This window comes from Mobula hypostoma, chromosome 31, assembly GCF_963921235.1.
Source record: "Mobula hypostoma chromosome 31, sMobHyp1.1, whole genome shotgun sequence".
In the NCBI taxonomy this organism is placed as follows: Eukaryota; Metazoa; Chordata; class Chondrichthyes; order Myliobatiformes; family Myliobatidae; genus Mobula; species Mobula hypostoma.
In genome coordinates this window covers 1,613,500-1,734,629 of record NC_086127.1, presented here as the reverse complement: position 1 = coordinate 1,734,629, position 121,130 = coordinate 1,613,500, and the positions used below count along the sequence as shown (strand labels likewise).

General features: G+C 44.3%; 1 protein-coding gene across 1 annotated transcript; it reads right to left on the bottom strand.

Annotated features, from left to right (window-relative positions):
* Positions 1–23,704: 23,704 nt before the first annotated feature.
* Positions 23,705–118,742, bottom strand: LOC134339978 (NACHT, LRR and PYD domains-containing protein 3-like). Its single transcript, XM_063036811.1, has 10 exons — positions 118,245–118,742; positions 117,311–117,604; positions 59,876–60,042; positions 48,325–48,496; positions 48,155–48,220; positions 38,988–40,722; positions 36,756–36,842; positions 31,396–31,566; positions 27,817–27,984; positions 23,705–25,338 (listed from the first exon to the last, which is right to left on the bottom strand). Exons 2-10 carry the CDS (start codon positions 117,585–117,587, stop codon positions 25,251–25,253), a joined length of 2,931 nt encoding a protein of 976 aa, XP_062892881.1. The 5' UTR covers positions 117,588–117,604; positions 118,245–118,742; the 3' UTR covers positions 23,705–25,250.
* Between the last annotated feature and the right edge of the window lie 2,388 nt (positions 118,743–121,130).

Here is a 121,130-nt window from a genome sequence, read left to right as displayed (position 1 = left end):
GAACCAAAAAATGCAACGGAGTCAAATACAAACCACATGCAAAAGAGGACAAACACTTCAGATACAATAACAAGAAAAATAAGACGTGAAATGACAAAATTTAGAAAACATGTATACTTGGAGCTCTCTTAGATTGGCACCAACGAAGACAGAAGGAGGAAGAGAAACGAAGGGCATAAAACACATACACAATAACAGTCAGGTGAAAGTTCTAAGGATATTTATTCATCAACGGAAACAGGATTGATCACCCCACGCGAGCATATTGATTTTGATAAAAACTGACACCACAGAACGAACAATCCAGGAAAATGAAGGAATTATCACATGGATGGAACGATTAACCAAATGGAAGAGCATGACGCTCCGTAGAAGACATGAGAGGAAGCCTGGTTCAGAGTACAGATCTCTTCCCAGAAACAGAAGAGTTCCTCGTGGCAAGGATGGACCGGTGGGTCACAAGAAAATTGTCAAAAATAGGGAATAAATCACCAACAGATCCAATACCAGAAAATGCTAAGGGAACCCAGAAATATTTGAACACAATAAAGGGTCCTGTAGCAGCTTAACCCCTATGATAACTTACACAGAGATTATCAAATTGCAAACATCCTTCTCCAAAATCGTTCTTTAAAATGCAAACGCATAAAAGATGCCAAACTTTGTGATAAACACGGTGCTAATCCGGTGTTACAATCAGAGTCGTATATATTTTATTATGAATTGAATTGACTTTATTTCTTACATCTTTCCTATGTACGAGGAGTAAAAATCTTCCGTCTCCTTTAAAATGTGCAAATGTGAAATTTATAGTAATTTATATAAAATAGTATGTACAACAGGACAGTCAATATTACATAGGAATACCGTTTTTGTCAGCATCAATGAAGCAGTCTGATGGGCTGCTAGAAGAAGCTGTCCTGGAGCCTGTTTGGTCCTGTCTTTTATGCTGCGATGCGATATCCAGGATGGTAACAGCTGGAACAGTTTGTGTTTGGGGTGATTCAGGTCCCCAATGATCCTTCGCCCTGTTTACAAACCTGTCTTTGTAAATGTCTTGAATAGTGAGTAGTTCACATCTGCAGATGCGTTGTGCTATCCGCATCACTCTCTGCAGAGTCCTGCGATTGAGGGAAGTACAGTTCCATCCCAGGCAGTGATGGGCCAGTCAGAATGCTCTCAATTGTGACCCTATAGAAAATTCTTTGGACATGGGACTCATACCAAACTACTCCAATGGTCTGAGGTGAAAGGCGCGCCATTATGCTTTACCCACCACAGAGCCTGTATGTGCAGAGCACGTGAGATCGTCACTGATGTTTATGCCGAGGAACATAAAGCTGTTCACCAACTCAACCCCAGATCCAGTGATGTCAATAGGGGCTAACCTGTCTCCATTCCTTTAGGTAACATTATCATAATATGTCGGGGAAGACACTGAAATATGTACACTTAGAGCAACAACAACAAGAATGAGGATGCAACCCCCCCCCCCCCACCGCCCCGAAACTCTGGAGAAAGTTGAAACACTTCAACCAGTGAACGCTAGTAGCGACGTGGCAGATGAAGAGCCTCCATAGAATGCTACATGACGAATCTGAGCTTTCGAATAAAATTATCCTCACTTTTAAAGAACATCATACCATACTGCGCAGCAATGACTGCAGTGCACTATTGTGTCTCAAAAATAGTAGCACCTATTAAGAGAAACACAAAACTGAGCAACGATATGAGAATACCGAAATGGCAGAGGAAATCGAGTTGCTTAGAAGGCAATGGGGCTTAACGGCGAAACCCTTGCTTGGACATTCGAAAACAGCTCTAGTTCCATCTTTAATATCTCTCTTTTCCCCTGTGAGGGGATGCAGGAGTGCCTCTATTAACTGTTTGAAGAGAGGCAGAGAGAGACATTCATTATTGATGGTTCGTTTGGAAAGGAGAGAGAGACGAAGATTAACGGTTGGACTGTCACTTTAAGGCATTGGAAGTCACTTCGGATTTCTAGAGAGAAAAACCGCGCCATTATTCTTTAACTTACTACCTTATATAACAAAAGAATTAAAGCTAACTATCTATTACTAAACACTCCAAAAAAATAAAAAAAGATCTATAGAAACTGCAAGCAACCTGTCACATAATAAAGAAAAAGAAAAATAGAAGCAGATAATCAAACCAGTTCACAATCCATCCGCTGTATTAATTCACTCCGTATACTAAACAGTCTTCAAAAAAAAAGTCATTCTTTAATCAAACCAAGAAAACCACCTCTTCTTTAAGTAATTCATCGATCAAAAGATATCTTCAGCATGCAGAGATCTTCAAAGACCTGTTTTTCTTTCGCAGAAGTATTCAGAGACGCTAATATCTTTCATACATCAGACGGTTCCACAATAGAATTGACAAAATCCAATGCCGCTTGGGGATCCAAGAAGACACGAGGAGTAAAGTCTTTAAGGAATAGCTTTAATTTCGCTGGGTATCTCAGGGATGGAAACAGAGCTTTGTCGTAAGCAATCTTCATGACCGGTTTGAATTTAATCCGTTGTTGCATAACTTCCTGAGGATAATCTTCATAAATACGGATCTGGGAACCGTTAAACTTAAAAACTTTCTGTTTTCTTGCACATTTTATAATTTGGTCTTTAACTTTAAAGCGAAGGAAGTTGACTAAAATTGGTCGAGCTTTACCTGACTCAGTGAAAATTCTGTGAGCTCTTTCAATATCGGGAGGCTGAGATAGAATATCCAGGATCAGAGATTGAAACATATTGGCAAAATTATCCAATAGATCTCCAGATTCTTCCGGAAGACCTACAGTACGAATGTTGTTTCTTCGAGACTCTGCCTCTAAATCGACAATTTTGCGTTTAGCCTGTTCCAGTCGGCTTGAAATATCCGTAATCTGACATTTCGATTCATTAAGCTCAGTATTCAAGGAAAAAATATTTTCCTCAATAGTCTGTAAAGTCTGTCCGAACGACTTCAACTCAGAAGTGTTATTATCCATTTTATTATCGAGATCCATCAACATACGTTCCAAACGCTCGGCCCAAGCAGGCATATCTTCTCATTGTTCTTTCGAAGTTTTTCCCTTTCCATTGCTGGGTTCAAAGGCTGCTTTCCACTTCTTAAAGGATACGACATAATGGCCACTATTTCCCTCCAAGATTCGACATTTCTTTCTCCCTGAGGAAAGGGAGTGTGAGGGGCTCCAGGAATACCCCTATTAACTGTTTGAAGAGAGACAGAGAGACACAGTCATCATGGATGGTTTGTTTGGAAAGGAGAGACAGACAGAGGTATTTACCACCAATATGTTGCTTTTGGAAAAGAGAGAGAGAGACGAAGATTAACAGTTGGACTGTCACTTTAAGGTATTGGAAGTAACTTTGGATTTTTACTGAGTTTGGAGTTGGAGACAGCACCGAGCAGCTCGAAGGTTACTATGGAGACCAAAGGCAGGGTTAATTGATGGACAATCGATGTTATGATTTTCAGCAGGTTGTTGATGTTACTTCCAAGGACTTGTTGCCTGCTTGCATTCCTTTGCAGACAAAGGAAGGAGGGACTCTTTGAATGACAGGTGATGCTCAGCCTGGTGAAATAAATAGGAGGTCAAGTGATACAGACCTCAGACACATGATCTGGACACTGAATGAGCATTGTTGTGCCCGCAGAGAAAGTGGGTTTTGGAGGATCGATCAGGCGGATCATTCCAAATTGCTATTCCAGTGAAGGAGAAGGGGTTGACTGGTGGGGGAGTTCTCCATGTGTCCACCCTTGCCGGGGTTTTAGCTCCACCACAGGAAAACCGGTCCCCCTGGTTAAAGTCACAGTCGGTGACTTGTAAAGGATTTCGGAGGACGACGAGAAGATCGACAGCAACAGCTCACCTGAAGACTCAACTCTCTCTCTCTCTCTCTCTCTCTCTCTCTCTCTCTCTCTCTCTCCACCGCTGTTCAACTGCATACCACGATCTAAACTGAACTGAACTTTACTCAACATCGTAAGACTGCATCTTTTTACCCCTAAACTTAAAGAAGCTTGGTTTTCATGCATATATTTCCATATATATATATATTCATTGCTAACCTGTGTGATTTATTTACATTGATATTACTGCATTGTGTAGTTACTAATAAATATTAGTAGTTTATAACAATACGAGACTCCAAAGTGGTTTCTATTTCTGCTGGTTTCTTTATCCCGGTCACGGGGTACGTGACATGAATTGGGATATGAACAAATTGGTCGGGAGGCTGGTTTGAATTGATTGGGGGGAAATCCGTTTTGATTTGTACTTTTGATTTGATTGTGTGGAAAAAACAGCAGAAATGGATGTTAGAGACTTTCTGAAATCACCAGACCTGGTGACTTTGAAGTTAGCTAGAAGTATGAGTTATGGGACATTGCTAAAGAATTGAAAATTGAGGTAAAAAGTGTGTGACTAAGGTAGACATTCAAAGAAAAATAGTTGATTATTATATAGATAAGGGAACGTTTGATGAGGAGGCGTTAGAGTTGTTCAGGGAAGGTGAACCTACTGAAGATGAGCTTCAGCTTCTGTTGGAAATATTAAAGAGGGAGCATGAATTGAAATGAAAACGGCTCGGGAGGGGGGCTAGTGAGGCAGCAAAACAGAGAGAAGCGGCAGAAAGAAAGAGACAGCTCCAGAGGGAGACATGGCAACGTGAAGATCACGTGGCAGAAAGTCAGAGACAGTTTGAAAGAGAGAGGTTGTAGCAAAGAGGTTTAGTGTCGGACCCTGATGATTTTTTACAGCTCGGAAGGGCTAGTTTTGTGTGATGAATTTAAAAGTTGTGTTCCTGATGAGATAAGAGCATACCCAGAGGCAAAGGATGCCCCTACCCTGAAGTGGTCTGTTAAGAAAGCAGGCGAAGTTTTAACCCACGAGGTTGAGTTAACTCCAGATGAGAGTTTGCCAGAGAGTTGCTGGGAGGATTAGGGTAAAATTAAATTTGAAATTGGGACAAGTGATGACAACCCAGAAGAGGCAGCTGTCCCGACTGCATGAGTTCAGGTTGTTGAAGTATCTGTGAGTTCACAGGATTCTGAACCTTATGTTGAGGCTCAGTTGAAGTCTGAGGTGCCTGACTTGGTTGGAAAGGAATGCGGTTTTTGTGTGTCAGATGATCTTGGTTCAGTGAATAAGGGGTTAACCTTGGCACCAGTGGATGGGAGGATTCTCAGTCATTTTTAGTAGACCGTATTTTAAAAGTTGGTGAGGTCAATGTTGCTGGAAGTAATGGGAAAAGTGCTGTTCCTGGACTTTTGGATAAAGTCATGGAAAAGGTTGGATTGGTTGCGCGACCTTTGACCCTGCTTGCAGGACAAAAGCCTGCTGTGGGAAGATGTATGGCTCTGTTGAATTCTGTTTGGAGATTTGAGCACCTGCGAGGTCATAACATTAGGCAGTATAACGTTATGGAGAAGCAAGAAATGTGTTATGGTTTGGAAGTGGAAGTTGCTATGTAAGCAAGGCATAGTGAAGATCGGAGAAAGTTGATAAAGAGATTGTTTAGCCTCTTTCATATTGTTTACGTAATTCGTATCAGCCTGATGTTGATGCAGAATTTGGTAAACAATGGAGAGATGTTGACAGCTCTCCAAGATAAGAGTTTTTCAGCAATGCAGCTGATGAGCAAAGCTGCCGTTAAGGCCTGCAATAGCAAGACCAGAGGTTTAAATTATTATGATGTGTCACAGACTTTTCTACCTTCCAGATTTCAGCGGGACTTAGAGGGTAGTACAGTTGATAGGAGTAAGGTGTATAATAAAGCTTTGTTTTTATTGAGGAAGGTATTTACAGAGGAACAGAAGCGAGATTCTGTAATAGTGACTTCAAGAGAGATAGCTGTAACCGGAGAGGAGGTTCAGAGAGAGTCAGTGGGATGTTACCTTAAAGATGGAGTGTTGATGAGGAGGTGGAGACCAGCCACAGTGCCTGCAAGTCACGTGGTGTTTCTGAAAGGTTACAGGGCTGAAATTTTAAACATGGCTTACAGTATGCCTTTAGCTGGACATCATGGAGTGAGAGAGGCAGTGAATAGAATTGTGAAGGAATTTTACTGGCCTAGTTTAAGGAATGATGTAGTGAATTGAGTGGGCCCATGGCAAAAGACTGCTGCTGGTTATCAATATGTGTTAACAATTGTTTGTGCTGTGTCTAGGTCCCATGAAGCAATGTTTTTTGAAAACATCGAGACCAAGACTGTGGTAACAGCATACAGTAAGTTTTACACACTGGTAGGTCTGCCCAAAGAAATTCAATTTGACCAGGGTAATAACTTTATTTCGAGAACATTCCAGGGGATAGCTGGAGAATTAGAAGCTAAACACATGGTGTCATTTACATATCACACAGACTCCAAGGGAGCCTTGGAACTGCTCAACTCAACTCTTATAACCATGATTAAAGCACATTGTGTGAGAAATGGGAAAAAATTGAACGAGGGGATTCCCCTCCTTTTATTTATTGTTGAAGATTCGATTCACAAGGCAGTGAAGGGTAATTTGTTGGAAACTGTGTTCAGTTACAGGCCAAAAGGACCTTTGACCCTACTCAGTGAACTCTGGAAGGGATTTAGTAGGCTTTGTGTCCTTGCTAAGGAAAGTTTACAAAATAGTGGAGTCAAAATAAGACACTGGTTTGTCAGAATTTCAGCTGGGAGAATTGTTATAGAACAAAATGGAGTCGTGAAATCTGATAATGGAATAGAAATACATGTTTACCCATTGAATCTAGACTCACCCAGATATCAGAATTCCATTGTTTTGGAAAATATTACAGATAAGGTCCATCAGTTGAACCTTAGACCGCAAAAACAAGTGAAAGGGCTAATTGGTGTTTAGCAATGGTGCACAGGTGCAGTGCATCACGTCATTATGAATTCAGCCCAGCCTATGAAACGGCACCTTCACAGAATGAACTTTGAGAAAAGTAAAATGATTGAAGAAGAAATTAGAAACAGGAAAGAACAAAGGAAGATAGTGCATCACTGTGTGGATAGAGTGGAGAAGGCTAAATGCCTTATTAAGGGTGACTTGTTAAAAGGATACCGGGGTATTCCTTTAACAGAGAGGGCTAAAGAGATATCAGCATTTGTGACACCGTCTAGGCTGTATGAATACAATGTTTTGCCCTTGGGGATGAAAAATGCACGAGGGACATTTCAAAGATTGATCAATTCGGTGATTAGAGGGTTAGAAATCACAGAGGCCTCTATTGATGACCTAGTGGTCTGGAGGGACACATGATCTGGACACTGAATGAGCATTGTTGTGTCCGCAGAGAAAGTGGCTTTTGGAGGATCGATCAGGCGGATCGATCCATATTGTTATTCCAGTGAAGGAGAAGGGGTTGACTGGTGAGGAGTTGTCTATGTGTCCGCCCTTGCCGGGGTGATAGCTCCACCACAAGAAAACCGGTCCCCCTGGTTAAAGTCACAGTCGGTTTCTTTTGAAGACCCTGATCTGGGATTACACGCTGACTTCGCTTCTCTGCGGGAATGGGACCCGCTCTCGGGGTCTCACGACTGGCCGTTATTCGATTACCAAGAACGCGGCCTAGAAGATTAGCTCGCCTTCGAAGTTTCGGGATTTCGTTGCTCTGGGGGCGGGCAAACTCGAGATTGCTGCTTCTGCAGGAAATTGGTGTGTCATGTGAGACGGAAAATCTCTGGCTCTGTGTCCAGAGACCCGAGTTCTTTGGGCACAAAACTCGGGAAAAAAATGACGCGACATACTTTTAACATCGTAAATCAGCGAGTTGTTTGGTATGTCTCCCCTCTAGCTGTGAAACGGAGACACCTCTTTTTTCCTTTATTAGTGAGAGACAGAGAGAGAGAGAGAGAGAGAGAGAGAGCCTCTGGTATGTTTAATTACCGGATGAACGAGTAGTCTTTGGGGTATTGCAAGTCTGTGCCTTTATTGATGCCTTGCTGCTAGCCGAATTTTTGCTCGTGGGGGAGGGGATTCGTTGCTTTGCTGCTGCTTACAAGTGGGGGGGTGTTAGGGGAAGGGATAAGTGTGTGGCTTTGGGGGGATGGCCTTGTGATTCTAACTTTTAACTGCCATTCATTTTTACACTCCTTTGTTTTCGGAGGCGGTCGTATCGAAAAATAATTTCAAGGTGCATATATTATACATTTCTTTGACATTAGATTTACCTTTGTGATTCATAAACAAAGTCAACCCTAATGAAATGAAATAGTCCCCCATATGGAGGATAAAATGGATAACCCGAGCAAGAAAGTCAAGATGTTTAAGGAGATAAAAGGCCCATAAGCTTGATCAAAGAAACGTAAGCTTTGCAGAATATAGAGACACAGTACAATAAAGGCTTTCTGCGTGCATATCTGTTAGAGACCTGAAATGGGCTAGACGAAGAAAATATAATTATCAGTTGAAATGCTATGAAGAAGGTTTATGGGGAGCATTTTATCTAAATTCGGGGTCGCAAAATGTCACCACCGTGAGCAGAAAATTACTAAGAACCACAGAGGTAATGAACTTTTGTCTAGTTTCTGATTAAACAGAGTGACGTACAATCACGTAGCAAACTGGAATAGGGACGGAAAGGAATGCACACGAACGCAAATGTAAAAGGCAAACACCTGAAGTTACAATGTATTGCCTAAAACACTTTTAAAACCTGCAAATGGAATAGGACCGGACGTGGAAATGGACGTCCCTCTATCCTGAGGCTGTGACCTCTTGTCCTAGATTCCCCCACTATGGGAAATATCCTTTCTGCATCACATCCTCTCTGACCAATCCTTTCAACATTCGAAAGGTTTTAATGAGACCTCCGTTGTCCTTCTAAATTACAGCGAGCACAGACCTGGAACTATCCAACATCAAGCGTATGATAACCACTTCATTCCCGGAATAATTCTTGAGAAACCTTTTCTGAACCCTCTCCAATGCTAGCTCATGCTTTCTTGGATCAGGAGCCCAGATCTCCTCACAATACACAAGGTGAGGCCCCACCAGTGTCTTAAATAGTCTCAGCATCACATCCCTGCTCTTGTATTCCGGACCTCTTAAATTAAATGCTATCATTGCCAGCCTGCCAGTTGGATATGGCCCATGCTTTCTCAAAAAAGGGAGAGAGCTACAAAACGGGGCTTCCTCCATCGTGTCGCAAGCTTCCATTCTGTGTTCACTACTGTCAATCATGCAAATCCCTGGTGAAGACTCAGGAGTGCCGATGCAGACAGATATACAAGAATTCTTCATGGCTGATTCGGTAACAATTCTTTCACGAGTCATGTTTGTTAGCCCTGAGCTGAAACGCCGAACCTGGTGGGCCGATGAATTATTCCCATTCTGGCCTCTACCGTTTGACCTGTTTGGCATGGGTGACCCTACCAAGAGTCAAAACACAAGGCCTTGAATCTGGCCGAAAAGTCTCCCCGGTCCCGGAGGCACATGAGCTCCCAAACGGACGACAAGGTTGTGATTCTCCTGGAGGTGCACAAACACAAGCACTTCACAAACTACTGAACAGAATCCATGGCGATCAATAAAAAGAATGCGTTTAAATGGTCCATACATATTCACTTTACACTCAGTAGCTACTTTATTAGGTACAGAGTTTAATGCATATATTAATTCAGTCAATCATGTGGCAGCAAACGAATGCACGAAAACTTGCAGGCATATTCAAGAGGATGCGTTTTCCTTCAGACATGAGAATGGGGAAGAAATGTCATCTGCATCAGTGAGTTTGAATGTGGAATGACCGTTGGTGCGAACCGGGGTTTGGGGAAACTCAGAAACTCATGATCTCCTGTGATGAACAAAAATAAAAATCCCTTGAGCGTCAGGTATGTGCGGGAAACAGCTTGTTAATGAAAGAGGTCAGTGGAAAATAGTTTCCATCGAACTTAATATAAACGTTTGCCGATGACACCAGAATTGTAGGCGGTTTCTCAGGTCATGATGAGTTTGAGCACCAAGAGGAGATTATGAACCTGGTGGCATGGTGCGAAGACGATAACCTATCCCTCAAAGTCAGCAAGACGAAGGAATTGGGTGTTGACTTCAGAAGGAGTATCGGACCACACGACCCCATTTACATCGGTGGTGCGCATGTGGAACAGGTGAAGAGCTTTAAGTTTCTCAGGGACAATATCACAAATGACCTGACTTGTTCCAACCAAGCAGAGTCCACTGCCAAGAAGGCCCACCAGTGTCTTTACTTCCTGTGAAAGCTGAGGAAAATTGGCTTGTCGCCAAAAACCCTCACTAGTTTTGATAGATGCACCGTAGAAAGCATTTTTTGAGTGTCCATCACAACCTGGTATGGAAGTTCTTCTGTCCATGACCGGAAGAAGCTGCAGAAGATCACAAACCACCCTTCCGTCCTTGGACACACTCTACACCGCCGCTGTCGGAGCAGTGCTGCCAGGATAATCAAGGACACGACCCGTTCAGCCAACACACTTTTCGTCCCTCTTCCCTCCGGGAGAAGGCTCAGGAGCTTGAAGACTCGTTCGGCCAGATTTGGGAACAGCTTCTTTCCAACTGTGATAAGACTGCTGAACGGATCCTGGCCCGGATCTGGGCCGTACCCTCCACATATCCGGACCTGCCTCTCAGCTTTTTGCACTACCTTACTTTCCCTTTTCTATTTTCAATTTATGATTTGTATTTTTTTTTTATCATCGATTTGTACGAGTAGTGCAGAATCAAATATCGCTGTAGTGATCGTGCGCTCCAGTATCAATTGTTTGGCGACAATAAAGTAATGAAATTGAACTTGAAAAAGAATAGCCAGACTGGTTCAGACTGACTGGAAGTGACAGAAACTCAAGTAACCACGCATTATAACAAGGGTCTGAACGCACAGCATGCCGAACTTTTATTTGCTCGTTATTTCAAATGTGCTGCTTCGACATTGGTGGGAAAGGGACGCTGTTTCCTTCGATTGCATTCATGTATGGTTCAAAGTTAATTATAGTAGACTTGATCTGATTTTGATTTTTGGATTTTAAATGGGTGGGCTACAGCAGCAGAAGACCACCGACATGCCCACAGTGGCCATTTCATCAGCTTACACGAGATGTCCATAATGTGACCACTCTGTATACATTGATGTTTTTAATAAAAATAAATATTCTTCTTTCCAAAGTGGAGATCAAAGACAAACAATTTTCAGTCAATTGAAAGAAAAACTTATTGTAGTTTTTGTTTCCTCCCTCCGCAATTGTGAAACCTTTCCCAAATTCCCGCCACAGTCCTTGGAAGAAGACTATCGACTACTAGTTAACAGTCCACTTGCTGCAGCACATTGAGCGAAGCACCATGAATAAACTGAGGACTATACCATTCCCTCTGGGCAGAAGGTCAAGAAAGAAAGTAAAATAAAAGGAAGAAGGAAAGAAAGACAGAGGCAGAGAAAGAAAGAAATGAATGTACACAGATATAAAAAGTGACATCTTCTTCAGGCAATTGCGCCGCGATCTCAGGATTGACAAGAAGTCCTGACAACACATCCTGCTTTTCTAATCTCGCAAAATCCGTCCCTGAATGAAATACCGAAGAGATAACCGAAGGTTTTCCAACCATGTTTTTTTTCCTGCCGATGACGCAGAGGCTCCGACATCTCTACTAACGTCCTTATATCTCGATAACTCCCGTCAGGAATCTCTGGCTCCATCAAGGTTTCCCGCTCGACCTGGTTATCTGCCGTTCTTCCGTTTTCCGTTGCGTTCTTATCTGCAAGAATGATTTTAAAACATGGCAAAGTGCAAAATAGGAGAATATGTGCGACAATTACTTGCTGTTTAGTTTCTTCGAATAGATGCAATAGCAGTAACATGGAGCTGGATTTCTCATCAGGAAATCTATTTCCACCTTTACTCGGCAATAGTTTGTTTATAGTCTGGACCCAGCCTTATCTCCACGAACGCCTCGGTTAATCGTAGGTGTCCGTGGTCTTTAAAAAACAACATTAGCAATCCGTGATCTGGAGGGACAATGTTGTGGGAAGACTTGAAAGAAATTTACAAAATGCTGAGGCTCAGAGAGTCGCCAAAGGGAGCGTTTATGTCCAAAGGTAGAAATGCTTCGTTTTTAAGCTGCGGGGTGATTTAAGGGAAAGACGTGTGTACTTGTTCTCTTTCACGCAGAATGTGACGGGAAGACATTGTGCAGTGTAGCCAGCAAGCACACACGATAGTCTCAGTCAATGTGAATAAAGGAAGACTCGTGAATATGGAGGGGATGGATGGAAGTGTCTCATGTGCAAGCACGTGGGATTAGTCGCAAAGAACAGGAATTCTGCAATGCTGGAAATTCAAGCAACACACATCAAAGTTGCTGGTGAACGCAGCAGGCCAGGCAGCATCTGTAGGAAGAGGTGCAGTCGACGTTTCAGGCCGAGACTCTTCGTCAGGACTAACTGAAGGAAGAGTGAGTAAGGGATTTGAAAGTTGGAGGGGGAGGGGGAGATCCAAAATGATAGGAGAAGACAGGAGGGGGAGGGATAGAGCCGAGAGCTGGACAGGTGATAGGCAAAAGGGGATACGAGAGGATCATGGGACAGGAGGTCTGGGAAGAAAGACAGGGGGGGGGGTGACCCAGAGGATGGGCAAGAGGTATATTCAGAGGGACAGAGGGAGAAAAAGGAGAGTGAGAGAAAGAATGTGTGTATAAAAATAAGTAACAGATGGGGTACGAGGGGGAGGTGGGGCCTTAGCGGAAGTTCGAGAAGTCGATGTTCATGCCATCAGGTTGGAGGCTACCCAGACGGAATATAAGGTGTTGTTCCTCCAACCTGAGTGTGGCTTCATCTTTACAGTAGAGGAGGCCGTGGATAGACATGTCAGAATGGGAATGGGATGTGGAATTAAAATGTGTGGCCACTGGGAGATCCTGCTTTCTCTGGCGGACAGCAAAGCGGTCTCCCAGTCTGCGTCGGGTCTCGCCAATATATAAAAGGCCACATCGGGAGCACTGGACGGAGTATATCACCCCAGTCAACTCACGGGTGAAGTGTTGCCTCACCTGGAAGGACTGTTTGGGGCCCTGAATGGTGGTAAGGGAGGAAGTGTAAGGGCATGTGTAGCACTCGTTCTGCTTACACGGATAAGTGCCAGGAGGGAGATCAGTGGGGAGGGATGGGGGGGACGAATGGACAAGGGAGTTGCGTAGGGAGCGATCCCTGTGGAATGCAGAGGGATGGGGGGGGAGGGAAAGATGTGCTTAGTGGTGGGATCCCGTTGGAGGTGGCGGAAGTTACGGAGAATAATATGTTGGACCCGGAGGCTGGTGGGGTGGTAGGTGAGGACCAGGGGAACCCTATTCCTAGTGGGGTGGCGGGAGGATGGAGTGAGAGCAGACGTACGTGAAATGGGGGAGATGCGTGTAAGAGCAGAGTTGATAGTGGAGGAAGGGAAGTCCCTTTCTTTAAAAAAGGAAGACATCTCCCTTGTCCTAGAATGAAAAGCCTCATCCTGAGAGCAGATGCGGCGGAGACGGAGGAATTGCGAGGAGCGGATGGCGTTTTTGCAAGAGACAGGGTGAGAAGAGGAATAGTCCAGATAGCTGTGAGAGTCAGTAGGCTTATAGTAGACATCAGTGGATAAGCTGTCTCCAGAGACAGAGACAGAAAGATCTAGAAAGGGAAGGGAGGTGTCGGAAATGGACCAGGTAAACTTGAGGGCAGGGTGAAAGTTGGAGGCAAAGTTAATGAAGTCAACGAGTTCTGCATGCGTGCAGGAAGCAGCGCCAATGCAGTCGTCGATGTAGCGAAGGAAAAGTGGGGGACAGATACCAGAATAGGCACGGAACATAGATTGTTCCACAAACCCAACAAAAAGGCAGGCATAGCTAGGACCCATACGGGTGCCCATATCTACACCTTTAGTTTGGAGGAAGTGGGAGGAGCCAAAGGAGAAACTATTAAGAGTAAGGACTAATTCCGCTAGGACCCAAACTAAAGGTGCTTCCTGCACGCATGCAGAACTCGTTGACTTTATTAACTTTGCCTCCAACTTTCACCCTGCCCTCGAGTTTACCTGGTCCATTTCCGACACCTCCCTCCCCTTTCTAGATCTTTCTGTCTCTGTCTCTGGAGACAGCTTATCCACTGATGTCTACTATAAGCCTACTGACTCTCACAGCTATCTGGACTATTCCTCTTCTCACCCTGTCTCTTGCAAAAACACCATCCCCTTCTCGCAATTCCTCCGTCTCCGCCGCATCTGCTCTCAGGATGAGGCTTTTCATTCTAGGACGAGGGAGATGTCTTCCTTTTTTAAAGAAAGGGGCTTCCCTTCCTCCACTATCAACTCTGGTCATAAACGCATCTCCCCCATTTCACGTACATCTGCTCTCACTCCATCCTCCCACCACCCCACTAGGAATAGGGTTCCCCTGGTCCTCACCTACCACCCCACCAGCCTCCGGGTCCAACATATTATTCTCCGTAACTTCCGCCACCTCCAACGGGATCCCACCACTAAGCACATCTTTCCCTCCCCCCACCCCCTGAATTCTGCAGGGATCGCTCCCTACGCAACTACCTTGTCCATTCGTTCCCCCCCCCCCCATCCCTCCCCACTGATCTCCCTCCTGGCACTTATCCATGTAAGCGGAACAAGTGCTAGACATGCCCTTACACTTCCTCCCTTACCACCATTCAGGGCCCTAAACAGTCCTTCCAGGTGAGGCAACACTTCCCCTGTGAGTCGACTGGGGTGATATACTGCGTCCAGTGCTCCCGATGTGGTCTTTTATATATTGGTGAAACCCGACGCAGACTGGGAGACCGCTTTGCTGTCCGCCAGAGAAAGCAGGATCTCCCAGTGGCCACACATTTTAATTCCACATCCCATTCCCATTCTGACATGTCTATCCACGGCCTCCTCTACTGTAAAGATGAAGCCACACTCAGGTTGGAGGAACAACACCTTATATTCCGTCTGGGTAGCCTCCAACCTGATGGCATGAACATCGACTTCTCTAACTTCCTCTAAGGCCCCACCTCCCCCTCGTACCCCATCTGTTACTTATTTTTATACACACATTCTTTCTCTCACTGTCCTTTTTCTCCCTCTGTCCCTCTGAATATACCTCTTGCCCATCCTCTGGGTCTACCCCACTGTCTTTCTTCCCAGACCTCCTGTCCCATGATCCTCTCGTATCCCCTTTTGCCTATCACCTGTCCAGCTCTTTGCTCTATTCCTCCCCCTCCTGTCTTCTCCTATCATTTTGGATCTCCCCCTCGCCCTCCAACTTTCAAATCCCTTACTCACTCTTCCTTCAGTTAGTCCTGCAGAAGGGTCTCGGCCTGAAACGTCGACTGCACCTCTTCCTACAGATACTGCCTGGCCTGCTGCGTTCACCAGCAACTTTGATGTGTGTCACGTGGGATTAGTGTCATTTTTCATCGTTCAGAACAGATAGTCTACGATGAATGCCCAGTCTCTGTACTAAACTACTTTAGGCCCAAGTGATTGAGCGACAGTCCAGCTTCATCTTTACGCAAATGTTCGAGACATGCATGAGAATTGAATTCAATGAATTTATGTGGTCTTCATGATGTATCACCAGTTCGTTAAATTAAGTAGTTTTCTCTTCATGAATTCCAAGCATGATTTCCCCAAGTAACACCGAGCGCACTGATATGTAAAAAAAAGTAGACTGTTATAATTGCCACCGATTTGTGTGTATCTCATTTTCCCTGGAGTAAACTGATGTCTCGATAAAAAGAGACAATTTACAAACACAGGTAAAGCTGGTGGAGGACGTGGCACACAGAGAATTCGTAGAATCTTCTCATGAAATGGGGCGGCCAGTGATTCTGCAAAAAAAGGACATTTACTACCCCGTCCTCGCAACTTTCTGCATTCCAGGTAGGCATTTTCCTCGGTTATAGGAACAACGCACAAACGATTAAGCGACAGCACTGCAAGTTAAGATGAAACCCGAGGCTCCTGACCCAGTGACGCAGCGGCGCCACTAACGAGACACACTGCATTCCGAACTGTTGAGAAATTTATTAATTTGATCTCTACTTTACAGTAGCTCCTTGTGTCAATGCTGTACTCTTGATGATTTCGAAAGGAAATGTACTTATGTGAGTGTACAGTCGCTTCTCTGAGTTTTAATCCTTATCTTTGTAATCCCTTGCCTATCTATTCTCTTCATTCCGACAGCTAACTTGTTGACAATCTTGATTCTCTCCAGGGAAGACTGCGGCTTTTCCAAATGTATAAATCTCTATATGGTAGCCATGGCAACAGGGGATCTCTTGGTGGTGATCGTCCACGTAATAGTGAATCACATCCTTAAGTACCATCTAGCGCATTCTTTCCTATCCTACACATTGGTTTACAAGCTCATTTTGTACCTCCAGGGAGCTGTGATTGATATATCAGTGTGGATCACTGTCTTATTCACACTGAACAGATGTATTGCCTTATGTTTTGACAAGATTAAGGAGAGGTACTGCACGGTGCGGTACGCGGCTGGAGTTATTACATTCGTTACTGCCATTTTATTCTTAGAGAACGCCCCCTTGTGGTTCGCCTATGAACCTGAATGGAAAACTAACAATATTCAGAGGGGTTGCAGACCCAACCTGGAATTCTACTCAACGACTGTAGGAGTCGCCTTCTCCATATCGGAGAGCATTTTGATCCCGTGGCTTCCGTTTCTTTTGATATTACTGTGCAATGGTCTGACTGTAAGACGCATTTACATAGCCAGTGGCGCCCGTCGGCGGCTGCGGAGTTGGGACAAACCGAATCAAAGGGATCCGGAGATAGCGAATCGAAGAAAATCCATCATTTTACTCTTTGCCATCTCGATCAGTTTTATCTGTCTGTGGTTCACAACGGCCGTGAACTTCTTTATTACGAGACTGAGAACAATAGCAGATTACGGGTATGATTATCGAGCACCTGGGTACATTGCGACCCAGACAGGTTACCTGATCATGTATCTAAGCTGCTGCACAAACACGTGCATTTACACCGCTGCCCAAACTAAATTCAGGAAAGAACTCATTAGGGGCTTGAAATCTCCTTGGAATTGTATGATTTCGTTCATTAAGAAAAGATTAGGGTTCATCGAATGTTCGTTCTTCTGTTGAAACTGGAAATGAGGGGCAGTGCGTATTAGTTGCTCGGAAGCTTCTACTCTTCGATTGTTACTCGAATATCCGCGTGAAAGCAACAATTAAAAGATTTAAAGAATAGACGTTCCAGTTGATACTTTAAATAAAATTGTACCGATTGTTGAGAGTGTTGCACTTGTTTTCTTTCGTTTTTTTCAGGAAATATCGTCATGATGGATGCGAGTAACCAGAGAATAACCAATCATTGAAATTGTCCAGCCCAGTGATAATTCATCCAAGTAAATCTATGCAAAAGTGAAAATATTGATGACAAATTTCAAAGTTGCCTTCTTCAAATCAGTGGTAGAGAGACATACACCTTCCTCCCATAGTCCTAACTCAGTACGGTTTCTGCATTACAGCCAGAGGCGGGAGGCGTCACCGTGATTCAAATCCAAGTTCACACATAATTGACATTCAAACCGATATGAATACCCCTGAATACAACCGAACGAAACAGAGTTACTTCAGGATCAAACAGCAAAGTCTGATAGAGTTCTTTGAGGAGGTGACCAGGCATATAGATGAGGGTAGTGCAGTGGATGTGATCTATATGGATTTTAGTAAAGCATTTGAAAAGGTTCCACACGGTAGGCTTATTCAGAAAGTCAGAAGGCATGGGATCCAGGGAAGTTTAGCCAGGTGGATTCAGAATTGGTTTGCCTGCAGAAAGCAAAGGGTCGTGGTGGAGGAAGTACATTCGGATAGGAGGATTGTGACGCTTGGACCACTTGTGCTGTCAGCTCATTCCACACTCTCATAACCCTCTGGGTGGAGAGGCTTACGCTCATGTACCCTTTCAACGCCTCACCTTTCAGCCTTAACCCAAAACCTCTCGTTGTAGTCCCACCCAAAATCAGTGGAAAAAAAAAATTGCCTTACCGCAACAAATCTTCTATGCCTCTGTCAAGTCTCCTCTCAAACTTCTCAGTTCAAAGGAATACAATCATAACCTGTTCAATCTTTCCTTCTAACTCAGGTCCTGCAGATCCGATTATATTGTTCTAAAATTTCTCTGCGCAATTCCAACCTTGTTTACAACTTTCCTTGAAGTTGGTGACCAAAACCGCACACACTACTCAGAATTAGTCCGACTTCAACAGGAATCGGCATGTTATGTTGAAATAACTGGCCAGTCCTAATTTGGAGATGTGCGTCCGGTTTTAGTCACCTAACCACGGGAAGGATATAAGGTTGAACATTTACAAGGATGTTTTCAGTTCTGAAGGCCCTGTTCTCTAAGAAAATATTACATAGGTTAGGAGTTTATTCCTTGGAACGTAGAAGATTGAGAGGAGATTTGAAAGAGTTAAGCATATTAATGAGGGTATAGACAGGATAAATACAAGCAGGCTTCTTCCACTGAGACCGGGCGGCACTCGAACCAGCGGTCATAGGTTAAGTGTGAAAGGTGAAGATTTTTAGAGAACATGAGAGGAAATGTGACATGAGAGTGTGGGCGAGCCGCCAGCACAAGCTCCATTTTGACGCTTAAGACAAGTTGGCAGGGACGGCTACGGTCCCGGTGCAGGTCGATTGGGGTAGGCAGATTAAATGATTCGGTACGCAATAGATGGGCGGAAGGGTATGTTTCTGTATTGTACTCTTATACAACGTTATTACTCCATGTGCTGACCACTGCGCTAGGATCCCGCAATGCTAGGTGTTTTGCATCCTCGCCCAGATTATTTATCCCATAGTCTCCTTCCATGGAAGTCCGGTTGACTATTGCATGCACGAGTTAAAATGGAAAGACACCCTGCTGAATTGTTGGTGATAAACAAATTATGTTCAATTTCAAATTCAAGGCGATTGCAGTGGACATACTGTATATACTGAATGCATAAGATGCTGGAGGAACTTGTCAGACCCGGCGTCTGTGGAAAAGATGACAGTTGACATTTCAGGCCTGTGAAGTGTCTCGGGCCGAAACTTTGACAGTATCCTTTTCCATAGATACTGCCACGGCTGCTGAGTTCCTCCAGCATTTTACGTGTATTGTTTGTATTTCCAGCATCTGCAGATGTTCTTATGTTGATATACTCAATGCAGAATTGTCATGAAAATGACCCTTTTCTGCAGTAACACGGCACATTACGAATACAGTACATGACAAACTTATATTTACTGAAATCACATGTTAGATCTAGGCAAATATGGACAGAGGTAAGTTCAAGGGTGTTCAGGTCGCTTCAAGAAACTGAAGGCTTTGGGGGCGAACCTGGTGTTGACTATTGAGCTGTGGGTGCTCAGATTCCTGTACATCGCGACTGCTGGCTGTAACAGGAAGAGTACATGGCCATCTTGCTGAGAAATAAACATGTTGGGAAATATTTATAAATGTTTCATGCTAATATCTACTAAAGACATAAATTAGGCTGTGGTGATTTCATCCACTGACGATAGGACATGGCATGAAAGGATAGGAACGGTGACGGTCCTTATTTCCTTTTCCATAAATAATGAATCGCCAACACCAGGCAACCCCACCCACCAGGTCCTGCTCTACTCTCACTGCTGCCATTAAGAAGATCCCCACCACCCAGGCTGTGCTCTCTGCTCACTGCTGCCATCTGGTGGAAGGTACAGGAGCCTCAGAACTCAACCATCAGGTTCAGGAATCAGTTATTACCCCTCATCCAAACGTGACGGAAGAGGATATCGTCATTCAACTTCACTTTGCCCCATCATTGGAATGTTCCCACAAGGTGTGGAGTCATTTTCAAGGACTCCTCATCTCATCTTTGCGACACTTATTGCCTCCATTTATTATTCTCCTTTTTTGTACTGTTTGTTTGTTATATCTTTGCACACCTGTTGGACGTCCAAGTTGGCGCTGTATTTCATCGATTTATTGAGAATATCAACAGGAAAATGATGATATGGTGAGTTATGCGTACTTCAATTATAAACTTGAACTTTGAAATTTTGGATTGTCTGTGTGATGAAAAGTGGAAGTTTCAGTTGCAACTGTAAAAAGGGCGCACGGTAGGTATCAGTAAACAGGAATATGAAGGTGCCTGATGTGAGGTAATCATTATGTGCAGTGTCAGAAGATGTCAACGATCATGGTCTTGCACCTGTCTTTAAACTGCTAAGTTCTAATAAGCTCTTTCAAACTTCCGTCTGCCCATCCCTCAGGTTTTAGATCTCTTATATTCTGTGTCCCCAGTACAGTTAATTTACCACGGTCCTCCAAACCTGAGAACTAGACCCACTCTATACAGAAACACAAAATGCCAAAGGAACACAGCAGGCCAAGCAGCAGCTATGGAAAAGAGCAAACAGTCGGCGTTTCAGGCCGAGACACTTCACCAGAGAGAGAAAAAAAATGAGTTAGATTAAGCGGACGTTGGGATGGAAGAGAGAAACACAAGGCGATACGTGAAACTGGGAGGGGAAGGGATAAAATAAAGAGCTGTAAGAGATGCAGGGCTGGAGAAGAGGAAATCTAATAGGATAGGATAGAAGACCATGATAGAAAGAAAAGGGTTTGGGGTATGACTGGAAGTTCGAGAAATCGATGTTCATGCCATCAGGTTGGAGGCTACCCAGACAGAATATAAGGTGCTGCTCCTCCAAACTGAGTGCGGCCTCATCGCGGCAGTACAGGAGGTCATGGATGGACATGTCAGAACGGGAAGTGGAATTAAAATGTGTGGCCATAGGGAGATTCTGCATTATCTAGCAGACGGAGCAAAGGTGCTTGGCAATACAGTCTCCCAATCTATGTTGAGTTGCACTGATATACAAGGGCCACACTGGGAGCATAGGATACAGTAGGTGACTGCAACAGGCTCCATAAAGAAGGCAATTATCAGCTTGCAGTCTGTGGTGCCTCACCCATAACTACTGTGTAATTTCTGAACAGTGACCAGCCGGGTTTCTTTTGTCTTTTCTGTTATCTGGCTCATTGTTGCTTGAGGTTATAAATGTAACCAGTCATATTTACTTACGGGGAATCGCATCTGCCCCTTGGCGTCTCTGGTTTCTTGGGGTTGGGGGTGTATTTCTCGTTCGGGTGGTTCCAAGTTATGGAAGAAATGAGAAGATATGGCAATGAAGACAGCAATACAACCTTGCAACAAAAATGCAACAAAATGCACAAAAAAAGTGTGCAGAATATTTTATTAAAAGTAAAGGTTGATCGTCAGTGAGGAGAATCCTGTTCTGCCCTCAACTGTGAAGAATTCTGTCTGCATTCAGACAACCTCCAATTATCTTAAAGACTTTTGTAACCCAGGTTCATTAAACCCAGCAATTAGAAGCTGAAGACATGAACTGTTAAAGGTGGAATTAGTAGTCAGTATTTTTACCCTACTAACTTGAAACCCTTGGGGTGAAATGCCTGAAGAAGAGACAGAAGCAATAAAAGATTTATTGAAGCTATAGCTATAACAAAACAATACTGGTGGAGACAAGTGTCCAAAATCCCTACCATATAGTTGGGAATTAGTTCTGTAAAATCATACCAAGGGATTTGGTCAAATTTTTGCACAAGTTTGCGAACCGACTTACTGTGGATGATAAAGTAATTAATTCCAATGAACCAAGAAACAAGATGGCGAGTCACCCAAGATGAAGAACCAGTGCAGGAACGAAATGTGCAATGACGCAGAGGATTTAATATGGTTGGATGCATAAGTTTATTTTCATTCGAAGAGACGGAATTTGATTTTCTGAGAGAACTAATTATTTCTGCAAAGACTTTGTTAAGTTGCTCAATGAGATTTAATTTGTTTAAAATTTGTGATGTTGGAGGATTGTCATTAAAGGTGTTAAACAGTGTATATATAATTCTGAATTTGAATTTAAACTTGTAGATATACTGACTGGAACTGGAACTGAAACTGAAGTTAACTGTAATACTTGCGAATAGGAACTATGTTTGGTTTGCTAACTAACTGGGGTAAGTAAAAAATGAAAGTTCAGTCTGTAAACTTTTAAATAAGGAATAACACCAGATCTAATTAGTTAGAGAAATTGGAGTAACAAATGTTATTCTAATGAATGTCACTGATTCTTACTAAACTGGAAATTGGCTGATATCTAAGATTTGGAACACAAACAGAATGTTGGAATTTTGAAATGTTCATGCTCATGTAAGTATTTATACATATTGTTCTTTTCTTATAAACAAAAACTTATTTCCAGAAGTGTGTGGTTTCTATTCACTGCCTCCTTCCAATACCTGGATTCTTCTAATGGCCTGTTAGCACCTAGTGTAATTTGATTTTCTCTAAAGAGTGCAACGGCTAGTCACAAACGACCCGTGCTACATATTCAAAGAAGAAATATCTAATACTCTGAAAACCTAACATAGTCCATATTAAGTTATTATTTCTGCAAGTCCAGGTTCTGAGGCAGACAATACATTTAATCCAATAGTGCTGTTGTGTCTCAGTTCTCTGCATGTGCCAAAACAAGTTCCTCATTGTATCGGAGATCATTCATATGAATAGGGCACTTCGATCCATCAACTCTCTACATGTTCACAGCAGAAAACCCATTTCCCACTAAAAAAATTCTCATGTTCCCTGAAAATTAATCTGGCCCATGGGCATTACATATGAGTGGGTTAATGCATATCCTGTTAGCAGATATGTATTTTTTTTTTCCGTATTGACAGTTTAAACTAATCTTGGCCTACTGCATTGCTCATGTCAGATTTGGGGAGCCAATGACTATGCACTGTGAAGATCATGCACTCCACTACCTACCATGTGTCATCTCTCCAACACAGCGGTGTCAAGAAAACAACCTCTCCCTCGATGTCACAAAAGCATAGGAACTGGTTGTGTATTACAGGAGAAATGGAGATGGGCTAACCCCTATTGACATTAATAGGTCTGGGGCTGAGAGGGTAAACAACTTCAAGTTCCTCGGCAACCACATCACCAAGGATCTCACGTGGTCTGCACGCACCAGCTGTGTGGTGAAGAAGGCACAACAGCGCCTCTTTCACCTCAGACAGTTGAGGAAGTATGGCATGGGCCCCCAAATCCCAAGAACTTTCTACAGGAGCACAATTAAGAGCATCCTGACTGGCTGAATCACTGCCTGGAATGGGAACTGTACTTCCCTCAATCGCAGGACTCTGCAGAGAGTGGTGCGGACAGCCCAGCACATCTGTAGCTGTGAACTTCCCATGATTCAGGACATTTACAAGGACAGGTGCATAAAAAGGGCCTGTAGGATCATTGGGGACCCAAGCTATCCCAATCACAATCTATTCCAGCTGCTACCATCGGGGAAGCTGTACCACAGTATAAAAGCCAGGACCAACAGTCTCTGGGACAGCTTCTTCCACCAGGCCATCACATTGATGAACTCATGCTGACTTGAGTGTACTCAATATTACATTGACTGTTCTATTTGTTATAATTTATTATAAATTACTATAATTGCACATTGCACATTTAGATGGAAACGTAACATAAAGATTTTTGCTCCTCATGTGTGTGAAGGATGTAAGAAATAAAGTCAATTCAATTCAATTCTGTGATTCAGCCAACAACTCACACAATCACACAGAGACATCCAAGTTCCCAGTCCTCCACCATAGGCACGAGTTTAATAGTGCAATTAAGTGATCAGAAATAAACATTAGAATACATTAATCTTGATTGCCTCATGAGGCAGATCAAACATTTTTATATAATGACTGTGTTACTTGCACAATAAAATGGAAGAATGATTGTAAGGTGATAGGCAACTCGTGCATGGCTTTTAACTGTTGGCAGTCTGGCTCCCAATGAGCTGCTCTGAAGATCTCAGCAGGCCAGGCAGCATCTATGGAAAAGAGTACAGTCGACGTTTCGGCAGGATTTCAGCCCGAAATATTGACTGCGTACTCTTTTCCGTCAATGCAGCCTGTATTTTGTGCATGTTGCTTTGGATTTCCAAACATCTGCAGATTTTCTCTTGTTGGAGCTTTTGGGAGGACCATTTACTCAGGGGTAGTGCAGAATAATAACCGATCACATTGCTTGCACTTAAGTGCAAACATCGATATTCAATTCTTCCATTGAGTATACAAGAAAATAAACAAATAGAGTCTATAAGGTGGAAGACAACTAGACAACTAGACAACTAGATTATGGGTTATTCAATAGGCCTTGACCACTGATGGGAATGTAGCTTTTGGGCTCCCAATTAACTCTTATGCCTCCACAACTTCTGGTATTGTGAGATATGTTGACAGTGCAAACACATGTAGTTATTTATTTATTTAGTTACAGCACAGAACAGGCCCGAAGGCCACACTGCCCAGCAACGTACCTGTTGGGACACTAGTCTGATCGAAGGACAACTTACAGCAACCAATTAACCTTCCACCCCGGGGCTTTCCAACGGGGCTCCCTGGACCCCGTGCTTATTGGTCCCTTGGCGGAAAAAAAAATTGGAAACCCCTGTTCTAACTGGCTTGTGATTGGATGGTGGGCAGGGTCCCATGAACTCGCATGAAGGGCATCCAAGTTTCTGACAAGCAGTGTCGATGGTGAGCTCCGACACCCCAAGCAATAATAGAGTCTCTCTAATCAGTAAGCTACCTTGATGCATAGCGTGTGACTATCTTCCTGCAAACACTCCCCTCTTTCTGAATGCTGCACACAAGCCCAGTGTGAAGCAGCTCCATTAAGTATTTTCTTTGGTCAAGGCAGTGGGAGGATTTGATGAATCCCTATATTCCATGGCTGAGAGCAAACACTGGGGTCCTTTCGCAAGAAGTGGTACATGCCAGCAAAATTAACTTGATTCCAGAACAGTACCTATGAGTTCACCGACAGAGGGCGCTCTCCCTCAGTTCCAGTTGGTAGCAGGAGGGTTCATCAGCAGAATGTACCGAGTCAGATGACAGAGGCGAACATGGTCCTTGGCCATGATTGTTCTTGGCAACTTTTTTCTAAATAGTGGTTTGCTATTGCCTTCTTCCGGGCAAGATCTTTATAAGCCACTATCAATGCTGTTCAGAGACTGCCTGGTGTCATTGGTTGCATAACCAGGAATGGCTAATCTGTCTCAAACTCTGGGGCGTCCTTTTAAAACAAATAAATACATTCATATCCATGGGGCATTGCTCTTCATAGTAAAGTGCTTATATTGTAATGATGAACTTGGGCACCAATTCCCGCAACGATATCAATTGATTCTCTCCATCCTTGCTGAACAGATTCCATTGCAGCCTGAAATCAAATAAGGAGGAAATAATAAGGCTGGATGAATGCTCCACTGTCTGATCGACTCATGGAGTAGACTTGATATCTGAACAACTACAGTCAGTGGCCAGGTTATTAGGAACATCTGTACACGTGCTTCTTAAAAGCAAATATCTATTTTTTGAATGACAGACACAAAATGCTGGAGGTCGCTTGAAAGGTCTCGGTCCAAAACATCGGATGCACTCATTTCCTGGCCTGCTGATATCCTCCAGCATTTTGTGTGTGTGGTGCTTGGATTTCCAGCATCGGCAGATTTTCTCTTGTTCGTGATCGGGTATCTATGTTTTGAGATACAGTGTAGAATAGACTCCACTTGCCCTTCGAGCTGCACTGCCCAGCCGAAACATGATTCCCAGCCTAATGGCGGGAGAATTTTCAAGGACAGATTAGCCGACCAGCCAGTATGTTTTGAACTGTGGGAGAAAACTAGTGTACCCAGAGGAAAAGTTTACAAAAGGAAACTAAGGAGGTCATTAAGAGAGAAAAGATTAACAATGAAAGGAAGCTAGCTAATAATATCAAAGAGGATACTAAAAGCTTTTTCAAGTATATAAAGAATAAAAGACAGGTGAGAGTAGATATAGGACCAATAGAAAATCATGCTGGAAAAAGTGTAATTGGAGATAAAGAGATGGCGGAGGAACTGAACAAGTATTTTGCATCAGTCTTCACTGAGGAAGACATCAGCAGTATACCGGACACTCAAGGGTGGCAGGGAAGAGAAGTTTGCGCAGTCACAATTACGACAGAGAAAGTACTCAGGAAGCTGAATAGGCTAAAGGTAGATAAATCTCCTGGACCAGATGGAATGCACCCTCGTGTTCTGAAGGAAGTAGCTGGGGAGATTGCGTAGGCATTAGCGATGATCTTTCAAAAGTCGATAGATTCTGGCATGATTCCGGAGGACTGGAAGATTGCAAATGTCACTCTGCTATTTAAGAAGGGGGCAAGGAAGCAAAAAGGAAATTATAGGCCTGTTAGCTTGACATCGGTGGTTGGGAAGTTGTTGGAGTCGATTGTCAAGGATAAGGTTACAGAGTACCTGGAGCCATATGACAAGATAGGCAGAACTTAGCATGGATTCCTTAAAGGAAAATCCTGCCTATTACAATTTTTTGAGGAAATTACAAGTAGGCCAGACAAGGGAGATGCAGTGGATGATGTATATTTGGATTTTCAAAGGCCTTTGACAAGGTGCCACACATGAGGCTACTTAACAAGATAAGAGCCCATGGAATTACAAGAAAGTTACATACATGGATAGAGCATTGGCTGATTGGGAGGAAACAGAGAGTAGGAATAAAGGGATCCTATTCTGTTTGGCTGCTGGTTACCAGTGGTGTTCCACAGGGGTCCGTGTTGGGGCCGCCTTTTTTTACATTGTACATCAACGATTTGGATTATGGAATAGATGGCTTTGTGGTTAAGTTTGCTGACAATACAAAGATAGGTGGAGGGGCCGGTAGTTCTGAGGAAACGGAGACTCTGCAGAGAGACTTGGATAGATTGGAAGAATGGGCAAAGAAGTGGCAAATGAAATACAATGTTGGAAAGTGTATGGTTATGCACTTTGGCAGAAGAAATAAACGGACAGACTATTATTTAAATGGGGAGTGAATTCAAAGTTCTGAGATGCAACGGGACTTGTGAGTCCTCGTACTGGATAACCTTAAGGTTAACCTCCAGGTTAAGTCAGTGGTGAAGAAGGCGAATGCAATGTTGGCATTCATTTCTAGAGAAATAGAGCATAGGAGCAGGGATGTGATGTTGAGGTTCAGTAAGGCGCTGGTGAGACCTCACTTGGAGTACTGTGGGCAGTTTTGGTCTCTCTATTTAAGAAAGGATGTGCTGACGTTGGAGAGGGTACAGAGAAGATTCACTAGAATGACTCCGGGAATGAGAGGGTTAAAATATGAGGAACGTTTGTCCGCTCTTGGACTGTATTCCTTGGAGTTTAGAAGAATGAGGGGAGACCTCATAGAAACATTTCGAATGTTGAAAGGCATGGAAAGAGTGGATGTGGCAAAATTGTCTCCCATGATGGGGGAGTCTAGTACGAGAGGGCATGACTTAAGGATTGAAGGGCACCCATTCAGAACAGAAATGCGAAGAAACTTTTTTAGACAGAGGGTGCTGAATCTATGGAATTTGTTGCCACGGGCAGCAGTGGAGGCCAAGTCATTGGGAGTACTTAAGGCAGAGACTGATAGATATCTGAGTAGCCAGGGCATCAAAGGTTATGGTGAGAAGGCGGGGGAGTGGGACTAAATGGGTGAATGGATCAGCTCATGATAAAATGGTGGAGCAGACTCGATGGGCCGAATGGCTGACTTCTGCTCCTTTGTCTTATGGTCTTATTAAGATCCACTTTATTGGATGTGCCCAGATATCACCAACAAGCTGAGTAACTATTGATGGATAGCATATTAAATATTCACTCACCCAAGACTTTTCAGATTCTGATGGTTCAGAATGAGGCGATGGAGAGCAGGGACTGACCGGTCCGTCAAGCAGTTCGAATTCAGTTTAAGCTCCCTCAATGTATAGTTTGCACTGAGAGCAGAGGTGAGATACTCTGTGCAAGAATCCGTGAGATTGACACCATCCAGGCTGTGAATGAGAGACCGCCATCAAAAGGGATGCAACTACTCAAACTGTTAGTAACACAACCAATGGGGCACACCTCCGTTGGATCCTGGATCGGCTAGATGGGCTCGCTAGGTGGAACCGTGCCACAGTTCAGGAACATCTTATTCCCCTCCAGCTTCAGATTTCTCAATGGACCGTGAACCCATAAAAACCAACTCGTTATTCAGAATGGTACATGACATGAAATTTGTTAACTAGGCAGCAGCTCACTGCAATACCTAATTCAGAAAATAAATAAATTTATAGATAGATCGATAGATAGATAAATAAATAGATAAATAGATGAATGAATGAATGAATAAATGAATAAATAAATGAATAAATGAATGAATGAATGAATGGATGGATGGATGGATGGATGGATGGATGGATGGATGGATGGATGGATGGTTGGATGGATGGATGGATGAATAACAGTAGACATATATTGAATAGTTTAAAAACCTTGCAAAAAAATATACATGTATATATATATTTCAGAGGGGAAGAAGCTGTTCCTGAAACTCTGAGTGTGTGCCATCAGGCTTCTGTACCTCCTTCCTGATGATAACAGAGAGAAAAGGGCATGCCCTGGCTGCTGGGATTCCTTAATAATGGACACTCCTTCCTGAGACACTCACCTGAAAGATATCCAGGGTGCTTTGTAGGCTAGTACCCAAGACGGAGCAGACTAAATTTACAACCCTCTGCAGCTTCTTTCAGTCCTGTGCAGTAGCCCCCGCACCCCCCATGCCAGACAGTGATGCAGCCTATCTGAATGCTCTCCACAGTAAATCTATAGACTTGAATGTATTTGTTGACATACCAAATCTCTTCAAACTCCTAATGAAGCACAGCCACTGATTCTTTTCTTACACTCATGTTCTGTCATTTCACTGCTACAAAATCACATGCGAGTCAGTGATAGGAAATCAATTGCGATTCTGTTCCTCCTAGTGTGGTCTTGGTTGTCTATTTTACAAAAGCAGCGAAAAACAATCTCCTAGAGGAAATACATATCAGATCCTCACTGCTGATAGAGGATCTTCCATCTGAGGGGGATCCTATCCAAGGTTCTCTGCTACCAAAGCTGTCACGGGCATTGGTCTTGAAATTTTGGCACATATATAAGAATCTGAATCAGCTTTGTTATTACCGGCATATGTAGTGAAATTCGTTAACTTAGCAGCAGCAGTTCAATGCAATATATAATATAGAAGAAGGAGGAAAAAAATAATAAAATAATAATAAAGAAATAAATCAATTTCAGTATATGTATATTGAATAAGTTAAAAATCATGCAAAAACATAAATAATATATATTAAAAAAGTGAGGTAGCGTCCAAGGGTTCAATGTCCATTTGCAACCGGATGGCAGAGGGGAAGAAGCTGTTCCTGAATTGCTGAGTGTGTGGCTTCAGGTTTCTGTCCCTCCTACCTGATGATAACAGTGAGAAAAGGGCATGCCCTGGGTGGTGGGCCGGGGGTGGGGGGGGCTGGTCCTTAGTGATGCGCATCACCTTTTTCAGGCACCGCTCCCTGAAGATGTTCTGGGTACTTTGTCAGCCAGTGGGTGCTGGAGGTCATTAACAATTGGCACTGCCTTTCTGAGACACCACTTCTTGAAGATGTCTGGCCATCTATCCATCTAACAATCTATCTATTTATCTAATTATCTATCCATCCATCTATCCAATTATCCGTCTATCCATCAGTCGAATCATTTATCTATCCATCTATTTAAATAATAATAATAATTTTTGATGTTATTCTCGACCCCGGGGCGCAGGTCAACTTGTTGTACAGTTCGCTTTACAACCGGTGTCTGAAGCATTTACCCTTGACAACCACAAGGGCACCGGAGGTGCGGGGCCCTGGACACAGGACAGGGGGCTCCAAGTTGTAGTGGTTGCCCTGCTTAAATCAGTAATGTGTGTCTCTGTGGGTTATATGCTGGTTATTGCTGCATGGTGGGTGAGGTCTTTGTTCGAGTTCAAGCTAGCATTAATGAGTTGGTGGTGGGACTCGGGGCTGTCCATGCGGTTGGTAGAGAGAGGAAAGAGTGGTCTGATTCGGAGGTTGTGTCTGCGAATAAGTGTTCTAGCTCTGGCAGGCTCCGCCTGGCATTTGGGATATTGTCCGTCCCAAGAGGAGCGGAGGCGTGCAAGATGTGGGCGGAGCAAATCTTTGAGTTGTTAGATGAGTGGCAGTGCTCAGATGAGGGAGCGTAATCTGTGTCTGCAGGACTGGTTAGCGAATTATTTCGAAGTCATGAGGACATGACTTTATTTGGTGGGAGGAGAGTGTAAGAGGTTTCTTCTTTTCTGTTACTGCGTAGGCTAACTAAAATGCATTCTTTGTTATGTTATAATTGAAATGGCTTCTATGTTATGTTAACTGCTGAGAAAGTCCTCCCGTGAGCAGTTAGTTTGGATTATGTTATTGATAAGAGGATGTTACGAACCAATTGGGATAGATGTTATTCTTTCTGTGTCTGTAAGTTATTGTGATGCGCGGGTTTTAGGGCAGAAGGCGGGAGAGAGAGACAGAGGATGGACAAGGTGCTGTGAGTCCGCTAACGGGGTTGGACCCCGATCAACAGTCTGAGGTCCAGGATGTTTGGTGAGGAGAGGAATCGAGTTAGACTCATGTGGAGTGTCTGGTCGACACCGTTGTTGGTCCCAGGCGGCAGGTCAAGGTGGTCCGAGGGGAGACACAGGGTGAAGAAGGAGGGTCCTGAGCTCCAGCTGTTTGTGCACAAAGAGTTTGAACTTTGATAAGTGTGGCGCCTTTTATTTTCCTTTTATATTTTATCTCTATTAATTATATAGTTCCAGTAATATCTATAAACTGTAATTCATTTAATAGTATCTGGTGTATTGTCTGTTGTTTGGGTGGGGTAGGGTACATCACACAGCATCCACACAAACTAATTACCCAGTCTGGCGGGGCTGAGGGCTGTTTCCCTAGATGGCAGCGAGCTGAGCGTCCCTGAGGCTTACCGGGGGACTACATTTGGTTCATTTACTATTTGCATACATTTTTTTTTGCACATTGGTTGTTCTATTTGTATGTAGTCTTTATTTTTGTGAAGTCTTCATTTGTGTGTAGCCTTTCACTGATTCTGAGAGAACCTTACAAGGTGATTGTCAAAGTGAAAACACTCTACCCTTATAAATGGTTATTGAACACATTTGAGTGGAATACTTCCAGCAGTCGCTGACTGGCATTTTCGCTGGACTTGTGCTGCCTTTAGCTTGCACAGTGCCCTAGAAAAACTGGGGCAATAAAAATGACTCATGGAATAGAACAGCTGGTGCCTCAAAGGCAGATCTGCACCTAATGCCTAAAGCCAGAAGCACAATAGCGACAAGCACAGTGGCTGGTGCTTACCGCAGTCTCTGTATTTTACAGTTCGGGTTCCTCAGGACCACGGACACCTGCTTCACCCCCGAATCTCCCAGGTTGTTGTATGCCAGATCCAGCTCTGTCAGGGAGCGGTTCGTACTGAGAGCACCAGCGAAATCGCTGGCGCAAAAAGGCTGCAGTCCGTTATTATAGAGCCTGGAGAAAGGTGGAAGGTAACTCGCATTTTAATAATAAAAGATAGGAAATATCATGAGTCTCCAGAGTCCCCTACATTAGGTGAGTTTAGTTTATTCACATACATAGCAGGGTATAATGAAACTTGGTGTTCACATTAATCTCACAGGGAGTTCTAATGAGAATATGCACAGTACTAATAAATGTACTAACCAAGGACAAAATAAAATATTCTGCAAAATTTTCCCTGTAATCTTTCAATGCAATGCAGTGTAAGGTAACATAATGAATAAACACATTTAATATAACTTATAATGAAAGATTGAATTACTGCAATGACATTTAACACATTTAATAGTCCAGATGAAGGGTTCTGTCCCGAAAAGTCGATTCATCGTTTCCACGGATGCTGCCCAACCTGCTGATTTCCTCCAGCATGTTGTAAGTGTTGCTTTGACCCCAGCATCTGCAGAGTATTTTCTGCTTGCATTTAATATAACAATTTATAAGGAAAGACTGAATAGTTTAGGACTTTATTGCTTGGGAAATAGAAGACTGAGGGGAGATTTGATAGAGATATATAAAATTATGAGGGGTACAGATAGGGTAAATGCAAGCAGGCTTTTTTCCACTCAGGTTTGGTGGGGCTACAGTTGGAGATCATGGGTTAAAGGTGAAAGGTGAACAGTTTAAGGGGAGAGTGAGGGGAAGCTTCTTCACTCAGGGGGTGGGGAGAGTAGAGAATGAGCTGCTTGCGTGAGCGGCACACGCGAGTCTCAATTTCAATGTTTGAGAGAAGTTCGGATAAGTCCATCGACGTAGGTGTATAGATGGCGGTGGTCCAACTGCAAATCGATGGCACTGGGCAGTTTAACTGGGTTGGCATGGACTAGAAGTGATGAAGGTCCTGTTTCCTCGCTGTACTTCTATATGACTCCAAATAACTAGGCGAGAATTAAATGAATAGTGCAGAAGGAAAGCTTAGAAGAGTCATTGCTTATGGGTTGGTTCGTTGTCCATTCAGAAACCCGATGGCGGACAGGGAGAAGCTGTTCCTAATACATTGAGCATCTGTCTTCAACCTCCTGTACCTCCTCTCTGATGGAACCAATGAGAAGACTCATCTTCTGCTATTCACACTAATGAAATGCTCATAAGAGGAAGGGATAACCATAGGCGCTGGATAATTAATAAAACACAAGTGTCTGCACTGAAAACTATTGGACATCGATGGGATAACCAGCCTCTCTCTGGGCACGGTCCGCATCTGCTGACAGGCAGTGAAGTTCAGCTGCCTCTCCCCATCGTGCCACTATTGTCCTGCTAGCCGGGGTTGCAGACAGCAGCGCTACATTCAGGTATCGGGCTTCCACAGTGCTCCTGTTCCCTGCCATCAAATACCGAAACTATCCCGTGTCCTTCACTTTCGCTGGTCACCCAATCGCGCCTTTGCAAAGTACATTGCGAGTTTGTCGAGTCATCCCCTCCCACTTGTCATGGCGCCCGGCAAACTCATTCCGCTTCCCAGCACACTTACCCCGCTGACGCAATGCGTCCTCGCTGAAGTGTCCGCGTTGACCATGGGTCTACCAAGTCAATCTGCGTTTTGCAACATGACATCAGATTAATCAATAACAAAAGGTTGGGCAAACGCATACTGGCAAGAAGCACTTGTGCAGTAACGATGACAATCTACCATCAGACGGAGCTTCACCAGAATCCCAACATTGGCCGCATGAACATCTTCCTACACCAGTTCTCAAGAAGTGAGTTCACTTTGGATCTTTACATCTTCTGCCACACCAACATCTTTCTACTCCAGTTCTCAAGAAACATAGAAATCTACAGCATATTCCAGACCCTTTGACCCACAATGTTGTGCTGACCATGTAACCTACTCTAGAAACTGCCTCAAAGTTCCCTGCTGCATAACTCTCCATTTTCCTAAGTTCCGTGTACCTATCTAAGAGTCTCTTAAAAGACCCTATTTTATCCACCTCCACGGCCGTCGCCAGCAGTGCATTCACACGCTCTACATGAAAAACTTACCCCTGACATCCTCTCGGTACTTACTTCCAAGCACCGTAAAACTATGCCCTCTCGAGCTAGTGACTCAGCCCTGGGAAAAAGCCTCTGGCTATCCACACGATCAATGCCCCTCATCACCTTGTACACCTCTATCAGGTCACCTCTCATCCTCCGTCGCTCCAAGGAGAAAAAGCCAAATTCACTCAACCTATTTTCATAAGACATGCTTTTCAATCCAAGCAACATCCTTGTAAATCTCCTCCGCACTTCCACTGCAGTATCGACATCCTTCCTGAGTGAGGTGACCAGAACTGAACACAGCACTCCAAGTGGGGTCTTATATAGCTGTAACATTACCTCATGGCTCTTAAACTCGACCCCACCATTGATGAAGGTCAAAACACCATACGTCTTCTTAACAACACTGTCAACCTGTGCAACAACTTTAAATGTCCTATGGACACGGACCCCAAGATCTCACTGATCCTCCAGTCTGCCAAGAGTCCAATGATCAATATTACATTCTGCAATCAAACTTGACCTACCAAAATGAACTATTTCACACTTATCTGTGTTTAACACCATCTGCCACTTCTCAGCCCGGTTCTGCATCATATCGATGTTGCACTGCAATGTCTGACAACACTTTAGACTATCCACAACAGTCCCGATTTTTGTTTCAGAAGCAAACTTATGGAACCACCCTTCTGCTTCCTCATCCAGGTCATTTATAAAAATCACACAGAGGAGGGGTTCCAAGAATGGATCCCTGTGGAACACCACTGGTCACCAACCTCTCATCCTCCGTCACTCCAAGGACAAAATGCCGAGTTCACTCAACCTATTCTCATAAGGCATGCTCCCCAATCCAGGCAACATCCTTGTAAATCTCCTCTGCACCCTTTCTATGGTTTCCACATCCTTCCTGTAGTGAGGCGACCAGAACAGAGCACAGTACTCCAAGTCGGTCTGACCAGGGTCCTATATAGCTGTCAACATTACCTCTCGGCACCTAAACTCAGTCCCACGATTGATGAAGGACAATACACCATATGCCTTCTTAACCACAGAGTCAACCTGTGCAGTTGCTTTGAGTGTCCTATGGACTCGGACCCCAAGATCCCTCTGATCCCCCACACTGCCAAGAGTCTTACCATTAAGACTATATTCTGCCATCGTATTTGACCTACCAAAATGAACCACTTCACACTTATCTGGGTTGAACTCCATCTGCCACTTCTCCGCCCAGTTTTGCATCGTATCAATGTCTAGCTGTAACCTCTGACAGCCCTCGACACTATCCACAACACCTCCAACATTTGTGTCATCAGCAGACTTACTAACCCAACCCTCCACTTCCTCATCCAGGTCATTTATAAAAATCACACAGAGGAGGGGTCCTAGAACGGATCCCTGCGGAACACCACTGGTAACCAACCTCCATGCAGAATTTGAACCATCTACAGCCATGCTTTGCCTTCTGTGGGCAAGCCAATTGCAGATCCACAAAGCAAGGTCTCATGAAGCACTTTCACTCTGAAATATTAAATGCTTCACTGTCCACAGATGTACTGAGACTTTGTTTTCCCCAAGATTTTGTGTGCTCCTTCAGTTGTGTTCGCTGTACTTTCATTCGAATGAGATCTCGCAGAAACGTCCCATAAACATTACATTCACCCGCGATCTGTGCCTCTCTCTGGGCGACCTCTGACAGGTGCTCAGCAGATTCTTTTTGTGGCCACTCTGGCAGCCTGGGATCGATATCGATCCAACCCCAATCTGCTTTCACACACCATCTGCACAATCACACACGGGGAGTTCCAACCCTGACCCCGACAAAAACAAATGGGAAATTAAGGAAGAACAAAATCTACAGATTTTTGGAACAACAGAGTCATGCAGTGGTTAAGGTAACACTGCTACAGAGCCAAAGGCCCAAAATCAATTCCACTGCTGTCTGTAGGGCGTGGTGACTACTTGTGTTTCCTCTGAATGCTCTGGTTTCCTCCTTCATACCGAAGACGTTCGCATTCTCTGGTTAATTGGTCATAGGTTAACTAGCTGGTTAAGAGGTTAATTAGGTTAAATGTGTGCAACTGTGTGGGGCAAGCTGCTGCATGTGGAAATACAGACAAACATGAGAAATTTTGCAGAAACTGGAAATCCAAGCAACGCGCACCAAATGCCGGAGGAACCCAGCAGGTCAGGCGGCGTCTATGCAAAACTGCAAACCGTCGACGTTCTGGGCTGAGCCTGGTAGAAAAAAAAGTTGAGGAGTCGGAGCACGATGGTAGGGGGGAGGGGAGGAGGAAGTACAGGGTGGTAGGTGAAAGGTGAAACCGGGATAGGGGGAGCGGTGAAGTAAAGAGCAGAGAATACGACTGGTGAAAGAGACAGAGGATTGCAGAAGGCAGAATCTGATAGGAGCGGTGGGGTGGGGTGATGTCGACTCGCACCATGAGAGGCCTGCATCGGGCATTTTCATGCCTTACAAGGCACAGAATGGAAGCCTGTGTGTGGGGTGCCACTCCTTGTACAGACACCAGAGAAATGTGTGGTTGAGTGCCTTGCTCAAGGACACAAACACGCTGAGGCTCGAACTAGCGACCTTCAGATCACTAGACAAACACCTTAACCACTTGGCCATGTGCCCCGATAGGAGAGGGTAGAAAATTACGGAAGAAAGGGAAGGGCGAGGAGCACCAGACAGAGGTGATGGGCCATGAGAGGTACATGAGAGCATGAGCTGCAGAGTTGTTGAACGTGAGTGTCGTCGTGCGTGAAGTTTTCAGACAGATAGATGCTCCCAAGGATACCATTTTACAAAACAGGAAGAAGTCCTCGGATGCTCTCCAGGCAGCGTCTGTGGGCAGAGGCACAAGCTATGGCTTCAGACGGAAAATGCCTCTGCAGACAAAGGGTCGGCAAACTGGAATGCACACATTTGTCACTCTCCTCTCCAACGTTGCCTGACCTTTTTTTGGAGGGGGCGGGATTTTGTATTTCAATCTGTGTGTTGTCTTTGTGAAACCGGCTGTGGTGAGCAGATTTTACCTTCTCTCAGGGGAGAACGTGGCAGAGTCCGATGCCAGTGACAGCAGTTCCGGCTCTACAGCGGCATGGCTGATCGGAGGCTGGAGCAGGACCGGGAGCATCCTGATCCCTCACCGTGTGACACTTACCGCAGTTTCTCTATTTTACAGTCCACGTTGCTCAGAGCTGCAGCCACAAGTTTCATTCCTGAGTCTCCCAGCTGATTGTTCCCAAGCCTAAATACAAACAGAGGAAGAATCCAATTCAACATTGGATGTGACAGAAATGTTCTCGCTTGAGTATTTAAGAAACACTGCAACCAATAAATAACCACATTTTCCTATCAGTGACAATGCCTTTACATGCTTGGCTCGTCAATTTAATCAAGTTTGCCTCTTAACTTCCACCCTGCCCGTAAAATTCACTTGGGCATCTCTGACACAACCCTCCCTTTTCTTGATATCTCTGTCTCTATTGCAGGACAGAAAATGTCCACTAACATCTTTTATAAAGCCCCTGATTTCCATAGTCACCTCAACTATAACTCTTCCCACCCCATCTCCTGTAAGAAGAACTGTGCTCGCTGCACTTTCATTCAAGTAAGATCTCGAAGAAATGTCCCACAAAACATTAGATTCACTCTTTACTGGTGGAATGCAGCAGGCCAGACGGCATCCACAGGAAGAAGCACAGTCAACATTTCGGGCCGAGATCCTTCATCAGGTCTCGGCCCGAAACATCGACTGTCCTGCTTCCTATGCATGCTGTCTGGCCTGAGGCGTTCCACGAGCATTTTGCATGTGTTGCTTGAATTTCCAGCATCTGCAGATTTCCTCATGCTTGAGATTCACTCTTTCCTCACTTCCTTTGCTTCCGTCGCAACCGTCCTTAGGGGGTGGCTATCCATTCCAGGACATCCGAGGTGCCTTCCTTCTTTAAAGAATGGGGTTTCCCTCCCTCTCCGATCGATGCTGCCCTCACTCGCATCTCCTCCATTTCCTGTACATCTGCATTCACCCTGTTTTCCCGCCAACGTAACAGGGATAGAGTCCATCTTGACCTTCCACCCCATCAGCATCCGCATCCAACACAGTACTCTCCGGAACTTCCACCAGCTCCAAAGGGATCCTCCCACTTCATCTCCCCACTCCAATGCGCTCCCTACACGTTTCCCTTGTCCGTGCATCCCTCCCAACTAACCTCCCTCACCTCCATTCCAGGGCCTCAGACCGTCCTTCCAGGTGAGGCACCCCTTCACCTGTGAACCTTCTGGGGTCGTCTATTGTAGGCCAGAGCTCCCGCTGCGGCCTCCTCTATGTTGGTGAGACCCGCCGTAAATTGGGGGGACCGCATCATCCCGCACCTCCGTCCCACCCTTCCAACATGTCAGTTCTTGTCCTCCTGTTGTGCCAAGATGAGGCCACCCTCAGGGTGGAGGAGCAATGCCTGATATTCTGTCTGGGTACCCTCCAACTTGATCGTGTACTGTAGATACCGATTTCTTCTTCCTGTAAACAAACTCCCCACCACCACACCCTTGATTCCCCACTTTGATCTTCTCACCCGTACTACTTCTCTAGGATTGCCTCCTCTTTCCCTGTCTCGTACTGTCCACTCTCTTTTCCTATCAGATTCTTTCTTCTGCTAATGACTTTCACTGCAACACACACACACAAAATGCTGGAGGAACTCAGCAGGCCAGGCAGCATCAATGGAGAAAAGGACAGTCGATGTTCCTGGGCAGAACCTGAAACTTTGACTGGAATTTCTTTTTTCCATAGATGCTGCCTGGCCTGCTGAGTTCCTCCAGCATTTTGTGTGTGCTGCTTGGATTTCCAGCATCTGCAGACCTTCTCTTGTGAATGACTTTCACTGGCAAGCTTGGATTGCTCAAGGAAAATCATCGATGATAGAATGGTGGAGGGGGGGTGAAAATGGCCTACTCTTGCTCCTATCTATTTCCCTTCTATTTCCCTTTTATGGTGTTATAAATGGACGTGCCCCTCTTTGCAAATGACATGTCTTGGAAGAAGATCGACAAAGTACTTTCATGCGGACAGTTACTGGCCAACCGCCTTATTATTTTTAGCCAACATTTTAAATCCGATTTTTGTTTTCATTTTGACTATCTTAACTGGGGTATTATTTTTCCTTTTTTTTTAAGAAAATTTGAAGCTAATGGGAAATTATAAACACAAGCAATTCCGCAGATGACGCAAACCCAGAGTAGCATGCACAGTATGCTGCAGAACTGTTAGAGGCTCTTGGCCCAAAGCACTGAATGCTTATTCCCCTCCATAGATACCAGCTGACCTGCCCAGTTCATACAGCATCTTGCGCGTGTTGCTGTGGAAACGCTGTAAGAGACGTAAAACAGTTACCCCAACTCCTGACATCTGTGCAGCCCGGGCGCCAGTAGCTTGAGTGTTTCACGCTGAATGCTGCAGCTCCGAAGATCGAGGTGCTTCACGGCATCACAGTGGCCGATGGCGTGAGATAGGACGGCGCAGTCGCTCCGAGTCAGCCGCAGTCTTCGAAGAGAGAGCGCCTCCGCGGATCCCAAGGTGCACTGAGCCAGCTGGCCGTCCTGAGACTCAAACAGGTAGTGCAATGCCTTCAGGAGGCCTCTCTTGCCGTCTTCACTCGCCGTGCTGGAAATCCGACGTGCCACCTCCTCCTTCACCCAGTCGGTCACCTGGGAGGTCGTCTGGTTGGGAAAGGCGCCCAGGAGCTCCTGCAGGGGCCCAGCTGACTCGGCGGAGGCAAGACCAGCCACAAATCGGAGAAACACTTCGTATCGCCCGTCTGCCGTGCGCCGGGCTTCGGCGAGGTGCTCCAGCAGGACGACAGGGTCTGAGGTCAGGAAGTGCGCGAGGGCTGCAACAAACTCCTGGATGGTCAGGTGGGGGAACATGTACATCACATTGCGGGTGCCCTCTCTCTCCAGCAGCTCCCTCAGGAAACCTGAGAGGAACTGGGAGAACTGCAGACTGTGCCTGAACAGATCTCCGTCTGTAAAAGCAAATTCCCTCTCGGCCAATCCTCTGAAGGCCATCTGTCCCACCCGCAGCAGCACATCACGGGGGCTCTCGATCTCACGGCCGTGCTTTTTCAGGATGTTGGAAATGTAGTGGGAATACAGTTGGGTGATGGTCTTGGGAGCCTGCTGCGGGTCCCTGTCTGGTTGTGCAAAGAAGGGGCCCAGTGCCAGAGCGAGGAACTTACAGTAGGAGGGGTTGTAGCTCATGGTGTACAGGATCTCATTCTCTTGCACGTGTTTGAAAACAGCTGCTGCCACAGCCTGATCTTCAAAATGCCTACTGAAATACTCCTTCCGCTCCTCACCAACAAATCCCAGGATTTCAGCCCGGACACTGATGCCCGCCTTTTCCAGTAAATGTAACTCAGTGGGGCGGGAGGTCACCAGCACTGAACACCCTGGGAGCAGCTTGTGCTGGATTAAACTGTACACAATGTCAGATACATTACACCGGAATTTAGGATCTGTGCACACGTGCTGAGGCTCTGCGTCTCCCTGTCTGTCGGCAAAATCGATTCTGTCCTTGAACTCATCAAAACCATCAAATATAAACAGCAATCTCGCAGCGTTCCTCCAGAGTTCCACAAGAACATTCCTCAAATACGGATAATGATCCAGAAGCAGTTCCCTCAGACATATGGCGCAGTTAATTGAATTTAAATCCCGGAATTTGAAACTGAAGATGAATTGGAAGTGTTGGCACATTCTCCCCGACGCCCAGTCCAAAACAAACTTCTGCACTACTGTAGTCTTCCCGATCCCGGAGGCTCCAGCCAACGCCGCTGACTTGCCGGACTGGGAATTGCCGAGAGGATCTCCACTCGTGAACAACTGGTCCACCCGTATCTTCAGCAGCTCGCCGGGGATCTGCCTGTCAGTGAGCTGCTCGAGCTCCTGGCCCCTTGCCAGCAGCTCGTGCTCTGCGAGCCTCCGGGGCCGAGGTGTAGAAATGACCGTGAACTCGGCGAATCGATCGGCCAGCTGGAAAACCTTCACGCCGCCATTCCTGAGGATTATGGTGGCGTTCACCTTTGCGTTCACAGTCCGGAGCGTTTCTTTGTGCCTCTGCTGTGCACCTGTATTTAGCAATGAAATAAATTGGTTAATGCCTCGTCGACAACGCCCCCCAGTTTCTGCAATTTTCAGTTTGCCCGCATTGAAAAATCATTTGTTCCTTTCACACCTGCAGTCCTGCACTCCCTTTTAAAGCGGGGCTTCCCAAATGCTGTCGGAGGGGCGATCACAATTGCTATGTCCACCATGGGCTCACTCGTGCGAGGTCACATAGGAAAGAGCAGCGTTTCCTGCGCAACACGCTAAGCTTTCTCAACGCCCTCACTGTGACCGCACACCAGCAGCCTTCACTGAACCTCTGCACTCCTCCATCACCGGCTCTGACAGCCCCGCTTCCATCATGTGCCAATGGTCACCATTGCTTTCACTTACCGTGGACAGAACACAAGATATCACTGGCAAACCCTGCCAATCTTAATCTTAAAAAATCCAGGATCATTGCGCTGGCAACCAGATATTTCATCCATGTAACGCCCTGGTAAAGGGTTCATTGCTTACCATAGACCATAAGACATAGGAGCAGAATTAGGCCATTTGGCCCATCAAGTCTGCTCCGCCATTCTATCATGGCTGATCATTTCTATTCTCTCCACCTTAACCCCAGTTTCTGGCCTTCTCCCCGTACCCTTTGATGTCACTTCTAATCAAGAACCTATCAGTCTCTGCCTTAATTACACTCAACGACCCGGCCTCCACAGCTGCACGTGGCAACAAATTCCACAAATTCACCGCCCTTTGGCGAAAGAAATTTCTCCGCATCTCTGTTTTGAAAGGGCGCTCCTCCATCCTGAGGCTGTGCCCTCTTGTCCTAGACTCTCCCACCATGGGAAACATCCTTTTCACATCTACTCTGTCGAGGCCTTTCAACATTCGAGAGGTTTCAAAGAGATTCCCCGCGCCCCCCCCCCCCGTCATCCTTCTTAATTCCAGTGAGTACAGACCCAGAGCCATCAAACGTTCCTCAAATGAATGGTTGGTCGGTACCATCTGAGGGGACTAATGCTCATAGTGATTTTTGGCAAGGTATACATCTCTACAGTTAGAAAATATGTTATAGCATTGCACCATTGGTAGCTTTATTACTTAAAATAGGTAATCACTTCCTGTATATATTCCATATTAACATCAGTACCGCAGAAAATGTTACCCCAACCACACCCCCCCCCCCAAAAAAAAGGTAAAAAACCTCATCTGGAGAGATTTATGGAGTTTTATGAATTCATGATATTTTCTATATTGTTGTACCAAATCAAAACAATCTTAAGCTTTTGTCATAGCATATAGAATTACAGTACAATAATTCAAATGTGGAGTTCCACAATGACCATAACCTGGGCCACATTGGTTGTAAAATGAATATAATCAAATACTGCTCTCCATACTTTCATAACCTATTAATAATCATAATCATTATCCAAGTTTTCCACATCTTCCACATCTTCATCTTAACTTTCCACACTCTCTGAGGTGGATGCCTGGTTCTCACAGTCTGCCAGTCTACACATGTCAGTACACCTGAGGCCATTTGCAACACACACACACCTTGGGAGTGAACATATTTTTGGACAGTTACAGGCCAGTAGATCCAGGATGACATCGGGTGCTGGCTGGCCTTCCATCCAGTGCACCACCAACTGTTCAGCTTCCTCTTCTCTCTCCATCTTCCATCCTCTGCCAACAGAGCTTGGCACTTGTGGGTCCTTCTCCAGACATCTTCTCCATATAGCAGCCTGGTAGTTGGCTCGCTGTGCAATTTTTGTTAAGCAGTTCTTGTATGGTGTGAGCTGATGACTTCAGATTTCACCTTTTTTGACACAGAAATAGTGATACCTGAGCTCATTGACCTTGGTGGTCGATGTTTTTGGGGCATACAGGGTACATGTTAAATGCCTCCAGTTTGTCCATCAGTTCTGGGGAGCGGACCCATTCCTGACCCAACTCTAAGAATGTGTCCTGAGTTTCCCTGTTGCTGGTCTGAAGTTTTAGGGCATTTGTTTTCCCTTTGCCTGCAAAAGCACTTACAGTGTCACATCCCGTATATGCGTGCAACCCGATGAGAGCCCGACAAACCTCTGTGCCAACAGTGGCAGCAACCTTCCTGATGTCTACAAGCCTTGTACGCGTTCAAGTGCCACACTTCTGGAACAATGGGGCCTCAATCTTGTCACAGAATGCTAAGGACATGATAAAGATATCGGTGTCTTCAGAGCAGATCACTACAGATTGCCCTACAGAGTAGATCACTACAGATTGCCCTACAGAGTAAAGCCCTAGCTCCCTTAATCTCTGATCATAATCCATACTCTCTAAACCAGGCAGCATCCTGGTAAATCTCCTCTGCACCCTTTCCAATGCTTCCACGTCCTTCCTGTAGTGAGGTGACCAGAACTGGACACAGTACTCCAAGTGTGGCTTAACCAGAGTTTTATAGAGCTGCATCATTACATCGTGACTCTTAAACTCTATCCCTCGACTTATGAAAGCTAACACCCCGTAAGCTTTCTTAACTACCCTATCCACCTGTGAGGCAACTTCCAGGGATCTGTGGACATGTACCCCGAGATCCCTCTGCTCCTCCACACTACCAAGTATCCTGCCATTTACGTTGTACTCTGCCTTGGAGTTTGTCCTTCCAAACTGTACCACCTCAGACTTCTCCGGGTTGAACTCCATCTGCCACTTCTCAGCCCACTTCTGCATCCTATCAATGTCTCTCTGCAATCTTCGACAATCCTCTACACTATCTACAACACCACCAACCTTTGTGTCGTCTGCAAACTTGCCAACCCACCCATCAACCCCTTATCCATGTCGTTAATAAAAAACACGAAAAGTAGAGGTCCCAGAACAGATCCTTGTCGGACACCACTAGTCACAATCCTCCAATCTGAATGTACCCCCTCCGCCACGACCCTCTGCCTTCTGCAGGCAAGCCAATTCTGAATCCATCTGGCCAAACTTCCCTGGATCCCATGCCTTCTAACTTTCTGAATAAGCCTACCTTGTCAAATGCCTTACTAAAATCCATATAGATCACATCCACTGCACTACCCTCATCTATATGCCTGGTCACCTCCTCAAAGAACTCTATCAGGCTTGTTAGACACGATCTGCCCTTCACAAAGCCATGCTGACTGTCCCTGATCAGAACATGATTCTCTAAATGCCCAGAGATCCTATCTCTAAGAATCTTTTCCAACAGCTTTCCCACCACAGACGTAAGGCCCACTGGTCTATAATTACCCGGACTATCCCTACTAAACAAGGGGACAACATTCCTGCTATATTTTTCTGCAAGGTTGAGGCTAAAGGAGCATTATTTGTCCTTCTGGTGTGGACAGGGCTCCAAGGGGATGAGAAAGGATATCCTCCATCACTATGATGCGTCCAAAGAAAGACCTGTCTGCTTTCAAGATGATCACCTTCCTGTTTGATTTCACTTCTCTCTTCCTACACATATCACTGAATGTTTTCAGCTTGTTCTTTTTCACTTCGTCATGCAATTTCTTTGCTGGTGGGTCTTCCTCTAGTCTCTCATCCTTGAAGGTTGCATAGCATTGCTCACCAATCTCATATGCCTTCATCAGGTCGGAGGCAATGTCGTTGGGGGCTGCCTTTGCAGTGGTTGATAGTATGAGGCTAACCACTGCTGAAACTGCTTCCTCATCTTTCTGGATCCTTGGCCGCCGTAGCTCCGCATGACAAAATTCTGATTTGTTGCCTTGCACCATCTTCCTTAACTGTCCCAGGAATGCACTGCGGTGCTCTGTTGTTAAATAGTAACGCTTGATAGCTCCAGCATTCAGGCTGAACCTTGATGTGCCTCGAGGAGTCTGTGTGTCTTTGTTCACTGTGGCTTCAATTCCCTGGTCCACAGGGATCTGCCCAAAGGGGTTGTTACTTGACAGCTGCACTGAGGATTTGCCAGTCTTGAAGGCCTCATACACAGAATGATTCTTCTCTGGGAGGTTCATCATCTCAGCAAAGTAAGGGGACAGGTACCTGGCATAATTTATCTTATCACAGGCAAAGCACCATGGGATCATGGTTCTTATAGCATGGAGGTGAAACTCCCTGTCCCCCTCATAAAGAGCTATCAGCGCTGCAACACTATCACATATTTTCTAGCACTTGGGGTGTACACCTTGCCAAAAATTACTATAAGAATTGTTCCCCCCAGGTGGTACCGGTGGCCCAAATTTGGGTTCCTGGCTCATGGACTAATGACCACTTCATTCCTGGAATCATCCTTGTGAACCTCCTCTGGACCCTGTCCAAAGCCAGCACATCTTTCCTAAGATGAGGGGTCCATATTACAGTGTAGGGTTTTTCATGTATTGGTCTTTCTTTAGAAGTGTGTTTGGATTATTGTTGGAGGTAACGGGCACTACGGAAGGGGAGCCATCCAGTCAGGAGAGAAGGCTGGAGAAAGCTTGGGGGGGGGGGTGGTTTTGTGTGCCTGACACCCGTGTGAGCTTTCATCTTTGTTCTTTGGGAAATGGAGAGAGAAGATGCTGGAGAGAACCAGGGGCAGGGCAGTCCGGTGCAGGAGTCCACTGAGGATGGGTGACTATGACTTTTGGAAAGAGTTGAGCTGTTTGACTGTTCAGAATTATATGTGTTGGTGTGTGTGGCCGAGTGGATAAGGCATCCGTCTAGCAAGCTGAAGGTCGTGAGTTCGAGCCTCAGCTGAGGCAGCGTGTTGTGTCCTTGAGCAAGGCACTTAACCACACATTGCTCTGCGACGATACCAGTGCCAAGCTGTATCGGCCCTAGTGCCCTTCCCTTGGACAACATCGGTGGCGTGGAGAGGTGAGACATGCAGCATGGGCAACTGCCGGTCTTCCTTACAACCTTGCCCAGGCTTGCACCCTGGAAACTTTCCAAGGCACAAATCAATGGCCTCGCGAGACTAACGGATGTCTATATATATTATAATGGGCCCTTTTTGTTTTTCTTTCTTGCTTTTCTTTAACATTAGTTAACATTCATAAACTAAATATTAACCTTTAGTTAATATTCATAAATGTACTTCCTTTTGGAAGTTTCCTTCATGGAAACTGTACAGATTGAAAAAGAGGAGGTGCTTGCTGTCTTGAGGAAAATTAAAGTGGATAAATCCCCGGGACCTGACAGGGTATTCCCTCGGACCTTGAAGGAGACTAGTGTTGAAATTGCAGGGGCCCTGGCAGAACTATTTAAAATGTCGCTGTCTACAGGTGAGGTGTTGGAGGATTGGAGAGTGTCTCATGTTGTTCCGTTGTTTAAAAAAGGATCGAAAAGTAATCCGGGAAATTATAGGCCGATAAGTTTAACATCGGTAGTAGGTAAGTTATTGGAGGGAGTACTAAGAGTCAGAATCTACAAGCATTTGGATAGACAGGGGCTTATTACGGAGAGTCAACATGGCTTTGTGCGTGGTAGGTCATGTTTGACCAATCTATTGGAGTTTTTCAAGGAGGTTACCAGGAAAGTGGATGAAGGGAAGGCAGTGGATGTTGTCTACATGGACTTCAGTAAGGCCTTTGACAAGGTCCCGCATGGGAGGTTAGTTAGGAAAATTCAGTCGTTAGGTATACATGGAGAGGTGGTAAATTGGATTAGACATTGGCTCGATGGAAGAAGCCAGAGAGTGGTGGTAGAGAATTGCTTCTCTGAGTGGAGGCCTGTAACTAGTGGTGTGCCACAGGGATCAGTGCTGGGTCCATTGTTATTTGTCATCTATATCAATGATCTGGATGATAATGTGGTAAATTGGATCAGCAAATTTGCTGATGATACAAAGATTGGAGGTGTAGTAGACAGTGAGGAAGGTTTTCAGATCCCGCAGAGGGACTTGGACCAGCTGGGAAAATGGGCTGAAAAATGGCAGATGGAGTTTAATACAGACAAGTGTGAGGTATTGCACATTGGAAGGACAAACCAAGGTAGAACATACAGGGTTAATGGTAAGGCACTGAGGAGTACAATAGAACAGAGGGATCTGGGAATACAGATACAAAATTCCCTAAAAGTGGCGTCACAGGTAGATAGGGTCATAAAGAGAGCTTTTGGTACATTGGCCTTTATGAATCAAGGTATTGAGTATAAGAGCTGGAATGTTATGATGAGGTTGTATAAGGCATTGGTGAGGCCGAATCTGGAGTATTGTGTTCAGTTTTGGTCACCAAATTACAGGAAGGATATAAATAAGGTTGAAAGAGTGCAGAGAAGATTTACAAGGATATTGCCAGGACTTGAGAAACTCAGTTACAGAGAAAGGTTGAATAGGTTAGGACTTTATTTCCTGGAGCATAGAAGAATGAGGGGAGATTTGATAGAGGTATATAAAATTATGATGGGTATAGATAATGCAAGCAGGCTTTTTCCACTGAGGCAAGGGGAGAAAAAAACCAGAGGACATGGGTTTAGGGTGAGGGGGGAACAGTTTAAAGGGAACATTAGGGGGGGCTTCTTCACACAGAGAGTGGTGGGAGTATGGAATGAGCTGCCAGACAAGGTGGTAAATGCGGGTTCGTTTTTAACATTTAAGAATAAATTGGACAGATACATGGATGGGAGGTGTATGGAGGGATATGGTCCGTGTGCAGGTCAGTGGGACTTGGCAGAAAATGGTTTGGTACAGCCTAGGAGGGCCAAAGGCCTGTTTCTGTGCTGTAGTTTTTCTATGGTTTCGATGGTTTTAATTAGAAGCAATGTGCACTCTGTTATTTCCTGGCAATGAGTTGTAACGGTGCAGGAACACAAACCGGGGCTTGGGTGGGAGAGCAGTCCCAATCACACGGATTTGGCGGGACTGTCGTGTGTATTCGCCAGACGCATGCGGCCAGGGAATGGCGAGTCTCTCAGTGCTAAGCCGGGACACTGCCAACGAGGGCGAATGGGAAATTTCCTGAGACGCCCACAAAGGGAAGGGGTTCACCTGCTTTGCACTAGGTGAGGGACTTTTGAATAGATGGCTCTTTGTTGTCTTGTGAATGAATCGGGCACATGGAGTTTTCAAGAAGAAGCTGATGGTGTTATTACGTAATGGCACCGTTTACAATCATCCACAGGAATTGATATGGCTACACTGAGAGATAACCAAGGATACTGTAATGTATTATTAATATCGGCTCGAGACATAAACACGTAATGGCTGGAGATCCCAACAAGATATAACATTATAGTGGTTCTCAACTACACTCCCCCGATACTCAGGCTAACTTTCCTAAAGTGGTTCAATCTCATTACCACAACTGCCTGATTCTCAGCTCACTCTCCCCTGCTGACATCACTCTCACGCCACCTTCTCCTCCTGCCCAGTGACGATTTCAATTACCCTCCTGACTTCATTATAATGCCTGACCACCTCCCGCGGTCACTCACGGACATTACCGCCCAACGGACGTTTCGGCCTTTGTTGATTGAGAAAACAACAGCATCAAACCTTACCTGTGAGCTCAGTGGGAAAGTCGAGCGCACCCTTGGTCAAATCCCAATTAGCATAAGGTGTGGGACCTGTTTGAAGATTTTACTTTAGTGAAATCATCTGTGCAAAAAATTGCTTCAGAATCTGCAATGCTCGCTGCTAAAACTGACTTGGAAGTCCGCAATTATCTCACCTAGCTCCCATATTTCTTCCAGTATTTTGACCAACTTTGGATCCCGATTCCGGAGCTTCGAAAAGCACTCCCACATCACCCTCTGGGCCCGAGACCCTTTCTCCATCACCAGGTTCAGGAGTAGCTCAGAACTCTCCGCTCTGTAGCCCTGTTCGGAGAGGTTGTTGACCGTCTGTGGAGAGTAATGTGTGGACATAATGAGTGGACTGAAATAAGAATGAAATAATTTATCTTTTTTTTTAAATTGAGGTACAGCCTTTCCAGTAGGTCTATTCAGTCCTTCAAGAAACTCTGCCCAGCAATCCCACAAAAGAGAACGAGCTTAGTGTATCCAGAGAGCCGTGCCAGTCATGGCTCAGCGCTGCCCTCTACCTGTTCGGAAGGCACACCACATGCCAGTCAACATTTCACCCCTCCCAACTAATCAATGCACACTTAACCATTGGCCACCTTAATTGGATTAACCCGTCTAGCACCAAACCATTGCCCCCTGCCCCCGCTGAAACACCTCGGCTGGACCCTCCAGCCCCCTGACCTATAAAGGCTTGGCTCGTTCTCTTTTTTTCGCTATTCTCGAGGGACCACCCTGCTCACTCCAGGCTGAAGACTGCAGAACAGTGCTGGAGACACGTGGTGAGCTGTGCATTGAATAGGGGTTTGGGAGCGTTTATTGTTGTCCCTGTAGCAGAGAGCCATGCCTGCCCATAGCCAAGGGGGGCAGGTATCGTAGTTATTTTCCCTTGCTTGTATATGTACCTGTACTCTGTCCCCACACCGTTTTCCTGTGTATTGTACTGCCGACTCGATTTTCCCCAAGCTCGTCTACTCTAAGAGTGTTTGTGTGAATATTGTAGCCGCTTGTGTTGTCCCCAAGCTCTTCTCCCCTTGTAAATAAACTCCTTATTGTTAAAACAGTGTGCCCAGAATCCTTGCCTTGAGACCCAAAGAATCTTTCTCATTTCCACCACAACACCATTACAATGCCCCTCTGCCTCACCTCTGCCCCTCTGACCCTCAACACAGGTGCCCCTCAGGGCTGTGTCCTAAGCCCCATCCTTTACTCTCTGTATACCCATGACTATGTCGCCACCCACTGATCTAATTTGCTAATTAAATTTCCCGACGACACTACATTGATTGGCCTCATTTTAAATAATAATGAGGCAGTCAGCAGGGAAGGGGTCCTCACACTGACACAGTGGCGTCAAGAGAACAACCTCTCCCTCAATGTCTCAGAAACAAAGGAGCTTGTAGTGGACTACAGGAGGAATGGAGACAGGCTCACTTCTGATGACATCAATGGATCTGGGGCTGAGAGGGTAAACAGATTTAAGTTCCTCAGCATAAACATCACCGAGGATCTCACGTGGTCTGCATACCGGCTGTGTGGTGTAAAAAGCACAACAGCACCTTATTCACCTCAGACGGTTGAAGAAGTTTGGCATGAGCCCCCAAATCCTAAGGACTTTCTACAGGGGCACAATTGAGAGCATCCTGACTGGCTGCATCACTGCCTGGTATGGGAACTGTACTTCCCTCAATCGCAGGACTCTGCAGAGAGTGGTGTGGACAGCCCAGCGCATCTGTACATGTGAACTTCCCACCATTCAACACATTTACAGTGATCAGTTTTGTAAAAAGGGCCAGAAGGATCACTGGGGACCCGAGTCACCCCAACCACAAACTGTTCCGGCTGCTACCCTCCGGGAAATGGTGCTGCAGCATAAAAGCCAGGACCAACAGGCTCCGGGACAGCTTCTTCCACCAGGCCATCAGACTGGTTCATTCACGCTGACACAATTGTGTTTCTAAGCTGTATTGACTGTTCTGTTGTATATCTTACTGTACATACTATTTATTACAAATTACTCTCTTACACAGTGCACATTCAGATAGACACATAACCATATAACAATTACAGCACAGAAACAGGCCATCTCGGCCCTTCTAGTCCGTGCCGAACTCTTACTCTCAGCTAGTCCCACCGACCTGCACTCAGCCCATAACCCTCCATTCCTTTCCTGTCCATATAGCTATCCAATTTAACTTTAAACTACAACATCGAACCTGCCTCAAAAACTTCTGCTGGAAGCTCGTTCCACACAGCTACCACTCTCTGAGTAAAGAAGTTCCCCCTCATGTTACCCCTAAACTTTTGCCCTTTAACTCTCAACTCATGTCCTCTTGTTTGAATCTCCCCCACTCTCAATGGAAATACCCTATCCACGTCAACTCTATCTATCCCCTTCATAAGTTTAAATACCTTTATCAAGTCCCCCCTCAACCTTCTACGCTCCAAAGAAAAAAGACTTGTTCAAACTTTCTCTGTAACTTAGTAGATGAAACCCAGGTAACATTCTAGTAAATCTTCTCTGTCCTCTCTCAATTTTGTTGACATCTTTCCTATAATTACATAACATAAAGATCTTTACTCCTCATGTATGTGAAGAATATCAGATATCAAGTCAATCCAATGGCAAATTAACCTACCAAATGATACATCTTTGGACTGTGGGAGGAACTCCGAACACCCGGAGGAAACCCACGTAGCCACGGGGAGGACATAGAATCTCCTTACAGGCAGTGGCAGGAATTGAACCTAGATCACCTGATTATATAAAGTATTGTACTAACCACTACACTACCATGTTGCCCCATCCTGTTCTGTAAGGGGATTCTCACACTTGTTCCAGACGTAGTCAGCCAGACCAGTGCCTAAACAGTGTCTAAACTTGGGCTGTATATTCGGGGAGGTGAGCGCATGGAGGGACACCCATCGGTCAGTGCCATGATGCAGTAAAGGTGCAAAGGTTTATTTAATTATCAAAGTACATACACAAAATACAACTCTGAGATTCATCTTCTCCAGTTAGCCGCGAAATATGGAAAAGCCAAGGACATCATTGAGGCCCACCTCCCGCACAACAAAGCAACAAGAACAAAACTCGCCAAACCCAGAACCCCCAACCTGCTCCTCGCAAGAAGCATCATAGGAAAGGCGTGAATTAGTACTGAAGATGAGGTTGCTGGTTTACAAACAGTGGCAATGCATAATGAGGAGAGGCTGATGATAAGGCAAAATTGCAGTCAACAGTATGAGTTGCAAGATAAAAGGCAGACAAAATTGAAAATAGCGATTACAGGACAAACGGCATTGCATCTGAATGCCCGCAGTACACAGAATAATGTAGATGAACTTGCAGCACAGTTGCAGATTGGCTGTAGGCATCACTGCAACAAGGCTTAAAGATTATAACTGAGAGCTTAATGTCCAAGGATACATATTGTAATGAAAGGACAGGCAGGAAGGCAGAGGGTGTGATACTCTGTTCATAAAGCATAAAATCAAATCATTAGAAAAAGGTGGCTTAGGGTCGGAAGGTGTTGAATCATAGTGGCTAGAGTGAAGGTTAAAAATAAACAAGATGGGAGTTGCATACAGACCCCCAAACAGTTGTAAGAATGTGGCCTACAAATTACAATGAGAGAAAGAAAATGCACGCCAAAAGGGCAACGTTGCAATAGTCATGGGGGGAATTTCAATATGCAGGTAGACTGGGAAAATCAGGTGTGTGCTGGATTCCAGGAGTGGGGAATCTAGAGTGTCCACAAGATGGCTCTTTTAGAGCAACTCGTGTTGAGCCCACAACGGGATCAGATATTCTGGATTGGCCGTTGTGCAATGCACCAGAATTTATTAGCGTGCTTAAGGTAAAAGAACCCTCAGGAGAAAAGAGATCATAATATGATCAAATTCATCTTGAAATTTGAAAAGGAGCAACAGTGATAGGGGACTCCAATGTCAGAGGGTCAGATAGACGATTCTGTGGATGCAGGAAAGAAACGCGGATGGTAGTTTGCCCCCCAGGTGTCAGGGTCCAGAATGTTTCTGATTGCGTCCACGATATCTTGAAGTGGGAAGGAGAACAGCCGGAGATCGTGGTACATATTGGTAACAACGACATAGGTAGGAAAAGGGAGGAGGTCCTGAAAACAGACTACAGGAGTTAGGAAGGAAGTTGAAAAGCAGGACCTCAAAGGTAGTAATCTGGGGATTACTGCCTGCGCCTCGTGACAGTGAGTACAGGAGTAGAATGAGGTGGAGGATAAATGTGTGGCTGAGGGATTAGAGCAGGGAGCAGGGATTCAGATTTCTGGATCATTGGGATCACTTCTGGGACAGGTGTGACCTGTAGAGAAAGGATGGGTTGCACTTGAATCCGAAGGGGACCAATATCCTGGCTTGCTAAGGTTGTTAAGGCTTGCTAAGGCTATTGGGGAGAGTTTAAACTAGAATTTCTAGGGGATGGGAACTGAACTGAAGTGACAGAGGTAGGGGAGTTTGGCTCACCAATAGAGAAAACTTGGAGACAATGCAAAAGGGAGGATGGCAGGTGATAGAGAAGGGATGTGCTCAGTCCGATGGTTTGAAATGTGTCTATTTTAATGCAAGGGGTATGATGAATAAAGCCGATGAGCTTAGAGTGTAGATCAGCATTTGGAGCTATGATGTTGTGGCCATTACAGAGACTTGGATAGTGCAGGGGCAGGAATAGCTATTTCAAGTGCTAGGCTTTAGATGTTTCAGAAAGGATAAGGAAGGAGGCAAAAGAGGTGGGGGTGTGGCACTGTTGATCAGAGATTGTGTCATGGCTGCAGAAAAGGAGGAAGTCATGGAGAGATTGTCTACTGAGTCTCTGTGGGTGGAAACTAGGAATAGGAAAGGGTCAGTAACTCTAATGGGTGTTTTTTATAGACCACCGAATAGTAACAGGGACATCGAGGAGCAGACAGGGAGACAGATTCTGGAAAGAGGTAAAAATAACAGGGTTGTTGTGATGGGAGATTTTAATTCCCCAAATATTGATTGGTATCTCCCTATAGTGAGGGGTTTAGATGGGGTAGAGTTAGTTAGGTGTGTTCAGGAACGTATCTTGACACAATATGTAGATAAGCCTACAAGAGGAGAGACTGTACTTGATCTGGTATTGGGAAATGAACCTGGTCAGGTGTCAGATATCCCAGTGGGAGAGCCTTTTGGAGATAGTAATCACAATTCTACCTCCTTTACCATAGCTTTGGAGAGGGCTAGGAACAGACAAGTTCAGGAAACATTTAACTGGAGTAAGGAGAAATATGAAGCTACCAGACAGGAAGTTGGAAGCATAATTTGGAAACAGATGTCCTCAGGGAATCATATGGAAGAAATGTGGAAAATGTTCAGGGGATATTTGCGTGGCGTTCTGAGAAGGTATGTTCCAATGCGACATGGAAAGGATGGTAGGGTACAAGATCTGTGGTGTACAAAGGCTGTTGTAAATCTAGTCAAGAAGAAAAGAAGAGCTTACAAAAAGTTCAAAAACTAGGTAATGATAGGGATCTAGAAGATTATAAGGCCAGCAAGAAAGAGCTTAAGAATTAAATTAGCAGAGCCAGAAGGGGCCATGAGAAGGCATTGGTGGACAGGATTAAGGAAAACCCCAAGGTATTCTCCAGGTATGTGAAGAGCAAGAGGATAAGATGTGAGGGAATAGAACCAATGAAGTGTCACAGTGGAAAAGTGTGTACGGAACCAGAGGAAATAGCGGAGGTACTTAATGAATGCTTTGCTTCAGTATTCATTACGGAAAAGGACCTTGGCGATCGTAGGGACGACTTGCAGTGCAATGAAAAGCTTGAGCATGTAGATATTAAGAAAGAGGATGTGCTGGAGCTTTTGGAAAGCATCAAGTTGGATAAGTAACCGGGACAGGACGGAATATATCCCAGGCTACTGTGGGAAATGAGGGAGGAGATTGCTGAGCCTCTGGCAATGATCTTTGCATCATCAATGAGGACGGTAGAGTTTCTAGAGCTGCGGTCCCCAACCACCGGGCCAAGAGGAAACGATATGATTTGGCGATATGAGTCACCTTTCCTCATTCCCTGTCACGCACTGTTGAGCTTGAATGCACACGAGGTCATTACGCACGCGTCATCCATGTCAGCGCGGGAAGATCAACTCCTCGAGCTTACAAATGACGGTGGGCTGAAATGTATGTTTGGCATAACATCTCTGCCAGTATTCTGGATTAAAGTCAAGGCTAAATATCCTGAGATAGCCACGAAAGCACTGAAAACATTGCTTCCATTTCCAACATACCTCTGCAATGAATGCAATGAAAACTAAATTGCGGAATAGACTGAACATAAGGAACCCCCTTCGAGTATCGCTGTCTCCCATCACCCCTTGATGGGACCGTCTCATTGCAGGGAAACAAGCCCAGGGCTCTCACTGATTCAGCGATATTGGCGTGTTGTAATGATTTTATATGTTCATACGAGGAAAATATGGGCTGTCTGTTTAATATCCAAATGTTACTTAAAACATTATGATGCTAGTGACTTATATAACCATATAACATTCACAGCACAGAAACAGGCCATCTCTGTCCTTCTAGTCCGTGCCGAACGCTTACTCTCAGCTAGTCCCACCGACCTGCACTCAGCCCACAACCCTCCATTCCTTTCCTGTCCATATACCTATCCAATTTTTCTTTAAATGATAATATCGAACCTGCCTCTACCACTTCTACTGGAAGCTCGTTCAACACTTACTTCAAGCTCCCCTGTCCTCCCCTGATAATTAACTTATCACTATATTCATGCAAAGAAAATATGCGCTGTGTGTCTAATATTAAATTTGTTAGATAAACCCTTTTAGAAACGAAATTGAGTGCATTAGCCACTTATCACCTATATTCCGGTCGTGAGTAACACCCCCCCCCCCACAGAATCGCCAAAACGATTTGTAGAAAAAAATCGACACGTACACACATGCGCAAGTCACGCATGCACACTGGTACCCATGCAAGGCTTCATGGTCATGGTAGTCTTTCTCGGGGTAAACACAACGTATTTGACTGCTACTCTTGTCCATTGGCAACCCTACCCCCTCCACCCACCCCCCGGGTCGGCCGGTCCGCAAGAATATTGTCAATAATAAACCGGTCCGCATTGCATAAAAGTTCAGGGACCCCTGTTCTAGAGGATTGGAGGATTGCGGATGTTGTTCCCTTATTCAAAAAAGGAAGTAGAGATAGCCCAGCAAATTATAGGCCAGTGAATTTATAAATTACTTCAGTGGTTTGTTAAGTTGATGGATAAGATCCTGACAGGCAAGATTTATGAACATTTGGAGTGGCATAATATGATTGGCAATAGTCAGCATAGCTTTGTCAAAGGCAAGTCGTGCCTTGCGAGCCTGATTCAATATTTTGAGGATGTGACTGAACACATTGATGAAGGTAGAGCAGTAGATGTAGTGTTTATGGATTTCAGCAAGGCATTTGATAAGGTACCCCATGCAAGGCTTATTGAAAATGTAAGGCAGCATAGGATCCAACGGGACATTGTTTTGTGGATCCAGATTGTCTTGGCCACAGAAGGCAAAGTGTGGTTATAGTACAAGTATGTGAAGAGCAAGAGAATAAGACATGAAATAATAGGACCACTCAAGTGTGACAGTGGAAAAGTGTGTACGGAACCAGAGGAAATAGCGGAGGTACTTAATGAATGCTTTGCTTCAGTATTCATTACGGAAAAGGACCTTGGCAATTGTAGGGATGACTTCCAGCAGACTGAAAAGCTTGAGCATGTAGATATTAAGAAAGAGGATGTGCTGGAGCTTTTGGAAAGCATCAAGTTGGATAAGTCACCGGGACTGGACGGGATGTACCCCAGGCTACTGTGGGAGGCGAGGGAGGAGATTGCTGAGCCTCTGGCGATGATCTTTGCATCATCAATAAGGATGGGAGAGGTTCCGGAGAATTGGAGGGTTGCAGATGTTGTTCCTTTATTCAAGAAAGGGAGTAGGGATAGCCCAGGAAATTATAGACCAGTGAGTCTTACTTCAGTGGTTGGTAAGCTAATGGAGAAGATCCTGAGAGGCAGGATTTATGAACATTTGGAGAGGCACAATATGATTAGGAATAGTCAGCACGGCTTTGTCCAAGGGCTGGTTGTGCCTTATGAGCCTGATTGAATTTTTTGAGGATGTGACTAAACACACTGTTGAAGGTAGAGCCGTAGATGTAGTGTATATGGATTTCAGTGAGGCATTTGATAACGTACCCCATGCAAGGCTTATTGAGAAAGTAAGGAGGCATGGGATCCAAGGGGAAATGGCTTTGTGGATCCAGAACTGGCTTGCCTACAGAAGGAAAAGAGTGGTTGTAGATGGGTCATATTCTGCATGGAGGCCAGTGACCAGTGGTGTGCCTCAGGAGTCTGTTCTGGGATCCTTACTCTTTGTGATTTTTATAAATGACCTGGATAAGGAAATGGAGGGATGGGTTAGTAAATTTGCTGATGACACAGAGGTTGGGGTGTTGTGGTTAGTGTGGAGGGCTGTCAGAAGTTACAATGGGACATAAGTAGGATGCAAAACTGAGCTGAGAATTGGCAGATGGAGTTCAACACAGATAAGTGTAAGATGGTTCTTTTTGGTAGGTAAAATATGATGGCAGAATATAGCAGGAATGGTAAGGCTCTTGGCAGTGTGGAGGATCAGAGGGATCGTAGGGTCTGAGTTCATAGGACACTCAAAGCTGCTATGTAGGTTGACTCTGTGGTTAAGAAGGCATACGGTGCATGGGCCTTCATCAATCTTGGGATTTTGGGTTTAAGAGCCAAGAGGTAATGTTGCAGCGATATAGGACCCTGGTCAGACCCCACTTGAAGTACTGTGCTCAATTCTGGTCACCTCACTACAGGAAGGATGCTGAAACTATAGAAAGGGTCCAGAGGAGATTTCCAAGGATGTTGCCTGGATTGGGGAGCATGCCTTATGAGAATAGGTTGAGTGAACTTGGCCTTTTCTCCTTGGAGCGACAGAGGATGAGAGGTGATCTGATGGAGGTGTACAAGGTAATGAGAGGCATTGATCGTGTGGATAGTCAGAGGCTTTTCCCCAGGGCGGAAATGCTAGCACATAGAGGGCATCATTTTAAGGTGCTTGGAAGTGGGTACAGAGGAGATGTCAGGGGTATGATTTTTACGCAGAGAGTGGTGAGTGCGTGGTGGAAGTAGAAATGATAGGGTCTTTTAAGAGACTCCTAGTTGGCTACATGGAGCTTAGGAAAATAGAGGGCTATGGGTAAAGCCTAGGTAGTTCTGTGGTCGGGACATGTTCGGCACAGCTTTGTGGGCCTGTATTGTGCAGTATGTTTCTATGTAAAGCCAGATGTATCAGTGTTACAGTGAAGTAAAGGGAATTACAGAGGCATGAAAGAGGAGTTGGCTAGAATAGACTGGAAAAGAACACTGGCAGGGATGACGGTAGAGCAGCAATGGCTGGAATTTCTGGAAGCAATTCGGAAGGCACATGTTATATACATCCCAAAGAGAAATAAATATTCTGAAGGAAAGATAACGCAACCGTGGCTAACAAGACAAGTCAAAGCCAACATAAATGCCAAAGAGAGGGCATATAGTCGAGCAAAAAAATAGTGGGAAGTTAGAGGATTGGGAATCTTATAAAAACCAACAGGAAACTAAAAATTGATTAAGAAGACAAGGATGGAAGACAAAAGTAAGCGAGCCAATAGTATTAAAGAGGATACCAAAAGTTTCTTCAGATACATGAAGTGTAAAAGAGAGTGTAGAATGGGTATTAGACGACTGGAAAACTGCTTTGGAGAGGTAGTAATGCAGGATATCAAAATGGTGGATGAACTGAATAGGTTTTTTGCATCAGTCTTCACTGTGGAAGACACTAGCAGTATTCTGGAAGTTCGAGGTGTCAGGGGGCATGAAGTATGTGAAGTTACCATTACTGGAGAGAAGGTTCTTGGGAAACTGAATGGTCTAGAGGTAATTAAGTCACTTGGACCAGATCGTGTACACCCCAAGGTTCTGAAAATGGTGGAAGAAATTATGGAGACATTAGTAATGATCTTTCAAGAATCACTAGATTCTGGAATGGTTCCAGAAGTCTGAAAATTGCAAATGTCATTCCACATTTCAAGAAGGAAAAGTGGCTGAGGAAAGGAAACTATAGGCCAGTTAGTCTGACCTCAGCAGTTAGGAAAATGTTGGAATCAATTTTTAAGGTGGTGTCAGGGTAATTGAAGGCACATGATAAAATGGGCTGGAGTCAGCATCATTCCCTGAAGGGACAATCTTGCCTGACAGATCTGTCGGAATTCTTTGAAGAAATCACAAGCAGGATAGACAAAGGAGAATCGGTTGATGTGGAAATGGATTTCCTGAAGGCCTTTGACAAGGTACCATGCATGAGGCTACTTAACAAGCTATGAGCCCATAGGGTGGATGTGGAGAGGATATTTCTGATGGTGAGAGAATCTGAGACCAGATGACACAGCCTCAGACTAGAGAAGTGTCCTTTTAGAATGAAGATAAGGAGGAATTTCTTTAGCCAGAATCTGTGGAGGCTGTTCTCATGTGCATTAAAGGCAGAGTTTGATAGATTCTTGATTGATCAGGGCATGAGAAGATATGAGGAGAAGGTAGCAGATTGGGACTGAGAGGGAAATTGGATCAGCCATGATGAAATGGTGGAGCAGACATGATTGGTCAAAAGCCCTAATTCTGCTCCTGTGTCTTATAGTTTTAAGCTCTTATAAAATACAGAAAATATGATGGAAGCCATTGAGGCTCCCCTCCTTCATGATAAAGAAAAAAACTCACAAACTGATTTGATGGAGATGGACATAAGAGTGCAGAGGAACATCTGGAAAACTTCTGAAATGCCCGCTTCGCTGCCGCTGCTACTGTGTGGTAACCGCAATCTCCAGAGCAGAAGGCCCCGAATCCTCGGCTTTGTTTGTTTCAGTGGCCGGGGCGACGTTGAGGGTGCTCGGCAGAGGATGGCGCTCGGGAGGCTGTATCGGAGGGGCTAGTTGGAGGCTCGAAGTTTTTGGACGGACGGACGGACGGACTCAGTGTTGGCTGTGGTCAGCTGTTTCCAAGACATCGGCAAGTTGATGGTGCCTGGAGCTTTATGTGAGGGAGTTTCTCCCTTTTGCCGCCTGCTATCGGGGACTTGGGAGTCGATCGACTTGGGGACTTTGAGACTTTTTTTTTTACCGTGCCCATGGTTTGCTCTTGTTTCATCAAATTATGGTATTGCTTTGCACTGCTGTAACTATATGTTATAATTATGAGGTTCTGCCAAATGTTTGTCTTTGGTTTGTCCTGCTTTCTGTGATATCACTCCAGAGAAACATTGTATCATTTCTTAATGCATGTATGCATTTCTAAATGACAATGAAATAGGACTGAGTGTTCTCATAATCTAATCTAATCTAAACTCCAAATCCCCCAATTTCTCCAGATCACTATTCCAGACACAGTACATAAAACATCAAAACCCTAACCCCCAAGACCCTGCCACGCAAAAAAAAACAGCAACAATAACATCGAACACGCAACCCCTCCATCACCCAGAAAGGTAACCTCTCGCCCGCCCGCCAAAACCAGCAACAAAGAAGGAGAAAAGGGAAAAAAGTAATATTCTAATCTCAGTCATCCAATCTGAAACCGTACTCACCTGCTGTTCGAGTGTACTGAACTGGTCCTCAGTCTTCAGTGCCAAGCTGACATTGTGCACCACTCCTTCCACCGCAGGCTGTAGCCTGTCCCGGTAAGATGTCGTCAGCTGGAATAACCTGAAGTCGTCCCAGTTCGCCATGAGGGCAGCAAATGCAGAGCTTCGGTCTGTGAAGGAAAAAGAGGGGGAAAAGAAATGTGAACACATTATGGCAGCCGTCCCCAACCACCGGGCCGTGGACCGGTGCTGGGCCACAAAGCATGTGCTACCGGGCCGCGAGGAAACGATATGATTTGGCGATATGAGTCAGCTGCACCTTTCCTCATTCGCTGTCACGCCCACTGTTGAGCTTGAACGCACGCGAGGTCATTACCCGCGCGTCATCCATGTCAGCGCGGGATGAAGATCAACTCCTTGAGATTGCGAATGACGGCGGGCTGAAAAGTATGTCTGACATAACATCTCTGCCGGCATTCTGGATCAAAGTCAAGGCTGAATATCCTGAGATAGCCACGAAAACACTGAAAACGTTGCTTCCATTTCCAACATATCTCTGCAATGAATGCAACGAAAACTAAATTGTGGAATAGACTGGACATAAGGAACCCGCTTCGAGTATCGCTGTCTTGTTGCAGGGAAACAAGTCCAGGGCTCCCACTGATTCAGCGATATTGGTGTGTTGCAATGATTTTATATGTTCATACGGGGAAAATATGTGCTGTGTGTTTAATATCCAAACGTTACTTAAAATGTTATGATTCTATTGACTTATAAGTGACATACAGTAATTGACTTGTCAATATATTCATGCAAGGAAAATACGCGCTGTGTGTTTAATATTAAATTCGTTAGATAAACCCTTTTAGAAACAAAATTGAGTGTATTAGCCAGTGAAAAGTGACTTATAGTTGACTGATCCTCTATATTCCGGTCGTGATTAACACCTACCACCCCCCGCCCACAAACAGAATCGCCAAAAACGATTTGTAGAAAAAAATCGGCATGAACACGCATGCAAAAGTCATGCATGCTCACACAGCTGCCCGCGCAAGGCTTCATGGTAATTGTAGTCTTCTCAGGGTAAACATAACGTATTTGACAGTTACTCTTGTCCATTGGCAACCCTACCCACACTCCCCCTGCACTGCCGGTCGGCCAGTCCGCAAGAATATTGTCAATAATAAACAGGTCCGTGGTGCAAAGAGGGGTTGGGGACCCCTGCATAATGGGCTATCTAACTGGAGGCATTATTCTTGTTAACATAAAAAAGCACACCAACTGAGAGTCCATAAGGCCTGAAAACACAGGAGCAGAATTGGACCACATGGCCCACGAGCCTGCTCCAGCAGTCAATCATGTCCGACCTATTTTCCCCCTTCTCAGCCCCACTCCCCGGCTTTCTCCCCGTAACTTTTGATGCCGTGGCCGACCAAGACCCTATCAACCTCTGCCTTAAATACATCCAACGATCTGGCTTCCACAGCTGCCTGTGGGAACAAATTCCACAAATTCACACCCGCTGGTTGAAGCAATTTCTCTGCATCACTGTTTTAAATGGACGCCCCTCCATCCTGAAGCTGTGCCCTCTTGTCCTACACTCCCCCACCATGAGAAACATCCTTTCCACATCTACTCTGTCTAAGCCTTTCAACATTTCAATGAGATCACCTCTCATCCTTCTGAATTCCAGCGAGTACAGACCGAGACCTGCTCGTGTGATTGCCCTTTCGTTCCCGGAATCATCCTTATGAATCTCCTCTGAACCCTCTCCAATGCCAGCACATCTTTCCTTAGTGTTCACAACACTCAAGTTGAGGCCTCACCGGTGCATTATAAAGTCTCAGCATCACATCCCTGCTCTTGTATTCAAACCCTGTTGAAATCAATGCTAACATTGCATTTGCCTTTCTCACCACTGACTCAACCTGCAAGTTAATATTGAGAACGCAAACATGAGGAAATCCGCAGATGCTGGAAATTCAAGCAACACATACAAAATGCTGGTGAACACAGCAGGCCAGGCAGCATCTATAGGAAGAAGTACAGTCGACGTTTCGGGCCCAGACCCTTCGTCAGGACTAACTGAAAGAAGGGATAGTAAGAGATTTGAAAGTGGAAGGGGGAGGGGGAGATCAGAAATGATAGGAGAAGACGGGGGGGGTGGAGAGATAAAGCTAAGAGCTGGAAATTTGATTGGCAAAAGGGATACAAGGCTGGAGAAGGGAGAGGATCATGGGACGGGAGGCCTAGGGAGAAAGAAAGGCGGGGGGGGGGGGAGCACAAGAGGAAGATGGAGATCCTGCAAGGAGTTATTGTGAGAGGGACAGAGAGAGAAAAAAAGAGAGAAAAAGGAAATAAATAAATAAATAAATAAATAAATAAATAGATGACGGATGGGTTAAGAAGGGGAGAAGGGGCATTAACAGAAGTTAGAGAAGTCAATGTTCATGCCATCAGGTTGGAGGCTACCCAGACGGAATATAAGGTGTTGTTCCTCCAACCTGAGTGTGGCTTCATCTTTACAGTAGAGGAGGCCGTGGATAGACATGTCAGAATGGGAATGGGACGTGGAATTAAAATGTGTGGCCACTGGGAGATCCTGCTTTCTCTGGCAGACAGAGCGTAGATGTTCAGCAAAATGATCTCCCAGTCTGCGTCGGGTCTCGCCAATATATAAAAGGCCACATCGGGAGCACCGGACGCAGTATATCACCCCAGTCGACTCACAGGTGAAGTGTTGCCTCACCTGGAAGGACTGTCTGGGGCCCTGAATGGTGGTAAGGGAGGAAATGTAAGGGCACGTTTAGCACTTGTTCCGCTTACACGGATAAGTGCCAGGAGGGAGATCAATGGGAAGGGATGGAGGGGGGCACGAATGGACAAGGGAGTCGCGCAGGGCGCGATCCCTGCGGAAAGCGGGGTTGGGGGAGGGAAAGATGTGCTTGGGGGTGGGATCCCGTTGGAGGTGGCGGAAGTTACATAGAATTATATGTTGGACTTGGAGGCTGGTGGGTTGGTAGGTTAGGACAAGGGGAACCCTATCCCTAGTGGGGTGGCAGAAGCATGGGGTGAGAGCAGATGTGCGTGCAGAGGAGTAGTATAGATGCAGAGAGATGCTCAGGAGAAGGATTAATGCAGTGATACATGGTGGGGAAGAACTGATAGATGAACACACGGCATGCAACACTGATGAGCTAACACTGAGGGTAGTTAAAAGACCATATAATATAGGAGCAGACGTAGGTCATTCAGCCCATCGAGTCTGTGCCACCATTCAGTCAAGGGCCATTGCAGGTCATCCCCACACACCTGCCTTCTCCCCATACCTTTTGATGCCCTGGTTAATCAAGAACGTATCTATCTCTGCCTCAAATGCACCCAATGACTTGGCCTCCACAGCTGCTCATGGCAACAAATTCCACAGAATCTGCACCCTCTGACTAAAGTAATTTTTATGCATCTTTGTTCAAAGTGAACACCCTTCAATCCTGAACTTGTTGCCCTCTTATCCTGGACTCCCCTACCATGGGAAATAATTTTGCCATATCTAATCTGTTCAGGCCTTTTAACATTCAAAATGTTTCTATTAGATCCCCCCTCATTCCCCTGAACTCCAGGGAATACAGCCCAAGAGCAGCCAGACGTTCCTCAAACGGTAACCCTTCCATTCCTGGAATTATTCTCGTGAATCTTCTCTGAACCCTCTCCAATGTCAGTATATCCTTTCTAAAATAAGGAGTTCAAAACTGCACACAATACTCCAAGTGTGGTCTCACGAGTGCCATACAGAGCTTCAACAACACATCCCTGCTCTTTTATTCTATACCTGATCCAATCCTTCCAGTCATTCCCACTCCCCTGCCTTCTCCCCATGCCCTTTGACACCCTGATGGAATGGCACGCTGTTCTTCAGCACTAACACAGTCATGCAGTGAGTGAGAAACTATGGGCTAGTAACGATGAAGAAAAGCAGTGGGAGTTGGTACACTCAGGGCCAGAGAGACGGTGAAGGCTAGTACTGATGGACTGACAGCCTTGGTAGTCGTACAAATGGTTCATCCACATGGGGACGAAAGACAATCTGACAGAGAGATGCCTGGTGGGTTCAGGTGGGCCAGAATGATGCATGGAGGGGTGATATTAATTCACGGGCACACTTAAGAGGACTAACACAGATACGCAGCGGGGAGGCACTGAGGACGTGAAGCTTTAAGGTATAACACTGATGCATTAAGTCACCACGGGCGGTACTGATGAAATTATACACTTAGGGGTAGAATTCATGAACTGTGATATAGTGGGTTCAGACAGAGTCATACACAGAGGGATATAATCAGTTTGCGTGATACACATCGGGGAAGAACCAATGGAGAGACATTGTTACACTGTGGCCTCTAATTCCAGGGTTGTTGTTTTCTGGAGGATCTGGAGGGAGACTTGTTCCATTTGGCTGAATTCATGGGTCTTCATTTATGGTTGAATGACAATGAAACATGAACTTAAGGCAGTGCTTGACAATCTACTGGGGAGGCATCACTGAGCATGATTACAAGACTCTGATGAAAATTTTGTGGCATTTTTGGCATAGTCTACATCAGTAATGCTCATGTCCCTCATTTCATTGAGTTTTTCTTGAGGAGGCATCACAACAAATTGGTGAATGAGGAGCGGTGGAAGTGGACAGGATCAGGGATGGCCAGACCGGATCTAGATTTGGCGAGAAATGTGGCAGGTTGCGTTCGTTCAGAAAAGGTGAGGCGTGACATACTTTGGAAATCAAACTTGATAGCAGAACACCACATAAATGGCAGGATTCTTAGTTACAGTAGGATCCCTGGGGTCCTGTAGATTTGTGAAAGTTGCCATGCAAGTCAGTGATGTCGCTGTATGGTGCTCTGGACTATATCGTAGGGGGATTGAGTTCAGGAGTTGCCAGGTAATGTTGCAGCTCTGAAAAGGCCTAGTTAGATTAGTTCTGATCTCTCAACATTACAGGAAGGATGTTCGAGTTTTACAGAGAGTACAGAGGAGAGTTATCAGGTTGTCCCGATTGGAGAACATGTCTTAAGAGGAAATGTTGAGTGATCAAATGATTTCTCTTTTCTTTGCAATGACTGGAAATGTGAGGCAACTGGACAGAGCTGCATGAGATTATGACAAGCATTGACAGAGGGAATGGCCAGCACTATTTTCCCCTCCCCGGGACAGCAATGGTCAATAATGCCTGCCCATCACCTCTCTCTGGTGCTCCTCCCGCTTTTCTTTCTTCCGTGGCCCTCTGTCCTCTCCTATCAGATTCCCGCTTCTCCAGTCCTGATCTCTTTCACCAATGAACTTCCCAACTCTTTACTTCACCCCTACCCCTCCCAGTTTCACCTGTCACCTTGTGTTTCTCTCTCGCTTCCCACACCCCCACCTTTGAAATCTGACTCCTCATTGTTTTTGCTTTCTCCAGTCCTGCCGCAGTGTCTCAGCCCAAAACATCGACTGTACGCTCTTCCATAGATGATGCCTGGCCTGCTGAGTTCCTCCTGCATTTTGTGTGTGCAGCAGCAATGGAGAATCTCTTTTCAAATTTCACGGTCAAAGTTCAAAGTCAATCTATCATCAAATTTCAAGTATATTACCACACACACACACAACTCTGGGATCCATATTCCTGCAGGAATACGCAACAAATGCATAATAGTGTAATTATCATAATAGCATCAATGAAAGACTACCAATTTGGGCTTTCAGACAGTATGCAAGAGACAACAACCTGTGCAAATACAAAAAAAAGAATGAAATAAAATTAATAAATAAGAAAAAAATATTCCTAAGATGAGAACATGAGATGAAGAGTTCTTGAAAGTGAATCCATAGGTTATGCAATGGGGCAAGTGGAGCTGAGTTGTGTTTAGAAACATAGAAACATAGAAAACCTACAGCACAATACAGGCCCTTCGGCCCACAAAGCTGTGCTGAACATGTCCCTAACTTAGAACTACTGAGGCTTTACCCATAACCCTCTATTCTTCTAAGCTCCACGTAGCTATCCAGGAGGCTCTTAAAGGACCCTATCATTTCCACCTCATTCCATGCACTCACCACTCTCTGCGTAAAAAACTTACCCTTGACATCTCCTCCGTACCTACTTCCAATCAACTTAAAACTATGCCCCCTCATGCTAGCCAGTTCAGCCCTGGGGAAAAGCCTCTGATTATCCACATGATCAATGTTTCTCATTATCTTGTACACCTCTATCAAGTCACCTCTCATCCTCCGTCGCTCCAAGGAGAAAATGCCAAGTTAACTCAACCTATTCTCATAAGGCATGCTCCCCAATCCCGGCAACATCCTTGTAAATCTCCTCTGCACCCTTTCTATGGTTTCCACGTCCTTCCTATAGCGAGACGACCAGAACTGAGCACAGTACTCCAAGTGGGGTCTGACCAGAATCGTATATAGCTGCAACATTACCTCTCCGCACTTAAACCCAGTCCCACGATTGATGAAGGCCAATGCACCATACGCCTTCTTAACCACAGAGTCAACCTGTGTAGCAGCTTTGAGTGTCCTATGGACTCAGACCTGAAGATCCCTCTGATCCTCCACACTGCCAAGAGTCTTACCATTAATACCATATTCTGCCATCGTATTTGACCTACCAGAATGAACCACCTCACATTTACCTGGGTTGAATTCCATCTGCCACTTCTCAGTCCCATTTTGCATCCTATCAAAGTCCCGTAGTAACCTCTGACAGCTCCCCACACTATCCACAACACCCCCACCCTTTGTGTCATCAGCAAATTTACTAACCCAACCCTCCACTTCCTCATCCAGGTCATTTATAAAAATCACAAAGAGTAGGGGTCCCAGAACAGATCCCTAAGGCACACCAGTGGTCACCAACAGCCATGCAGAGGTTCAAGAGCCTAATGATTGTGGGTTAATAACTGTTCCTAAACCTGGTGGCGTGAGCCCTGAGGATCCTGTACTTTCTCCCTGATGGCATGAAGTTGAAGGGAAAAAGTTTAGTCCAGATGTCAGTCATAGGTATTTGCAGAGAGCAGGATGCCCCTCGAATGCACTGCAGAATTTGTGTCAGATACACAGCGATATTAAAATGACTCCCATGAATGGGAGAAAAAGATGGGGCAAGGTAGTCACAGGGAAATGTCACACTGATTGAGGTCTAGGCTTATATAGGTCTGCACAGCATCATTATGCAAGAGACAGTAATTTTCTTACTGTTCCATCCAAGTACACACTGTCATGCAAGGATTGGAAAACTATTTGGATAGAGTTGCTCTTAACTGTATTTTAGACTCCAGCCAGGATTATCATTTGGATGCGAGAGTTCGATTCTGCCTGTATGCCGGATCTGATATTTCTAACTATGGGTCTGCACCCGTCTCATGCACAACATCCTCAGTGCTCCCAGGGAACCCAGAGATGTGGGGATCAAGTTGAAAACTTTTAAGCACATTGTTCTCAGAGAAGACAACAAACTGAATGCAAGTCTTGGTCCCCATAACTCAGAAAAGATGTGTTGTCACTGGAGAGAGTTGAGAAGAGGTTCACGACGGTGATTCCAGGAATGAAGGGGTTAACGTATGAGGAGTGCTTGACAGCTTTGGACTCGCACTTGCTGGAATCTGGAAGGATGCTGGGGGGAATCTCATTGAAACCCACACAATGTTGAATGGACTAGATAGGGTGGATGCGGAGAGGCTGTTTCCGATTGAAGGGGTATCCAGAACTCGAGGGCACAGCCTCAAAATTAAGGGGTGAGCTTTTATAACAGAGGTAAGGAGGTTTTTTTTTAAGACAGAGAAGAGGAAATCTGCGGATAGCACCTGCCACAGACTGCGGTGGAGGCCAAGTCCATGGGTATATGTAAGAGAGAAGTTGATAGTTTCCTGATCGGTACTGGGTCGGCACAGGAATACATGCAGCCAGAGACTCATTCCACCAAGATGCAGCACTGAGCGTCATAGGAAGTCATTCCTGCCTGTGGCCATCAAACTTTACAACTCCTCCCTTAGAGGGTCAGACACCCTGAGCCAATAGGCTGGTCCTGGACTTATTTCATAATTTAATAGCATAATTTAACTATTTATGGTTCTATTACTATTTATTATTTGTGGAGCAACTGTAACGAAAACCAGTTTCCCCCGGGATTAATGAAGTATGACTATGACTATCAATATTGGCTGCACAGCTGCTAGCAGGACATGCAGTTTCTGGCCACTAGGTGGTGCTATTGATTATTTGCGAAATTGCCAGATTGGTATTCAAACCGGGTAAAGTTCCACATAATACATTCAGAAAGGTAACGAAGCTTAACACAATGAATGAAAGGATCCTCAGATGTATTCAGAAAGAAAGTGACCTCAGGGTACAGCCCAAGCTTCCCCTCAGATGGACTGGCTGCATTATGGCCCGGTATGGGAACACCAAACAACAGGAATTCTGCAGATGCTGGAAATTCAAGCAACACACATCAAAGTTGCTGGTGAACGCAGCAGGCCAGGCAGCATCTATAGGAAGAAGCGCAGTCGACGTTTCAGGCCGAGACCCTTTGTCAGGACGAAGGGTCTCGGCCTGAAACGTCGACTGCGCTTCTTCCTATAGATGCTGCCTGGCCTGCTGCGTTCACCAGCAACTTTGATGTGTGTTGATGGGAACACCAATATCGCTGAGTGGAAAATCCGACAAAAGGTAATGGATTCAGCCCAGTACGTCATGGGTAGAGCCCTTCCAATTATTGACCACATCTACATGAAACGTTACTGTGGAAAAGCAGCATCCATTATCAAAGATCCACTCCACCCAAGCCGTGCTCCTTTCTCGCTGCTGCCATCTGGTGGCAGGTACAGGTGCCTTACAACTCGTAACACTGGGTTCAGGAACAATTACTACCCCTCAACCACCAAGCTCTGAATAATAGGGGATAATTACACTCCTTCTATTTCTTGTGTTCCCACAACTGATGGTCTCACTTTATTTCATGCTCTCGTTATTTATTTATATGCGCATTTGCAAAGTTTGTTGTTCATTCATGCTGCTTGCAGTTACTGTTCTAGAGATTTGCTGAGTGTGTGCCCACAGGGAAAAGAACATGCCTTGATGTGCATGACCTCTGACAATAAGATTTTCTTTGAAGAATGGTAGCAGAGTTAGGAAGGGTAATGAAATCATAAATTATACCACTATCAGCGACATTGAACTTTGGATGAGGGATGCTGCAAATTATTAAAGCATAAGTATTTTATGCCACAACTGAAATATTCTGTGCCAATCTGATCAGAACAAGGTGACTCATTGGGGAATGTATTGTAAGAGATTGCCAGGAACAGTTTCTTCCCCTCTGCCATCCTATTCTTAAATGGACATTGATCCTTGAATACTAACTTGCTTTTTCAATATATATTATTTCTGTTTTTTTTGCATGATTTTAATCTATTCAATATATTCATACTGTAATTGATTAACTTATTTTTTTTTCTCCTTCTTCCTCTATATTCCCTCCGGGAGAAGGCTCAGGAGCTTGAAGACTCGTACGGCCAGATTTGGGAACAGTTTCTTTCCAACTGTGATAAGCCTGCTGAACGGATCCTGACCCGGCTCTGGGCCGTACCCTCCAAATATCCAGACCTACATCTTGGTTTTTTTGCACTACCTTACTTTCCATTTTTCTATTTTCTATTTATGATTTATAATTTAATTTTTTAATATTTACTATCAATTTGTACTCCAGGGAGCGGGAAGCGCAGAATCAAATATCGCTGTGATGATTGTACATTCTAGTAGCAACTGTTTGGCAACAATAAAGTATAAAGTATATTATGGAATGCACTGAACTGCTGCTGCTAGGTTAACAAATTTCATGACACGTGCCGGTGATAATATACCCAGATTTGATTCCGATTCTGAGATAGTCTGACTCAGGTAAGCAAGAAGATCAGGATGAGTTGTCATAATGACCATCATCCACTCGCACTCACATCCACTGTGATGAAGTGCTGTGGGAAGTTGGTTATGGCTAGAATCAGCTTGCTCAGCAAAGACCTGGACCAACAGCAATTCTTCCTATCGCCACTGTAGGCCTACAGTGCAGGTGAAATCATTGGCTCTATGTATCACCTTGAATCACCTGGACAACGCCAACACTTAGTCAATTGTTTATTGACTATAACTCAGAGGTGAATACAATCATTCTGACAGGTCTGATCAAAAAGCTCCAACACCTGGGCATCTGTACCTCCTTCCGCAATTGCAGCCTCGACTTTCTCACCGGAAAACCACTGTGTTGAACGGAAATAACATCTCCACCTCACTGACACACCTCAAGGATGTCTGACTAGTCCGGTCCTCTCTCTACACCCATGACCGTGCAGCCTGGCACAGATCAAATGCCAACCATAAATTTGCTGACAGCACATCTGTTGTTGGCAGAATTTCAGATGGTGACGAGAAGGCGTATCAGAGCGAGATGTATCAGCTAGTTGAGTGGTGCCGTGGCAACAACCTTGCATTCAATTTTCAGTGAGATCAAAGACTTGATCATGGACTTCAGGAAGGGCAAGACGAGGGAACACACACCGGTCCTCAGAGGGATCAGAAGTGGAAAGGGTGTGCAATTTTAAGTTCATGCGTGCGAACATCTCAGAGAATGTATCCTGGTCCCAACATATTGATGCAAATGCAACTAAGGCAGTTCAGTGGTTATACTTCATGAGGAGTATGAGTGGATTTGGTCTGTCACCAAAGACACTCTCAAATTTCCATAGATGTATCGGGCAGCATCGCTGTCTGCTATGGAGGGGGACACAGCACAGGATCAACATAAACTACAGAAAGTTGTAAACTCAGTCAGCTCCGTCATGGGCACTAGCCTCCCCACCACCCAGGACATGCCGTGTTCTCATGTCTACCGTCAGGGAGGAGGTACAGCAGCCCAAAGGCACACGTTCAACAATTCAGGAACAGCTTCTTCCCCTCTGCCATTGGATTTCTGAATGGAGATTCAATCCATGAACACTACCTCATTACTTTTTTCCCTTCATTTTGCACTACTTAACTTTTTTATCTGTACATGCATATGTAAAAGTATGTGTATATGTATGTACACACACACACACAGTCACAAACAGATATACACACACACACACACACACACACACGCTCTTTTACACATCTGCACAATATTGAAAGCACTAAATAGGGTGGATGTGGAGAAGATGTTTCCAGTGGTAGAGGTATCCAGAACTCGAGGGCACAGCCTCAAAATTGAGGTGCAACCCTTCAGAACAGAAGTAAGGAGGAAGTATTTTAGCCACAGAGTAGTGAACCTGTGGAATGGTCTGCCACAGAGTGCGGTGGAGGCCAAGCCCGTGGTTATACTGAAGGCAGAAGTTGATGGTTTCCTGACTGGTCAGGGCATCAAAGCATATGGCGAGAAGGCAAGACCATGGGATTGAGTGGGATCTGGGATCAGCCATGACAGAATGGCGGAGAAGACTCGATGGACTGCATGGCCTAAATCTGCTCCCACGTCTAACGATCACAATCTCACCGAACAACAAGAAGCAGGGCCAGATGGTAGAGATTGGTTTTCTATTTGGAGTACTGTGACCCTACTTATCGGTCAAGGATACTTACCGACTGTTGTGTATTTTTTTTAGTTATCAGATGTGGGTATCCGTTCAAGGTTAGAATTAGTCAATTAGCAGCTGAATATCAATATTACTTGCTGTAGTTGCTACCAGGATATGCAGTTTTTAGCCAGAAGATGGTGCTATTGATTTCTTTTGCTAAATTGCCAGAATCGGATTTAAACCCTGTAGGTCTCATGTAATACATTCTGAAAGATAATGAAGCTTAACACGATGAATAAAAGATTCCTCAGATGTATTGAGAAAGAAAGTGACCTCAGGGTACGGATCAAGCTTCCCTCAGACGGACTGGCTGCATTATGGCCTGGTATGGGAACCCCCATATCGTTGAGTGGAAAATCCTACAAAAGGTCATGGATTCAGCCTAGTGCATCATGAGTAGAGCTCTCCCAATCATTGAGCACATCTGCATGAAACATAGCTGTAGAAAAGCAACGTCAATCATCAGAGATCCTCACCACCCAGGCCGTGCACTTTTCTCACTGCTACCATCTGGTTGAAGGACCAGGTGCCTCAGAACTCATAGCACCAGGTTCAAGAACAGTTACTGCTCTTCAAACACCAAGCTCTTGAATAATAGGGGATAAGCAAGAGTTTGACCGGTCGAAGTAGGTTGCAGAGGATTTGTAGCCACAAGGTTGAGGGGGGACTTGATAGAGGTGTTTAAAATTATGAGGGGGATAGATAGAGTTGACGTGGATAGGCTTTTTCCATTGAGAATGGGGGAGATTCAAACAAGAGGACATGAGCTGAGAGTCAGGGGGCAAAAGTTTAGGGGTAACGTAAGGGGGAACTTCTTTACTCAGAGAGTGGTAGCTGTGTGGAACGAGCTTCCAGCACAAATGGTAGAGGCAGGTTCGATGTTGCTGTTTAAAGATAAATTGGACAGCTATATGGACAGGAAAGGAATGGAGGATTATGGGCTGAGTGCAGGTCGGTGGGACTAGGTGAGAGTAAGCGTTCAGCACGGACTAGGAGGGCCGAGATGGCCTGTTTCCGTGCTGTAGTTGTTACATGTTATATATGTTATCAACATCAAACTACTCCGGGAGTTGGGAGTGCGAGGGAGGACTCACTGACAAGCAGACAAAGACCTCTCCAGAGCTGCTGGAAAGGGTAGTCAGTGGCTCTGGATGAAGAGAAAGGATTCCATCGGGACCCCAAGTGAGTGAAAGGCATCTAGGGAGTGAGCCCGGGATGCCGGGATTCACTGCTGAACCCTCCGGAGGTGTCGGGGGTCTATCAGCGAAACACTGAGGAAAGAGGGTGCCCTCTTGATACCCCAGAAGATGCCACCCCACAGAGTCTGGGCAGCGGGTCCCGGGAGTGCATATATGGGATGTCAACACCTAGTCCTACGTAACATACCTTCTACTTCTGGTGTTCCCACAACTGATGGCCTCACTTTATTTCATGCTCTCGTTATTTATTGCTATTTAGTAATATTTGAACTTGCACAGTTTGTTGCTCGTTGATCCTGCTTACAGGTACTGTTCAGTAGATTTGTTGAGTATGCCCGCAGGAAAAAGAACCTCAGGGTTGTATGCGGTGACGTGCATATCTTCTGACAAACAGATTTACTGACGACCCTGATCACCCAGGACATGCCCTCTTCTCATGTCTACCGTCAGGGAGGAGGTACAGTAGCCCAAAGGGACACATTCAGTAATTCAGGAAGAGCTTCTTCCCCTCTGCCATCGGACATTGAACCCATGAACACTACCTCACTACTTTCCCCCCCCCCCGTGCGTGTATATGTAAAACTATGTGCAAATGTATGTATACACACACACACACACTCTCTCTCTCTTTTACACTGAATGTTGAATGAACTAGATAGGGTGGATGTGGAGAAGATGTTTCCTATGGTAGGGGTATCCAGATCTCGAGGGCACTGCCTCGAAATTGAGGGGCAACCCTTCAGAACGGAGGTAAGGAGGAATGATTTTTCCAACAGTGCGGTGAATCTGTGGGAAGCTCTGCCACAGAGCGCAGTGGAGGCCAAGTCCGTGGGTATTGAAAGCAGAAGTTGATAGTTTCCTGATCTGTCAGGGCATCAAAGCAGGTGCATGGGATTGAGTGGGATCTGAGATCAGCCATCATAGAATGGCAAAGAAGACCTAATGGACTGAATGGCCTAATTCTGCTCCCATGTCTGACGATTAACATCTCTCCGAACAGTAGGAAACAGGACCGGATGGCGGAGATATGGTTTTCTATTTGGAATACTGTGACTCTACTCATTGGTTATGGGCACTTGCTGATTGTTGTCTTTTTTTTTATTATTTTCTGGTGTGGATTTCCATGCAAAGTTAGAGTTAGTCAATTTGCAGCTGAGTATCAACATTGGTCGCATAGCTGCTACCAAGATTCGTCCCCCCCCCCCCCATCCCTCCCCACTGATCTCCCTCCTGGCACTTATCCGTGTAAGCGGAACAAGTGCTACACATGCCCTTACACTTCCTCCCTTACCACCATTCAGGGCCCCAGACAGTCCTTCCAGGTCAGGCAACACTTCACCTGTGAGTTGACTGGGGTGATATACTGCGTCCGGTGCTCCCGATGTGGCCTTCTATATATTGGTGAGACCCGACGCAGACTGGAAGACCGCTTTGCTGAACACCTATGCTCTGTCCGCCAGAAAAAGCAGGATCTCCCAGTGGCCACACATTTTAATTCCACATCCCATTCCCATTCTGACATGTCTATCCACGGCCTCCTCTACTGTACAGATGAAGCCACACTCAGGTTGGAGGAACAACACCTTATATTCCATCTGGGTAGCCTCCAACCTGATGGCATGAACATCGACTTCTCTAACTTCCGCTAATGCCCCACCTCCCCCTCGTACCCCATCTATTATTTATTTTTATACACACATTCTTTCTCTCACTCTCCTTTTTCTCCCTCTGTCCCTCTGACTATACCCCTTGCCCATCCTCTGTTCGCCCCCCCTTGTCTTTCTCCCCTGACCTCCTGTCCCATGATCCTCTCATATCCCCTTTGCCAATCACCCGTCCAGCTCTTAGCTCCATCCCTCCCCCTCCTGTCTTCTCCTATCATTTTGGATCTTCCCCTCCCCCTCCCACTTTCAAATCTCTTACTAACACTTCCTTCAGTTAGTCCTGATGAAGGGTCTCGGCCCGAAACGTCGACTATACCTCTTCCTAGAGATGCTGCCTGGCCTGCTGCGTTCACCAGCAACTTTGATGGGTGTTGCTTGAATTTCCAGCATCTGCAGAATTCCTGATGTTTGCTACCAAGATATGCAGTTTTTGGCCAGAAGGTGGTGCTATTGATTATTTGCTGAATTGCCAGAATGGTATTTAAATCCGGTGGGTTCGATGTAATACATTCAGAAAGAAAGTGACCCCAGGGTACAGCCCAACCTTCCTTTCGACGGACTGTCTGCATCACGGTCAATAAGACGAAGGAACACACACCAATCCTCATAGAGAGATCAGAAGTGGAGAGAGTGAGCAGTTTCAATTTCCAGGGTGTCAAGATCTCTGTGGATCTAACCTGGTCCCAACATATCAATGCAGTTAAAAAGAAGGCCAGCCAGTGGCTATACATCAATGGGAGTTTGATTAGATTTGGTATGTCAACAAATACACACAAAAAATTCTATAAGTGTACCGTGGAAAGCATTCTGACAGGCTGCATCACTGTCTGGTATGGCAGGGCTACTGCACAGGACTGAAAGAAGCAGCAGATGGTCGTAAATTTAGTCAGCTCCATCTTGGGTACTAGCCTACAAAGTACCCAGGACATCTGGGTACCAGGTGCCAGGGCCAGGGATCTTTCTGATTGCGTCCACACTATCCTGAAGTGGGAAGGAGAACAGCCAGAGGCCGTGGTACATATTGGTACCAACGACATAGGCAAGAAACGGGACAAGGTCCTGAAAGTAGACTACAGGGAGTTCACAAGGGAGTTCAGAAGCAGGACCACAAAGGTAGTAATCTCGGGATTACTGCCTGTGCCACGTGACAGTGAGTATAGGAATAGACTGAGGTGGAGGATAAATACGTGTCTGAGGTATTGGAGCAGGGGGCAGGGATTCAGATTTCTGGATCATTGGGACCTCTTCTGGGGCAGGTGTGACCTGTACAAAAAGGACGGGTTGCACTTGAATCTGAGGGGGACCAATATCTTGGTGGGGAGGTTTGCTAAGGCTATTGGGGAGAGTTTAAAACGAGAATTTCTGGGCGGTGGGAACCGAACTGAAGTGACGGAGGAAAGGGAGGTTGACTCACAAATAGAGAAAGTTTGGAGACAGTGCGAGGGGGAGGATAGGCAGGTGATGGAGAAGGGATGCGCTCAGTCCAATGGCTTGAGGTGTGTCTATTTTAATGCGAGGAGTATGATGAATAAAGTGGATGAGCTTAGAGTGTGGATCAGCATTTGGAGCTATGATGTTGTGGCCATTATAGCGACGTGGATGGCGCAGGGGCAGGGATGGTTACTCCGAGTGCCAGGCTTTAGCTGTTTCAGAAAGGACAGTGAGGGAGGCAAAAGAGGTGGGGGCGTGGTACTGCCGATCAGAGATAGTGTCACGGCTGCAGAAAAGGAGGAAGACATGGAGGGATTGTCTATGGCAAGGGTCCCCAACCTTTTTTTGCACTGCGGACCGATTTAATATTGACAATATTCTTGAAGACCAGCCGACCGGGGGCAGGGCGGGGAGGGGGCGGTAGGGTTGCCAATGGACAAGAGCAGCAGTCACATACATTGTGTTTGCCCCGAGAAAGACTACAATGACCATGAAGCCTTGCGATGGTGACCAGTGCGCATGAGTGAAAGTACCGATTTTTTTTCTACAAATCGTTTTTGGTGATTCTGTTCGGGGGTGGGGTGTTAATCACGACCGGAATATCGGTAAGAAGAGGCTAATACACTCAATTTCGTTTCTAAAAGGGTTTAGCTAACGAATTTAATATTTTCCTCGCATCAATATAGCGATAAGTCAATTATCAGGGGAGCTTGAAGTAAGTGTTGAACGAACTTCCAGTACAAGTGGTAGAGGCAGGTTCGATATTATCATTTGAAGAAAAATTGGATAGGTATATGGACGGGAAAGGAATGGAGGGTTATGGGCTGAGTGCAGGTCGGTGGGATTAGGTGAGAGTAGCGTTCGGCGCGGACTAGAAGGGTCGAGATGGCCTGTTTCTGTGCTGTAATTGTTATATCGTTATATAAGTCACTTATAAGTCAATAGCATCATTACATTTTAAGTAACATTTGGATATTAAACACACAGCACATATTTTCCCCATATGAACATATAAAATCATCACAACAGACCAATATCACTGAATCAGTGGGAGCCCTGGGCTTGTTTCCCTGTAACAAGACAGTCCTATCGAGGGGCAATGGGAGACAGCAATACTCGAAGGGGGTTCCTTATGTCCAGTCCATTCTGCAATTTAGTTTTCGTTGCATTCATTGCAGAAAAATCCGCTTCACAGCGATATAATGTTGGAAATGGAAGCAACGTTTTCAGTGCTTTCGTGGCTATCTCAGAATATTGAGCCTTGACTTTGATCCAGAATGCCGGCTAAGATGTTATGTCAAACATACTTTTTAGCCCGCCGTCACTTGCAAGCTCGAGGAGTTGATCTCCTTCCCGCGCTGACAGAGGTAACGTGCAGGTAATGACCTCGCACACGCTCAAGTTCAACAGTGGACGTGACAGGGAATGAGGAAAGGTGCAGCTGACTCATATCGCCAATTCATATTGTTTCCTCGCAGCCCGGTAGCCCGGTGGTTGGGGACCGCTGGTCTATGGAGTCTCTGTGAGTGGAAGTTAGGAACAGGTGGGGGTCAATAACTCTCAAGGGTGTTTTTTATAGACCACCCAATAGTAACAGAGACATCAAGAAGCAGATAGGGAGACAGATTCTAGGAAGGTGAAATAATAACCGGGTTGTCGCGGTGGGAGATTTTAATTTCCCGAATATCAATTGGCATGTCCCTAGAGCAAGGGGTTTAGGTGGGTGTGTTCAAGAAGGTTTCTAGACACAATAGGTAGATAAGCCTACAACGGGAGAGGCCGTACTTGATGTGGTACTGGGAAATGAACCTGGTCAGGTGTCAGGTCTCTCAGTGGGAGAGAACTTTGGAGATAGTGATCACAGTAGTGAATCTGTGGGTGTACTGAAGGCAGAAGTTGATAGTTTCCTGATTGCTCAGGGCAACAAAGCATATGGTGAGAAGGCAAGAGCTTGGGATTGCAGATAAGACTTGATGGACTGAATGGCCTAATTTTGCTCCATGTCTGACGATGAAAGTCTCTCCGAATTATAGGAAGCAGGGCCGGGAGTATCGATTTTTGATAAATCCAGTCTGTTCATCAGAAATAATAGATGGCAAAATATTTTCAATCCTACGAGCCCAAAGTTTAGATAAAATTTTAGTATCAAAATTAAGTAAGGAAATTGGTCTATAAGAAGAACATTCAGTTGGGTCCTTATTCTTTTTAAGAATAAGCGAAATACAGGCTTCATAAAAAGATTGTGGCAACCCACCCTAATTTAAAAGAGTCCAAAAGGACTGAGTATAAGTGAGGTATGAGCAAAGACGAAAAAGCCTTATAAAACTCCCCAGAAAATCCATCTGGACCCGAAGTCTTCCCCGAGTGCAAAGAGTGAAAAACCTCGGCAATTTCCTCATAAGAAATGGGTTGATCCAGCAATTTTCGATTATCATCAGAAAGTGTAGGAATGTTTAATCAATCTAAGAAATATAACATTCGTCATTTATTCTCCTTCCAAAGAGATATCGGAATGTGTGATATCCTTAGGTGCTGAGAAAGCCTTTGATCGGGTTGAATGGAATTATTTATTTAAAACTCTAGAAAAATTTAACTTTAGGCCCAATTTTATTCAATGGATTAAATTACTTTATCTGCCTCCCTCCGCTCAGTTTCTTACTAACACTCAGAATTCTAAACCATTTAAACTTCAATGTGGAACTAGACCAGGTTGCCCTCTGAGTCCTTTGCTTTTTGATTTGGTCTTAGAACCTTCAGCTATTGCTTTCTGGGAATCTAATGATATCACTGGGATTTTAAGGAGGGATATTACTCACAAAGTGTCGCTTTATGCTGATGACCTTTTGCCCTACATTTCTAATGTGGAGTCTTCTTTACCTTCCATACTTTCTTTATTTTCCTGCTTTAGTCAGTTTTCAGGATATAAACTAACTTTTATAAGAGTGAACTTTTTCCTTTGAATAATTAGGTATTAGTTAACACTAACCTTCCTTTTGAAATTGTAAGAAATCAACTTACTTATTTGGGCATAACAATTACTAGGAATTATAAATTCCTTTTTAAAGAAATTTTTTTTACACTTCTGAATTATGTTAAGAAGGCACTATCAAATTGGTCACCCCTCTCTTTATTGTTGATTGGCCAAATTAATTCTATTAAAATGAATATTTTGCCTAAATTTTTATATTTATTTCAGGCCATACCTGTTTTTATTCCTGAATCTTTTTTTTTGATTCTCTGGATTCTATTATATCATTGTATATATGGAAAAATAAAATTTCTCGACTAAATAAAGTTCACCTTCAAAAAAGCTAAAAAGAATGGAGGTTTAGTTTTACCAAATTTTAGGTTTTATTTCTGGGCAGTCAATATACGGAATCTTATGTTTTGGTTATATCATATTAATTGACAGGACTGTCCTGTCTGGGTTTCTTTACAAGCTAATTCTGTTAATAAATGTTCTATCATTTCTCTTCTTGGATCCTCAGTTCCTTTATCTTTAAGTAATTTAACTGATAATTTTGTAGTTAAACACACCTTGAGGATTTGGGTGCAATTTAGAAAACATTTTGTTATATTGAGTTTTTCCACTTTCAGATCCGATTTTTTCTAACTATTTTTTTAAACCTTCTATGACTGATGTAGTTTTTAAAGAGTGGAATAGATTGCGTATTAAAGGTTTTCAGGATTTGTTTGCTGGAGATAGTCTCTCTTCATTTGAACAATTGTCAGTTGTGTACATACATCTATTGATGCTTCTGGACACATCTTCAGTGATGTTCCTGGAATCATCGGGTGTTTCGGGTCTTTCTACATCATACAACCTCCTCCAGGTGACCCAGCCGGGGCTGATCAGACCCCAGCTTGTGTCCAGATGGCTCCATGGCTCCCCTCTTTTGAGCCACAGCCATCTTGAGGCCCTCTCTGCCGCATCAGTGGTACTGTGGATGGCTCTCCTCTTCCTCTCTCCCTCGATGCCCAAAATGCTGAAGGCTCTAACTAAAGAACGGGCTACGAATCCCCTACAACCAACCTCCACTGGGAGACACCTCGCTCTCCATCCAGCCTGCTGCTAAGTATAGCCTACCCAAAACCCACTTCTTTCGATATTTACAAATTAGAGACTTTTTGCATTCTCAAGTACATACATTTCCTAAAAGTCCAGGTAAGTATTTACTTGATACAATTTTTTTAATTTGAAACCCTTCCATAGTGGATCTATATCTAATATTTATGGTATGCTGTTGGGAATGAGAAATATTCCTTTAGACAGAAGTTAAAATCTTTGGGAACAAGATTTACAGATTCCAATTTCTGAGGATACTTGGAATAAAGTTTTTAAATTGGTTAATACCTCATCGTTATGTGCCCATCATTCCCTTCTACAATTTAAAGTGGTTCATAGGGCCCACAGGACTAAAGATAAGCTGTCTTGTTTTTATTCGAATATATCTCCCTATTGTGATAGATGTAACAATGCAGAAGCTTCATTAATTCATATGTTTTGGACTTGTCCGAGTCTTGAAAAATATTGGAAGTAAGTGTTCCAAACTTTTTCGGTGCTTTTTATAAGTAAATTTCAAACCTAATCCTTTGACTACCTTATTTGATATTGTTGGAGGAAATTATATTATTTTGGACTCGCATGATTTGCATATCTTGGCCTTTATGTCTCTTATAGACAAGAGGGCATTGTTGCTTAAGTGAAAGGATACCACTCCGCCTACTCATACTCATTGGTTAAAATGATGTTATGTCATGTTTAAATTTAGAGAAGATTTGCTGTTCAATTATTTTTAACATTGTGGGGACCTTTTTTGAATTATTTTCAAAATCTTTGATTTGCTATTAAGCACAGATGTTGGCTAACAATATGTTTTATGATACGATAAGGATTTTTTTCCTTTTGTTTTTAACCAAACAGCTGTTTTTTTTTTGGTAGTGGGTTTAGATTTTTTTTTGTATAACAAAGTATATATTTTGAATATTATGTTTACATGTAATGTATACGGATATGGGGTAATGAAACTATATTTGTGATTCCAATGTATTGTAATCGACATACATTTTTATCTTACTGTACTCTGTATTCTTTCAAGTAAAAATTCAATAAAAATATTGAAAAAGAGGGCTGGATGGCAAAGTTTGTTTTTTTTTTACTTGGAATACTGTGACCCTACTCATTGGTCATGGACACTTACTGATTGTCGTGTTTTTTTTTTATTATCCGATGTGGGTTTCCATTCAAAGTCAGGGTTAGTACATTAGCAGCTGAATATCAATATTAGTTGCATAGCTGCTACCAGGATATGCAGTTTATAGCCAGAATATGGTGGTTAATGATATTTCTGTTAGATTGCCAGAATGGTATTTAAACCCGGTAGGTTCCACGTCATACATTCAGAAAGATAATGAAGCTTAACACAATGAATGAAAGGATCCTCAGATGCATTCAGAAAGAAAGTGACCCCAGGGTACAGCCCAAGCTTCCGTCAGACTGACTGTCTGCGTTGCGGCCCAGTATGGGAACACCAATTTCTTTGTGTGGAAAATCCTACAAAAGGTCATGGATTCAGCCCAGTATATCATGGGTAGAGCCCTCTCAATCATTAAGCACAGCTACATGAAACGTTGCTGCAGAAAAGCAGCGTCCATCATCAAAGATCCCCATCGTCCAGGTCGTAGTCTTTGTTTCGCTGCTGCCATCTGGTAGAAGGTACATGAGTCCTCAGGACTCACACCAGCAAATTCAAGCACAGGTTCTACCCTTCCATCACCATGCTGTTGAATAACAGGGGTTAACTACACTCATTCTATTGCTGGTGTTCCCAAAACTGATGCTCACGTTATTTATTGCTGCTTATTTATACTTGCATTTGCACAGTTTGTTGTTCATTGATCCTGTTTCCAGTTACCATTCTATAGATTTGCTGAGTATGCCCACAGGAAAAAGAATCTCAGGGTTTTATGTGACGACACGCATGTCCTCTGACAATAAGATTTACTTTGCATAATGGCAGCAGAGTTAGGAAGGGTGATGAATTCATAATTCATACCATTATCAGTGATATTGAACTTCGGATGAGAGAGACTGCAAATTATTAAAACATAAGTATTTTATGCCACAACTGAAATATTCTGCGCCAGCCTGGTCAGAACGATGTGATTCATTGGAGAATGCATGTAAAAGATTGCCAGGATGCATGGTAGTTTGAGATGGAGGACTTCAATTGTGATGATTCGAGGTGATTTCATTTACCTCGAACATCAAACGATCTGCTGCAGGAACACACTGAGTCAGGTTTGCTTCCCTTGAAGGCAGTGACTTTGAGTACAGGAGTTGGGCACCAAGTTATAGATATGCAGAACTTTGGTCTGTCAGTATTTTGATTCGGGTGCTGTTCTGATTGCCAAGCCATTGGACTGCTGAGATTAAGCCAGGAAAGGTGTGCATAAGATTTAGAACAACCACTTCCCTGTTCCCTCTGTCACCTATCTCCTTACCTGCTCATTGCCTCCCTTTGATGTTCCTCCCTCTTTTCTTTACTCTCGCTTCCTATCAGACACCCCTTCTCCAGCCATGTATCCCTTTCACCAATCAATTTCCCAGCTCTTTACTTCACCCCTCCCCGTTTCATCAATTGTCTTGTGTTTCTCCCTCCTATCTCCCCACCAGCTAACTCAGACTCATCTCTTTGTCTTCCAGTCCTACTGAAGGGTCTGGGCTCGAAATGTTGACTGTATTCTTTTCCATAGATACTGCCTGGCTTTCTGAGTTCTTCCAGCAGTTTTTGTGCGATTCTCTGGCTTTCCAGAATCTGCTCATTTTCTTTTGCTTGCAACAATCTTTCTTGGATTAGAGAGATTAGGCTATGAAAAGAAATTGGATAGGCCAGGTCGATTTTATGAGAAGTGAAGGAGGACGAGGAGTGACTTCATAAAGAACTTGAAAATGATGAGGAGCTTAGACAGAGTGGACAGTCATAATATTTACCTTGGGGGGACCACGCTTAAGGTAACACTGAAAAGAGTTAATGAGTATTGTTTAGAGATCAGCTGGTTGTTCCAGGGCTCTGCACTCTCCCAAAGGTTTCCAAGAGGCAGCGGCAGCGTGCACGACCCTCGTAGTGGGCAGGCTACGGGACGGGGTGCAAGCTGCTGATTGGGTTCATTTCACCAATTAAAGCTTCCATTCTTCAATGACTAAAGCAACGAGTGTGATTGAAGAGAGTGAGCACCAGCTGCCTGTCTTTAGATCGCTTTGCTACGCTACCAGGGAGGGGAGAGCCTGCACTGCGGAGAGTGTTGCCTTGTTTTTTTCTCTGTGTTTTCAATGTGGACTATAAAATCATTTTTTCAGTCCCATAATCTTTATATGCTGCGTTTTTTTTTCACGCAATCTTCTCATATTTCTTTGGTGGTCGATGTGCCTATTCCTTTTTTATTTGTCTGGGATTCGTAGGATGGGGATCGTGCTGCCTTTCTTTTCTTTATTAGTTTCATTGCTACCTGCAGAATTGAAGAATTTCAGAGTTATATACCTTGATGATAAAATGAATCTGTGATATGCAGACTGTGGACAGAGATGTCAGAAGATGTGGGAGAGGCTAGTAAAATTATAATTATAAAACATTTGGTCAAACATATTGAAAAGTATAGGGTGCACCTCAGGGGTGTGTGCTTAGTCCACTGCCCGACTCTATCCATACACATGAATGTGTGGCTAGGCATAGCTCAAATACTATTGATAAATTTGCTGATGATACAACCATTGTTGGTAGGATCTCAGATGGAGACCAGAGGGCGTACAGGAGTGAGGTAGTCAATACATTGGTACAACTCCAAAGTGCTTCACTCCATCAGCACTACCATGGATTGTCACTCCATCATCACGACCCCACAGAGTATCACTACATCAATGCTAGCCCACAGTGTGTCACTACATCAGTACTACTCCACAGCGTTACTCCATCATTACTCCCCCACAGTATATCACTCCATCAGTAAAACCCCACAAATTGTCACTACATCAGTATTACCCCACAGTGTCTCACTACATTGGTACAACTCCAGAGATTCTCACTGGATCAGCACTACCATGGATTGTCACTCCATCATCGCTACCCCACAGAGTATCACTACATCAGCACTACCCCACACCATGTCACGACATCAGTACTACTCCAGTGTGTCACTACATCAGTACTTCTCCAGTGTTAATCCATCATTACTCCCCAACAGTGTATCACTCCATCAGTACTACCCCACAGTGTATCACTCCATCAGTACTACCCCACAGTGTGTCACTACATCAGTACTACCCCACAGTGTGTTACTACATCAGTACTTCTCCAGTGTTAATCCATCATTACTCCCCAACAGTGTATCACTCCATCAGTACTACCCCACAGTGTATCACTCCATCAGTACTACCCCACAGTGTGTCACTACATCAGTACTACCCCACAGTGTGTTACTACATCAGTACTTCTCCAGTGTTAATCCATCATTACTCCCCAACAGTGTATCACTCCATCAGTACTACCCCACAGTGTGTCACTACGTCAGTACTACCCCACAGTGTGTCACTACATCAGTACTACCCCACAGTGTGTTACTACATCAGTACTTCTCCAGTGTTAATCCATCATTACTCCCCAACAGTGTATCACTCCATCAGTACTACCCCACAGTGTATCACTCCATCAGTACTACCCCACAGTGTGTCACTACGTCAGTACTTCTCCAGTGTTAATCCATCATTACTCCCCAACAGTGTATCACTCCATCAGTACTACCCCACAGTGTATCACTCCATCAGTACTACCCCACAGTGTCACTACATCAGCACTACCCCACAGTGTGTTACTACATCAGCACTACCCCAGTGTGTCACTACATCAGTACTACCCCACACCGTGTCACGACATCAGTACTACTCCAGTGTGTCACATCGTACTTCTCCAGTGTTAATCCATCATTACTCCCCAACAGTGTATCACTCCATCAGTACTACCCCACAGTGTATCACTCCATCAGTACTACCCCACAGTGTGTCACTACATCAGTACTACACCACACCGTGTCACTACATCAGTACTACTCCAGTGTGTCACTACATCAGTACTTCTCCAGTGTTAATCGATCATTACTCCCAAACAGTGTATCACTCCATCAGTACTACCCCACAGTGTGTCACTACGTCAGTACTACCCCACAGTGTGTCACTCCATCAGTACTACCCCACAGTGTGTCACTACATCAGCACTACACCACACCGTGTCACATCAGTACTACTCCAGTGTGTCACTACATCAGTACTTCTCCAGTGTTAATCCATCATTACTCCCCAACAGTGTATCACTCCATCAGTACTACCCCACAGTGTATCACTCCATCAGTACTACCCCACAGTGTGTCACTACATCAGTACTACCCCACAGTGTGTCACTACATCAGTACTACCCCACAGTGTATCACTCCATCAGTACTACTCCACAGTGTGTCACTCCATCAGTACTACCCCACAGTGTGTCACTACATCAGTACTACCCCACAGTGTATCACTCCATCAGTACTACCCCACAGTGTGTCACTCCATCAGTACTACCCCACAGTGTGTCACTCCATCAGTACTAACCCACAGTGTGTCACTACGTCAGTACTTCTCCAGTGTTAATCCATCATTACTCCCCAACAGTGTATCACTCCATCAGTACTACCCCACAGTGTATCACTCCATCAGTACTACCCCACAGTGTGTCACTACATCAGCACTACCCCACAGTGTGTTACTACATCAGCACTACCCCAGTGTGTCACTACATCAGTACTACCCCACACCGTGTCACGACATCAGTACTACTCCAGTGTGTCACATCGTACTTCTCCAGTGTTAATCCATCATTACTCCCCAACAGTGTATCACTCCATCAGTACTACCCCACAGTGTGTCACTACATCAGTACTACCCCACAGTGTGTCACTACATCAGCACTACACCACACCGTGTCACTACATCAGTACTACTCCAGTGTGTCACTACATCAGTACTTCTCCAGTGTTAATCCATCATTACTCCCCAACAGTGTATCACTCCATCAGTACTACCCCACAGTGTGTCACTACGTCAGTACTACCCCACAGTGTGTCACTCCATCAGTACTACCCCACAGTGTGTCACTACATCAGCACTACACCACACCGTGTCACTACATCAGTACTACTCCAGTGTGTCACTACATCAGTACTTCTCCAGTGTTAATCCATCATTACTCCCCAACAGTGTATCACTCCATCACTACTACCCCACAGTGTATCACTCCATCAGTACTACCCCACAGTGTATCACTCCATCAGTACTACCCCACAGTGTGTCACTACATCAGCACTACCCCACACCATGTCACTACATCAGTACTACTCCAGTGTGTCACTACATCAGTACTTCTCCAGTGTTAATCCATCATTACTCCCCAACAGTGTATCACTCCATCAGTACTACCCCACAGTGTGTCACTACATCAGTACTACCCCACAGTGTGTCACTACATCAGTACTACCCCACAGTGTATCACTCCATCAGTACTACCCCACAGTGTGTCACTCCATCAGTACTACCCCACAGTGTGTCACTACATCAGTACTACCCCACAGTGTATCACTCCATCAGTACTTCTCCAGTGTTAATCCATCATTAATCCCCAACAGTGTATCACTCCATCAGTACTACCCCACAGTGTATCACTCCATCAGTACTACCCCACAGTGTGTCACTACATCAGTACTACCCCACAGTGTGTCACTACATCAGCACTACCCCACACCATGTCACTACATCAGTACTACTCCAGTGTGTCACTACATCAGTACTTCTCCAGTGTTAATCCATCATTACTCCCCAACAGTGTATCACTCCATCAGTACTACCCCACAGTGTATCACTCCATCAGTACTACCCCACAGTGTGTCACTCCATCAGTACTACCCCACAGTGTGTCACTACATCAGTACTACCCCACAGTGTATCACTCCATCAGTACTACCCCACAGTGTGTCACTCCATCAGTACTACCCCACAGTGTGTCACTACATCAGTACTACCCCACAGTGTATCACTCCATCAGTACTACCCCACAGTGTGTCACTATATCAGTACTACCCCACAGTGTGTCACTCCATCAGTACTACCCCACAGTGTGTCACTACATCAGTACTTCTCCAGTGTTAATCCATCATTACTCCCCAACAGTGTATCACTCCATCAGTACTACCCCACAGTGTATCACTCCATCAGTACTACCCCACAGTGTGTCACTCCATCAGTACTACCCCACAGTGTGTCACTACATCAGTACTACCCCACAGTGTATCACTCCATCAGTACTACCCCACAGTGTATCACTCCATCAGTACTACCCCACAGTGTGTCACTCCATCAGTACTACCCCACAGTGTATCACTCCATCCTTACTCCCCAACAGTGTATCACTCCATCAGTACTACCCCACAGTGTGTCACTCCATCAGTACTACCCCACAGTGTGTCACTACATCAGTAGTACCCCACAGTGTGTCACTCCATCAGTACTACCCCACAGTGTATCACTCCATCAGTACTACCCCACAGTGTGTCACTCCATCAGTACTACCCCACAGTGTATCTCTCCATCAGTACTACCCCACAGTGTGTCACTCCATCAGTACTACCCCACAGTGTGTCACTACATCAGTACTTCTCCAGTGTGTCACTACATCAGCACTACTCCAGTGTGTCACTACATCAGCACTACCCCACAGTGTGTCACTACATCAGTACTACCCCACAGTGTGTCACTACATCAGCACTACACCACACCGTGTCACTCCATCAGTACTACCCCAGTGTGTCACTACATCAGTACTACCCCACAGTGTGTCACTACATCAGCACTACACCACACCGTGTCACTACATCAGTACTACTCCAGTGTGTCACTACATCAGTACTTCTCCAGTGTTAATCCATCATTACTCCCCAACAGTGTATCACTCCATCAGTACTACCCCACAGTGTATCACTCCATCAGTACTACCCCACAGTGTGTCACTCCATCAGTACTACCCCACAGTGTGTCACTACATCAGTACTACCCCACAGTGTGTCACTCCATCAGTACTACCCCACAGTGTGTCACTCCATCAGTACTACTCCACAGTGTGTCACTCCATCAGTACTACCCCACAGTGTGTCACTACATCAGTACTACCCCACAGTGTGTCACTCCATCAGTACTACTCCACAGTGTATCACTCCATCAGTACTACCCCACAGTGTGTCACTCCATCAGTACTACCCCACAGTGTGTCACTACATCAGTAGTACCCCACAGTGTGTCACTCCATCAGTACTACCCCACAGTGTGTCACTACATCAGTACTACCCCACAGTGTATCACTCCATCAGTACTATCCCCACAGTGTGTCACTCCATCAGTACTACCCCACAGTGTGTCACTACATCAGTACTATCCCCACAGTGTGTTACTCCATCAGTACTACCCCACAGTGTATCACTACATCAGTACTACTCCACAGTGTGTCACTCCATCAGTACTACCCCACAGTGTGTCACTCCATCAGTACTACTCCACAGTGTGTCACTCCATCAGTACTACCCCACAGTGTGTCACTCCATCAGTACTACCCCACAGTGTGTCACTACATCAGTATACTTTATACTTTATTGTCGCCAGACAATTGATACTAGAACATACAATCATCATAGCGATATTTGATTTTGCACTTCCCACTCCCTGGATTACAAATTGATAGTAAATATTATAAATTTAAATTATAAATCATAAATAGAAAAATAGAAAACTGGAAAGTAAGGTAGTGCAAAAAAACCCAGGTGCAGGTCCGGATATTTGGAGGGTGCAGCCCAGATCCGGGTCAGGATCTGTTCAGCAGTCTTATCACAGTTGGAAAGAAGCTGTTCCCAAATCAGGCCGTACGAGTCTTCAAGCTCCTGAGCCTTCTCCAGGAGGGAAGAGGGACAAAAAGTGTGTTGGCTGGGTGGGTCGTGTCCTTGATTATCCTGGCAGCACTGCTCCAACAGTGTGCGGTGTAAAGTGAGTCCAAGGACAGAAGATTGGTTTGTGTGATGTGCTGCGCCATGTTCACAATCTTCTGCAGCTTCTTCTGGTCTTGGACAGGACAACTTCCATACCAGGTTGTGATGCACCCTAGAAGAATGCTTTCTACAGTGCATCTACAAAAATTAGTGAGGGTTTTAGGGGACAGGCCAAATTTCTTTAGTTTTCTCGGGAAGTAAAGGCGCAGGTGGGCTTTCTTGGCAGTGGACTCTGCTTGGTTGGACCAAGTCAGGTTATTTGTGATATTGACCCCGAGGAACTTAAAGTTTTTGACCTGTTGCACTTGCACATCAGTGATGTAAATTTGGTTGTGCGGTCCGCTACTCCTTCTGAAGTCAACAACCAATTCCTTCATCTTGCTGACGTTGAGAGATAGGTTAACCCACAGGTGTTGCAGTAACAACCCGGAACTCAACGTCAGTAAGACAAAAGAGCTGATTGTGGACTTCAGGAAGGGTAAGTCAAATGAATACATACCAATCCTTATAGAGAGTTCAGAAGTGGAGAGAGTGAGCAGTTTCAAGTTTAACCCCACAGTGCCTCACTACATTGGTTCAATTCCAGAGATTCTCACTCCATCAGCACTACCTTGGACTGTCACTCCATCAGTACTACCCCACAGACTATCACTACATCAATACTACCCCACAGTGTGTTACTATATCAGTACGACCCCACTGGGTCTCACTCTATCAGCACTACCCATAGAATGTCACTGCATCAGGACTACACCACAATGTCTCACTACATCAGTACTACCCCACAGTGTGTTACTGCATGAGTACAACTCCACAGTGTCTCAATCCATCAGCTCTACCCATGGAGTGTCACTCCATAATAACTACCCAGAGTATCATTACATCAGTACTAGCCCACAGACTATCACTACATCAATACTACCCCACAGTGCGTCACTACATCAGTACAACCCTAGTGTGTCAGGACATTGATACAAATCCAGAGTGTCGCACTCCATCAGCACGACCCATAGAGCGTCACTACACAAGTACTACCCCACAGACTATCACTACATCAATACTACCCCACAGTGTGTTACTATATCAGTACGACCCCACTGGGTCTCACTCTATCAGCACTACCCATAGAATGACACTGCATCAGGACTACACCACAATGTCTCACTACATCAGTACTACCCCACAGTGTGTTACTGCATGAGTACAACTCCACAGTGTCTCAATCCATCAGCTCTACCCATGGAGTGTCACTCCATAATAACTACCCAGAGTATCATTACATCAGTACTAGCCCCACAGTGCGTCACTCCTTCAGTACTTCCCCTCAGTGTGTTAATACATTGATACAACTCCACAGTGTCTCACTCCATCAGCACTACCTTGGAGTGTCACTCCATCAGTACTACCCCACAGACTATCACTACATCAATATTAGCCCACAGTGCGTCAATACATCAGTACTAGCCCACAGTGTGTCACTCCATCAGTACTTCCCCTCAGTGTGTTAATACATTGATACAACTCCACAGTGTCTCACTCCATCAGCACTACCTTGGAGTGTCACTCCATCAGTACTACCCCACAGACTATCACTACATCAATATTAGCCCACAGTGCGTCAATACATCAGTACTAGCCCACAGTGTGTCACTCCATCAGTACTTCCCCTCAGTGTGTTAATACATTGATACAACTCCACAGTGTCTCACTCCATCAGCACTACCTTGGAGTGTCACTCCATCAGTACTACCCCACAGACTATCACTACATCAATACTACCCCACAGTGTGTCACTACATCAGTACAACCCTAGTGTGTCAGGACATTGATACAAATCCAGAGTGTCGCACCCCATCAGCACGACCCATAGAGCGTCACTACACAAGTACTACCCCACAGAGTATCCCTACGTCAGTACTACCCCACAGCATTAGTCCATCATTACTCACCTACAGTGTATCATTCCATCAGTACTACCCCACAGATTATCACTACATCAGTACTACCCCACAGGTGTCGCAGCAACAACCTGGAAGTCAATGTCAGTAAGACCAAAGAGCTAATTGTGGACTACAGGAAGGGTAAGAGAAAGGAACACATACCAATCCTCATAGAGAGATCAGAAGTGGAGAGAGTGAGCAGCTTCAAGTTCCTGGGTGTCAAGATCTCTGAGGACCTAATCTGGTCCCAACATATTGATGCAGTTATAAAGAAGGCAAGCTAGTGGCTATACATCATTAGGAGTTTGAAGAGATTTGGAATGTCAACAAATACACTCATCAACTTCTATAGATATACCGTGGAGAGCATTCTGACAGGCTGCATCACTGTCTGGTCTGGAGGGGCTACTGCACAGGACCGAAAGTAGCTGCAGAGGGTCATAAATTTAGTCACCTCCATCTTGGTTACTAGCCTACAAAGTACCCAGGACATCTGCTTAGCAGGTGCCAGGGTCTGGGATGTTTCTGATTGTGACCACTATATCCTGAAGTGGGAAGGAGAACAGTCAGATGTTGTGATACATATTAGTACCAACAACATAGGCAGGAAAAGGGAGGAGGCCCTGAAAGTAGACTACAGGGAGTTCACAAGGAAGTTGAGAAGCAGGACCACAAAGGTAGTCATCTCGGGATTACTCCCTGTGCCATGTGACAGTGAGTACAGGAATAGATTGAGGTGGAGGATAAATAAATGGCTGAGGGATTGGAGCAAGGGGCAGGAATTCAGATTTCTGGATGATTGGGACCTCTTTTGTGGCAGCAGTGACCTGTACAAAAAGGCGGGTTGCACAAGAAACCCAGGGGGACCAATGTCCTGGCAGGGAAGTTTGCTAAGGCTACTGGGGAATGTTTAATCTAGGATTGCTGGGCGGGTGGGAACCAAACTGAAGAGATGGATGTTGGCTCACAAAATAAGAAAGCTTGGAGACAGTCCAAGGGAGAGGATAGACAGGTGATAGAGGAGGGATGTGTTCAGACTGATGGTTTGAGATGTGTCTATTTTAATGTAAGGAGTATTATGAACGAAGTGGATGAGCTTAGAGTGTGGACCAGTACTTGGACCTATGATGCTGTGGCCATTACAGAGATTTGGATGGCTCAGGGGCAGGAATGGTTACTTCGAGTGCCAGGCTTTAAATGCTTCAGAAAGGATAAGGAGGGAGGCAAAAGAGGTGGAGCGTGGCACTGCCGATCAGAGATAGTGTCACGACTGCAGAAAAGGAGGAAGACATGGATGGATTGTCTTCGGAGTCTCTGTGAGTGGAATTTTGGAACAGGAAGGGGGTCAATAACTCTACTGGGTTTTTTTTATAGACCACCCAATAGTAACAGGGACATCGAGGAACAGATAGGGAGACAGATTCTGGAAAGGTGAAATAATAACAGGACTGTCATGGTGGGAGGATTTTAATTCCAAAATACCAATTGGTGTTTCCCTCGAGCAAGGGGTTTAGATGGGGTGGAGTTTGTTAGGTTTGTTCAAGAAGGTTTCTTGACACAATATGCAGATAAGCCTACAAGAGGGGAAATATGAAGCTATCAAGCAAGAACTTGGATTCATAAATTGGGAACAGATGTTCTCAGGAAAATATACGGAAGAAATGTGGCAAATGTTCACGGGATATTTGTGTGGAGTTCAGCATAGGTACGTTCCAACGGGACAGGGAAAGGATGGTAGGGTACAGGAACCTTGGTGTACAAAGTCTGTTGTGAATCTAGTCAAGAAGGAGAGCTTACGAAAGGGTCAAAAAGCTGGGTAATGATAGAGATCTAGAAGATTGTAAGACTAGCAGGAAGGAGCTTAAAAAAGAAATTCAGAGAGCCAGAATGGACCACGAGAAGGATCTTTGCATCATCAATGGGGACGGGAGAGTTTCCAGAGGATTGGAGGGTTGCAGATGTTGTTCCATTATTCAAGAAAGGAAGTAGAGACAACCCAGGAAATTATAGACCAGTGAGTGTTATTACAGTGGTTGGAAAGTTGTTGATGGAGAAGATCCTGAGAGGCAGGATTAATGAACATTTGGAAAGGCATAGTATGATTAGGAATATTCAGCATAGCTTTGTGAAAGGCAGATCATGCCTTACAAGCCTGATTGAATTTCTCAGAGGATGTGACGAAACACATTGATGAAGGTAGAACAGTAGATGTAGCATTTGTGGATTTCAGCAAGGCATTTAACAAGGTACCCCATGCAAGTCTTATTGAGAAAGTAAGGAGGCATGGGATCCAAGGCTTTGTGGATCCAGAACTGACTTGCCCACAGAAGGCAAACACTGGTTGTAGATGGGTCATATTCTGTACGCAGGTTGGTCAGCAGTGGTGTGCCTCAGTGATTTGTTCTGGGACCCCTATTCATCATGATTTTTATAAGTGACCTCGATGAAGATGTGGAGGGATGGGTTAGTAACACACAATGATTGGAGGTGTTGTGGATAGTGTGGAGGGCTGTTAGATTTTACAGCGAAATATTGATAGGATGCATAACTAGGCTGAGAAGTCATAGATGGAGTTCAACCCACATAAGTGTGAGGTGGTTCATTTTGGTAGGTCAAATATGATGATAGAATATAGTATTAATGGTAACACTCTTGGCAGGGTGGAGGATCAGAGGGATCTTGGGGTCCAAGTCCATAAGACATTGCAAGCTGCCCCAGATTGACTCTGGGTTTAAGAAAGCATACGGAGCATTGGCCTTAATCAATCACGGGATTGAGTTTAAGAGCAGAGAGGTAATGTTGCAGCTGTATAGGATCCTGGGCAGACCCCACTTGGAGTACTGTGCTCAGTTCTGGTCACCTCACTACAGGAAGGATGTGGAAAACATAGAAAGGGTGCAGAGGAGATTTACAAGGATGTGGCCTGGATTGGGGAGCATGCCTTATGAGAATAGGTTGAATGAACTTGGCCTTTTCTCCTTGGAGCGACGGAGGATGAGAGGTGACCTGATAGAGGTGTATAAGGTGATGAGAGGCATTGATCGTGTGGATAGTCAGAGGCTTTTTCCCAGGGCTGAACTGGCGAACACGTGAGGGCACAGTTTTAAGGTGCTTGAATGAGGTACAGAGGAGACGTCAGGGGTATGTTTTTTTATGCAGAGAGTTCTGAGTGTGTGGAATGGGCTGCCGGCGACGGTGGTGGAGGCGGATACGATAAGACTCCTGGACAGTTACATGAAGCTCAGTAAAATAGAGGGCTATGGTTAAAACTAGGTAATTTCTAAAGTTAGTACTTGTTCAGCACACCTTTGTGGGCTGAGGGGCTTGTATTGTGCTGTAGGTTTTCTATGTTTCTGTCTTCAGGGAGCAGTGTCTCGGAAAGGCAGCTTCCATTGTTAAGGACTTCCAGCACCCAGGGCATGTCCTTTTCTCACTGTTACCATCAGGTAGGAGGTACTGAAGCCCGAAGCCACACACTCAGCGATTCAGGAACAGATTCTTCCTCTCTGCCATCCGATTCTTAAATGGACGTTGAACCCTTGAACACTACCTCACTTATTTAATAGATGTTATTTCTGTTTTTTTGCATGATTTTAATCTATTCCATATTAAATCTACATTAATTCTATACTGTAACCGATTTATTTATTTACTATTATTATCTTCTTCTTCTTCTTTGCAATATTATGTATTGTGTTGAACTGCTACTGCTAAGTTAACAAGTTTCACGTCACATGCCGGTGATAATAAACCTGATTCTGATTCTGACATAGTCTGACTCAAGTAAGCAAGAAGATCAGGATGAGTTGTTATAATGTCCATCATCCACTCGCACTCACATCTACTGTGATGAAGTGTTTTGGGAAGTTGGTTATGGATAGAATCAGCAGCTTCAGCAAAGACCTGGACCCACTGCAATTTTTTGCTATCGCCACAGCAAGTCTACAGAGCATGCGGACTCATTGGCTTTTGGGATGACGTTAAATCACCTGGACAAGACCAACACTTTTGCCAAGCTGTTTGTTGACTATAGCTCAGAGCTTCATACAAATATTCCAGCAAAAAGCTCCAAAACCTGGGCTTCTGTACCTCCTTCTGCAACTGGATCCTTGACTCTCACCGGAAAACCACAGTCTGTGCGGATCAGAAATAACATCTCCACCGATAATCCACACTGGCACACCTCAAGGATGTCTAACTATCCGAGTGCTCTACTCTCTCTACTCCCATGACCGTGTAGCCTGGCTCAGCTCAAATGCCAACCATAAATTTTCTGACAACACAACTATTGTTGACAGAATTTCAGATGGTGATGAGAAGGCGTACCAGAGGGAAATGTTGACTGGTGTCATGGCAACAACCTTGCATTCAACGTCAGTAAGACCATAGAATTGATCATCGACTTCAGGAAGGCCAAGACGAGGGAACACACACCACCTCGTAGAGAGATCAGAAGTGGAAAGAGTGCGCAATTTTAAGTTCCTGGGTGTGAATATCTCTGAGGATCTATCCTGGACTCAACATATTGATGCAAATACAACTGAGGCATGACAGTGGCTATATTTCATGAGTAATATGAGGAGATTTGGTCTGTGACCAAAGAGACTCAAACTTTTCTATTGATGTACTGAGTACGTACGGGGCAGTAGCACTGTCTAGTATGGAGGGTGTCAAAAAACTGCAGAACATTGTAAACTCAGTCAGCTCCATCACGAGCACGAGCCTCCCCAGCCAGCATACAGGACATTTTCAAGGAGAGATGCCCCAAAAAGGCAGTATCGTTCACTAAGGACCCTAATCACCTAGGACATGCCCTCTTCTCATGCCTTCCTTCGGGGGGGGGGGGGGTGCAGGAGCCTGAAGGCACACACTCAGGAATTCAGGAACAACTTCTTCCCCTCTGTCATCTGATTTATGAATGAACATTGAACCTCCTCATTTTGCACTATTCACTTTGTTAAAAAATATCTGTATGTATATGCATACAGGTGGTGGCATCCGTTAGTCTTGTGAGACCGCGAATCTGCGCCTGGTTAGGGCGCAGGCCTGGGCAAGGTTGTATGGAAGACGGGCAGTTGCCCATGCAAAAAGTCTCCCCTCTCCACAACACCGATGTTGTCCAAGTGAAGGGCAAGAGCCAATACAGCTTGGCACCAGTATCGCCGCAGGAGTTTCCAGAACAAGGTTGAAGGCAACATCGGACTGCCTTAGGGACTCCAGCTCTGGATTTGTCCTCAGGGTTTGCTCCCGAAGCCTTTCCCATGAGGGGGTCTGGCCGCAAGGCAGCGGAGGTTTGAAATAAGGGTTTTCCCTCTCTTAGATGGACTGCCTTCCCAGGCTGACGAGCTCCATCTACCCGAAGCACTGGTTTTAAGGCGCCAGGACCCGTCTTCGCCCCTTCTCCTGTCAGTAGTAATGGTTCTGCTGGGCTTAGAGGCTAAGCTACACAAGAAGGCCAGGAGTTGGGTTTGGTTGTCAGAGGCTATTTGAGCCGCATGCCATGAGGAGCACTTTCAGGTAGTGGGAGCCTACCCCTACTACCACTTCTCGGCTTGACAACCTTGGAACCGTATACATACATATAAACACAAAATATATCAAAGCTTCAGTTTTATTATCTCAGTTCTTTAAGGTTGTTATAGTGGCGGTTGGTAATAGGAGACAAGCTCCCACTACCTTCTAAATGCTCCCAATGGCGTGCGCCTGAAACAGCCTCTGACAACCAGGTCCAGTTCCTGACCTTCACGTGCGGCTAAGCTACTGAGCCCAGCGGAAGCATTTCTACTGACAGGAGAAGGAGCAATGGCGGTTTATTGGTGCCTTAAAACCAGTCACTTCGGGCAGATGGGGCTCATCAGCCACGGTCAGCAGCTCACTTTGGAGAGAGGAGACTGATCTCAAACCTCCGCTGCCTCGCGGCTCTACCCACTCACGGGGAAGGCCTCGGGAGTAAACCCCCGAGGGTACAAAATCCACAGCTCGACTCCTGAAAGCAGTCCTGCATAGAGTCCAATGCCTAATACAATTTAAAGTAGTGCATAGAGCCCAAATGTCTAAAGATAAATTAGCCCGTTTTTATTCCCATATCAACCCTACTTGTGACAGATGTCACTGTGAGGTGGCTTCTTTAAATCATATGTTTTGGTCCTGTCCTCTTTTGGAAAAATATTGGAAACATATTTTTGATATTATCTCAACAGTTCTGTGTTTTGATTTACAACCCCATCCTATTACGGCAATTTTTGGATTGCCAATGGTAGAACATAGATTTTTATCTTCTTCAGCCTGTTGGATGATAGCTTTTGTTACTCTAATGGCCAGAAGATCTATTTTATTGAACTGGAAAGAGACCAATTCTCCTACTACATTCCAATGGTTTTCCCAAACCATATTATGTTTAAATTTAGAAAAAAATAGAAGTGATATTTTTGATTCTTCGGTTAAATTTGAATAGACTTGGAAACCTTTTATTCAACATTTTCATATGATGTAATTTGACCTTCCCGAATCCTTCTTATTAACTTAAAATATATAAATAGAAGAGCGGAGTTGACGACATTACTGAACGTGTTCGATTTAAGATAATGACCCAGCCTTGTTTTGTTCCGTTTGCTTTTTGGGGTTTAGTATTCAGTCCTTTTTTTTTGTTTCTTTTTGGGGTTTTCCTTTGTATTTTTTTCTTTTTATTTCTTTTTTCTCTATGATTAATTACGTCATGAGTTTGGAAGTCTATTATACCTGTGTTATCTGAAATCTTTTCTGTATATGTTTATTAACAATAAGATTATTCCAATCTCTCTGTATCAACATTGTTATTTTGTTTATAACTTTGGAAAAAATAATAAAAAGATTTAAAAAGAAAACGAAAAGAGTCCAATGCTGACTGGCAATTCCTGCGATGCTACAGTTTGGTACCAAACTGTTTCGGTCCCTGCCATTCCTTTGGGCTCATTAGATGAGTTGAGAGGGGAAGCGTGCTACCAGGGCAACAGCTTGCTCTCCTATCGTACTGACTAAGCTTGCGTAGCATGTGGACAGCTGAGAGGCAACATCCATGGTCAACTCTGACTGATGGAAACCCTCAAATCACCATATTTCTTACAGTACTTTACAGTTTTTATCATATATTGCATTGTACTGCTGCCACATCACAAGTTTCATGACACAGGCCTACGATATTAAACTTGATTCTGCTGGATTGAAAGAAAAAGAAATCTGCAGCAGAGACGCAGGACCCGGAAGGCGCAATTTTAAATCAATGGCTTGAAGTTTCCCCGAGGATTTCTTTCGCCCTGAATTTAATTGGGATCTGGAATGAATAACGCGTTGCAAGTGTTGCTACCAGGCTTTTGACCAATAGGCATTTGATGGGACACAGGAAAAGGCTGGACTGAATGGCCTTGGTCTCTGTTCCACGTTTGCCCTTTCAAATAGTTTTGGGGAAATACAAGACAGTTTAAGATTGAGGCAAGGTCAATTTTGAAAGCATTAACCCCGAACATGGCGAGATCAATTGGGTGAGGCTGTCGGCAGGGATGGGAGATGATTTCAAAGCGTGACATCGAAAGACCAGCGCCAGCATGTTGCGGAAAGGGTAATGGGCAACACTGGCACATTGAGCAACTTGTCAGGAGCAAGAAATAGCCATACGTCGACCTCTACGGCAAGTGCAGCAGCAATTCCAAACCAAAACATCACCTCATGGCTCTTGAACTCAATCCCATTGTTGAAGAATGCCAGCACACCATACGCCTTCTTAATAACACTGTCAACCTGCGCAGCAGCTTTGTGTGTCCTATCGGCACGGACCCCAAGATCTTTCTGATCCTCCACACTGCCAGGAGAGTCTTACCATTAATACTATATTCTGTCTTCATACTTGACCTGCCAAAATGAACCACTTCACACTGATCTGGGTTGAAGTTCATCTACCACTTCTCAGCCCTGTTCTGCATCCTATCGATGCCCTGCCGTAACATCTGACAACCGTCCACACTATCCACAACTCGCCCAAACTTTGTGTCATCAGCAAACTTACTAACCCACCCTTCCACTTCCTCATCCAGGTCATTTAAAAAAAAAATCAGAAAGCGGAGGAGTCCCAGGACAGATCCCTGTGGAACATTACTGGTCACCGACCTTCATGCAGAATACAAGCCATCTACAATCACCCTTTGCCTGCTGTGGGCAAACCAATTCTGGATCCACAAAGCAAGGTCTCCTTGGATCGCGTGCCTCCTTACTTTCTGAAGGGGCCTTGTATAGGGAATCTTATCAAGTGCCTCACTGAAATCCATACACACTCCATGCACTGCTTTACCTTCCACAGTGTATTTTGTTATACTCTCAAAGAATTCAGTCAGGCCCGTAAGGCAGGACCTGCCCTTGACAAAGCCATGTTGGCTATCCCTCATCAGATTATGTCTCTCCAAATGCTCGTAAGTTCTGCCTTGCAGGATCTTCAACAACTTGCCACCACTGAAGTAAGACTCACTGGTCTATAATTTCCTGGTTATCTCTACTTTCTTTCCTGAACAAGGAAAGATCATTTCTAATCCTCCAACCCTCTGGTACTTCTCATGTCCCTATTGATGATGTAAAGATCATCACAAGAGGCTCAGCAACCTCCTCCCTTGCTTCCCACAGCAGACTTGGGTATATCTCACCCGGTCCAGGTGACTTATCTAATTTAATACTTTTCAAAAGCTGCAGCACATTCTCTTTCTTTAAGTCTATATGCTCAAGTGTTTCAGTCCACTGCAAGTCATTCCCACACTTGCCAATGTTTTTTTTTCCCTCATGAATACTTTATACTTTATACTTTATTGTCGCCAAACAATTGATACTGGAATGTACAAGCATCACAGCGATATTTGATTCTGCGCTTCCCGCTCCCTGGATTACAAATATTAAATAATGACAAATATTAAAAATAGTAAAAATTAGTAAATATTCAAAATTTAAATTATAAATCATAAATAGAAAATAGAAAAATAGTAGTGCAAAAAAACCAAGAGGCAGGTCCGGATATTTGGAGGGTACGGCCCAGATCCGGGTCAGGATCCGTTCAGCAGTCTTATCACAGTTGGAAAGAAGCTGTTCCCAAATCTGGCCGTACGAGTCTTCCAGCTCCTGAGACTTTTCCCAGAGGGAAGAGGGATGAAAAGTGTGTTGGCTGGGTGGGTCGTGTCCTTGATTATCCTGGCAGCACTGCTCTGACAGCGTGCGGTGTAAAGTGAGTCCAAGGACAGGAGATTGGTTTGTGTGATGTGCTGGGCTGTGTTCACGATCTTCTGCAGCTTCTTCCGGTCTTGGACAGGACAACTTCCATAAAGTGAGTACTGAAGCAATGTATTTGTTAAGTACCTCCACTACCTCCTCTGACTCCATGCACGTGTTTCCACTATTGCACCCGACTGGTCCCATTCTCACCTGGCTCATCCCTTTGCTCTTCACATATCTGTCGAGTGCCTTCGGGTTTCCCTTCATCCTGCTCACCAAAGCCTTCTCATGGCCCCTTCTTGCTCTCCTAATTCCATTCCTGGCAGCCTTGTAAATTGCTAGAACTCCATCAGACTGAGCTTCTTGAATCATTTGTAAGCTTTTCTCATTAACTTGATTTTCCAAATCCCTTGTACACCATGGTTCTTTTGCCCTACCATCCTTTCCCTGCCTCAATGGAATGTACCTATACAGAATGCCAAGCAAATGTTCCCTGAACATTTGCCACATTTCTGCCGTGCATTTCTGAGAACATCTGCTCCCAATTCATGTTCCCAAGTTCCTGCCTAATGGCACTATGTTTTCCCCAACACTAATTAAATCTTTTTCCCAAATTGTCTACTCATATTCGCCTCCAAAGCTCATCCAAGCACAAAAGTGGAACCCCACTAATTTTTAGCTCTGGCCAAACGTGATCTCTTCTGCCACCGTGGTCTCCTTTCAGTGGTCCATAAACAGTCTAACCCAGCATTGCTCTGATTATGTTGGGTCCATTATTAACACTGCGAATCATGATCTGCAATGCCTCAAATGCCTGAGGCACAATCACCCTGATCAACAGCTCAATTTCTGACTCAAATTCTGAAAAATTAGTCGAGACCATTCCTGGGGATATCTCGGATGAGGAAAGTACCGTTGGTGGACAGGCTGCTTTCCTGTGCATAGATGTGAAGCTGTTCATGACAGTTTTCACTATCCAAGCCAGCCACTTCCAATCCTGAAATAACATAGCCACCCACATGTTCTCTTAACCCATAGGGCGTACGAGAACGCGTGTTCATTTTCCTGCCATGTTGAGCTTGTTCATGAGGTGAACTGCGCAGAGCACTGCCGTACTTCCTCAATGTAGAAAATGTCTCGTTACTCTTTGCGGACTTCACCAGAAATGGATCCCTAGGAAGTTTACAATCATGATCACCAGCCCCCATAAGACCATTAGATACCAGGGCGGCACTTGCTACTGTGTTTGCTTCGTTTGCAGCTTGTTCCAAATTTGCATGATTTTCATCAGCTCCCAGCTCCATTTCACTTCCCTCATCCATGGCAAAGCTGCATGCTTTAGCTCAAGAACGAATCTGTGACCTAATTTGCACCACACCCCTTCTTACTGCCAACATTTTAGCTTTGGAAACAGTGGGTGTGTAACAATCTTCACCTGCGTTTCAATACAACGTCACTGAAAGTAACCTGATGGTTGTGCTTTTTGTAAACCACAGTCCTCCATTCTCTTCCAAGTTCATCAACTTATTTGCGACAATCTTCCTATCAGCAGGCAAGCTGAAATCAAGCATGGCCAGCACATCGTCCAGGCCATTGCAACAACTTCTACAAGAAAGACTGTAGACTTGAAGAGCATTCACATCTTCCATTTCCTATGTGGCCAAAAAGAGAGCTTTTCCCATGTAGGCCGAGGCAATTTTGTGCTCGTTACCGAAAAGCTTGGGCCTTTAGCTTTCCTTGTTCCAACCAGACTGCTGGCGACCTTTGACGAGCCCTCTTGTGTGACCTTCAGTAAAATGTTCGAGAAAATAAAGGCAGTCATCATAATTATCAGCCTTGCCTTCAATGCTATTCCTGAAATCCTTCATTAGTGAATGATTGCCTGTGAAAATTTGAATCACCCTTTTTGGCAGAGATGCAAAGCATTCTTTCCAGTTGTGCTGTTATGGCCTCCAGCATGATATTTAAATGTTTATCATCTGAAACACAAGAGTCATTGTACTGCAAATCACCTTGTGCTATTGGATGTGGCTTCATCCTTTGTGCTGGATTTTCTCTGTTCCACGTCAGCATAGGAACTCTGCTGGAGCACTCCTAGTGCCCAAGGCACTTGCAGTCCTCAGCACTTTAACTACGACCATATTAACTGCAGGTTCTTCCTGCAACTTAAGTTCCTCCATCTTCTGTCACTTTGAGGCTGTGCCAAGTCTTCCTCCAAGGCGTGCCTATCCCAAAATCTCTTTTGTGAACAGTTTTAGACCTCTCATCTTAGAAACAACATGTGCTGGCATTGAAGAGGGTCCAGAGGAGGATCACAAGGATGATTTCAGGAATGAGGGGGATAAAATATGAGGAATTTTTGATGGCTCTGGGTCTGTACTCGTTGGAGTTCAGAGATGAGGGTGGATCTCACTGAAACATTTTGAATGTTGAAAGGCCTGGACAGAGTCGATGTGGAAAGGAAGATTCCCATGGTGGGAGAGCCTCGGACAAGAGGGCACAGCCTCAGGGTAGAGGGGCGCCCTTTAAAAACAGAGATGCGGAGAAATGTCTTTAGCCAAAGGGTGGTAAATTTGTGGAAATTGTTGCCACGTGCAGCTGTGGAGACTAGGACATTGAGTGTATTTAAGGCAGAAACTGATAGGTTCTTGATTGGACATGGCACCAAAGGTTACAGGGAGAAGGCCGGGAACTGGGTTGAGGAGGAGATAGAAAAAAGATCAGACATGATGAATGGAAGAGTAGACTTGATGGGCCAGATGGCCTAATTCTGCTCCTATGTCTTATGGTCTTATATCTGCCATCATGCATGTAGCTCAGCTTCCATTTTAATGCATACCAGTGTGATTTTAGATGCATGGAATGTCCTGCTAACAAATGAATATGTTCATACATGTTAGATACACAATCTTCAGCGCTAACACCCTCCTGTAACTTCTCTTTATATACCCTATCCTCATTATATGCGGATTCACAGTTATGCCAGGAACCGATTTTGACCAACGTCTCCTTATATGCGTCCAAAATTCACTGTTATGCGAGGAGCACTGCCTTCCCGCCAATACGAGTCAGGTGCTTGTGCCTCACAATCTCTCTCCCGCCACTCTCGCGTTGGTTTTGGCAAGGTGTGGATGCGCGATCTTAAACTTTTGTTGGTTTTACCTACGGTGCAGTGATTTTGCGTTTGAAATACTTAATTATGCCTCCTAAGCATCCAATGTCATGTCTTGGGCCGTCAGCCGAGCGGCAGAGAACCGCTTTAACACTTGATAAAAAGTTGGAAATTATAAACAGCATGGCATCAGCTGAAGGTAACACAGCTCTGGGACGCTACTGCCGGGAACAGGATCTTGCCGTTAAAGTTCTTTTGTTGCTTGACAATGCACCAGCCCATCCTAAACATTTGGACAGCATTCATCCTAACATAACAGTGCATTTCCTGCCGCCTAACACAACATCGCCGATTCAACCACTCGACCGGTGTGATCCATATTTAAGGTGTGAGTTTTTTTTTTAACGGCAATCTATCTCTCAGATGCTGAAAGCAACAGATGATTTTGAAAATCCTGGGAGTTTACCAACGGTGAGGGAATGGTGGAAGTCGGAACATTTGGCACAAATGGTGATGGACATGGACTGAAGTTTAGAACAGAGTCAGCATTTCAATCATTCCCTGCCATCAACCCTTCTTCCCTACAAGCAAATTTATGCTGAAAAACAAAATGCTGCCAAGCAAACAACCCTCACCACTTTATACAAATCGCTGTAATCTTCTGCTGCCTGCAGTTCTAAGAGTTCTGTGAGTCTTCCTTCACCCCTTGCTGTGCTTGATATTATCCTGATGACCACAACCATCCACCATGTAAAGCTGCCCAACACCATGACAACCACTCATCTGGGACTTCCACCTGCAGCTCAATGGAGTAATACATAAATTTTGTGGCTGCCTTTAATTCCTCCTTTTCCCCAATTTAAACTTTGAATTGTTTAACTTTTATTTTTGGATCTTGGAGGGAAATAATGGCCATTATGTCGTATCCTTTAAGAAGTGGAAAACAGTTTTTTTTGAATCCAGCAATGGAAAGGGAAGAAGTGGGAAAGAAAAATCAGAAGATATGCCTGTCTGGTCTGAGCATTTGGAATGTGCGTTGATGGGTCTCGACTACAAAATGGACAATAACAGTTCTGAGTTGAAGTCGTTCCGACAGAGTTTACAGACTATTGAGGAAAATATTGTTTCCTTGAATACCGAGTTTAAAGAATTGAAATGCCAGATTGTGGATATTTCAACCTGCTTGGAACAGGCTCAAGGCAAAATTGTCGATTTAGACGCAAGATTGTGTAGAAATAATATTCAAATTGTGGGTCCTAAAGAAGGTGCTGAGAAGGGGAACTTATTGGATTATTTTGCCAATTTGTTTCAATCTCTGTTTCCGGATATTCTACCTCAGCCTACCAATATTGAAAGAGCTCACAGAATTTTCACTTCGCCAGATAAAGCTCGACCAATTTCAGTTAAATTTCTTCGCTTTAAAGTTAAAGACTAAATCATACAAAGTGCAAGAAAACAGAAAGTTTTTAAATTTAACAGTTCTGTTTTTATGAAGATTATCCACGGGAAGTTATGGAACAACGGATCAAATTCATATCTGTCATGAAGATAGCCCACGAGAAAAGACTTTTTTCCATCTCTGAGATACCCGGCAAGATTTAAATTATTTCCTAAAGATTCTGCACCTCGTATCTTCTTGGATCCCCAAGTGGCATCGGATTTTGTCAACTCTATTGTGGAATCAACTGATGTATGAAGGGTATTAGAGTTGCTGAATAATTTTCTGTAAGAAAACAGGCTTTGAAAATTTCTGTATGCTGAAGATATACTTTGATCGATGGATTACTGAAAGAAGTGGTGATCTTCTTGGTCTGACTAAAGAATGACTTTTTTTTGAAGTCTGTTTAGTATACAGAGTGAATTAATATAGCGGATAGATTGTTAACTAGTTTGGTTATCTGTTTCTATCTTCCTTTTTCTTTATTAATTAAGTGATAGTTTGCTTACAGTTTATATAGACATTTTTCTAATATTATGGAGTGTTTACTAATAGATAATTAGCTTCAGTTCTTTTGTTAAATAAGGTAGTAAGTTAAAGAATAATGGCGCTGCTTTTCGCTTTTTAGAGATTATACTGTTTGGGTTAATAGCATTGCTTTGACATCTTTGGAGACTGTTTTATTAATCGATTCCAGCCCGATATAATTTTTGCTCAAGAAACGCATATCAGAACGGGCGATCAAAATAGATTTTTCAAAACATGGTAGGGCTTTCAATACCATGCTACTTGTCAAAATAAAACTAAGGGAGTATCTATTTTTATTAAATCTAATATTTTATTTATTCAAGAAGACATCATCTCAGATAATAATGGTAGATTTTTAATTATTAAAGGAACAATTTGTAATAGAAGAATTGTCTTGGTTAATCTATATGGACCTAATGTAGATGATCCCTTTTTGAAAAAATGTATTTGGTTTATTACCAGACCTAAATGAATATATGCTGCTGATGCGAAGTGACTTCAACTGTTGTTTGAACCCTTTGATTGACAAGAGTTCAACCAATCAGCAGCTTCCAAGTCGTTCAGCAACACTTATTAATTCCTTTTTAATTGATTATGGTTTGATAGAAATCTGGAGAAATTTACATCCTAATGACAGAGATTATTCTTTTTATTCATAAGTTCATAATAAATATTCGAGAATTGATTATTTTATACCTTTTTTCCGATTTTTGTCCAAAGTTCAGAAATATGAATATGATGCTATTGCTGTCTTGGATCATGCACCTTTAAGCTTAACTTTTCAGTTAAATGATGTTAGTAATGTAAGCTTGACTTGGCGCTTTCCAGAAAATTTATTATGAAGTTTGGACTTTGTCAAATTTATAGAGATTCAGATAAAAGATTCCTTTCATTTTAATACTACGGGAGATGTCTCGAAATTGATTATATGGGATACACTTAAAACATATTTGCGAGGTCAGATAATATCCTATTTGGCTAAGCTCAAGAAACAGACAAAAATAGAGTCAGATAGAATTTCAAAACAAATTAAAGACCTGGATAACACTTATGCAGTTTCTCCTAATGTTGATTTATTTAAACAAAGGGTTGAACTTCAAGCACAATATAATTTACTATTAACTTATCCTATTGAAAGAAATTTGCTTAAATTAAAAAGTCAATTTTATGTGTTTGGAGATAAAAGTAACAAACTATTAGCATCTCAACTTAAAGCAGTTAGAGCTAAAAGACAAATTTTAACAATTCATAAGGGAGATGGTAGTTTAGCTTGTAATTATGAAGATATTAATCAATTTTTTCAAGACTACTATAGTGAACTCTATAATTCTGTTTCCAGCTGACCCTTCTAATATGTATGCCTTTTTACAAAAGATTGATTTTCCTAGAATATCTGTTGAAGATCAGCAAATTCTTGATGCTCCATTTACTGAAAGAGAAATTCAGAAAGCTATTCTTTCAATGCAATCTGGTGAAGCTCCTGGATTGGATGGTTTTTCTATAGGATTTTATAAAAAATTTGAAGATTTGCTTACTCCTTATATGTTGGAAATGCTTAAAGATTCTTTTCTGCTAGGAGAGTTACCTTCCACATTTTATGAAGCTTCTATTTCTTTAATCCTTGAGAAGGATAAAGACCCTACCGATTGTGCTTCATATAGACCTATTTCATTATTAAATGTGGACGCTAAAATTCTTTCAAAAATAATGGCTAATCGGATGGAGAATAAACTAGCTAAAATTATTTCTCAATATCAATCAGGTTTTATAAAAGGCTGTTATTCCCTTTCTAACACTCGATGACTGTTAAGTGTTATATACTCATCCTTCTCTAAGACTCCCCAATGTGTTGTTTCTCTAGATGTTGAAAAGGCATTTGATAGAGTTGAATGGAAATATCCATTTAAAGTTTTAGAGAAATTTAGCTTTGGTACTAATTTTACTAAATGGATTATATTGATATATAAAGGCTCTATTGCCACTGTTATTACTAATAACTGTAGATCTCCCTTTTCCGACTTTCGCGGGGTACGAGACAAGGCTGTCCGTTAAGCCGTTAAGCTCTATGTTATTTAATTTGATGTTGGAACCTTTGGCTATTGCACTTCGTGAAGCTAAAGATATTCAAGGAATTTCGATAAATGGGACTATTCATAAGATTTCCCTTTATGCGGATAATCTTTTGGTTTATGTTTCGAATCCTGAAGAATCTATTCGTAGTTTATTGAAATTATTAAATGTATTTGGATTGTTTTCAGGATATAAATTAAACCTGCATAAAAGTGAATTATTTCCTTTAAATGATTCTGCTTCTATATATGATGACGTTCCTTTTAAAGTTACAGATTCTTTTAAATATTTAGGTATTATCATCACTAAAAATTATAGAGACCTTTATAGAGCTAATTTAGTTTCCTTAGTGGATTTTATGAGGCAATTTTTTTCTAGATGGAATCCACTTACATTTTTGTTAGTTGGGCGAAGTCATGCAGTTAAAATAATGATTTTACCAAAATTTTTATATGTATTTCAAAATATTCCTATTTTTTTAACTAAGTTTTTTGATCAGGTTGACTCTGTTATTTCATCTTTTGTTTGGATCAATAAAAGACCAAGAATTGGAAAATGTCATTTACAAAAATTAAAAAAGGATGGAGGTCTTACTTTGCCTAATTTAAGAATGTATTATTGGGCGGTTAATATACGTTATGTGCGTTCTTTGTTATATTGGACCGATAAAAAGGAACGACCACCATGGGTTGATCTGGAATTGAAAATTGTGAAACAATTTTGTTTAACTTTGTTATTAGGAGCTCCTTTACCTGTACAATTAGCCAAAATTTCTATTTTAAATATAAATCCTATGATTAAGCAGTCATTATGAATCTGGTACCAGTTTTGTAAGTTTTTTAATTTAAAAAAAAATAACCTTTTTAGTTTAATTTATCGAAACTATTTTTTTAAACCTTCATTTAGTGATCATGCCTTTTCTCTTTGGAGGAATTAAGGAATTTTTTCCTTTATGGATTTGTTTCAAGAAGGCCACTTGATGTCCTTTGAGAAATTAGTAAGTAAATATTCTCTTTCATATTCACATTTTTTGCAATATCTTCAGGTCAGACATTTCTTACAAGAATATTTAAGTAATTTTCCATATATACAAGATTCTGACCTGTTAGACATTATTTTTAAAATGAACCCTTTAGTGAAAGGTTTTATTGGGAAAATTTATCATTTACTATTACAACAGGATAACTATCCTTTACTTAAGATTAGGCAAAATTGCAAAAGGGAGCTTAACATGACCTTGATAACAAAGGATTGGTTGCGAATTTTGAAGCTGGTTAACTCTTCTTCAATCTGTGCCAGTCATTCTCTAACTCAATTTAAAATTGTACATCGTTATTATTTGACAAAGGAGAGATTGTCTAAAATATTCCCTAATGTATATAGTCAGTAGGATAGATGTAAAACTGAGATAGCTACATTGACACATATGTTTTGGTCGTGTTCTGTATTGAATCAGTTTTGGAAATCTATTTTTTCTACAATTTCTAAAACTTTAAAAATCAATTTACAACCTAACAAATTGACGGTTTTGATTGGTATAATTCCTCAATATATTCATGGTATTACTATATCAGACCAACATGTAATTGCATTTCTCACACTATTGGCTAGAAGAGCTATTCTATTAAAATGGAAAGATGCCTCTGCTCCCACTTTGACACAATGGTTCTCTCAGGTGATGTTATGTATTAGTTTGGATAAAATTAGAAATCGATCTTTTGATCCTAGATTTGACTTCGTGAAAAGATGGGGTTCTTTTGCCCGTTATTATCATTTGATTTGAGTTAATTAAGATGGTCCTTTTCTGATGCTTGGGTATATGGATTGGTTGGTGGAATGATGTATTTTTTTTATGGAAGCTTGTATGGCGCATAGCTCCGGGTTGTGCTCCAAATGTTTTTTTTCCCCCGTTTTTTTTTGTTATCAGGGGTTTTTTTTGTTTTAGTTAGCAGGGGTTCTTTTTTCCTTCTTTCTTCCAAAAAAAACCTTTAACATTTTGTTTTTTTTTTATTATTATTGATATATTGTTCAGTTTGGTTGATAGTTTAACTCTTATTTTACATATGGATATGTTGTCTTGATTATCTTGATGTATCTTTCTTTGTTGTTGATTTTCAATAATGATTAATAATAAAAAGATTTAAAAATGAAATGAAACAACCACTCATCTCCCGGAGCGAACACACCTGCCACTGTTGGTGAGTACTGTACGCAAGAGGATGTTAACTTTCTATGATTTATTATGTTGAATATTACCTTAAATTGATTAAATATAATACAAATGTTGTCTTGTAGCACAGCTTTTGTTTCATATTGGTTTAAAAATGTGAATAAATTATAGATAAAACATATTTAGGAAGCCCTCTGGAACGAATCCCTATTTTCTCCATTTAAATAATTATTCACATTATGCGATTTCACATTATGCGTCAACTTCAAGGAACGTATCCCTCGCATTTAACGAGGATAGGGTGTACATTGTCACATCTTGTTCCCTGATTGTGTAAATATTATCATGTCCCCCAAGGAAATGACCTTCATCATCTCATATTTGTTTAATCGCTCCCTCAGCTTCATGGGTACCGTCGAAATCTTTGCTGACACAATGTAGTGCCAACAGCAAACCAAAATAGTTACCGACAGCATGCAACCTCAGAACGAGTTGTTGCACTTCCGAGATTCACCCTCAGTTCCAATGAAAGCAATTGTTCCCAAGAGTCTTGAAGTGACATTAGTTGGCTTTAAGTGGCCAGCAAAGACATGACCTCCATGGTCCTAAGGTAGAAACTGCCACAAAGTAAGCAAGAATACAAAACTTATTCCTTCGCCCTTACCACATCCCCACTAATATGACTAGTACCTATAATAAATGCACAGCACAGAATAATTAAGTGGAGGATAACAGAGGGCAAAAAAAAAAGGCCACAAAATGCATCTGAAGGCAAGGTTAAGGAAAATCCAAAAGCATTTCACAGGTATACTAAGAGTAAATGGTGTCACAAGAGAGAGAATTGGCATATTTAAGGATCAATATGGTTGACTATGTTGGAGGGCAATGGAGATGGGTGACATTTTTTTTTGATTTTTTTCTCATTATATTTTACTATGGAGTATGTCATGCAATTTAAGGAATTAAAGGAAATAAGCTGTGATATGTTGGACCATTTATATTTTTCCAACTACAGGGTATATTCAACACCATAACTCCCTCCAGGCTCAACAAGAAATTCAGGGACCTCGGCCTTCACCCTGCCTTGTGCGCCTGGATGCTGGACTTTCTGTCAGATCACCGGCAGGTGGTAAGAGAGGACTCCCTCACCTCTGCCCCTCTGACTGTCAACGTATTTGCCCCTCAGGGCTGTGTCCTCAGACCCCTCCTTTACCTTCTGTACACCCATGACTGTGTCACCACCCACAGCTCCAATCTGCTAATTAAATTTGCTGATGATACTACACTGATTGGCCTAACTTCAAATAATACTAAGGCAGCCTACAGGGAAGAAATCATGATCCTGACAATGGTGTCAAAAAAACAACCTCAATGTCACAAAAGCAAAGGAGCTGATTGTGGACAACGGGAGGAATGGAGACAGGCTAACCCCTGTAGACTTCAATGGGTCTGGGGTTACGAGGGTGAACAGCTTTAAGTTCCTCAGCATAAACATCACCAAGGATCTCACGTGGTCTGTACATACTGGTTGTGTGGTGAAAAAGGGTTAGCATCACCTCTTTCATCTCAGATGGTTGAAGAAGTTTAATATGGGCCCCCAGATCCTAAGAACTTTTGACAGGGGCACAATTGAGAGCATCCTGACTGGATGCATCACTGCCTAGTATGGGAACTGTACTTCCCTCAATCGCAGGACTCTGCAGAGAGTGGTGCGGACAGCCCAGCGCATCTGTAGATGTGAACTTCCCACTATTCGGGACATTTACAGAGACAGGTGTGTAAAAAGGGCCCGAAGGATCACTGGGGACTCAAGCGATCCCACCCACTATCTGTTCCAGCTTCTACCGTCCAGGAAGCGGTACTGCAGCTTAAAAGCCAGGACCATCAGGCTCTGGGACAGCTTCTTCCACCAGGCCATCAGACTGATGAACTGATACTGACTTGAACGTTCTCTGTATTACATTGACTGTTCTATTTATTATAAATTATTATAAATAACTATGACTGCTCATTGCACATTTAGATGGAGACGAAACGTAAACATTTTTACTCCTCATGTATGTGAAGGATGTAAGAAATGAAGTCAATTCAATTCAATTCTGTGATTCAGCCAACAACTCACAAAGTCATACACAGACATCCAAGTTCCCAGTCCTTCACCCTAGGCACGAATTTAATAGTGAAATTAATTGATCAGAAATAAACATGGTACATACTGGCTGTGTGGTGAAGGTGGTACAACAGCACCTTTTTCACCTCAGACAGTTGAACAAGTTTGGTATGAGTCCCCACATCCTGAGCACTTTCTACAGGGGCATAATTGAGAGCATCCTGACTGGCTGCATCACTGCCTGGTATGGGAACTGTACTTCCCTCAATCGCAGGACTCGGCAGAGAGTGGTGCGGACAGCCCAGCGCATCTGTAGATGTGAGCTTCCCGCTACTCAGGATAAATACAAAGACAGGTGTGTTAAATGGACCTGAAGAATCACTGGGGATCTGACAAGACCAACAGACCTCAGGACAACCTCTTCCACCAGGCCATCAGACTGATTAATTCATGCTGATGCAACTGTATTTCTATGTCATATTATTGTACATAGTATTTATTACAAATTACTATAAATTGCACATTTAGAAGGATATGTAACATAAAGATCTTTACTCGTCATGTATATGAAGGATGTAAGTAATAACGTCAATTCAATTCAATACTGTCAGTCTTGAAGCATACTGAAGTGGATGATTTCCAGATCTTGAGAAAAATGAGTCTCTTATCTAATGGGAAACAGACAATGGAACTATAGAGAACTTTAAGGAGACTGTTTTCCCATTGGTGATGCACCAAGTATAGACATTTGTTTAAGAGCGGTAGCAAAGCTGAGCCAGAGAACAAAAGGGCGGTGAGCTGGACATCAGAGGTGGACAAGTTAATGGAGGGGACTTCGAGGGACAGGAGGCATCAACCAGTGTTCTGACAAGAACTGATTGGGACAGTCAGCAAGGTTTTGTGCATGGGAAATTGCAGCTCCGAAATCGGTTAGAGCATGTTCCAAAGAGTTTACACTGAGTACTGATGAGGATAGGTGGTGGATGTTGCCTATGTGGCCATCAGAATGGTCATGCATGGAAATGCAGTCAGGAATGTTAGATCTCATGGTAGGGCTGGCTCAGTATTTAAGACAGAGATTGATAGGTTCTTCATTGGACATGGCATCAAAGGCTACGGGGACAAGGCTGGGGTACGCGGTTGAGGAGGGGAAAAAAGATCAGCTATGATTGAATGGCGGAGCAGGCTCAATGGGCCAAATGGCCTAATTCTGCTCCTATGTTGTATGGTGAGTAACATTCCACCATCATCGCCTGCTTCCACAAATGACTTGATTGTGGAAGTAGGGAATGATGGTGGAATGTTGTTGGTTGCACTGTGACCAGTAGAGCTGTGTAGATTCCTTTAGTGGTAAGCCCCTTCAAAAAAAAAACAAACTTGGAGATGAAATTAAAATGTGTGGATACATACATAGTGAAGACTATCAAAGGTTACAAAGTGATGTCTATCAGATTATTAAGTGGACCAATTGAATGGAAAATTACATTCAATTCAGTTCAATACAGTACTGTGCAAAAATGCAAGGCACATATATATAGCTAGGCTGCACAGTACTGCAATTTTATGTATTGCATTGTACTGCTACTGTGAAAAAAAAACAATAAATTTCATGACATATATAAGCGATGATAAATCAGATTCTGATACGGGTCCCTATTGTGGACTGAGAGTGGGAAGGGGGCAGGGAGAGGGGAATCATGGTTTGGTAAAGTGGAAGGGAGAGGGAGGGGAACACGAAGCACCAAAAGAAATTCTGCATCGATCCATAAACCAGTTGCTCAGAATCAATTTACCTTGACTGGTGCCTCAGCACCGGGTGTGTTTGAATGCACGTCAAAATGTACCACACCCGCATCCTGCCCGTGGCACTCTTTCTCTGTCAACTGTCCCACACCCTTCTGGTGATGCTCCACCCTTGCCATTCCCAACATCCTTTGCTCCCAGCAGATTTGCAAACTCACTCTGCTCCACATTGGCAAATTCAGTCCTGTACAAATCTCAGATCCTCTAGCTACTCCAGAGCAGGAATGTGATGCTGAGGCTTTATAAGGCACTGGTGAGGCCTCACCTTGTGCATTGTGAACAGTTTTGGGCCTCTCATCTAGATAAAAAAAATGTGCTGGCACTGGAGAGGGTCCAGAGGCTGTTCACATGAATGATTCCAGGAATGAAAGGGTTAACAGACGAGGAACGTTTGATGGCTCTAGGTCCGTACTCGCTGAAATTTAGAAGGGTAGGGGTCTGGGTAGATCTCCGAAAGTTTCAATATTGAAAGGCTTAAACAGAGTAGTTGTAGAAAGGATGTTTCCCATGGTGGGGGAGTCTAGGACAAGAGGGCACAGCCTCAGGATAGAGGGGGTGTCCATTTAAAACAGAAATGTGGAGAAATTTCTTTAGCCAGGGGTTGGTGAATTAGTGGACTTTGTACCACTGGCACATGGAGAGGCCAGGTTTTTGGGTGTATTTAAGGCAGAGATTGATAGGTTATTCATTGGACAGGGCATCAAAGGTTACAGGGAGATAGCTAGGGAATGGGGTTGAGGAGGGGGAAAAAAAAAGGATCAGCAATGATTGAGTGGTGGAACAGACACAATGGGCCAGAAGGCCCAATTCAGCTCCTGTGTCGTATGGTCTGCATAGATGTGCCCAAGTCTTTTGCAAGGTACTGTGTGTGCTCTTGTATTATGTTTAGTCAGACCAGGGTTGAATATTCCATACTCCCTGGTGAGTGTTGTAAAACAAGGTACCCACGAGTGTCTCGATATAGTTCCCTGCATGTAGTATTACAGAGAGACGGGATGGTAAAGAACGCATTTGGTGCATGGGGCTTCTTCAGTCAGTGCATTGAGTGTAGGTGCTTGGATGCCAAGTTGGCATTGGCAATGCTGCCAGTGGGGTATCGCGTTCTCATCTGGTCAAGCTGCTACAGGGTGGATGGCTAGCAGCGAGAAAAGGTGCAGAAGCAAGTTGCCAAGACCAAGGGGGTGCGTTCTCGGGAGAGTTTGGCAGGGAAGAATTGCAGTTCTTGGAACACAGATAACTGAGGGTTAATCTAAGAAGAAAAGGCCTATGGTGTGCTGGCATTCATCAGCCGTGGGATTGAATTCAAGAGAAGTGAGGTAATGTCACAGCTATATAAGACCTTAGTCAGACCCTACTTGGAGTACTGTGTTCAGTTCTCGTTACCTCACTACAGGAAGGATGTGCATACTGCAGACAGTCTGCAGAGGAGACTGACAAGGACGTTGCCTGGATTGGAGAGCGTGCATTATGAGAATCGGTTGAGTGAACTCGGCCTTTTCTCCTTGGAGGGACGGAGGATGAGAGGTGACCTCACGGAGCTGTACAAGATGATGAGAGGCATTGATCATGTGGATAGTCAGAGGCTTTTCCCCAGGGCTGAGGTGGCTAACTTGAGTGGGCATAGATTTAAAGTGCTGGAAGTAGGTATAGAGGGGAAGTCAGGGGCAAGTTTTTCCATACAGAAGGTGGCAGGTGCATGGAATGCACTTGCCCGTGACATTGCTAGAGGCGGGGGTAAGTCTTTCACACAGAGTGCGTGGAATGGGCTGCTGGCGATGGTGGTGGAGGCGGATACGATAGGGTCTTTCAAGAGACTCTTAGATAAGTACATGGAGCTTAAAAAAATAGAGGGCTATGTGGTAGGATAATTCTAGGCAGTCTCCAGAGTAGTTTACATTGTTGGCAGAACATTGTGGTCCGAAGGGCCTGTAATGGACTGTAGATTTCTATGTTCAGTTATATAAACCTCAAGTGGTACAGACAAGAAGAATACTCAGTGGTGTTTTGGTTTCAGGCTGGAGAAACCTAGAACTTGAGAGCAGAGGACAAAGGTAAGAGGGGAAGGTGCAAGTGGAAATTGAAGTGTACTCTTTTCCGTCAATGCTGCCTGGCCTGTCCAGCATTGCGTGTGTACCACTTCGATTTCCAGCACCTGCAGATTTTCTCTTGTTTGTGATTCACCCTTCAGCCAGATAGAATTCTGTGCACATTGAACGAGCTGCCAAACTGAGTGGTTGGTGCTACAGGGTCGTTTCATTTTTTTTTTGTTTTTAATTTTATTGTGCCACAGTGCTGAATCGGTCCTTGCGGCCCTTTGAGCAATGCTAAGCAGCAAATCCCTGACTTAAGGCCAATTTATACTTGTGTGTCAAATGTACACCGTAGATACGGCATAGCTGCGTACCCTACGCTGTACTCTACTCCAAACCCTATGCCATAGCCTAACGTGCACCCCTCTCAAAATGTAACTACACGTCACGGCGACGCAGGCCGCAACAACTGTGATTGGTCCGCTTGGTAGCATCGTATTTCCTCCTACGCTGCAGTAGCTTCCCATTGGGTGACTGAAGGGCCAGGAAGGAACCCTGGCTGCAGTGCTTTTCATAAAGCTTTACCGACCTCCGAAATTATGGAGGACCCTGCGCTTGATGCCAATTTGTATCTAGCTGGTACAGCCTGAAGCTAAAACTCGAATGGTGATTGCCAGTCTCTGAGTATACTGTGCGTACACTGATGCAAAATAAATGGTTGGAGACAATGAACCAAATCGTCAAATCTACCCGCCGACATCTGAACATATTTGAAATGCATTTCCTCTTCCATGTCTCTCAGTGGCCGGACAAGCACAGAAAATTAACCCTCCTTCAGTTTCAGTTGCCATTGTTTGAAATTTGAGTTTCTTGGTGCTGAGTTTCAACACCAAGAAACTCAACACAGTGGCATAGTGTTTTGGCGTTGGATTGCAGAGAGATGCAGACACACCAACGCACAAGTATAAATGCTCACAACGGTATAGCCTGCTTGCATAGGCTACGGTGTAAGCAAGTACACACATGTATAAATTAGCCTTTAATCCTAGCCTAATCACAGTACAATTTCACAATGACCTATTAAACTACCAACCTGTAGGTCTTTGGAGTGTGGGAGGAAATCACACACCCGGACGAAACCCACGTGGTCAGGACAGAACTACAAACCATGGGACTCCTGCAGGGTAACTCTCAGAATCTATGATGTTCATCGATATATCTACAACAGCAGACTTCCCACCTCTCCTGGAAGTTCTGGGAGTCTCCCGCATATTGATAGTGGCTCCCTGATGCCTGGAAATTATATACAATATCCTGCGAATCGATTTTTTGGAGAAGGAGAGCGAGCATCCTGGTTGGTCTCTCTTCGTGCTAAGTAGACGTATCAGTTGTCTCTGTGGGTGGGTTTTACAGTCGACCTCAAAAATAATGACAGTGTTGCTCGCTGCACTGTTTGCAACAGTGACTTTTCTATTGCCCATGGTGGGTTAAAATGTAAAAGACATGTTGAGGTGAGTTTAACAGGTGTCATTCGTCCATTAGCATAGCTAACATTATTTAAATATTTCCATCTGGCATAATTTATATATTATTACTTAATTATTTATGGTTTTATATCGCCATATTTATACTCTATTATTGGTTGGTGCAACTGTAACCAAACCCAATTTCCCTCGGGATCAATAAAGTATGACTATGACTACTATGACTATGTACATATTTTAATGTCATATTTTCTGCATATACCCAACTTGGTTTACAGATTAGACAAATTCACTAAACAAAGTATTACATACACCCTTGGAGGTCGACGGGAGGTGGGGGTGGATATGGGGTTGCGGGGGCCGTGGCTGCTACCTCCCTGAAATGAGTTTTTGTAGGGTGGGATGTCTGCAACAGGGCATCTACACTATGTTTTATGATTTAAGTTGTTTTGAAAGAATATTGATCCACTAACCTGCAACATGGACAATGTTTTGAGGGCTGCTCATGGTAGCGCTCCTGGTAAAAGCAGTAATTTCTGGAGGAGCAGTTCCTGCGGGCCGATGCCGCACACTCGTAGCAGGGCTCTGAACGGGGTCTCTGGTGCCGGCCACCGCGTAATAATAATATCCGCGCCGCGGGTCAGGGCCCGGAATACGCACTTGTTCACCGGGACGGATGTGTGAAGATTGAACGCTGTGCCCGGCTGCAGGGCTTGCAGGCTCGGGAGCCTTGTCCTGACTCGCCCCCATTGCAGCTCAGTCGTTCCCTGTTCAGTACAAAATCCGGATTAAAATACAGCAGCGAAAATAACGGGAATAGGGTCACCAGCTTTCAACAGGGGTGGGGGAGGGATGGCTGGGGCTGCACGTCAGTAATTGGTAAACACTCAGTTAGAGTCCACTGTTATTGACGCCAAAATAACAACATTGGCAGGAGACAGTCCAACGAGAGAGTTACGGTAACGTGGCTCACACTCACCAGCGACACTGACAGATTACAATTGCGGTTCAAAGTGCAACTCCGTGGCACAATTTCAAGTGCAGCGATGAAAACGTTTTCATCAAAACTGCAGTCAAGTCCTTGAAATACTTTGGGGAAAGCAGCCCCTCACCTAACGGGGTCGCGCAGGATCTTACCGTTTGCACAAGTCCTTTTGCGGTTCACACAGGATTAGACCCCCAGGACTCACGCACTGACCCCGCGTCGCTCACTGCCCGATCCCCGGGATCCATTCACCACAGGTCACACACTGTCCGTTCTTGGGGTCCGTACTCCACGGGGGGGGGGGGGGGGGGTTGGGATTGTCTTTTCCCGCGGGGCCCACACTTCCCTGACTGCCTGATGCCTCCTCTACCCTGCCGATCAATGCGGAAATACACGATTTTCCATCCAAGTGGCACACTTACCTCCCGATCGCAAACCCAGAGGACCTTTTCAGCTCAACTCTGGTACTTCCATTCGAGATCACGCTCCCGGACCGGAAACTGACGAGGTCCTCTGACACCTTTAACTTCCCGAGATCTGTCACTCTGTTCTCGTTCAGCAATCAGTCCTTCGTCCTGTGAAACCGGAATTAAACCCTGCGGCAAAATTCGTGCCGTCCGCTTTAAAACCGAGAGAGTCAGAGAACTCTCGACGGCTCCAGCTCAGCCCCACTTCCTGACGAGTTCCAGCTCCGCACAGGTTTCGATTCCCCACCCCCCGGTATCGATTCTCCCTGTTTCTTCTAAACGCGGCGTTGCAGCAAACATGTACACGTGGTAACTGGGGTTCTCAGGTAATTGGAGATGGAGCCCCTTTCTGACCGTCATTCAAAGACCGCTGCCGTACGATCCCGGGAAAACCTCACATACTGAGTCACGGGATAACACCGCTCTTACGCGGGAGGACTGGAGCACAATATAGCAACACTGCCTGTTCCCGACAGCGCCAGCCGTGGTCGGAGGAGTGAACACACAAAACAACTGGCTGCGGCCTTTCAGCCCGTCGAATCCGTCCCTCAGTGCCTGCAGAGGCGGGCCTAGTTGTGTACTAAAAGACAGATTTTAAAAGGGGCAATTATGATCATGCTTGACACAAAGTACAGGAGGTGCCGAATTAACCATAGAAACCATAGAAACTACAGCACAGAAACAGGCCTTTTGGCCCTTCGGCCCTTCTTGGCTGTGCCGAACCATTTTCTACCTAGTCCCACTGACCTGCACACGGACCATATCCCTCCATACACCTCCCATCCATGTATCTGTCCAATTTATTCTTAAATGTTAAAAAGAACCCGCATTTACCACCTCATCTGGCAGCTCATTCCATACTCCCAGCACTTTCTGTGTGAAGAAGCCCCCCCCCCATGTTCCCTTTAAACTTTTCCCCCCTCACCCTTAACCCATGTCCTCTGGTCTTTTTTTCTCCCCTTGCCTCAGTGGAAAAAGCCTGCTTGCATTCACTCTATCTATACCCATCATAATTTTATATAGCTCTATCAAATCACCCCTCATTCTTCTACGCTGCAGGGAATAAAGTCCTAACCTATTCAACCTTTCTCTGTAACTGAGTTTCTCAAGTCCCGGCAACATCCTTGTAAACCTTCTCTGCACTCTTTCAACCGTATTTATATCCTTCCTGTAATTTGGTGACCAAAACTGAATACAATACTCCAGATTCGGCCTCACCAATGCATTATACAACCTCATCATAACATTCCAGCTCTTATACTCAATACTTTGATTAATAAAGCCCAATGTGCCAAAAACTCTCTTTACGACCCTATCTACTTGTGACGCCACTTTTAGGGAATTTTGTATCTGTATTCCCAGATGCCTCTGTTCCACTGCACTCCTCAGTGCCCTACTATTAACCCTGTATGTTCTACCTTGGTTTGTCCTTTCAACGTGCAATACCTCACACTTGTCTGTATTAATCTCCATCTGCCATTTTTCAGCCCATTCTTCCAGCTGGTCCAAGTCCCTCTGCAGGCTCTGAAAACCTTCCTCACTGTCTACTACGCCTCCAATCTTTGTATCGTCAGCAAATTGGCTGATCCAATTTACCACATTATCATCCAAATCATTGATATAGATGACAAATAACAATGGACCCAGCACTGATCCCTGTGGCACACCACTAGTCACAGGCCTCCACTCGGAGAAGCGGGACCTTATCAAAGGCCTTACTGAAATCCATGTAGACAATATCCACTGCCTTCCCTTCATCCACTTTCCTGGTAACCTCCTCGAAAAACTCCAATAGATTGGTCAAACATGACCAACCACGCACAAAGCCATGTTGACTCTCCCTAATAAGTTCCTGTCTATCCAAATGCTTGTAGATTCTGTCTCTTAGTACTCCCTCCAATAACTTACCTACTACCGACGTTAAATTTACTGGCCTATAATTTCCCGGATTACTTTTCAATCCTTTTTTAAACAACAGAACAACATGAGCCACTCTCCAATCCTCCGGCACTTCACCTACAGACAGCGACATTTTAAATATTTCTGCCAGGGCCCCCGCAATTTCAACACTAGTCTCCTTCAAGGTCCGAGGGAGCACTCTGTCAGGTCCAGGGGATTTATTCACTTTAATTTTCCTCAAGACAGCAAGAACCTCCTCCTTTTCAATCTGTACAGTTTCCATGATCTCACTACTTGATTCCCTCAATTCCATAGACTTCATTCCAATTCCCTTAGTAAGTTGCCGCTGAACGTAAGCTCCTGACCTCCCGCTGTTGCCGGCTACTCACTGCAAAGCACGGCGTCTTGTCGTTCGAGGATGCTTTACTGCACGCCACAGTCGTAACGCGTGGCTTTTACTGTCGCCCTCCTGTCCGCTTGAACCAGTCTGACAATTCTCCTCTGACCTCTCCCATTAACACGGCGCCTCCGCCGACAGAACTGCTGTCGCTGTGTGTGTGTGTGTGTGTGTGTTTTCTTGTTAGTTTATTCTTCGCGCCATTAGCTGTAAACTCGAGAGACTGTTGTGCGTGAAAATCGCAGGAGGTTCGCACTTGCTGAGGTAATCAAATTATTCCGGAATGCACCATCAACCATTTCACGGTCAAAGTCACTCAGACCACACTTCTTACTGCTGTTTGGTCTGAATAACAACTGAACCTCTTGATTTCCGGCGCCTGCAAATTTTCTCTTGTTTGTGACTGGACCTCTTGACTGTGCATGCATGCTAATTATGCATTGCGTTGTTGTCACGTCATTGATTGAATATTTGCATTAACGAGCAGGTCTACAGGTGCAGCTGCTAAACTGGCCACTGATGCGGATCAGATGTGCAAACTCTGC

Coding starts and splice junctions, on each gene's coding strand:
- LOC134339978 (XM_063036811.1), bottom strand. CDS start 117,587: ATGGGGGCGAGTCAGGACAAGGCTCCCGAGCCTGCAAGCCCTGCAGCC. Junction 48,221..48,324: donor GGAAGAAATATGGGAGCTAG/GTGAGATAATTG, acceptor ATCTTCAAACAG/GTCCCACACCTTATGCTAAT. Junction 27,985..31,395: donor TGTAAAATACAGAGACTGCG/GTAAGCACCAGC, acceptor TCTCATTCACAG/CCTGGATGGTGTCAATCTCA.